The 142,603-nt window shown below is 50.4% G+C and overlaps 2 protein-coding genes and 2 long non-coding RNA genes across 9 annotated transcripts; 1 reads left to right on the forward strand and 3 right to left on the reverse strand.

Moving 5' to 3' along the window:
- Window positions 1–33,187: 33,187 nt before the first annotated feature.
- Window positions 33,188–74,142, reverse strand: MAP2K3 (mitogen-activated protein kinase kinase 3). Of its 3 annotated transcripts, none has more exons than XM_077163326.1 (12): window positions 74,077–74,142; window positions 59,250–59,316; window positions 58,916–58,964; window positions 58,098–58,211; window positions 57,802–57,921; window positions 56,402–56,518; window positions 55,248–55,299; window positions 53,985–54,112; window positions 53,268–53,345; window positions 35,339–35,478; window positions 34,323–34,368; window positions 33,188–33,968 (listed from the first exon to the last, which is right to left on the reverse strand). In XM_077163326.1, exons 1-12 carry the CDS (start codon window positions 74,117–74,119, stop codon window positions 33,885–33,887), a joined length of 1,038 nt encoding a protein of 345 aa, XP_077019441.1. In that variant the 5' UTR covers window positions 74,120–74,142; the 3' UTR covers window positions 33,188–33,884. The 3 variants fall into 3 exon arrangements, with proteins under 3 accessions (XP_077019441.1, XP_077019440.1, XP_077019439.1); XM_077163325.1 differs by lacking the exon at window positions 74,077–74,142 and adding an exon at window positions 69,753–69,786; XM_077163324.1 differs by lacking the exon at window positions 74,077–74,142 and adding an exon at window positions 69,076–69,207.
- On the forward strand, window positions 67,933–94,082 carry NATD1 (N-acetyltransferase domain containing 1). 4 transcript variants are annotated; one of them, XM_077163330.1, is made up of 4 exons: window positions 69,451–69,604; window positions 88,691–88,809; window positions 91,372–91,976; window positions 92,239–94,082. In XM_077163330.1, exons 3-4 carry the CDS (start codon window positions 91,818–91,820, stop codon window positions 92,353–92,355), a joined length of 276 nt encoding a protein of 91 aa, XP_077019445.1. In that variant the 5' UTR covers window positions 69,451–69,604; window positions 88,691–88,809; window positions 91,372–91,817; the 3' UTR covers window positions 92,356–94,082. The 4 variants fall into 4 exon arrangements, with proteins under 4 accessions (XP_077019443.1, XP_077019445.1, XP_077019444.1 ...); XM_077163328.1 differs by lacking the exons at window positions 69,451–69,604; window positions 92,239–94,082 and adding an exon at window positions 67,933–68,141 and having other exon boundaries at window positions 91,372–91,907; XM_077163329.1 differs by lacking the exon at window positions 92,239–94,082 and having other exon boundaries at window positions 91,372–91,907.
- LOC143686902 (uncharacterized) lies at window positions 89,653–91,712 on the reverse strand. Its single transcript, XR_013177286.1, has 3 exons — window positions 91,336–91,712; window positions 90,728–90,763; window positions 89,653–89,724 (listed from the first exon to the last, which is right to left on the reverse strand). It is a non-coding gene; the product is annotated as an uncharacterized LOC143686902 (long non-coding RNA).
- Window positions 94,083–98,751: 4,669 nt separating the features above from the next.
- On the reverse strand, window positions 98,752–121,871 carry LOC143686901 (uncharacterized). The gene is made up of 3 exons (XR_013177285.1): window positions 121,737–121,871; window positions 119,618–119,721; window positions 98,752–100,168 (listed from the first exon to the last, which is right to left on the reverse strand). It is a non-coding gene; the product is annotated as an uncharacterized LOC143686901 (long non-coding RNA).
- Window positions 121,872–142,603: the final 20,732 nt, after the last annotated feature.

Below are 142,603 nucleotides of genomic sequence, written 5' to 3' on the forward strand. Positions count from 1 at the left end.
TCTTCGAGCCCTTTAAATATTTTATTCCACCGCCTTCTTGCTTCCATGGTTTCTGATGAGAAATCAGCAGGAATTCTTATTGGAACACCCTTGCGCATAACACATTGCTTTCCTCCTGCAGGTTTCAGAACCTCTCCTTGCCCATGACATTTGACAGTTTGACTGCCATGTGTCTGCGGGTGGTTCTTGTCCAGCGTCTCCTGTTCGGGGCTCACTGGAATCTTGAACATGTACAATCACATCTCCTGTTACACTTGGAATGCTCTCTGCCATTATTTCTTGGAATAGTCCTCTGTCCTTTTCTCTTTCCTCCTTCTGGATGTCCATAATGTTTGCATTGCTATGCTTGATGGTGTCCCACAGTTCTCTTAGGCGCTTTTCACTTTTTTTCATTCCTCTTCCTTTTTGCTCCTCAGCCTGGATCATTTCAATTGTCTTGTCTTTGTGGATCTTTCTTCTGCCAGCACCAATCTGCTGTTGAAATCTTGTAGGGAATTTTTCATTTCAGTTATTGTGCTCTTTGATCCCAGTATATCTGCTTGGTTTCTTTTTTAAATTTCTGTCTATTAAGATTCTCATATTGTTCATGAATTATTTTCCTCATATCCCTTATTTCTTTCTCCATGTTTCCTTTATCTCCTTGAGCATATTTAAAATCACTTTTTAAAGTCTTTGTCCAGTATTCCAAAGTCTGCTCTTTTGCATTGATGGTTTCTGAATTTTTGTTTTGTTTACTTTTTTATATATATGCTGTATGGCAGGGTCACGTCTCATTATTTTTCCATGTGAGTATCCATTATGTGCAGAACCATTTGTTTAATTTTTTTGTTTTTTGTTTTTAGGCTTGTTTGTTTGTTTGGGGAAAGGCATGGACAAGGAATCGAACCTGGGTCCCCACATGGCAGGCGATAATTTTACCACGGAACCACCCTTGCACTTCCTGGTTTCTGAATTTTTCTATTGTTCCTCAGACGGGCATTGTTTTCTCTTTGTTAACTCTGAGATTCAGTCCCTTGGCTGTCTGTTCCTTAAATTTGTATCCAGCTAGTGAAATGATGGGGATTGCCTTTACTACCAGGAGTTAACAGAAGCCAGCAAACAAACCCCCAAACCACCCTTCTTTCAATTTTGCAGATGGGCTCTGCCTTAACTGTGGTCCCCTTCAGAGTCGAGCTTCCCTTCCAGAAGACCAGCCAGAGGCAAATGTGAAGGGCAGGGTCCCTCGATCTTCTCTGAGCCTGCACCTTGCCCTGGGCTCATGTGGCTCATAGCCTTAGGAATTCCCCCATTTGCAGGAAAAGAAATCCCCTCTACTCCTTATGAAATAGACTTTCTCCCCTCTCAGGAACTCTACTGTGTATCTTCTGTCCTAGGCTGCTTTGACTTGTTTCTTACGTGGCTTTAGCTGTCAATAGCTGCTCCTGCCTGCAGGGCGAGTTCTGGGAAGGAAAGCAAGAGATATGTTTCCTCCTTCAGCTGCCCAAGAGACTGGCTTGAGCCTGCAGCCCCTGCACTACATAGCTGCCCCTCTGGAGCTCGGAGAGGGACTGGCAAGGGAGCAGTGAGTGTTTCTACAATCTTTAAAGCTGCATTTTCTTGATTCATACTCACCCAGTTTCTGCAGCCATTCACCTGTTTTCTGGAGGCCTGAGTTTTCCAGTTTTTGATAGTTGTTGAAAATGTGTGGGAAATCACCCCTAGAGTGTCCTGTGCGGCCCTTTCGGCTGAAGTGAAGCTCTGGGCCTCCCGTGGGAGTTTTCCCTCCAGCTTCTCTATTGATAGAAAAAGGGAGTGGAGTCCTGGTACGTGCTGCTACATGGGTGACCGTGGAGGCGTGATAGTGCTACCTGCACGAGCCTTGTGCGATTCCATTGATATAAAATGTCCAGAAGAGGCGACGGCACCTGGGCAGAGAGTGGGGGGCGGCCAGGGCTGGGGGGATAGGCCAGGGCTTCCTTTCAGGGTGATGAAAACATTCTCACCAGAGACGGTGCTGGTGGACACGTTGGGAATATACTAAGTAACCCACCCAATGTTCACTTTGAAATGATCCACTTTATGTTGTGAGAATTTCACACAAAAATTAAAAACCAACACCAGGGTCCCAGCACGATCCAGCAGCTCCTGTGGGGGTGGCCCAGCCCCAGATTTCTCCCGTCTCCCCTGGGCCGCCCCAGGCATGTGGGCTCGGGTGGGTCACTGGGCCTCGCTGAGCCCCGTTTCTCCGTCTGTTAGGTGAGGGCCTCGCAAGGCGGCTGAGGCTGAGTGAACCAGGACTCAGGGAGCACGTGGGTGTGGCCTGTCCAGCGAGTGTCTGTCCTATTAACCATCTGGCTTTCTTTCCAGGCATGACCTGCCCCTGGGGAGGGACTAAGAGGGCTGAGTGCGGCTGCCCTACACTGGGCTGGACTGGGCGTGGCTGGGCTGGACTGGGCTAGACTGGGCATGGCTCTGGCTGTCCCAGCACTGCCCAAGGAGGGAGACGGGTGACGCGTCTCTGCGCGCAGCCCACCCAGTGGCCGGCTCGTGTCTGCCTCTGGGCCCCCTCCCACCCTCTGGAAGGGGAGGGGTCTGATGGCTATTGATCCTTCTGCCCCTGGAATCTCTGGTGGACGGAAAGCGAGGCCGTAGGGATGACAGGGTCTCCAGTTAGGACATGGGCTTGTGAGGTGCAGTGGGCCCACTGTCAACGGGCCCTTCCTGAGGCGTGGCCCGGCTGAAGCTATCGGCTCTAATCCAGGTGACCCAAGCGAGAGTCCCCCAGAGAAGCCGCGGCAGCAGACAGAGGCCGGAAGTCAAAGGAGCTGGAAGAGACAGGAGAAGTCGCCTTCGTGTCCTTGCCACACGCAGGGACCAAGGGCGGCCGGACCCCAGCACCGTCTTCTGGGGAAAGCGTCCAGTTCTGGACTCAAAACCACACTCAAAACCACAGGCCAATAAATCCCTGCTGTTTAAGCCAACCACCATAGTTCTTGTTTAGCAGCCAAGAAACTGAAACAGTCGTGGGCCTGGCTCCGAAGGCAGCTCAGCCAGCAAAGGGTTGGACCCCAGCTTCCCCACTTCCCAGGTCCAACCCTAGGCCAAGAAGTCACCTCACCCCTCTGGGCCCTAGTTGCCTCAGCCATCCTCTCTGTGCCTCAGTTTCCCCATCTGTAAAACGGAGATGATGCTTGCCACGCTTTGCAGGTGGCCATTCTGCTCCCTGCATGGACACTTCTGATTCCTACAACAACCCATTCTACATCTGGGAAGGCAGCGGGGGAGAAGGCCCAGAAGGGCAGGGGGGAGAGGCACAGACGGGCAGAGGGGAGATGCACAGATGGGCAGGGGGGAGAGGCATGGACGGGCAGTGGGGGAGAGGCATAGACGGGCAGTGGGGGAGAGGCATAGATGGGCAGTGGGGGAGAGGCACACATGGGCAGGCGGAGAGGGCACCGATGGGCCGGGGGGCGAGGCACTGACGGGCAGGGGGGGAGAGGCACAGACGGGCAGTGGGGGAGAGGCATAGACGGGCAGAGGGGAGAGGCACAGATGGGCAAGGGGGAGAGGCACAGATGGGCAGGGGGGAGAGGCATAGACGGGCAGTGGGGGAGAGGCACGGACAGGCAGAGGGGAGAGGCACAGATGGGCAGGGGGGAGAGGGCACAGTGTGGACACGTGTGCACACAGGCAGACAGATGCACAACAGATACCTGCATGCATGCAACACACAGGCACACACAGGCAAACATGCTTGCACATGTGTCTACTCACACACGCATGCGCACATATATACACGCAGGTGCAGATGTAATACACACGGAGATAGGCGTCCTCTCATATGTGCACACACACTCAAGCATGCGCCCACCCATTCACACACACACATGCACTTACGCATGTGCACACACGTATGCATTCACACTCAGGCATGTGCACACGCTGTCTTACACGTGTGCACACCCGAGGGCCCGCTGAGGTGGGGGTAGGGGCGGTGTGGCCATGTGCGGGCAAGGACTCAGCCCTGCAGCCACACTTGATAAATTTTGCATGGACCTGCCTATGAATAGCTTCCTCCGCAGCAAGACAGACAGTTCAAAGGGAGGAGACGCACCGCGGCCGGCGGGGGAGGGGCGAGGGCCGCTCTGAACCGAAGCCTGGGCCTGGGGCCGTGACCATGGGGGGTGGGCAGGGCCATGACCAGGCCACTCAGGCCGCGTGGAGGAGCCTGCGGGGTCCCCTGCACTCCCAGACGGGGCCGCAGAGGCCAGGAAGAGGGACGGGGAGAACCTCCGCCCATCAAGGGCTCCTGACCGCGCCCCTGGCCTGACGTCCAGGGCACAGCTGGCTAGTGCCAGCCATCGGGAGTGGGCCGCCAGGGCGGGGTCTGGGAGGGCAGCAGGTGCTCAGGCCGGGGTCAGACTGGAAGGTGTCAGGCACCTCCCGGCACCTCTGGGTTCGAATCCTGCCCACGGCGCCACCAGCCTTGCTGCGTGAGACAGGGCAAAGCGCAGGGCCACGCTGTGCCTCAATTTCCCCATAACAGAGTCACTGTAGAATGATGAAACCCCCACCTCACAGGGAAGTGGTCCCCTGGACACCCTGCCCAGTCCGCCCACCCAGCCCCCAGACAGCCACCCTGAGTGCGGCTCCACTCATGTCCAGGCCGGGCAGGTGCGGTGAGCAGGTGCTCAGGCTCTGGGTCCAGGGGCCGGTGCTCAGGCAGGGGAAGTCAGGGCGCCAGGGCGGGGCAGGTACTCAGGCTCTGGGCCAGGCTGCCCACCACTCGCAAGGTCATGGGGCCTTTTCACGGGCTCCGCGGGCTCCACCCCACCCGTCTCCTCGGCTTCCAGCCCCAGCAAGCTCACCTGTGAGTGAAAGTCAGTGCACCCACGACCTCCTTGGCTGACGGAAGAACTGCAGGAAACAGTTCTGGTGAGTTCCTGACCTGAGAATGAGGGCAGCCTGATCCCGGCGCCTGTGTTCACCCACCTTTGTGGCAGGTTACAGGTGGGGAAACCAAGGCCCAGGGGTCACGGAGCCCGCCTGGGTTCATGCCGTGGTCCATCCCCCACCACCGCGGGTGTCTCTGCGGCCCAGCTTCTCCATCCACACGCTGAGGCGGCCAAGGTGGCCGGGTGGGGCGAGCCGGTGGGGGGACAGCCCCAGGGCCCCCCGCAGCCCCCCACTTGCGAGCGGGGAAGGGGGAACGGGTGGGCGCGGCTCTGGGTGCCTGCCTGCCCCTGGGGAAGGAGCCACTGCTGCTGTGGCCGTGAGGCCCCTTAGACCCTTCCCACTCCGGATGGGGACTGAGGACGGGGTCCCGGGGGGCTGTGGCCTCGCCCAGGGCTGCAGCTGGGGACCCCGGGCCCTTTCTGCTCAGGCTTCCGTCCTGGGGGGCCGGGCCGAGCCCCACCGCCCTGTCCGGGGTGGGAACCATGTGACAGGGTCCCGGGGACGTTATCATGCAGGGTGAGGCAGAAGAGGGCAGGGAAGCCGCAGCCCGACGCCAGAGAGCGAGGAAATGCGACCGCAGCAGGACAGACGGGAGGGGACGTATGGCCAGGTCCAAGGCGGAGATGGAGCTCTGGGTGCCGCCGGCTTCCGAGAGCGCTGGACCTGCTGACACACGCTGGATTCGCAGCTCCCGGACGAGAGAACACAGTCCTGTGGCTGAAGCCGACTGCTCCGTGGTGGGCACAGCGTCCCCGGCCGGCTGAGAGCCCCGCCGGCGTGCAGGCCGCTTCCCTGCGGAGGGCACAGGGAGGCTGTGGGCTGCGGCCCTTCCCCGGTAAGGACACACGTTCCTGCAGTCAGAGCCCAAGAGCCCGAGTGTCCCCAGCACAGCCAGGAGGGCACAGCGCGGGCCCCGAGCCGCAGTGGGGTCTGAGTCGGGCTCTGCTGTGTGGCCTGGGCCGGTCACCACACCCTCTGTGCCCCGTGAACCGAGGCGGTGGCTGCACCTGCCCAGACGCGGCGTGGGAGGCTCAGCCGCAGTCCTTGTCGCGCATCTCCCTGGCAGAAGGAGCAGGTGGTGCCCCTGGCTGCAGCCTCTCTTCCCGGCTGGGGGCCCCGACCTCCCCCAGCCCCACAAGCCCCTGATGCAGGGCAGCCCGCTGGTCCGAGAACCTCAGTCTCCGTTAAGGAGGATGTGCTTCCCGGAAACACCCTCCCTGCCTATGTTCTAGAAGATTCCATACAGGTCTGGGAGGGTCTGTCTGTCTTCAGCCCAAGTCCTCCCCCTCCGCCTTCCCTGAGGCACAACTACCGCACACTCACCACACACACATCGACCCGAGTGTGTCGGCTGAGCAAGCACATCTCGTGGACTGAGTCCCTGTTTGTGAGGGGCAGTTGGCCTGCACGTGGGCAAAGAGCTGACCAGACTCGGTTCCAATGCCAGACCCACCTCAGGTGTGGGACCTCGGGCCTGTGACCTCAGGGCTGTGACCTCAAGGCTGTGACCTCATGGGTGTGACCTCAGGGCTGTGATCTCAGGCTCTGCGACTTCAGGGCTGTGACTGCACGGGTGTGACCTCAGGCCTGTGACCTCAGGGCTGTGACCTCAGTGCTGTGACTTCATGGGTGTGACCTCATGTGTGTGACCTCAGAACTGGACCTCATGGGTGTGACCTCAGGGCTGTGGCCTCCAGCTCTGTGCCTCCTGGACCTGTGGCCGTAGGGCCATTATAGTTTATTCCACTCGCTCACCCCCACCCCAACTGGGCTCGGCCAGCCTGGCCCATCCACCGACTTCCAGGGCCTCACCCATCCCTCTGGACCCCTCGGTGTGGCCTCCGAGAGCATGCACCAAGCCCAGCTGTCCAGTGTGGCCCCGGCAGGACCTGGTCGACTATGGGAGCTCGTGGGAGGCTAGGGATGGAATGCAGGACTGTTTTCACCATGAGTAGATGGCAGACAAGACTGCAGACCCATAGGAACATCTGTTTCCCACAGTCAGAGCCATCCCTGTGTGGTCCCAGGACAAAGGGGGAGCGGCCTGTGCAGCTGGGACCAGGTCTAAGAAGTTGCATCTCCCACCTTGGCACCGGGAACCCTCTGCCTGCAGCGGGTGGGGGCTCCTGGACAGAGAGGCCTGGGGCCCAGATACGGCCCTGACTGTGAGCCCACCTAGGACAAAGGGCTGGCAAGTTCCACCACAGGCATGGTGAGCCATCCAGAGCTGCTGCTGGTTTCTGTCCTGGGTTTGGGGCTGCTTGTTACCATGCAGTAGCTGACTGATGCCGACTAGTCCCATTCTGTAGCTGAGGGGATTGAGGGCGCCACCAGGAGGCCAAGGCCCCTGCACCTGCAACTCCCGCCAGCTCTGCCCAGTGAGAGACCCTCGAGGGGGGCTCGGGGCATGCGCGGACCCAGCTGGTTTCTGTCTGGGGTGAGGGAAAGGGTTGGCTGAGGATCTAAACATTAGATCTAAGACCATAAAACTGTTAGAAGAAAATGTAGGGAAATATCTTGTAAATCTTATAATAGGAGGCGGTTTCCTAGACCTTACACCCAAAGCACGAACATTGAAGAAAGAAAGAAAGAAATGGAAACTCCTCAAAATTAAACACTTTTGTGCATCCAAGAACTTCGTCAAGAAAGTAAAAAGACAGCCTACGCAATGGGAGAAAATATTTGGAAACGACATATCAGATAAAGGTCTAGTATCCAGAATATATAAAGAGATTGTTCAACTCAACAACAAAAAAACAGACAACCCAATTATAAAACGGGCAAAAGACATGACCAGACACTTCTCAGAAGAGGAAATACAAATGGCCAAAAGGCCCATGAAAAGATGCTCAACTTCCCTGGCTATTAGGGAAATGCAAATCAAAACCACAATGAGATATCTTCTCACACCCACCAGAATGGCCATTATCAATAAAATAGAAAACAACAAGTGCTGGAGAAGATGTGGAGAAAGAGGCACATTTATCCACTGTTGGTGGGAATGTCAAATGGTGCAACCACTGTGGAAGGCAGTTTGGCGGTTCCTCAGGAAGCTAAGTATAGAATTGCCATATGACCCAGCAATACCGTTGCTAGGTGTCTACTCAGAGGACATGAGGGCAACGACACAAATGGACACTTGCACACCAATGTTTATAGCCACATTATTTATGATTGCCAAGAGATGGAAACAGCCCAAATGTCCATCAACAGAAGAGTGGCTAAACAAGCTGTGGTATATACATATGATGGAATATTATGCAGCTGTAAAACAGAATAAAGTCATGAAGTATGTAACAACGTGGATGGACCTTAAGGACATTATGCTGAGTAAGATTGGCCAGAAGCAAAAGGACAAATACTGTATGGTCTCACTGATATGATCTAACATTAATGAATGAACTTGGAGAATTTCAGTTAAGAACAGAGACCATTAAGAAATAGAAATAGGGTAGATTTTGGGTAATTGGGTAAAAGGGATACAGATTGTACAGCAGGACTGATTGTAAAAATTCATAAATGGATAGCACAAACTACCCAACTGTAATACAATAATGTTAGAACACTGAATGAAGCTGAATGTGAGGATGATAGAGGAGGAGGGCTGGGGGCACAAATGAAATCAGAAAGAAAGACGATAAAGACTGAGATGGTATAATCTGGGAATGCCTAGAGTGTACAATGATAGTGACTAAATGTACAAATTAAAAAATGTTTTTGCATGAGGAAGAACAAAGAAATGTCAATATTGCAGGGTGTTGAAAATAGATGTAATTAATATTTTAAAACTTTAACTTATGTGTGAGACTAAAGCAAAAAATATTTATTTGATACAAAATTTATATTTTGACTAACTTAAATGAACAGCTTAATCAAACACCATAAGTACATGGAACCTTGAGTAAGGCATGGGATTTTGTAGGTTTGTCCAGAGTGATGCCCTGATAAATCCCAGAGTGATTTGAACAGAGAATAAAGAAGTATTTGCAAAGTCCCCTTGGGAGAATGGTGAGAAGGGAAAAATTCAATTTCCCCAAGTGGAGAATTCTTGATATTCTCACAAGCAGTGGGGACAACCAAAATAATAGGCTAAGTCCCCAATCTTGGGGTTTGTTCATAAAAAACTTAATCCCACAAAGGATAAGTTAACCCTACTTAAAATTAGGCCTAAGAGGCACTCCCAGAGAATCTCTTTTGTTGCTCAGATGTGGCCTCTCTCTCCAGCCAACACAACAAGCAAACTTGTAGACTCCCACTTGTCTATGTGCGACATGACTCCCAGGGGTGTGGACCTTCCTGGCAACATGGGACAGAAATCCTAGAATGAGCTGAGACTCAGCATCAAGGGATTGAGAAAACTTTCTTGACCAAAAGGGGGAAGAGTGAAATGAGACAAAGTGTCAATGGCTGAGAGATTCCAAACACAGTCAAGAGGTTATCCTGGAGATTATTCTTACACATTTTATAGATATCCCCTTTTCAGTTTAAGGTGTATTAGAGAGGCTGGAGGGAACTGCCTGAAAATGTAGAGCTGTGTTCCAGTAGCCATGTTTCTTGAAGATGATTGTATAATGATACAGTTTTCGCAATCTGTGTGATTGTGAAAACCTTATGTCTGATGCTCTTTTTATCTATGGTATGGACAAATGAGTAAAACATATTGATTAAAAATCAATCAATAATAGGGGAATAAATGTTAAAATAAATTGAGAGATTGAAATACTAGCAATCAATGAAAGGGAGGGGTAAGGGGTATAGAAAAAAATAGTGGGAACAAAGTTTAAAATCTATTAAGTAGGTGGAAATACTAGTGGTCAATGAGAGACTGGGTAAGGGGTATGGTATGTGTGAGTTTTTTCTTGTTTCTTTTTATTCCTTTTTCTGGAGTGATGCAAATGTTCTAAGAAATGATCATGGTGATGAATACACAACTGTGTGATGATGTTATGAGCCACTTGACTGTACACCATGCACAGAATGTGTGTATGTTAAGACTGTTCATGTTTATGTGTTGTTTTGATTTGATAATGCACAATAAATTAAATTAAGAAATAAAACAAAACGCTGGTGTTGAGGCCTGGGGACCCAGGGCTCAGGGGCTTTCACGTCTGGGCTCCAATGCCTGCTCTGTGCCCGGCTCTGTGCACGGCTGCACCCCAGGGAGGGATAAGCGCTGGGCATCAGGCGCCCAGCCCCACAGGGCCCCACAGGACAGGCCGGCCAGCAGAAAGGTGTCCCTGGGGACTGTCCTGCCCTGCTGCATCCCCTCTGCCCATGGCCCAGCCCAGGGGCCCCTCCAGGCTGGCCTGTCCCCTGTGCGGCCTCGCAGGCACCTCCCCGCCCACCGTCCCCCTTGGCAGGCCCCCGGCTGCTGCTCCTCTTCCCGCCGCCCACTGGAGTAGCTTCCCAGCATGCTCGGGCCCACGCGGGCTGCCCCGTACCCTCCTGGGACGTGTGCTGGGTGCGGGGACAGCTTGGCTCTTCTCGGGTGTCTGCTCGTGCCAGCAGATGGGTCCCCGCAGGCAAGGAGGGAACGAGGCAGAGCGGGTGGGCCCGACTCCCCAGGCTCTGGGAGCCGGCAGCGGTCCTGGGCCCAGGGGGGCAAGCAGGGCCCGGGCTGCAGTGGCCCTGAGGCATGTGGGCCGAGAAGCAAAGCTCCAATTCCGTGCTTTGGGCAAGTGACGTGTTGGCCTGTGCCTCAGTGTCCCCAGGCACGAGGGGAAGACCCTAGCAGCCACCACACACCAGTGCGCTGCAGGTGACGAGGAGGTGCAGAGGTCAGAGTCGCAGGCAGGGAGGCTGCGGGAACGCTGGCACGATGTGGGGTGTCTCAGGGCCCAGGAGCTCTCCCCTTTCGCAACCTAATGAGCTCCTGGCCTCTGTGACGGGCCCACGTGTTGCTGGGGACGAGAAGCTTCATCGGCTGGTGCTCTCGGAGCCGAGAAATCCCAAGTGGACAGTCACCAAGGCCCGGACTTTCCCCCAGGCCAGACACACACCCACAGCTGTGGGACCTTGGGGCTCCTGGGTTCTGTCCCCGCATTGGCCCCCGCCCCACAGGCCACACCACACGGCACCGTGGGGACCCCGAGGCCCCGCTGTGCCCCCAGGAACATGGACTGAGACACGGAGTGTGATTCCATCCACCACAGCTACGACACCATGGGGCAAGGGAGGAAACCGAGGCACGGAGCGATGAAGTACCAGGCGGGAAGCGGCAGCTCAGGGTTGCAGCCCGCTGTTGACCCCAGAGGCCCAGTCCTCCCCGCCGAGGGGGAAGGGCCGTGTGCTCAGTGGGCTCAGCTCGGCTGCCCGTGGGGAACCGCACACCCTGATGCCCAGGTGGCCAGCAGGGCACTGCGTTAGCCCCGACCGTCTCGGAGTGCACAGCAGCCAGCGCCATCCCCTGGCCGCAGCCAAAACCGATACAGCACAGCTCGGGCGGCCACTGACCTTCCCAGGGACAAGCCAGGCTCGGACACAGATACCGGCTCCCAGACCAGGTTCCATGGCCTCACACGTCCAGCTCCTGGGGGACCCTGCGCCATCCAGCTGCTGGCCAGAGGGGTGACACTCAGGACACTCGGGACACTTAGGACACCCGGGACACTTAGGGCACTCGGGACACCCGGGACACTTAGGACACTTAGGACACCCGGGACACCCGGGACACCCGGGACACTTGGGACACTCGGGACACCCAGGACACTCGGGACACTCGGGACACTCGGGACACTCGGGACACCCAGGACACTCGGGACACTTAGGACATTCGGGACACTCAGGACACCCGGGACACTCGGGACACTTAGGACATTCGGGACACTCAGGACACCCAGGACACTTGGGACACTTAGGACACCCGGGACACCCGAGACACTTAGGGCACTCAGGACACTTAGGACACTCAGGACACCCGGGACACTTAGGGCACTCGGGACACCCGGGACACTTAGGACACTTAGGACACCCGAGACACCCGGGACACTCGGGACACCCGGGACACCGGGACACTCAGGACACTCAGGACACTCGGGACACTCGGGACACCCAGGACACTCGGGACACTTAGGACATTCGGGACACTCAGGACACCCGGGACACTCGGGACACTTAGGACACCCGGGACACCCGAGACACTTAGGGCACTCGGGACACCCGGGACACTTAGGACACTTAGGACACCCGGGACACTCGGGACACTCAGGACACCCGGGACACCGGGACACTCAGGACACTCAGGACACTCGGGACACTCGGGACACCCGGGACACTCGGGACACTTAGGACATTCGGGACACTGAGGACACCCGGGACACTCGGGACACTTAGGACACCCGGGACACTCGGGACACCCGGGACACTTGGGACACTTAGGACATTCGGGACACTCAGGACACTCAGGACACTCGGGACACTCGGGACACCCGGGACACCCGGGACACTCGGGACACTCGGGATACCCGGGAGACTTGGGACACTCGGGACACTCGGGACACTCGGGACACTCAGGACACCTAAGCCCTCCTAACCTGGCCCCTCGTCCATTTCCTGGCCCTGCCCAGGTCAGCCATCCTGGTGACCCCCATGCTTCGTCTACACAGGCACCTCCCAGCCCCCACCTCCCTCCTCTGCTGAGCTGCCCATTGCAGCAGTCACCAGCCACATGCAGCTTAAATTAAATTATATTAAATAAAAATTCCAAGCTCAAACTGTGAAGATCGGGTGGCTGCTCCTCAGAAAACGAACATAGAATTACCATGTGACCAGGCGTCCCACTTACTGGTCTAAACCCAGGAGAACTGAAAGCAGACACTCTAATATTTGCATACCGATGTCCATAGCAGCATGAGTCACAATAGCCCAAAGGTGGAAGTGAGCACGTGTGAGCCACGTGTCCACAGACAGATGAACAGATTCACAAAACGCAGTTTATGCCCACACTGAAATTGTGTGGGACTGGAATAAGTTCCGCTGTGGAAAGGAATGAAGCGGACTGGTGAGCCCTGAAGACATGGTGATGAATGAAGGAAGCCAGACACAGAGGGCAGACCTCATAGGATCCCACTTACATGAAAACTTAGAATTAGCAAATTTCCCAGGCCCAGGTAATAAAGTACAGGCCAACAGCCCAGGGAGCGAGGGACGAGGGTTGCTTCATGGTTCAGAGTTTCTGTTTGGGGTGATGAAACTTGGAGTAATGGGTACTGACGATGGGAGCCCAATGCTGGGAGTGTAATTAATGCCCCTGAACGGGGCCTTGAAAGTGGTGAACATGGGAAGGTGTGTGTTCAATATGTCACTACAAGAAAAAGTTTCAAAGCATTCTGTTTACGTTGGCTGCTTTCCAAGTGCTTGATGGCCACACTCGGTGGGCGGGACCCCTATTTGATGGTGCAGACAGAGCACATTTTCATTATCACAGAAGGTTCCTGTGGAGGGTGCATATGGAGGATGAATCCTGACTGGTCTGAATCATTGTGAAATGATGTGATGACCGGAGCTAAGGCAGCCATCTTGCAACTAAAAGTCATTAAGCCTAAGAACAAACGCTGACACATAGAAGGCGGGGCTCATAACTCTTTATCTCTGAACTCTTTTTATATTCGTGAAGTAAACAGCTTTATTATTTAAACCACTGTAATTAGAGAATCTAGTTGCTGCACTTGAATACTTTCTAACTGATAAACTGTGAAATGATACCTGCTTTCAGCTTTTAGCCAACTGTGTAAGCTCTCTCCTTTCCCCCACCCCCTTCTCTGTCCAAATTTAATCCATTCTTTAGGGCCCAAAGCCAAGGCTCCCTTTTCTGGCAAGCCTGGGATTGACTCCCACACCAGAAAATCATGTCCTCCCAGCTAATCCATTCCTGTGGGCGTGACCCTGTTGTAAGAAGGCCTTTTGATGAGGTTGCTTCGGTTGAGGCGTAGCCCAGGGTGGGTCTTCATCTTCTCACTGGAGCCTTTTATAAACAGGATGAATACAGATGAGGAAGAGAATCAGGGCCATTGAAGCCAGAAACTGAAATCAGTGAAACCGGGAAGAGAAGGTTGAGGCCAGCAGATTCTGCCATGCGCCTGGCCACGTGGCCGTGGTGGCTGGTCTTCCGGGAGGAAGCCTCAACAGGATGACGCCTTGATTGGGACACTTTTCTAGGCCTCAAAACCATAATCCAAATTCCCATTGCCAAGCCAACCTATTTCAGGGTACCTGCTTTCAGCAGCCTAGCAAACTAAAACACCCCAAAAACTCGGAGAGACCACACCTCCTCTGACTCAAAATTGGGCCCTGTCGAGAAGGAGCAGAGGAGAAGAAGGAGGTAAAACAGAGAAAATGGGTTGCAGCAGCCGAGTGTGGCAGCCGAATCACCAGACTGACATTCCTTCCAGCCTCCAGGTGCTGGAGCAGCGAGAAGGAAACTCTGAGATGGTGGAGTGGTCGCCCGTGACAGACTCTGGGGTCTGCTCTGGAATTACTTGTGAAGTGAGCTTTGAAAACTATTGTTTTTTCCTTCTTTGCTTTGTATATCTTATATTTTACACAAAAAAAATAAAAGTTAGGAAAAAAACAACTGGGCCCTGTGTTCTGGCACTTGGTAGCGCCCCTGGGGGCAGGGGCCACCCTGGGGGCAGGCCTTGCTCATGGAGCTGCACCCAGGCCCTGAAAAGTGCCTGTCCCATTGACATTCGGTGAAAAAAGAGTAGAGCTGCTTTTCTTTAGCATCCCACAGCGCCCTACACTGAAGCAGTGGAGCGAGGGACACATTCTCACAGCTCTCAGAAGCAGGGAAATCCAAAGCTGCTCTCCTATCCCTTCCTCACACCACACACTCACACACACTCCTGGAGAATCAGAGTCCAACGCAGAAACCAGGAGTTAACATTTCGACTAACGTTTTTATGCGCCTGTGTGTCCCGCACCACGTGAAGAGTTTAGAAAACATCTGTGCAGATTAAAGGAGCCCCCAGGAGGGTGTCACGCCTCGGGCTCCGGGGTTGTGTCTCCAGGCCGGGCTCAGGCCGAGCTGCCCATGAGCTCTGGGGCCTCTGCCCTGCGTCCCCCTGACTCTATTCCCTGTGCTCACAGGGGCTCCGGCCCATTGGGCCAGCACCTGCCCTCACCCAGTGTGACCTCCTCCCAGCTAATAAATACCCTCTAGGGCCCTATTTCCAAACAGGCGCCCATCCAGGGCCCAGGTTGGGACCTGAGCATATGAGGGACGCCTTTCAATCCCAACATTGCTCTGTAGAATCCCATCTTTATCATTCCCTTGCTTTCTGCTTTCTCCAGTTCTGTCGGGGGTACTCCTGAAGGAAACGTGATTCCGTCCTGCTCAGTTTTGACCGCCACGCAAATGAAATGATGAAAGCAAACACTGTCTCTTCTGAGACTTCCTTTCTTCCCTTGACTATTTTTAGGGAGCGAGAATGGGCAATTTTACTATTTGTTTAACTTGCGCACGTGTCATATACTCTTTCACATGTCTCATTAACTTCACAGTTTAAAAATGAATCCAGAAAGTGCTAAGCGTGAAAGGAAAGAGCTGGAGAGGACTCTGTCTTCCCGGGCTTCACTCGAGGAGGAACTTCGCAAGCACCAAAGACAAGTCAGGGAAGGACAGTTCACATGTTCAACGACAAAATGACTTAAAAGGTCTGTGGATGGGCGGGCCGTGGTGGCTCAGCAGGCAGAATTCTCACCTGTGATGCCAGAGACCCGGGTTCAGTTCCTGGTGCCTGCCTATGCCAAAAAAAAAAAAGTCTGTGGACCCCAAACACTCTAGACAGACCTAAAAAGGCAAACTATAAAGAATGAACAACATAAAGGGAACACACCTGACAGGAAAATGGGAAAAGAGGCGAAGATGGGGTGAATGATGAGGCATAAGAATCCCACCAAAAATGTTCAACCCTACTGCTCTCCAGATAAATGCCAATTAAAACAAAATAGAATTTTCAGTATCAAATTGGTAAAGGTTTTTAAAGATGCTAATACAGAGGGTGATGAAATGAGCATACTCCATTTTGCTGGTCTGAGTAGAAACTGGTACCTCCATTTAAGAAAGCAATATATGCCACAATTATAAAGAAAAGTTCATACTCTATAACCCTAAATTCACTTCTTGGAATTTTGTCTAAGTAAATAACCAGGGTGTGCACTAAAATTCACAATCAAATACGTCGTCACGGTCCTATCTATAACGAGCAGAAAACATGAAGTGACCCAAAGGCTAAATAAGGAACTGGTTGAATTATTAAAATCACTGAAATTGTGTCCCAGAAAAATGTTTACTTAAATGGGGAAACATTGATGAAGCAAAAAATCACATTCTGCTCTCATAAAGTGTTTATTGGAATGCTAAATCACACTGTCACTTTGGAAATCAGTTTGGAGCTTCTTCTAGAGTCAAATACACATTTACCACACAACTCAGCAAGTCCGGTCCTAGGTTTTAGCCTAAGAGAAACAAAAACATGTGCCACATAAAACGCGCACACAAGCGTTCGTGACAGCTTTGTCCAACACAGCCGAGAGCTGGAAGCAACGCAGCTGTCGGCCAAGCCAGGAACAGACAAACCAGTCTTGGGACATCCACACCGTGAGTAAGTGAAAAGGAACCCACTTGAGGACAAGTCTCGGCAGCACAACACCAAGCGAGCGAAGCCAACACAAAGCCTCCTTACAGTAGGGGTCCACTTACCTGACCTGGAAAAGGCAAAAACAGGTCCACGCGGGCAGGGGCTGGGGTGGGGACAGCAGGGCCTGAGAACTCTCTGGTGGAAGGAGATGTTCTTTACCGTGATTACGGAAAGATTCATCACACCGCCACATAAAACCGGAGAAATCTGTTATAAATAAATTTATCTCAATAAAACGTTTTGAAGCTTTAAACACGTTAAGAGCTAACATGAGCGGCGGGTCTCAGATTTAGGTGGGAAAAGTCACCTCCCCGGGAGTGAGATTAAGTGAAGTGACATTGCGACAGCAAAACCCCAGAGGGCCAGCGGTTTATCCTGGTAAGGCCCAGCGGTTTATCCGGGCCGAGCGTTTTCTCCCCACTGGCTCCCGTGGGAGCCCAGGTCAGGCCCGAGGCCACGCAGCTCCCCCCACGCACACCCCCACTTATGTAGAATTGTGAATAAGATCACCCACAATTTCAGAGCTCATTGTAATTTTGAAACCCCAGCCAGGCCAGTTTGTGCGGCCCCCATTGAGGGTGGGAAGGGAAAGCTCCTCCCAGGGCCGTGGGCTCCGCACACGCCTTCTGCAGGGCTCTTCTTTCCCCAGCTGCTTCACTTTCCTCCTCGGCCACATCTGTGGGGAGCGAGTGCACCCTCCACCCACCTCCCGACTTCCAGAAGGGTGAGAGCCCTGCGGTCACACCTCAAGTTGTAGAAGACTTTTGTAGGCCAGGCTTGGGTTTTATTAGAATTGCATTCCCCTTATATACTTAAAGGCTCCTGAACCATTTACCTCCTGTCTATTCTCTGTGCCATCCATGGCACTCAAGCTTGCTTCCGAGAGATACTTCTCACCATATGCCTTTGCTTTACCACCTGTGCACCTTCCTCTCAACTGTGACAGCCTTGAGTCTCTCTGGAACTGTAGGTGGGAAGGCCATACCCTTAATCTAATAGTTGCCCTGTGATACCTTAATCGATGGAGAGGTTTTGCTGAGTTTATGGCCCAAAGCCTTTTTTGTTGTTGTTGTTCTTTTTTTGTTCCAAAGCCTTTTAAAATGCCATCTGTGATGGCCAAGTTCCTATGTCATCTCGACCAGGTCATGGGTGTTGGGTTGTTTGCTCAAGCAAGCACTGGCCTGATTGTTACTGTGAGGAAATTTCCTAGATGGACTGACTTCGTTTGCACTAGATTGCATCTACTGCTGATTGCATCTACAAACAACAAAGGACATTGCCCTCAGCAATGAAAGGAGTCACCTCATCTAGTGAGTTGGAGATGGAACTGAGGATTTTAGAAATCAGGAAAAAGAATGTATCGCTACTTCAGCCAGCCCACTTCAGCTGGAGAATTCAACCTCACCTTCACCTGGGGAATTCAACCTCCTCTTCACCTGGGGAATTTAACCTCAACTACTTGTGGCCTGCCCTACAGTTCACCCAGTCCCACGGTCACGTGAGCCAATCCCTATACTACATCTTGGTTCTGCTTCTCTGGAGAACCCTGAGCAATACGCCCACCATCCCTCATTGTTAGGAATGTGGAAACAACTGAGTGTTTAATCCCTGTTTTACCTTAAGTTTCTGGCTTGTCCCCAGCCCCTTTCAATTCTTTTCTGAGCTCAGTTCCTCCTCATAACCCTTGCTAAACACGGTCTACAGTAGCAAACAATATTAGGGGACTTCCTCTTTTCCAGCCCCACCCTGGAGCAGTATGTCCAGAGGCCCCCGGCTGGCCTTCCGGCTTGTCCCAGGAGACCCTTGCCAAAGCGCCTCTCCCTAAACCCCACAGCCTCGGTATCTGTTTTCCTGTCACTCGCCCCTGGGCCACAAAGCCAGTGACACCTTTTTAAGGGTTTTCAACAGCAGCAACTCTCTTTCATATGAATTTCTGTATGAATCAGGATAGGACAGGCTGTGTTAAATAAACCCCAAACTTCATTGGCTTACAAGTACCAAGTTCACTTTGCACTCACACACAGTCTGATATAGACAGATGTGGGGTGCAGGGCTTGGGGATCCAGATTCCCCCATCTGAAATGCAGCCGTATCTTCCGGGGTGACCCAACAGTGTAAGAGGGGGAGAAGGCAGGCCAGCCCTGACCACGCCAGCCTCGAAGGGACAGGCCTTCTGCTGGCCCTGCAGACGCTGCGGGGCGGGTCGCTTCTCTACCAGTACGGCCCGGGCCGCGGCGAGGTCTGCAGGGACCGAGCAGCACCGGCCACAGGCACCCTCCAAACGAGTACACTAAACTCCCTTCCAGGACGGGACCCCACAGAGAGGAATTTCTGAGAGTGGAAAATTGAGCAGGACAGAGACAATAGGGACAAAAACAAAAAAAGGAAGGGAAGGGGAGGAAGAAGGAAAGGTGGGAAGGAGGGAGGGAGGAGGACAGCGAGAGAGAGAGAGAGAGAGACAGAGAGAGAGACAGAGACAGAGACAGACAGAGAGAGAGAGACAGAGAGAGAGCGAGAGAGAGAGCGAGAGAGAGAGCGAGAGAGAGAGCGAGAGAGAGAGAGAGAGAGAGAGAGAGAGAGAGAGAGAGAGAGAGAGAGAGAGAGAGAGAGGTCTAGGTAAAGTGGAGGAGGGGAAACAAAGTAAAACATTTCATAAAAACCACAGAAGGGGGAGCTGGAGAGTCACAAAGCTAGAAAAGGCATCTGGCCCACCCGTCCTCTCGCAAGTTCAAAAAACTCATTTCATATAAAATGAGCCACAGAAGACAACTGTGGTTAGCTCTCATACAAAGTCATTATAAGAAAAATGCGAAGAATGAATAGTGATGTTTCTACAGATAACGAAAGCATTCCAGAAATTCATGCCCATAAAACACATGCGTCAAAACATAAAAACTGTAACATATTATTTTCAAATGAGTCAAAATAAGTTAAGAAAGTAATAAAAGACCAGAAGAATAACAAATCAAAATTAGAAGAGATGTGCTAGAACTCAGGAAATAACTAGAAATAAAAGGGAAAAAAATCATGTCGCAATGAAGACTAAACTGGAAGAACCTCAAGAGGAAATAAACACAACAGGTGATGCCTTAAGATAAGAAAATACAATAGTGGGGAAGTTTGTTTGTTTTTTAACTTTTTTATTGTATAGTATAAAGTATATACAAAGAAAAGAAATAAAAAAGCAATAGTTCTCAGAGCACTCTTCAACAAGTGGTTACAGAACAGACCCCAGAGTTTGTCATGGGCTGCCATACAATCCTCTCATATCTTTCCTTCTAGCTGCTCCAGAATTATAGGAGGCCAGAGGGCTTAACTACTTTTTTATCATCACAATCAACTTTTTTCTTTCTTTTTTTTTAATGAAAAGTAACATATATACAAAAAAAAGCTACAAATTTCCAAGCACAGCACCACAATTAGTTGTGAAACATATTTCAGAGTTTGACATGGGCTACAATTTCACAATTTTAGGTTTTTACTTCTAGCTGCTCTAAAATACTGGAGACTAAAAGAGACATTAATTTAACGATTCGGCATTCATATTCATTTGTTAAGTCTTATCATCTCTGTATAATTCCACCATCACCTTTTATCTTTCCATCCCTCTCTTTAGGGGTGTCTGGGCTAAGGCAATTCTAAATTTCTCATAATGGAAGGGTCTGTCACTAATATGGGGTAGGGAGATGGAACTAGCTGATGTTCTGGAGAGGCTGGGCCCTCTACGTTTCAGGACTTATCTGGTCCAGGGAGCCATCTGGAGGTTGTAGGTTTCTGGAAAGTTACTCTAACGCATGGAATTCTTGTGGAATCTTATAAATTGTCCAGGTGTTCTTTAGGATTGGCTGGAATGGTCCTGGTTGAGGTTGGCAGGTTATGATAGGTAGCAAGGTCTACCTGAAGCTTGAGTAAGAGCAACCTCCAGAGTAGCCTCTCGACTCTATGTGAACTCTTTCTGTAGTGGGAAAATTTTAAAGAAAAAAAAAATCAAAGGGAAGAAAAAGATTTAAAGGAAAGTCACAGTATGGAGACCAGGCGAAAAAGAAACAGCACACATAATAGAAGTTGCTGGAGAAGAAAACCAAAGCTAGGGAATTAAAAAAAAATACTAAAAAGTGTAAGTCAAAGAAACCTTTCCTGAAATAAACAAAAACTTGAAACCACAAGGTGTGCTTGGAAAAAGCAGTCTGAACATCCAGCAGAGAGAATACTCCATGACATACAGCAGATGCCAGGGCTTCCAGGCCAAAGGGCACGCCCCGGGGCGACCAAAGAGTGGGGAGACTTGTCCGCAGCAGCAACCTGTGCTGGACGCCCCGAGCAGCGTGTGTCCTCCAGGTGGGGGTACGAGGTCAGGTGCAAAGGCCTAGACAAGGCGTCCTTCCCGGAGCCCCTCGGAAGAGGCTGGTGGGAGCAAGCCCGAGACCACCCAGGAGAGTGGAAGGAGAAACACAGCAGCCGCCAGGGAGTGTTGACCTCCTAGCGCCTTCAGTGCCTTGTAGAATTAACACCAGCTAAGGGTCGGGAGGGAGAGAGGACAGTCCGATACAGCGTCCAGCATCTGACCGGACGAGCACAGGAAAGGTAGATTAAGTTTGGTTATTGCCGTATAATTAACACCTGGAGTAAAAGGATATTAATTCAGACCAGATGCTGTGAGAGAGAGGGAGAGGAGGATAAAAGCAAGTTTCAGGGTTGCTTATAGCAGGTAACCAGTAGACAAAAACAGAGGACGAAAAGTATACACCGAGATTACTATAAAGGAAACCATCAAAACAAGAATAGGAACCTTGCTAAATATTAAAGATATTTTAAAACAGAGAGGAAAATATTCTGAAAGATAATTTATTAAAAAAAAAACTTGTGTAGGTGCAAATGTAACATAACACAACATGTTAGACTGGGGCTAAACATATTGATTATCTGGCCTTACCTATCAGGAGAAAAAACTTTTAGATTGGGTAACAAAGCAAACTCCAACCCTATGCTTTAAACCTCTGTGGAGTGCTGGCAGAATGCATTCAGAGAAAACCATGGTGGAGACAAGCAAAGCATCTAACACAAATACGGAAGCCAGCCTATACTAGAAGTAAAAAGGAAGAATGCTCTCTTACCTATTGCGGCATCACAAATTACCTGAATGGGTGGCTTAACACGGCCATTTTATTATGAAAATGAGTTTGTGGGTCTGGAATCGCAGCTCCATCTGCGATTTCTCCTTTTCTGGGTACTGCTGGCAGGTTCCAGGTGGCTTTTCCTGGAGCGGGGCTGGGGGTGGCGGGGCTGAGGCCGGGGGTGGGGGCAGCGAGGGCAGGGGTGGCAGGCTGAGGCGGGGGTCGGGGCGGGGCCCCGGTGCCCGTCCACGTGCTCTTGGCACTGCAGCCCAGGAGTCTCCGAGCTGGACTCCTGCTGGCCCTGTCTGTTGAGGCAGCCCAAGCCCTCCCACATCCAGGAGGGGACGTGACCCACCTCTCCTGCTGAACGTCGAGGAATGGGTGGCCATCTGTGGCCACTGCAACTCCCACAAAGGATAGCCCGTAATTAAAAAAAAAAAATCACATACGGGGGGAGCAGAGACAGGGTGCAGCAGGCAAGGATGGAAGCCAGACTTCCCACAGAATCATTGGTTTGGCTCATTTTGCTTTAGAACTGTGTAAATATGCTATATAATTATAAAGCAAAAACACGACAAATTTCCTAAAAATTGAAAACAACTGGAAACAAATTAACTTATCTCTATATCCAGGTTTTACAACCGTTATTCCAAGGGACTTTAAAATGTCATTATTTGACAATACATTCTTAGGCCCATAAACCCCAAAGATGGAAAGAAACGCAGAAAAAATCATTTTAGCTGTTTTCAATACCGTGTTGGAGCTGGTGGGGTGTGTGTCGTTTCTGTGTTTAGCGTGAGATCAAGCACGTGAATTCCTAACGCCACTAATCCCAAAGGTGTTGAGGCCAGATTCTCACCTAGAAGAAAAGGAGCTACAGAGAGAAGGCAGACAAAGTTAAGGGAAATTCTTATAGTCATCTATAATTGAATTGGTTCTGTATTTTGTGCACGAGTTTCCTGTAGACCTACAAATTCTCTGATTTAACAAGAAATGGAATTAAGGGCATCAGTGTGAATCAGTGATGCAGAAACAAGGACCAGCCCAATAGCAATGTGTGTCCAGACTGATTTCTGAGTACCGCTTCTCACGGACTGAGTTCAGATCAAGGGCAGAAAGTATAGGAGGTGAGCCGGGTACACCTTGCCCAGCCAGATGGCAAGGACACTCGAAGGTCATGTCAGAGGACTCAGGAGTTGGCTTGAGAGAAGGGCCAATCTGCACCCAATAGGCATGATTACTGCAGTCAGCTGAAACACACGGAATGTCTTTGAGTCATGGGTTCATAATTACTTTTTTGATCAACATTAGAAGACCAACTTAATTTAGAAAAGTGTTAGAGGGACCAAATCAAGCATATATCCTGCTTTTCCTCCAGCAGCTGCAGCACAGGGTAACCAGACAGTGGCGTGGGGAAGCCGCCCTTCAGGGGAGCATCCCAGGCTGAAGCACGAAAAGGGGTGGGGGTGGGGGGGTGAAATAGACCCATTTTGCAACCGCTAGTAAGTTAAGGAGTCCAGACCCCAAGCTTCAGCAACTGCTAGCATCACAGAGAGAGAGGCCAGGCCCTGCGTGGGGATGCAGGACTCTCTCTGAACTGCTCTTGCCAAAACAAAATAAAACCTGCCTCAAATCAAATCTCCAGATCCAGCTATCAATTTACAGGAAAGACAGGTGCTGGGCAGTGCGACAGGTCAAACGACACAATCTCTTCCATGAGTAAATCTTAGGGCAGAGAGGATGGAGCCTGCCTCTTAATTAGAGTTCTTCAAGAGAGGGGTCAGCCAGTCCTCAGTCAACAATTTTCTGTTACTTTTGACACTTATGAGACAATTGGAAATTGGAACAGACATGGAATATTTGCTGATATTAAGGAGTTGTTCTTACATGCGTATATATTAGACAATGATGTCATGTTTTTTAAAGTCTTAACTGTCAGAAATACACTAAGAAATATTCGTGGATTCAACTCTACAATGTCTGGGATTTGTCTCTAAAATTTTTCCTAATAAAAGGCTTATGTATGCAAATTTTCTCATTGTAAAATTTATATATGCATATAGTTATATGAATAGAATAAAGGGTGTCAAAAGGATAGCCACAAATAATTCTGGGCCGATGGGATTATATGTAAATTTGCCTTTTTAATTAATATCCTCTAAAATTTCTACATTGAACACACAGTGCTTTAAAAATCAGGACAACAGGGTGAACCAAACAGCCCCCCCACCCCCACCCCACCTCCACCCCCCACCCCACCTCCACCCCCCACCCCCCACCCCCGCCCTCAGTTCCCTCAGGGAGAAGTTTCCTGTTGTCTCTGCAGGTGGAGCCTGGGATGGCAGCGCCAGGGCAGCAGCCATTTGGCCGTACAAACCGTGGCCCTTCCCAGCGAGCCTCCCCGCTGCCCTCTTCTCTCCTCCCTGCTGCCCCCTTCTCTCCCAGGACTGCTGCCCATGGAGCTACCCTGCCGTCTGAAATGCCCAGAGCGTCTGCACAAGGCTGAGCCTAGAGGGCCGCCCCGGCGGGTGTGGCCCATCGCTGTCCGCAGCCATCCAAAGCCGTGGTCACTGGCAAAAGGCGGGGGCTGCACGGGGCACACCTGAAGCGATTCCATTTCACAAACTCATGTGGAAATGTGCAGAGCTCAGCCTCATGAGACACCCTGTTCCTGCTTAAAATTAAAAGTTAAAGTGGCTGTAACCCCGGTGGGGTATTGGGCTCCCTTCCAGCCCTCCCCCAACTCTGGGGGACTCAGCGTCTCTAATCCCACCTGCTCTACCTCCTGCCACTGTCACGTGCTCGCTTCTGCCCTTTCAGCTCTGCCCTCTGCCTGCTGGTGGCACCCCAGGCTCCCTCGGCTTCTTTTCTGGGACCCCCGCCAAGCACCCCCTCCCCGCCGGTCCGCGGTGCATCTGAGACCTTCTCTGAGAATCCGGGGCCGTGGGTTCTGACAGCGGGTCCCCCTCCTGCCCCACCCCCACCCTCGCGCTCCTTTTACGCCCACAACCTCCTCAGCATAGTTTTTTAAACAAAAACAGAATTTTGGTCGAGCTTTCAATTAGCATTCTGTCCTCCCGATTTGTAGTGGGTGGACAGATGCCCCCATTTCTGTCCCCCACCTCCTGTGGGGCAGGGGACCCTGGTTTCAGCGGGCCGGGCGGCCACCTAGAGATGCCAGGGCCTCCCACTACCATGGGAGGGAAGGAGCGGCCGGGCCGTTCAAACCGGCTCTGACCTGCGGTCCTGCCCCGGCGACCAGGCCTGGGTCCTGAGCCTGGACAGCCCATGGCACCGCGCACCCCTACCGCACCCCCGCCCGCAACCGCCTCCCGCACCCCAGCCCGCACCCCTGCCCACACCCACCGTCCACACCGCCGCCCGCACCCTGGTCCGCATATAAACTCGGGATATGGGTTTGCCCTCTCGGCATGCAGTGCTTCTGCAATTACTGCCATCCGTGCACTGTGGAATGCTCATCCACTGTCACGGTATTCCACACAGCCTTGCATCTGATCAAGGAACCCTCTTCACAGCAAAGGCTCAGGCTCATGGAATTCTCTGGTCTTACCATGTGCCCCATGATTGTGAAGCAGCTGGATTGACAGAACAGTGGAATGGCCTTTTGAAAACTCAATTACAATGCCAACTAAGTGGCAATTTTTTGAAGGGCTGGGGTAATGTTCTCCCGGAGGCTGTGTCTGCTCTGAATCAGCATCTACTATATGGTGCTGTTTCTCCCATAGCCGGGATCCATGGGTCCAGGAACCAAGAGGTGGAAAGGGGAGTGGTACCACTCACTATTACCCCTAGTGATTCACTAGGAAAAGGTTTCCTGTCCCTGCAGCCTTACGCTGTGCTGGTCTCCAGGTTTTAGTTCTGAAGGGAGGAGTGCTCATACCAGGAGACACACAATGATTATATTGAACTGGAAGTTGACTGCCACCTGGCCACTTTGGGCTTCTCATGCCACTAAGTCAACAGGCACGAAGGATTACTGTTCTCTTTGGGGTGATTGACCCTGACTATCAGGGGGAAGTAGGACTACAACTGCACAGTGGAGGTAAAGAAGAGTTTTCCTGGAAGACAGGAGATCCCCTAGGGCGTCTCTTAGCGCAACCACACCCTGTGATTAAAATCAATGGAAAACTGCAACAAACCAATCCCGGCAGGGCTACCAATGGCTCTGAAACTTCAGGAATGAAGGTTTGGGCCACCCCACCAGGCAAAGAACCACGGCCAGCTGAAGTGCTTGCTGAGGGTAAAGGGAACATGGAATAGATAGTGGAAGAAGGTAGTGATACATATGAACTATGACCACATGAGGACTGTGATGCTGTTTTCAATACCTCTTCCTATGTTTTGTTATGTATTTATATATGTGTACATAAAGCAAATATCTTTGTTTTCTTCCCTCTTTTATCCCAGATCATATGATATAGGATGAATTACCTTTGTGTCACAATATTTAAGTCACAGGATATGAAGGATAAGAGTGAACATCACTCAAGGACTTAAATTCGTTCTAGGAAAAGAGCTAGTGCAATTTTGTGCTATGTTAGCTGAAAGTATGACTATGTTATTGTCTTTATTTGGAGATTAATATGATTGAAGGACAAGTGTATGGGCGCCAAGTGGACAAGGAATGGATGATGATAGTTAATTTTATGTGTCAACTTGGCTGGGTTAGGCTGTCCAGTTGTTTGGTCAAGCAAGCGCTGGGCCTGATTTTTATCATATGGTTATTTTTTAGGTAGATTTACATCATTATTCAGTTGATTGCATCTACAGCTAATTGCATCTACAATCAACAAAGGAAATTGCCCTTAGCAATGTCCTAACTCAATCAGTTGGAAATCTTTAAGCCAGAACTTTCAAATTTAAAAAGAAGAATTTCTGCCTTTTCTTCAACCAGCCAGCTTCTCCTGGGGAACATGTCTTCACCTTCATTGGCATTTCCAGCACATGGCCTGCCCTATTGAGTTTGGATGGGCAAGATTTCAGAATCACCTTTCTTGAAGTTCCGGCCGGAAGCCTGCCCTATGGAATTCAGACTTGCCAATCCTCAGATCACATGAGCTAATCCTTATATAAATATGTATAAAATAGGATTATATATCTATCAGACAGCATTTAGAAACTTTTGAAGACCTCTGTCCCATCTTTAACAATGTAAGGATGTAAATGACATGGAGCTTTCCATTTACAATTGGCATCTTATTTTCTTGGCTTGATCAGCAGCTCTGGGGGAAGGGGCAGGGTTACCATCTTCAGACACTGAAAGAGCCAGACGAGGCACAGCAGCAGACTCCACCCTGCCTGGACTCAACCCTCTGGACACACTTTTGCACACCACAAGCCAGGCTGCCTGGGTTTGAATCCTGGCTGTGGCCCTGACCAGCTGGGTGATCTTGGGCAAATTGCCTAACTTCTCTGTGCCTCAGTTTCATCATCAGTAAAATAAGAAAGACCATGGAACCTGCCTTTTATGGCTATTGTGAGAATTTGAAAGCAATAATTCACACAAAGTGCCTGGAACAATGCCTGCCACAGAGTAAAGGCCCATTGGGTGTTGGACCAACTTCTCCTCTCAAGGGGCACCCACTCTCATGGAGGAGGCAGATGCGGACATAATGAGAACCCTGTGTGACTAGCCTTTTACGGCTATTGTGAGAATTTGAATGCAATAATTCACACAAAGTGCCTGGAACAGTGCCTGCCACAGAGTAAAGGCCCATTGGGTGTTGTACCAACTTCGCCTCTCAAGGGGCACCCACTCTGGTGGAGGAGGCAAGGTCGGACATAATGAGAACCCTGTGTGACTAGGGTTGGATAAAGGAAGGCAAGGGGACTGTGGCACTCTCAGAGGAGGTGACTGATGTCTTTTGGTAGGAGCAGGAAAGATTTCACAAAGGCAGAGCTAATGGAAGTGGGTTTTGAGGGATGAGTAGGAATTCACCAGCAGAATAAAAAGGGGTGCAGTGAATATATGCATTGGGGTAGGATGGCTGCTCCGCATCCACATCCCTTCTTATTTGAAAGGGATGCTACTGTGTAGAGTCCTGGGTGGGCAGCATCTCACTTCCCAGTATGGAAGGTGAAAGAAAAACACATCATTTTCTCCCCCATAGTCCCCTTGGCCCCTGAAGGTTCTCCCATCCGTTCTGTACACCCTGAGATTGAGCCAAAAAACCTCCTCCCCACCCTTTACATAGGTGGACAGAGTTGCTCTCTGTTGCTTGCAACCAAGAATTCTGAAGGGAATTTCTGGCGGAAGAATGAGAACGAGCCACTGGAGGGAGCGGCTGCCAAGTGACCCTGGCTCTCACCCCTCCCGGGAGCAGCTCTGCACTCAACCACCAGCCCTTCCCTAGCATTTCCTGAGACCAGCTGAGGGACACCCCTGCAAGTACCCAGTAGGGGCCTCCGCGCCATCCTCCAACTGGCAGGACAGAGTTCTGGAGAAGTGGTGACTCCCTGAGGGGATTCGGGAGGCTCAAGTGAAGGGTCTAGGCACTGGCCAGCTTCTGCCCTCGCTCAGTTCAGGGCCAAGGACCCAACAGACAGGTTTACCCCTGTCTGCTCCAGCAACCCCTGAAACCTCACCGTCCCAGGGTAGATATGTCCACCTCAAAGACTGCGGCTTAAAAGGTCCATCCTTGCCATGACTCGCACCGGGGGCCACAGGAAATGAAGTTTGGGTTTAAGGGCAACTCCAGTGTCTGAAGTTCACCGTTCACTCGCTGACCTGGCCCAAGTGAGGCAGTGGAGGGCAGGGAGCGGAGGGACTGGGTTCGCTAGTTGAACACCTACCGTATGCTGAGCAAAATGGCATCAGCCCAGCAGAGATGGAGCATTTCAGGCAGGGCGAGTTTGTTGTGGTTAGTGAAACTCAGCTCACATCCTTCCCCTGTGAAAAACCCTCCAATGACTTCCCTGTACCCTGAAGACAAATTCTAGACTCTGCTTTGGCCCATGGGAGCTGCCGGCCAACGCTTGGCCAGGTCTCTCCCACCTTAGGGCCTTTGCACAGGCTGTTCCACCTGGCATGCCCTTCCTCCGCATCCCCCACCATGAAACTCCCCCACCTCCTGCCCCAGGCCTCCTCCCCTCCTCCTGCCCCCCCCACCTCCCCTGACATGGGCTCTTCTGAGGCTGCCCCCCATCATCACACACCCACCCACCATTCTCAGTGAGGTTCCTGCTGCCATGTGTCCCTTCCCCTTTCGTGGCACGGACCCCAGTTCACAATCCTCTAAGCCAGGCATTCTCATGGGTCCAAAAACCGGTTCTTGGGATGTGAAAGTGAATTTGAATATTACAATTTGCAGCCCTCCAAAGAGCAAGTCCAGCTCACAAGCTCCTATGCATCAGGGTTTAGTCTCTCTCCTTAGGGAAGAATTATTTTATTTTTAAAGGATGAATTAATTAAATTTAATTGCTTTGTTTTAATTTAATTTGATCACATAATTAAGCTCTGATTTGGATATTAATTTATTTTTTCTCTTTAGGGAGTGCTGTGGAAGAAGGGGGGTACGCTGCTGGGGCAGTGGGCTCTGGTGGGTCAGCCTGCCGGGCCTGCAGGTGGGAGGCAGCCTGGTGCCCCGCGATGGCTCAGGGCTCCTAGGCACAGCCCCAACAAGGCCCTGCTGGAGAGAGTCCCAGGGGTCTCCCTCTCCTGTGACCTCGCCCACCCCCACCCTCCACCCCCCCGCCCGGGGGCAATAGGTAGCCACGGCTGGGCTGGGAGCCGGGAGGAATGTAACCCCCCACACTAGCAGAGGCCACAGCTGCAAACCCTCCCCCACTCCCCAGGCCCACGACAAGGCCGCTGGCCACGGTCCTGGGCTGCTCCTCCTGGAGGGGGGTGCAGCACCGCAGTGGGGGGTGGGGGGGTGGCGCCTGGCCAACCCCCAGCTCTCTCTCGCCCCGTGAGATCCTGGCCCTCGCTGAGTCCCCGGAGCTGTCTCTGATTCCCCAGCTGTCCTGGGGGGCGGGCGGGGCCCCCACGACAACCCTCACAGGTGAGCAGGGAGCAGCAGTTTCACGCCAGCTGTGCATTAGCGGCTCAGGAGGGGGAGCCGAGTCCAGCCGTGCCTCAGGCCTGACCCACCAAGAAAGCCACGCACGCGGGTGAGCGGGTGAGCGTGTGCGCGCGTGCGCAGCTGGGCGTGTGGGTGTGGGCGAGTGCGCGTCGCACTGAGCGTGCAGGCTGGGAGCTGTGGCCGCTGCGGGGCCGGAGGCGCCAACCTGGCTGCAGCCCCTGCCCAGCCCCCGCCCCCACTGGGCCATTAGGGGCTAAACTCCGCAGGGGGCTTTCTTCGGGTGCTGTGAGTCGGCGGCCACAGGGCGGGGCACAGCCTCTCCTGGACCAGTCCTGGGGCTACAGCTGACCTCCCTGAGGGGTCGCCGCCCACCGTCAGCCAGCCCCTGGCGTCCTACGTGGTCTCTGTGGCCGGCCTGGCAGGGAGCGGCCGGTGACAAGAATCAAGGTAGCCGCTGGGGGGCTCAAGTTCTACAGGGCGAGCGACAGCGCGGGGCGGGAGGTCAGGGGCCCTCTGCGGAGGTGCCTCTGAGCAGAGCTGGGGCGGAGGCTGCACAGGCCCGGCGGGGTTCTGCCTCCAGTTTGCAGCACGTGTGGCTGTCTCAGAGGGAGCAAGCAGGGGTGGGCTGGGGGCTGATGGAGTGGGCCTGGAGGCTGGGGCACCATCGCAGGGCTTGGAGGAGAGGCACCTGGGTGGAGGGGGGTTAACAAGGGGGCCTAGCCTCCAGAACGGAGTCTGCCAGCCCCCTCGGGGTGCCCCTCTCCGACCAGGCCCCCCTGCAGCCCCAGGAGGCTGCTACAGCTGTGCCTGAAACACAGAGTCCACGCGCCTCTGCCACTCTCTGACCAAGCCTATTCACCCCAGGTCTGGGTGCCACCTCTGCACACATCAGCCTCAGCCTAGGGGCCCAGGTGGTCTGTGTCCCCTGGGACCTCCACCCGGAAGAGGGAGGAGCACAGGACCCAGAGCCTCGCTGAAAGCATGGGTTTTATAAACTGTCAAGTGCCTGGGGACTGGGCTTGTGCTTTGTGACTGTCAGAGAACCCAAGCATTCTCTAAGCTCCCAGGAGTCCTTTAAATGGTGGCTGGACTTGGAGCTGACTGGAGTTTGTAGCAATGCATGAATATGAAAAACGTGCACACAGTAAAGCCCTTTCAGCTCTGCCCTGTGCTTGGCAAGCTGAAGCTCCACAGCAAACCTTAGAGTGCATTGTAACCCTGTAGAGTGCTTTGGAAACTGTAAATTACCTTGAAAGCTGCAGCACAATGCTTTGGAACCTGCAAGGTAAGGTGGGATTTGCAAACTGTAAAATGCTTTGTTAGTGCAAAGCACCTTGTAAACAGTGAAGTAATTCACAATCTGTAGCGTTCTCTGCAAACGGGTGCGTGCGTTACAAAATGTAGAGTACTGTACAAGAGGTGATTGTTCTGTGAACTGTAGGGTGACATGCCAGATGTGGAAAGCTGCACATCCAAGAGGATCTGTGGATATTTTGCCCCACCCCCCCCACCCCACCCCCCCGAGCTCAGAGCTCAGCCTGGCCTTCCTCGGGGGCAGCCTGCAGGCACATGGCAGCAGGTAGTGTTCTGAGTCACCCTGGCGCACAGGGACAAGGTGGGGGCCCTGAGGCCGCAGGTGGGTCCCAGGGGAGCAGAAAAGAGGTGGCTGTGCTGCCCCATGGCAGCTGCAGGAACCAAGGGGCCCAAGTGCCCTGAGCATGGGAGGGGAGGGACACATGCACACACGGGTACACGCACACATGGGCACACTCACAAAGGCATACACACATAGGTACATGCACACGAAGGCAAAGACACACATACACAAGCACACTCACAGACACACAGGCACACTCACAAATGCACACACAGGCACATAGGTACACGCACACATCGGCACACTCACATGCACACAAGCATGCACTCACATACACATTCACAGCTGCGAGTTCACCCGCTGCCGCGTGCATTCCCTCTCTAGCGCTCACGTTCCCCTCTGAGCTGACAGCACACCAGGTAACCTCGTCTAGGTGCTGGGGTACAAGGGTGGCAGCTCCATCTGCCCAGGGAGCAGGGTGACATGTGAGACTGGCAGAACCTGGTGCGGAGCCAGAACAGTCAGGGGAGGCCTCTGGGAGGAGGTGACCATCAGAGGGGAACGGTGAGCCAGCCACAGACCCAGGGTACAGGGAGTGCACAAGGCAGAGCACACAGGCAGTGCAAAGGACAAAGTGAGTACTGTCTTCCTAACGGGAGGAGCCAGTGCTGGGGCAGAGGCCTGTCCCAGGCTGGCCACTTGGGGAGCAGTGGACAGAGAGGTGGGCATCGCAGGTCTGTATCCTCCTAGGAGCACTCCCACTCTCCCTGGGGGAAGCCCCCCAGGGCCTGCTGTCCTCAGACCTTGAGGTCTGAGGGGCCAGTGCCCCTCCTGCCGCCCCTGACTAGCGGCAGCCCACTTCCTGGCCTGGGCCCCTTCCAGTCAGAGCAGCCAGTTTTGGGTCTCCGCTGGCACCGAGCCTAGTCTGCTGAGAATCTGAAATGGACACTGGGCTACGTGGTAAGGGCAATGGAGGGGCTGTGACCCAGCCAGGGCCTTGTCAGGTGCCCTCACTCCCGCCGGCCCCCCACAGGCTGCTGCTCCTGGCCCCGAGCTACAGTTTCTCCCTCTGTGGAAGGACCTGGGCATCGTCTCCAGGCCCTTCTAGCATGAGGTGTCTCTGCAGTCAAGATGAGGGACAGAACTCAGGCTTCCCAAAGTTGGGAGCTGGGTTCCCATCTGGGCCTCTGGATGAAGACTCTTGGTCCTGTAGCAGTCCTGTGGCCCTGCCCACCACGTTGTCTGGCCTTACCTCGCCCACAGCCCTCCTTTCAGACCAACCTTGGTACCTCAGGCCCTTTGCACATGCTGTCCTCTAGCTTTTAAATTTCTGTTCAAATGTCATTTCCTCATACCAAGTTTCCTGCATGCATGCCTGTCCTCCAGACAACCTAGATTCAAATCCCCTAAACCCCAGCACTGTGTGGCTGTGGGCACTTGCTGTACCTCTCTGGGCCTGTTTGTTCCTCGGAATGGGGAGGGGGTCACCAAAAGGCCCCAAGGGCTGCAGTGAGAGTCCAGTGAGACGGCGGCACCAAGCCTGGGCAGCACCTGGACCCCGGCTGGCCAGGGTGCCCCTCGTGGGCCTGGAGCCTGGGCTGCTGGCCGCCCCCCATGTCCAGTGCAGGGTCTGTGCCCGACACCTGGGCGGGCCGCAACGGCCTCCAGGGTCTGGGGTCCCCCAGGTGAAACGTGCCTGTGCCCGCAGCCGCTGCCCAGCCCGGCCCCAGGACCTTCCTCGAGTGGTGAGCCTCAGGCCATCACAGTGCACACAGCCTCTGCCCATGGTGTAAACGTGACATCAGCAGCCGGGGAACTTCCCCGACCAGGTGGAGAAAGCAACCCAGTGTGGCAGTCCTCCTTCAAAAAATATATATATTTTTTCTTTTTCTCTAAACAACACCAAAGCAAATCCCCAGTGCCCGCCAAGCTGTCCAGACGGGGCGCAAGGCACCGGCCCCCCGAGCAGAGCCCTGGCCCGGCCCAGGTGGATGGGCAGGACTCAGCTGCCCAGGAATGCGAGAGAAATGGCCGGCTCAAAACCACACAGGAAAAACAGCTGAACCCAAAAAGCAAAAGAAAAAAGATCAACAGAGGATAAATTAAAAAATAAAGTTAAAAAAAAATAAAAGGCGAGCCTATGCCACACCATGGTGGCGAGGGGTCGGGCAGATTTCTGCCAGTGCTAGGGCAGCCCAGGGGCCTGCTCAGCTCCCCTGTTGTGCCCCCACCGAGGCTGGCAGCACAGGTGGCCGCTCCCGGCCACAGCAGGCAAAGTCCATTTGGCCGAGAGCTAAGAAGCTCCCAGCTCAGGCTGCAGGGTCCCCACTGCCCATAGGCCGCCTTGGCCCGGGAGTTGCTGCATGGAGAGGCAGGCAGAGGCCCGAATCGGCATCCTGGGCACATGGGTGAGCGCTGACGGCGGGGCCGGGATGCAGCCCTGAGTCCCTCCTGGGGACCCCGGGCTGGGGGCAAGAGCCTTAGGCTGTGGGCCAGCACTGCCCAGCAGAGGGGCCTGTGGTGCCAGGCTCAAGGGGTTCCACAGTCCCGCGCCCTATGAGTCCTCTCCCAGGACCTCCTTCACGAAGGCAGCAATGTCCGTCTTCTTGGTTTTGTGCAAGGTAAAGAATGGGTGCCCCTGGAGGGTTTCAGGAGAAAGGGACTCAGCACAGGTGCCCCTCCTGCGAAGCCTGCCTAGCCCCTACCTGGCCAACTCCTCTGCATCCTTTTAGCCCTCTGCATTCCTGGCTTCCACCTCCACCCTCCAGTCTCAGTTCAGATGGCGCCTCTTCTGGAAAGCCTTCCCAGATGCCCTCCCTCTTGGTCCCCCCCACACTGCCTGTCCCTGCTGTGGCCCTCCACAGGGCCTGCAGTGGACGAGTGCCAAAGTGAAGGAGGGAGCTGGAGGCACTGCCACTCCGTGCCCTGATGCCGCCCTCTCCCAGGACACGCCCCAAGCACGGGCAGGGCAGGACACCCCGGCTCCACTCACCATCAGCTCCAGGTAGCTCATGCGCTCCGCGGGATTCTTCCGCAGGCTGGGGGGAGCAAGGCAGGTGGGCTGGCTGGGACCTCGCCTCAGCTGGGAGGGAAGATCGCCCGTGCTTCCAGGGCTTGGGGTGGGAGGGTGGTGCTGTCCCGCATGGCTCCCGGGGCAGAGTGGACTCCATGGTACAAACCACAGAGACGGACACCTTTCCTACCTCTCGGGGCCCATCCTCATCTCTGTAATGATCTGGGAACTTCCCAAGACTGTTCTGAGACCAAAATGCCTACTCTACAATCAGATGCATTCTCAGGACAGTCAAGCCCTGGAGAGGAAATTCCTTATCGCAGGTCCTAAGAGAGGGGTCAGCATGGCCAACCAGCCCAGGTGACTGGCTCATTGTTTTCAGTCCCTTCTGATTTTCCAATCAAAGAAATAAAAGCTATGAATTTTCCTCTGAGCACCTCTTTGCCCACAACCCACAGGTGTTGGCCTGTGGTGTTCTCATGGGCTTCCACTTCTCAATAGTTGCAGTTTTTGAAAAGTCTCTTTCTTAGCCTGAGAATAATTCAGAACTTACTTTTAATTTCTGTGTAGCACTTTCTCTACCCTTTTTCTCGACTAGCTATTGTTTTCATGCTTATTTCACTGTAGTCAGAAAAGACGACCTTTATAATTTTTCCCGAGGGGAATTTGTTGTTATTTCCCTTATAAACTCAAACATGACTAATTTTTATAAGGATCTCATAAGCCTTCTGTAATTTGGTACAAAGTTCTAAACATCAAAAAAGCAAACTTGTTATGTTACTCCTCTCCCCTCAGCCTTCTGTGCTGAGGTTTCCCGCCAGGGCTGCCACGCTAGCAGATTTCCTTTCTGCTCTGGCACTGCCTGCATTACACACTGGGCCTCTATGCTGCACTGGGTTTATCTGTTAGAAAGACAGGGAGGGGCCCCCAGAAGGAGTGGGAAGCTGGTCAGGGTGGGGAGGGGATGGGCTGGGGGGCTGGGGGGGCAGGCTCACCACTGTGCGGTGAAGTCCACAAACTCAGGCGAGAAGCGGTCGGTGGGGAGCTGGGGGGATGGCTCCTCCACCACCTGCTTCAGCTGCTGGAACGGGGTCCCCCAGGACTCGTAGGGGAAACGCAGGATGGCCATCTCGATCTGCAGTGGGGACAGCGGCCCAAGGTCAGCAAGCACTGCGCCCACGCTCTGGGCCTGGGGGGTGGGCGGCCGCGGGGGGCTGCACTGGCTCCCCTTTGACACAACACAGTGGATGCTGGGAGGCGGGGGAGCTGGTGACCCACCCCTGCAACCCGCGAGCTTTGACCGCAGCATGGGGAGGGCTCTGCAGGAAGCCCCCACTCTGATGCGGTGGAGGGACCCCGAAGCCTCATTTGCTCGACCCCGCCTATGCCCCCTCCCCATCCTCTCCACACCACCTCCTCCAGGCAGCCCGCCCGACCCGCCCTGCCCCGGCAGAGAAGGCCTACAGGAGGGACCGCACACAGCCGCGATAAGCCCCCCACGACAAACACGCTACCCGTGAAGGATGTGCATCACACAGCGGAGCCACAACTGTGTGTGCGTGTGTGTGCACGCACATGTGCAAAAAATCACGCAGAGGGGGCGGGCGCAGACCCCGCAGCGCGGGCAGGCGAGGGAAAGGGCTTCGGCCTGGGCACAGGGCCCCTCCAGCTGCTCTTGAAGAGTTCAGAGCAGGGGGCAAGGAGTCCTCGGGGCATCAAGTGGCCCTGGGCCCTGTCCTGGGCAGGTCCCAAGCGTGAGCATGAGGGCCGTGCCTGGCAACGCCCCAGGTGACCCACAACGGGCCACCGACGCCTGGCCCTTCTCAGGAGCCCCCCTAAAGGGTCGTGAGTGACTGCAGGCCACAGGCCTGTACCCCAGGAAGTGAATGAAATGGAGAGGACATGTCCCACAGCAGGGCCGACCACAATCGCGCTTCCAGCGGGCTCCGGTGCCCCGAGCGCCCCCCCACAGCTGCTGCCCGCGGCTGCCTCAGCCCAGCTGGCCCACAGCTCTGACTGCGCGGAGGAGGCAGTGGCAATGCGGCCTGCTCGGGCCAGCACGGGAGGTGAGGGGGGTTCCCACTGTCAGCCCAGGGAGGGATTCCACCCACCCCGTCACCCCGCACTGCCAAGGCCTCAGGACTGCAGCCCGGCTGCCCCATGACAGGCCAGCTGAGCGCAGCACCAGTCGCAGAAACATGCACCAAGTCGCAGCTGTGAGTCATGGGCTGTGGGGGGGCTGCAGGGCAGCTGCCGGGGTCAGCACGCAGGCCAGGGACAGAAAGGGGAAGGGGGAGGGCGGGTGGGGAGAGGGAAGGGAGGGTGTGAGGGGGCAGAGAGGGATGGCAAGGAGAGAGAGGAGGGGAGCAGGCATGCGTGGCTCTCAGCACGCAACGGGGTCTGGGGTCTCGAGATAAGCTTAACTCAGCCACCCGACACCTCGTCTGCAGGGCTCAGCCTTCCCGTCCTGAACCTGCTTCTTCACATCAAGAAGAAAGAACTCAAATGGACAAAGGAAACGGGTATCAACGGTATCACAGAAAAACAAAGGCACTGCCCAAGTCCAACACTCTGCCAGGACGATTTTCATCTTGATTCTTGCCCAGTCACCATCTACAGACACACAGTTAAAAAGCTGCAGGCATATAACAAAAATAAATAACAGCAAAATCCACAACAGGGGCCCTTTACTCCTGACACTTCTCGGACCTCACCCCGATCCCTCTGAGCCAGCGGCCCTCTGCAGGACCACCCCGGCCTCAGACCCCTGCAGCCCCCAGAGGCCCACCCCAGCGTCCAGCCTCCCACCCACCGCAACGTCACTGCCCCTTCCCGCTTTCCTCCCCTTCAACCACTTTGCACCCAGCCTCCCAAGCAGGGCCTCCCCCGTATGGAAGGTGCTGACGCGGAGGCAAGGGGTAGCTCCACACACGAGCACCCAGCTGGTTCCCAAGCTGACACGGGGCTGGGAGAGCCCACAGCCCCCCAGGCTGGCGAAGTGAAGGGGTTCAGGCTGCAGTTTCTCCAGGGGCCTATTCTTAATGCACAACCTGCAAGAACTGGCTGAGGACACACTCATCCCAGACCTTCCCTGACCCCTCCTCAGGCGGCCCAGGGGCAGGGACTAGCTCTGCACGTGCGGACACCAATACAAGGAAAGCAAACCAGGCTGGGTGACCCAGATGAGGCTCCCGGGGGCCCCTCCCCCACAGAGCATCTTCCTCCAGGCTCCCGAAGGGCTGCGGGACACCTGCAGAATCAAGGACACACACCTCGCAGGCGCACCCAAGCCCTCGCCGTGCCAGCTGGAGTAGCCTGTGCCAGCTGGGGCCCCTGCCCTGTGGTGGAGGGGCGGAGCGATCCATGGGTGCACACCGGTGACCATACGTGGGTACCAGCATGTGGCCCGTGGTGGCAGCCTGAAAGACCAAGAGCCAGGAGAGGCACTTGGGCTCACCCTCCCAGAACCTGCCTGAGGGCAGAAGCAGCTTTAGACAGAAATTAAGAATCAAGTCCAGGTGGCCTGGGACAAAGGATTACCAGCTTTAAGACAAATGACAGCACTCCCAGGAGAGGTGAGTCTGTTGCAGGGACTAGAAGGGAACTCCCACAGCCACGAGCCAGCACAAGCCAGGAAAAGACACAGGCTCAGAAAGACCCAGCAACACGTGCACTTCACCTCCCCGGGGCGGCCCGTCCTGACAGGTGGGCTAGACTCAGAGCACCAACCCACAGAGCCCATCCGCAAAGACTGTGCACTTCGGGTGTTAGTTTTTATTAGCTCCTGGCAATCAAGGAAACCTCTGTTATGTCACAAGCTGTATACAGACTTAAAGAGACTAAATCCCACAGTGAAAACTTTAAATATTTAATGTATAATGTACAACAAAAGACAACAAGACAAATAAAGTAAGAGGATGGCCAGTTCAAGAACATATAAAAATACAGAAACCATCAATAAAGAAAACCATGTCGTGGACATACTAGAAAAAGATCTTTAATATGCTCAAGAAGATAAAGGAAAACACTAAGATATCAGGAAAACAATGCATGATCAATATGAGAATCTCAATAAAGGGACAGTAATTTTAGAAAGAAAAGCAACAGAAATGCTGGAAAATGAAAAATTAACTAAAAATTTCCACAGCAAAATGGAGCTAACAGAAGAAACAATGAGCTCAAAGACAAGACAATGAAAACAATCCAGGCTGAGGAGCAGAAAGAAAAAAGAATTTTAAAAGGCAAAGAGAGCCTAAGAGACCTGGGACCCCATCAGGTACACCAACACACACATGACGTGCATATCGCAGGAGGAGGAGAGGCAGAGAGAGGACCAGAAGGAGTACTCAAATAATGGCAGGAAACTTCCCAAATTTAATGAAAGACGTGAATTTGCATATGCAAGACTCACAATGACCCCAAACAGGATAAACTCAGGACAGCCACATCCAGACAGAGCAGTCAGACTGTCACATGCCAGCAACGAGGAGAGTTCTGAAAGCTGCAGGAGAAAAGCAACGCATTATGTACAAGGAGGTCCCAATGAGAGGAATCCGCGTAAGAAACCATGGAGGCAAGAAGGCAGTGGTATAAACGCTTAGAGCAGCAAAAGAAAACTACAAACCATCAACGTTATGGAGATCATCTAGGAGGATGACCTTTCAAAACTGAGGGAGAAACTAGGACTTTCCCAGAAAAAAGCTCAGGGCGTTCCTCCCCCACCAGATCTGCCCTCCAAGCAGCACTAAAGGGAGTCCTTCAGACTGAAAGGAAAGAACCCTAGACAGTGGCTCAAAAGTGGCACAAAGCCAACCCTAAAGAACACCTAGGACATTATATAAGATTCCACAAAGGTTCCAGGCACTAGAGTAACTTTCCAGAAACTACAACCTCCAGATGGGTCCCTGGGCTAGATAAGTCCTGACATGCAGAGGATCCAGGCTCTCCAGAACATCAGATAGTTCCATCCCCCTACCCCATATTAGTGACAGCCCTTCCAACATGAAAAAGTTAGAACTGCCATAGCCCAAACACCCCTAAAGAGAGAGATGGAAAGATCAAAGGTGATGGTGGAGTTATAGAGAAGGTCAGGTTTAACAAAAGAGTATGAGTGCTGAATCATTATGCTGATATTTCTTTTAGTCTCCAATATCTTAGAGCAGCTAGGAGTAAAAGCCTAAAATTGTAGAATTGTAACCATACCAACCTCTGAAATCTGTTCTACAGCTAATTGTTGCAATGTAATTTGAAATCGATCGCTTTTAGTATATATGTTATTTACAGAGAAGGAGGCATATAACAGAAAAGATAGGATTTAACAGGTAAGTATGACGGCTAATCATTATATTGATATTTCTGTTGGTCTCCAGTGTCTTGGAGCAGCTAGAAGAATAAACAAAAAATCGTGGGACTGTAACCCATACCAATCTTTAAAATCTCATCTATAACTACTTGTTAAAATGTACTTGGAAATTTATTGCTTTTTAGTATATATGTTGTATTTCATAACAAAAAAGTTAAAAATAAATGGCATAAAGAAATAAAGATCTTCAGTACATACAACCATATGAATAACTGTAAGTGCTAATACTATTGTATTTTATGGTATGTCACTCCATGCTTTACTTCTTACAATTTCCAAAATGCAAACAGATAAAAACTGATGACAAATCTATTGGTTTGGACTACAATGTATAAATGTACAATCTGTAACAAGTACAACAAAAAGGTAGGGGAATGGAGGGGTATAGGAACAGTGTATGAGTATGCTATTGAAGTTAAATTGTTACAAAATCAAACTTTATTGTCATAGGTGCAGGATGTTAAATTTAAGCCCTATTGTATCAAGTAAGGAAATATATGAAAAATATATACAAAGGAAATGAGAAGGGACTCAAAATGGTACAATAACAAAAATCAAATAAATACAAAAATAGACGTTTTCAGAAGAATTGAGGGGCAAAAGTAGTAGAAGACATACAAACACCAAACAGCAAACTGCAGGGAAAAATCCTGTAATATCAGTACTTGTTTTAAATGAGAAGAGATTAAACACTCTGGTCTAGAGAAAAAGATCGACAGAGTGGATAAAAAAGCATGACCCTATTAAATGCTGTTTATGAGGCACTCGCCTTAAATTCAAAGAAGTAAGTAAACTGAAAGTGATAGGATGGGAAAAAAGATATCATGCAAACAGAAGCCAAAATAGAGCTTGGGTAGCTCTACTACCAGATAAAACAGACCTCAAGTCAAAACTTGTTACGGTGGAAAAAAACGATATTATATATTGATAATGGGGTCAATTCAACATGAAGACATAACAGTTATACATTTACATGCACCTAAAAGCAGAGCCCTGAAATACATGAAGCAAATCTTTGGAAAGAGAAGTTGATGGTTCTACATCAATAGAAGGAAACTTGAATACACCACTTCCAATAATGGATGGAGCCTCTAGATGGAAGATCAATGCAGTAACAGAATGATGCTGAAACCCAGCTGGACCTAACAGGCACAGAGAGAGCACTTCACCCAACAGCAACAGAATTCAATTCCTGTCAGGTACCCAGGGTCACTCTTCAGGATAGGCCATTTGTGAGGTCACAAAAGAGTCTCAGTTAACTTAAAAGACAGAAATCATATAAAGTGCTTTCTCCAACCACAAAGGAAGGAAGCTAGAAACCAAGGACAGGGAGAACTGGGAAAACCAGAAACGTGTGGAAATTAAACAACACGCTTTTAAAGAACAAATGGGTCAAAGAAAGAAACACAAGAGAAATTAGGAAATTTCTTCAGGTGAGTGAAAACGAAACCACAATGTAGGAAAATTATAGGATGCCAGAGGCAGTGTTGAGAAGGAAATGTATAGCCCTAAATGCTCACCTTAAAAACGAAGAGGGACTTCCAGAGAAGATGGCGGATTAGTAAGACGCGCGCGTCTTAGTTCCTCCTCCAGAACAGCTACTAGGGAAGCAGAAACGATACAGAACAGCTCCCGGAGCCACGACAGACACAAAGAAGACAGCATACCCCATTCTGGAACGGCTGACTGGCTGGGAGAACCCGCTCCGGTGAGATCGCCGAGGGGCGCGGGCTTCCCCGGGCAGGGGCGGCAGGAGTCCCTCCCTCCCTCCTTCCCAGGTTGGCTGGGAGAATTGGACAGGCGGTCCCCTCAAGCCGCGGCGGCTGGCGCCCCCCCCATGCGATCCCCCCCGGATCAGCTGGGAGAATTGGATCGGAGATCCCCAGGCCGCGGAGAACGGCAACCGGGGTCCCTTGCAAACACGTGGCTTCCCGGTCCGGCTGGGAACGGTGCACTCCCCAAGCAGTGGCAGCTGGCGCCCCCAGCCACGCTTGGCACCCCGGGCCAGTTGGGAAATTTGGACAAGCGCCCCCGCAAGCCATGGCGGCTGGCAACCCTCCCCGCGCGCGGATCCCCGGGCCAGCTGGGAAATTTGGACAGGCGCCCCCCCGAGCCGCGGAGGCCGGCGACCCTCCCCGCGAGCAGATCCCCGGACCGGCTGGGAGAATCAGATTGCGACCCTCCCCCACAGCGAGAGTTTTCCAAAGTTAAGGGACCCACAGCACCTTTTACTGGTGGGACCCGCAGACAGACGAGCGCCACAAGCGCCACCTACTGGGCAGGATAAGAAAAACAGAACCCAGAGATTTCACAGAAAAATCTTTCAATCTGTTGGGTCCAACACCCAGGGAAATCTGATTAAATGCCCAGACGCCAGCAGAAGATAACGGATCATGCTCAGAAAATTGAAGATATGGACCAGTCAAAGGAACAAACCAATTCAAATGAGATACAGGAGCTGAGACAACTAATGCTGAATATACGAACAGAAATGGAAAACCTCTTCAAAAACCAAATCGATAAATTGAGGGAGGACATGAAGAAGACATGGGCTGAACAAAAAGAAGAAATAGAAAAACTGAAAAAACAAATCACAGAACTTATGGGAGTGAAGGACAAAGTAGAAAAGATGGAAAAAACAATGGATACATACAATGATAGATTTAAAGAGACAGAAGATAGAATTAGTGAATTGGAAGATGGAACATATGAATTCCAAAAAGAAACAGAAACTATAGGGAAAAGAATGGAAAAAATTTAACAGGGTATCAGGGAACTGAAGGACAATATGAAAGCGCACAAATATACGTGTTGTGGGTGTCCCAGAAGGAGAAGAGAAGGGAAAAGGAGGAGAAAAACTAATAGAAGAAATTATCACTGAAAATTTCCCAACTCTTTTGAAAGACCTAAAATTACAGATCCAAGAAGTGCAGCGCACCCCAAAGAGAATAGACCCAAATAGGCGTTCTCCAAGAAACTTACTAGTTAGAATGTCAGAGGTCAAAGAGAAAGAGAGGATCTTGAAAGCAGCAAGAGAAAAACAATCCATCCCATACAAGGGAAATCCAATAAGACTATGTGTAGATTTCTCAGCAGAAACCATGGAAGCTAGAAGACAGTGGGATGGTATATTTAAATTACTAAAAGAGAAAAACTGCCAACCAAGACTCCTATATCCAGCAAAACTGTCCTTCAAAAATGAGGGAGAAATTAAAACATTCTCAGACAAAAAGTCACTGAGAGAATTTGTGACCAAGAGACCAGCTCTGCAAGAAATACTAAAGGGAACACTAGAGTCAGATACGAAAAGACAGAAGAGAGAGGTGTGGAGAAGAGTGTAGAAAGAAGGAAAATCAGATATGATATACATAATACAAAAGGCAAAATGGTAGAGGAAAATATTATCCAAACAGTAATAACACTAAATGTTAATGGACTGAATTCCCCAATCAAAAGACATACACTGGCAGAATGGATTAAAAAACAGGATCCTTCTATACGCTGTCTACAGGAAACACATCTTAGACCCAAAGATAAACATAGGTTGAAAGTGAAAGGTTGGGAAAAGATATTTCATGCAAATAACAACCAGAAAAGAGCAGGAGTAGCTATACTAATATCCAACAAATTAGACTTCAAATGTAAAACAGTTAAAAGAGACAAAGAAGGATACTATCTACTAATAAAAGGAACAATTAAACAAGATGACATAACAATCATAAATATTTATGCACCGAACCGGAATGCCCCTAAATACGTGAGGAATACACTGCAAACACTGAAAAGGGAAATAGACACATATACCATAATAGTTGGAGACTTCAATTCACCACTCTCATCAATGGACAGAACAGCTAGACAGAGGATCAATAAAGAAATAGAGAATCTGAATATTACTATAAATGAGCTAGACTTAACAGACATTTATAGGACATTACATCCCACAACAGCAGGATACACCTTTTTCTCAAGTGCTCATGGATCATTCTCAAAGATAGACCATATGCTGGGTCACAAAGCAAGTCTTAACAAATTTAAAAAGATTGAAATCATACACAACACTTTCTCGGATCATAAAGGAATGAAGTTGGAAATCAATAATAGGCGGAGTGCCAGAAAATTCACAAATACGTGGAGGCTCAACAACACACTCTTAAACAACGAGTGGGTCAAAGAAGAAATTGCAAGAGAAATTAGTAAATACCTCGAGGCGAATGAAAATGAAAACACAACATATCAAAACTTATGGGACGCAGCAAAGGCAGTGCTAAGAGGGAAATTTATTGCCCTAAACGCCTATATCAGAAAAGAAGAAAAGGCAAAAATGCAGGAATTAACTGTCCACTTGGAAGAACTGGAGAAAGAACAGCAAACTAATCCCAAAGCAAGCAAAAGAAAAGAAATAACAAAGATTAGAGCAGAAATAAATGAAATTGAAAACATGAAAACAATAGAGAAAATCAATAAGACCAGAAGTTGGTTCTATGAGAAAATCAATAAGATTGATGGGCCCTTAGCAAGATTGAAAAAAAGAAGAAGAGAGAGGATGCAAATAAATAAGATCAGAAACGGAAGAGGAGACATAACCACTGACCTCACAGAAATAAAGGAGATAATAACAGGATACTATGAACAACTTTACGCTAATAAATACAACAATTTAGATGAAATGGACGGGTTCCTGGAAAGACATAAACAACCAACTTTGGCTCAAGAAGAAATAGATGACCTCAACAAACCAATCACAAGTAAAGAAATTGAATCAGTCATTCAAAAGCTTCCTAAAAAGAAAAGTCCAGGACCAGATGGCTTCACATGTGAATTCTACCAAACATTCCAGAAAGAATTAGTACCAACCCTGCTCAAACTCTTCAAAAAAATCGAAGCGGAGGGAAAGCTACCTAATTCATTCTATGAAGCCAACATCACCCTCATACCAAAACCAGGCAAAGATATTACAAAAAGAGAAAACTACAGACCAATCTCTCTAATGAATATAGATGCAAAAATCCTCAACAAAATTCTAGCAAATCGAATCCAACAACACATTAAATGAATTATACATCATGACCAAGTAGGATTCATCCCAGGTATGCAAGGATGGTTCAACATAAGAAAATCAATTAATGTAATACACCATATCAACAAATCAAAGCAGAAAAATCACATGATCATCTCAATTGATGCAGAGAAGGCATTTGACAAGATTCAACATCCTTTCCTGCTGAAAACACTTCAAAAGATAGGAATACAAGGGAACTTCCTTAAAATGATAGAGGGAATATATGAAAAACCCACAGCTAATATCCTCCTCAATGGGGAAAAATTGAAAACTTTCCCCCTAAGATCAGGAACAAGACAAGGATGTCCACTATCACCACTATTATTCAACATTGTGTTGGAAGTTCTAGCCAGAGCAATTAGGCAAGAAAAAGAAATACAAGGCATCAAAATTGGAAAGGAAGAAGTAAAACTATCACTGTTTGCAGACGATATGATACTATATGTAGAAAACCCAGAAAAATCCACAACAAAATTACTAGAGCTAATAAATGAGTACAGCAAAGTAGCAGGCTACAAGATCAACATTCAAAATTCTGTAGCTTTTCTATACACTAGTAATGAACAAGCTGAGGCGGAAATCAAGAAACGAATCCCATTTACAATCGCAACTAAAAGAATAAAATACCTAGGAATAAATTTAACCAAAGAGACAAAAAACCTATATAAAGAAAACTACAAAAAACTGTTAAAAGAAATCACAGAAGACCTAAATAGATGGAAGGGCATACCGTGTTCATGGATTGGAAGACTAAATATAGTTAAGATGTCAATCCTACCTAAATTGATTTACAGATTCAATGCAATACCAATCAAAATCCCAACAACTTATTTTTCAGAAATAGAAAAACCAATAAGCAAATTTATCTGGAAGGGCAGGGTACCCCGAATTGCTAAAAGCATCTTGAGGAAAAAAAACGAAGCTGGAGGTCTTGCACTGCCTGACTTTAAGGCATATTATGAAGCCACAGTGGTCAAAACAGCATGGTATTGGCATAAAGATAGATATATCGACCAATGGAATCGAATAGAGTGCTCAGATATAGACCCTCTCATCTATGGACATCTGATCTTTGATAAGGCAGTCAAGCCAACTCACCTGGGACAGAACAGTCTCTTCAATAAATGGTGCCTAGAGAACTGGATATCCATATGCAAAAGAATGAAAGAAGACCCATCTCTCACACCCTATACAAAAATTAACTCAAAATGGATCAAAGATCTAAACATTAGGTCTAAGACCATAAAACAGTTAGAGGAAAATGTTGGGAGATATCTTATGGATCTTACAACTGGAGGTGGTTTTATGGACCTTAAACCTAAAGCAAGAACACTGAAGAAGGAAATAAATAAATGGGAGCTCCTCAAAATTAAACACTTTTGTGCATAAGAGAACTTCATCAAGAAAGTAGAAAGACAGCCTACACAATGGGAGACAATATTTGGAAACGACATATCAGATAAAGGTCTAGTATCCAGAATTTATAAAGAGATTATTCAACTCAACAACAAAAAGACAGCCAACCCAATTACAAAATGGGAAAAAGACTTAAACAGACACCTACCAGAAGAAGAAATATGGATGGCCAAGAGGCACATGAAGAGATGCTCAATGTCCCTGGCCATTAGAGAAATGCAAATCAAAACCACAATGAGATATCATCTCACACCCACCAGAATGGCCATTATCAACAAAACAGAAAATGACAAGTGCTGGAGAGGATGCGGAGAAAGAGGCACACTTATCCACTGTTGGTGGGAATGTCAAAGGGTGCAACCACTGTGGAAGGCAGTTTGGCGGTTCCTCAAAAAGCTGAATATAGAATTGCCATATGACCCAGCAATACCATTGCTAGGTATCTACTCAAAGGACTTAAGGGCAAAGACACAAACGGACATTTGCACACCAATGTTTATAGCAGCGTTATTTACAATTGCAAAGAGATGGAAACAGCCAAAATCTCCATCAACAGAAGAGTGGCTAAACAAACTGTGGTATATACATACGATGGAATATTATGCAGCTTTAAGACAAGATAAACTTATGAACCATGTAATAACATGGATGGACCTAGAGAATATTATGCTGAGTGAATCCAGCCAAAAACTAAAGGACAAATACTGCATGGTCCCATTGATGTGAACGGACATTCGAGAATAAACTTGAAATATGTCATTGGTAACAGAGTTCAGCAGGAGTTAGAAACAGGGTAAGACAATGGGTAATTGAAGCTGAAGGGATACAGACTGTCCAACAGGACTAGATACAGAAACTCAAAAATGGACAGCACAATAATACCTAATTGTAAAGTAATCATGTTAAAATACTGAATGAAGCTGCATCTGAGCTATAGGGTTTTTTTTGTTTTTGTTTGCTTGTTGGTTTGTTTGTTGTTGTTTTTTACTATTACTACTACTTTTATTTCTTTTCTTTATATTAACATTTTATATTTTTTTCTGTTGTCTTGCTAGTTCCTCTAAACCGATGCAAATGTACTAAGAAACAATGATCATGCATCTATGTGATGATGTTAAGAATTACTGAGTGCATATGTAGAATGGTATGATTTCTAAATGTTGTGTTAATTTCTTTTTGTTTTTCTTTCCGTTAATAAAAAAAATAAATAAATAAAAAAAAAAGAAAAAAGAAAAAAGATAGGAATACAAGGGAACTTCCTTAAAATGATAGAGGGAATATATGAAAAACCCACAGCTAATATCATTCTCAATGGGGAAAAATTGAAAACTTTCCCCCTAAGATCAGGAACAAGACAAGGATGTCCATTATCACCAGTATTATTCAACATTGTGTTGGAGGTTCTAGCCAGAGCAATTAGACAAGAAAAAGAAATACAAGGCATCAAAATTGGAAAGGAAGAAGTAAAACTATCACTGTTTGCAGATGATATGATACTATACATCGAAAACCCGGAAAAATCCACAACAAAACTACTAGAGCTAATAAATGAGTACAGCAAAGTAGCAGGTTACAAGATCAACATTCAAAAATCTGTAGCATTTCTATACACTAGTAATGAATAAGCTGAGGGGGAAATCAAGAAACGAATCCCATTTACAATTGCAACTAAAAGAATAAAATACCTAGGAATAAATTTAACTAAAGAGACAAAAAACCTATACAAAGAAAACTACAAAAAACTGTTAAAAGAAATCACAGAAGACCTAAATAGATGGAAGGGCATACCGTGTTCATGGATTGGAAGACTAAATATAGTTAAGATGTCAATCCTACCTAAATTGATTCACAGATTCAATGCAATACCAATCAAAATCCCAACAACTTATTTTTCAGAAATAGAAAAACCAATAAGCAAATTTATCTGGAAGGGCAGGGTGCCCCGAATTGCTAAAAGTATCTTGAGGTAAAAAAACGAAGCTGGAGGTCTCATGCTGCCTGACTTTAAGGCATATTATGAAGCCACAGTGGTCAAAACAGCATGGTATTGGCATAAAGATAGATATATCGACCAATGGAATCGAATAGAGTGCTCAGATATAGACCCTCTCATCTATGGACATTTGATCTTTGATAAGGCAGTCAAGCCAACTCATTTGGGACAGAACAGTCTCTTCAATAAATGGTGCCTAGAGAACTGGATTTCCATATGCAAAAGAATGAAAGAAGACCCGTATCTCACTCCCTATACAAAAGTTAACTCAAAATGGATCAAAGATCTAAACATTAGGTCTAAGACCATAAAACAGTTAGAGGAAAATGTAGGGAGATATCTTATGAAACTTACAATTGGAGGCGGTTTTATGGACCTTAAACCTAAAGCAAGAGCACTGAAGAAAGAAAGAAAGAAATGGGAGCTCCTCAAAATTAAACACTTTTGTACATCAAAGAACTTCATTAAGAAAGTAGAAAGACAGCCTACACAATGGGAGACAATATTTGGAAATTACATATCAGATAAAGGTCTAGTATCCAGAATTTATAAAGAGATTGTCCAACTCAACAACAAAAAGACAGCCAACCCAATTACAAAATGGGAAAAAGACTTGAACAGACACCTATCAGAAGAGGAAATACAAATGGCCAAAAGGCACATGAAGAGATGCTCAATGTCCCTGGCCATTAGAGAAATGCAAATCAAAACCACAATGAGATATCATCTCACACCCACCAGAATGGCCATTATCAACAAAACAGAAAATGACAAGTGCTGGAGAGGATGTGGAGAAAGAGGCACACTTATCCACTGTTGGTGGGAATGTCAAATGGTGCAACCACTGTGGAAGGCAGTTTGGCGGTTCCTCAAAAAGCTGAATATAGAATTGCCATACGACCCAGCAATACCATTGCTAGGTATCTACTCAAAGGACTTAAGGGCAAAGACACAAACGGACATTTGCACACCAATGTTTACAGCAGCGATATTTACAATTGCAAAGAGATGGAAACAGCCAAAATGCCCATCAACAGAAGAATGGCTAAACAAACTGTGGTATATACATATGATGGAATATTATGCAGCTTTAAGACAGGATAAACTTATGAAGCATGTAATAACATAGATGGACCTAGAGAACATGATGCTGAGTGAGTCTAGCCAAAAACTAAAGGATAAATACTGTATGGTCCCACTGATGTGAACCGACATTCGAGAATAAACTTGGAATATGTCATTGGTAACAGAGTCCAGCAGGAGTTAGAAACAGGGTAAGATAATGGGTAATTGGAGCTGAAGGGATACAGACTGTGCAACAGGACTAGATACAAAAACTCAAAAATGGACAGCACAATAATACCTAATTGTAAAGTAATCATGTTAAAACACTGAATGAAGCTGCATCTGAGCTATAGGTTTTTTTTTATTGTTTGTCTGTTTGTTTGTTTGTCTTTTTCTTTTTCCTTTTTTTTACTATTATTATTATTTTTATTTTTTTCTCTATATTAACATTCTATATCTTTTTCTGTTGTTTTGCTAGTTCTTTTCCTAAACGATGCAAATGTACTAAGAAATGATTATCATGCATCTATGTAATGATGTTAAGAATTACTGATTGCATATGTAGCATGGAATGATTTCTAAATGTTGCGTTAATTTCTTTTTTTTCTTTAATTAATAATAATAAAAAAAAAAAAACGAAGAGGGCGGGCCGTGGTGGCTCAGCAGGCAGAGTTCTCGCCTGCCATGCCGGAGACCCATGTTCAATTCCCAGAGCCTGCCCATGCTGAAAAAAAAACAAAAAAGAAAAACGAAGAAAGATTTCAAATCACGGACTGAATCTCACAACTAGAGGATGTGGAAAAAGAAAAGTAAACTAAACCCTAAGAGAGCAGAAGGCACAAAATAGCAAAGATTAGAGATACATGAAATAGAGGATAAAAAAAAAAATACAAAGAATCAACAAAATTAAAAGTTGTCTCTTTGAAAAGATCAATAAAATTGACAAACCTTTCGTTAGACTGACAAAGAAAAAAAATCAGAAACGGGCCATTACTACCAACCCCACTGCCATAAAAAGGACTGTAAGAGAATGTTATGAACGACTGTTCACCAACAAATAAAATGGCCCAGGTGATATGGACATAGTCCTAGAAGAACTCAACTGCCTACACTGACCCTAGAGGATCTCTACAAACCAGTCACAAGAGATTAAACAGTCTTCAAAAACCTCCCTACAAAAAGCTCAGGACCACATGGCTTCAGAGGAATTTTACAAAGCGTTCCCAGAATTAACACCAATCCTGTTCAGAGAAGAGGAAAGAACATTCCTTAACCCATTCTTTGAAGCCAACATCAACCTAACGAAGATAAAACTAGAAAAGAAATTGAGACTTACGCAGCCACTGTGGAAGAGTTTGGTGGTTCCTTAGGAAACTAAATATCAAGTTGCCCTATGACCCAGCAATAGCACTGCTTGGTATATATCCACAAGAGCCGAAAGCAGTGACACAAATACACATTTGCACACTGATGTTCGTAGCAGCATTATTCGCAATCACCAAAAGATGGAAACAATCCAAATGCCCAACAACAGATGAGCAGATTAACAAAATGTGGTATATACATATGATGATTATTATGCAGCACTAAAATGAAATGACATCCTGAAGCACATGACAATGTGGATGAACCTTGAGGACATAATACTAGTGAAATAAGCCAGACACAAAAGGATAGATTCTGTATGATTTCACTATTATGGCTCTGGTGAATGTAATCTCAGCGGTTACACTGTAGAATACAGCAGACCTATTTGCCATTCCTGGCACAGGGTGTGTTGCATTCAAGGTTGGGGGAAGGAAAGCAGGGCCCTCATGAAAACTCTAATAAAGATTCCAGTGAAAGTCTCTAAATGCCATTCTGAGGAGTTTAGGCTAATGCAGCTTACAGGGCTAAATGTTCCTTTCCCTAATGAGGAAAATGGAAATCTTAGTCAATTTCAGAAAGGTGAAACAGCAGAAAAGTATATTCCTGTTGTTGTTGCTGTGAAAAAGTAAGCACAATATGTGTGACCAAAAAAAAAAGGAAGTAAAATTATCTCATATAACAAGAACAGAGATTTCAGTTTTTACTTAAAAAAAAAAAAAAGAATACAGCAGACCTAGAGGCACACAGAAGCTAGTGACGGGGGAAAGGCTATCCAAAGAGGTTGAACCTAAATGCAAGGGAACAGATAGAAAAGTAACGCTGCCAAACTAAAAGTGAGTACGATTGGAAGGGGATGCACAGTGCCATGTATCCCACTGATTAACTCAACACTTATAAGTAAGTTCTTGCATGAGCTATTTCAAAGGTTTGATAGTGGACAAACATCAACAGTAGAGGGACACGGGGAAAATTTAAAATGCATGCTACGGCCAACAGTTAACAGGGGACATCAACAGTACCACAGTATTAACCAGAGGCAACTAATTCAGGGCAGGAATAAGAGATAAGGGGCAGCTTTGATTTGATAGTTGGTGACCTTGTTTTGGTCAGTTCTTGGTCATTATGGAACACTGAAGATTGTCTAAAGAAAAAAAAAGGAAGGAACCATTTTGAAAAAAGCTTCACAGCTGACACATACAGAGAAGTTTGGAGAAAACACTGCCGGGGAAGCCATTTGAAATGAGGAACAAGGAGAGAGAAAGCTAGCAGACGTTGCCATGTGCCTTTCCAGTTGACAAAGAAACCCCAAACGCCATCCTTTCTTGGGTCAAGGTATCTTTCCCTGGATGCCTTAGTTTAGACATTTTTATGGCCTTAGAACTGTAAACTTGTGACATAATAAATTTCCTTTATACAAGTGTTGGAGAGGCTGTGGAGAGAGAAAACTCATTTGTGGTTGGTGGGAATGTAGAATGGTGCAGCACTGTGGAAGACAGTTTGCAGTTCCTCGGAAAGCTCAGTGTAGAACTACCATATGACCCAGCAATCCCACCTCTAGCTGTAAACCCAAAAGAACTGAAAGCAAGGATTTGAATAGGTATTTTCACACTCATGTTCATAGTGGCACGATTCACAACCATCAAAAGATGGAAGCAACCAAGTGTCCATCATCTAATGAATGGAGAAACAAAATGTGGTGTACACCCACGACGGAACATTACTCAGCAGTAAAAAGGAACGAATTCTGATACATCAGACAGCATGGATGAATCTTGACAATATCATAGTGAGGGAAGTAAGCCAGACACTCAAGGAGAGACTGTACAATCCCACTGACGTGAAACACCCAGCAGCTGCCCACTCCTGGTTTGAAGCCAGGATGCTGGTTCCCAGGTGGAGGGGGGGCAGGTGCGGTTTCCTGGGTGACGGTGGCACCATATTGCCAAGGTCGTTAACCACTTAGATTTATATATTTGAATGTGATTTAAAGGGGGGGGGAATTTTAGGGTTTATATATGTTAGCAGAATTAGACTTTTAAGAGAAAACAGGACTGACAACACAAACAGCGAACTCTAAAGTAACCTGCTGAATACTGTTAATGGTGTAATTATACTAACATTGCTTCATCAGTTGTACAATGGCACGACCCAAACGCAAAGGGGGGAAAACTGTGTGTGTTTGGGGGGGGGCAGGGGGGCGGTACATATAGGAATTTTTTATTTTCTGCAAACTTACAATTCTCTAAAAAGTTAAGTCAAACTAAAATGCCCTTATTAAACTGATGAGGAGCCTGCCCACGCCTGTCCTGGCCCCGCTGTGCGTGCCCTGGTAGGTGCTGGCTGGAAGCTGCAACCTATCCAGGTGCAGAGGGGAGCCCTCCTTGCACCTCACCGGCCAGGAGGGGCCCTCCAGGAGTGAGGGCGCCCACCCACCCGGCTCACCCACACAGGCTCCCTGCACGAGGGTTTCCAGAGGGCCCTCACCGTTGTGCTCCGCAAGCCACAGCGCAAGGCGCGCACGTGACACAGCCCCAGAGCCCCTGGCGCTTCCCAAGGGGCCATCCAGGGCACAGTCCCCACCAGGCCCAGCACAGCCACCCCGCCAGACACTGGGCGTCCCAGGCCCCTCGCTGCTGGGCAGAGCCTGCAGCCACGTACCATGGTGATGCCCAGGCTCCAGACGTCGGACTTGACGTTGTAGCCCTTCTGGTTCAGCTCGGGGTTGATCCTCTCGGGCTGGGGGAGGGACAGTGAGGGGGGCCAGTCTGGGTGGGGGCCCCTCTGCGTCCAGGCATGGTATGGGGGCTGTGGATGCACGGAGGCTTGACCTCTCTAGGCAGGGGCGCCCACGGCTTAGTGCCAGAACTGTGGCACCTGGGGCACAACTAACCCTCCAAGTGAGCAGGGCCGCCTGGGTGCACACAAGGGCGGGGGGCGGAGCGATGGAGCCAGGCTGAGGGGAGGGGCCTAGGGAGGAGGGAGTGAGGGGCAGGGCAGGCCTGGGTGAGGAAGCCCTATCGAGGGGTGGGGCCTGGGGGGGAGGGAGCTCAGGCTGAGGGGCGGGGCCTAGGGAGGAGGGAGCGAGGGGCAGGGCGGGCCTGGGTGAGGAAGCCCTATGGAGGGGTGGGGCCTGGGGGGGGGAGGGAGCCAGGCTGAGGAGCGGGGCCTAGGGAGGAGGGAGCGAGGGGCAGGGCGGGCCTGGGTGAGGAAGCCCTATCAAGGGGTGGGGCCTGGGGGGGGAGGGAGCCAGGCTGAAGGGCGGGGCCTAGGGAGGAGGGAGCGAGGGGCAGGGCGGGCCTGGGTGAGGAAGCCCTATGGAGGGGTGGGGCCTGGGGGGGGAGGGAGCCCAGGCTGAAGGGCGGGAGCAGCACTCACGGCCATGTAGGGCTTGCAGCCTGCGTCCATAGTCTTGGCCACCGAGTCCACCAGGTAGCCGCTGATGCCGAAGTCGCACATCTTCACGTGGCCCTCCTTGTTGATGAGGACGTTGGACGGCTTCACGTCTGGGGGCAGCACGGCCTCCATCAGCGCTGCGGACCTCTGCAAGCCCTCCCATGCATGGGAGGACCCTCGGCCGGCAGCCTGGGGTGGGGGTAGGCTCCGAGGGGCAGTGCGGCCCCAAGGCCTCAGAATAGGTGGGCGCAGAGGGCCTGGGCCCAGACCCCTCTGGCCGTGGCTACCTCGCTACCTGGCCCCCACCCCTGAGCCCAGGTCCCGGGACTGCCGGGTCGTCTGGACAGCCACACCTGGGCCTCAGCCAGCAGCACCTATGAATCGCAGGAGGTCCATGTGTCTGGGGATACCCCCAGCTCGGGTCCTCCCAGCTAGCGCAGTAAGTTGCCTGAGCCCAAGTGTCCAGGCCTGGGGCTGCAGAAGCAGCACGGGGCGCAAGGTGGCCGTGAAGGCACAGGAGGTGGGGGCCTAACAGCTCAGCGGGTGCCCCACAGCCTCGGTCAGCTGATCCCCCAGCAGGGGTAGGTGCAGGGCAGGGAAGCTTCCAGCAAACCCTCGCCCACAAGGCCCCATGAGCCCAGGTGCTTCCTAGGTAGTGAGTCAGTGTAAGATTGCAAAGTGAGGGCCCACGTCCCTCCAGGTGCTTCCTAGGTAGTGAGTCAGTGTAAGATTGCAAAGTGAGGGCCCACGTCCCTCCTGGCCGGCCCATGTGGAGGAGGGGGCTGGGCCTCCAAAGGACTCGGCCTAATTAACACTGGGCAGGCCAGGCTGGCTGGGTTGTGGCCCCTCCCCCACAGTTAAAGGTGGGGGCTCCACGGTGGGGGCTGAACACTAGCCTACTGTGGGGAGGAGCAGCTGCCTCAGGGCGGGGTACTGGAGGGGGGCTGAGGATGAAGCCCCCTCCCAGGGAGTTCTCTGGGGTGTGGAGGGAAAAGCCTACCACGTGATCACACAGGGTCATCCTAGGAGTAGCTGGTCAGCCCGGCGCAGGGCCAGCCAGAGTCCCCTTGGCTCCCACCCCAGCATGTCCCCTCACAGAGCCTCAGGCTGTCAACCCGGAAGTGGACAGAGCCTCCACCCTGGCCCCCTGGCCGTGCAGGAACCAAGGAGGTTGTATCCAGCCCGGGAGGTCCCTCCCCACTGGCAGGGCTGGCCTGGTGTCCCACAGGGCAAGGGGGGCCATACCTCTGTGGATCACAGACAGCTTGCTGTGCAGGTGCTCCAGGGCCCTCACAATCTGGCATTCAGGGTATGGGGAGAAGGGGGAGGGGCCATGTGGGGGGGAGGGACAAAGTGGGGAGGAGCCACATGGGGAGGGGGAGAGAGACAAAGGGGAGGGGGAGGGGCCATGTGGGGAGGGGGAGAGGGAAGGGGGTGGGGCCACGGGGAGAGGGGGAGAGGACATGGGTGGGGGGAGGGAGGGGGAAGGACAAAAGGAAGGAAGGGGGAGGGGCCATAGGAGGAGGGGGAGAGAGCCAAGACAGGACTGTCAGCAGCCCCACTTACATCCCAAGGGCAGAGATAAAAGACCCCCACACCCCTCCCTGCCACAGCTGGGACAGTCTTGGTGCCAACACATCTGGTATCCTGCTTTTCTCCTCACCCACCCAAATCTTCCCAGGCCTCAGGCCCAGGACCTTCCCTGGACGTTTAATGCTGAGACCCCTGCAAAGTCCGAGATTTGCGATGCACAAGGGCCATCCCCCACACCCCCCACAGGCTCTTAAGTAAAATCCAGCTTTTCTGCAGCCTCCTTGATTCCTCTTCCCTCCTTGGCAGGGCCAGTGGCCTATGGAAGTGGGGCTGTTCTCCCCAGGAAGGTGTGAGGGGGCAACCTGGCAGTTACCCCAAAGATTCTGTTTCAAAACCGGGCAGAGGCATTTTTAGAGATTTGCAGATGGCTCTAGGTTACAGTTAAGGTTGAGAACTGGGAACATGACTGGCTCTATTACCCATCTTTGCTTTGGCTGCTAAGATGCTTGAGCCCAGTTTTGTGGCAATCATTTTGGTTGCTAACTTTTCCCAATTAAGCTCGTCTCTACCATCCGTTTTTCTCTTCACTAGCTCGTGTTTTGCCTCAGGTCCTCTGAGGACCTCCAGAGCGGCCTTGAGGTGTCTTTAGAATGAGGAAGTTGTAAATGCTAAGTTCAGGAATGGCACAGAAGGCCTAGAGACCTGGGACCCACCACACCTGGGGGCTTGGAAGCCCCGGGCCCAGGGTCTCCCCAGCACAGAGGCTCTACTCCAGGGCGGGGGGCTGGGGCAGGAGCCACACTGAGGGTCCAGCTCTGCCCAGCCAGGCCCTGCATCTCTGGCTGCACACACGACTGGCCACTTACCGATACCGCGATCTCGCCCAGGATGTCCTCGGGGATCGTCATGTTTTTTTCCAGCACCTTCCGGTAGAACTTGTCCAGAGAGGTGTCCATGAGCTCCATGCAGATCCACACGTCGCCCTGCACGGACACGGGGTCAGCGCAGGCCTCCCCTGACTGCGTCCAGCCCACAGGCCTTCAGTGAACTTCTGCCCGGTCGTACTGGCCTGCCTGCGCCTCAAGTCTATGCTGCCTGCTTCTCTGCCCTCCAACCTGCTCAATCCCACCGGCTCCATGCCCCAGCCACCCCTGCCCTGCTGTCGCCTCTGCTTTCCCGATCAGTGTCCAGGGAGAAGTGCCTGAAACGCCAACTTGGGGGAGTCCCTCCTCCAGGGCCCTTCAGGACCAAGCTGAACCAGCTCCCTCCGAGCCTACCCTGCAAAGCCTACTGCCTCCCCCAGCAAACTCCGATGTGTCCTGCAGGGTCAGCTCAGAGCCACCACCTCCAGGCAGCCTTCTGGAGCTGGGCGAGGCATCTCCTCTGTGCACCCATAGCCACGGGCCACCCTCGGGCAATACCCACTGGTGCGCATGTGGCCAGTATAGGTGTCCATCTCCCGATACCCTGCACTGTCCTGGATGAGTGGAGCTCTGACCACTGTGAGGTCTGCGCCCCTAGGTGAGCGTGGGAGCCCAGCTGGGGCTGGCACAGCAGGCCGAGGGCTGGAGACCCCAACATACAACCCAGTGTACCCCAAACACCGGCTCCCTGTCTTCCTTCCTGCCCAATGCCAGCCCCCACCCAACTGAGGGCAGCTCCCTGGGCCACGCCCTTTGGGCCACCTTGGCTCCTCTGGCCCACCAGAGATTCATCTGCAGATCCCACTGACAACCTTCACAGGGACCCCTGCACCTGTCCCCCCACACCTCCGCAGCTGCCCCTGTTGAACCCCTTGCCATGGCCCCATGTTGGGGGTGTGCCTTCTGTCACCATACCAGGCCCTGCACCACATCCTTGACTCTCCACAGCCACCCCTGGTCTCACTTTACAGACAAGGAGGCCAAGACACTGAGCACACAGTGGGGAGGCAGGCGGGCAGCCAGGAGGCAGGCAGCTGGCCAGTCTGGCCCCTGGACCTCCTGGGTGGGGGAGGACTTGGTCCCACTCGCCACTGTGATCCCAGCACCCGCATGGAGGGTGCTCGGGAGGAGTCTGCTGAGTGCAGCTGTTGCAGGGTGAGGACAGCAGGGTCTGCTGAGGGCAGCTGCTGCAGGGGGGAGAGAGCAGGGTCTGCTGAGGGCAGCTGCTGCAGGCGGGGGCAGCAGGGTCTGCTGAGGGCAGCTGCTGCAGGCGGGGGCAGCAGGGTCTGCTGAGGGCAGCTGCTGCAGGCGGAGGCAGCAGCCTCCGGCCCCCACAGCCGCACCTCTCTGAAGAGTGCCCCGTAGAAGGTGACGGTGTAGAAGCAGTCGACCGTGCGCATGTTGACGTCCAGGTCCATGAGCAGCCGCTTCTGCTCCTGCGAGTTGACCGTGGCGCGGATCCGCTGCGTGGGAAGGGCGAGGGTCAGGGGGCAGCCACGGCAGGGTGCGCAGCCCCAAGGCCAGCCCGCCTGGCGAAGCTCTGACCACGCACTGGCTGTGAGGCCAGGCTCCACAGCAGCCTCCTCCAGGCAGCCCTCCAGTAACTCCTGATGCCGAGCCCCGGCAGGACCCTGCTCACCTTAACGGCCATGATGGTGCCACTCTGGGCATGCCGCACTTTCTCGACCACCCCGTAGGCCCCACGGCCCAGCTCCGAGATGGTCACCAGGTCGTCAGCCTCCACCTCGAAGTTCTTGAGAGGCAGAAAAGAAAGGGTGGGGTGGCCAGGTGAGGAGTCACACCTCACCATCACCCAGCAGCTGGATCTCAGCTGCCGTCTCCAGCCACCTGCTTCCAAGCTGTGTGACCTCAGGGAATTCACCTAGCCTCTCTGAGCTTCATGCCACCCTCTGGAAAAAGGACTCGGCACTGGCATCAAACAGGCATGATGAAGTTTACATGCGAGTGCCTGGGGAATAGGCCAGCTGGTGTGGGGCTCACAAAGGCCCTTCCCTTCTCCTCCAACCCTGCTCAGGGCAGGAGGTATAAACCCCTTCAGGCCCTGGGACCTAGTCCCCAAGAAGCGACAGAAATAGCCAGTGGAGGAACAATACGTCTAACGGGCTCCCCAAAGGGGAGAGGTCCCCTCAAAGGGTCCTGGGCTGGGGAACCCCAGCATGCCTGCAGGGGTCTCATGGCCCCCAGAGTGAGTCTTCCGCTGTGGCGTCCCCCCAAGTACCCTCGAGGTAGAAGTACCCGTTGCCGGGCCAGCCCCCAGTCAGGCCCAGGGGCCCTGGAAGGCCCAGGAACAACAGTGAGGTGGGTTGGGGTCTGAGACCCCTTGAGGCCCCTGTGCAGTCAGGCCCCCGCCCGGACTCCAGCCACGCCCACCACCCAGGGCCTGGAGGTCGGATGAAGCATGGCAGAAGCCAGCCTGGGGGTCCCAGCTGTACCCACCCTGTCTCCAATGGTGATGAACGTCCGGGAGTCCAGGTTCCGGGGAGGTCTGCAGGGAGAGAGCGGTCATGAGCCCAGAGCACGCCGTCCCCAGAGGAGCGGGGCCAGGCCGTCCGGGGTATGCAGACAGGCTTGCCGCTGGGTGCTCCAGGAGGGCCTCGGTTTCCCCAGCTGTAAACCAGGTGAGGAGGGTGTAGGGGGCCTGAGCGCACACCCCTCAAGCCACCCCAGGCCCAGGTCAGGACACCCAGGCTGAGGAAAGCAAGGCAGTCGCAGCTTCCTGCGTGCTCCCGTGCACGGCCCTGGGCCCAGGGAGAAACTGAGGCACACTCACGTGGGGTTGGGTACAAGCAGCTTGGACACACAGCATATCCGTAAGTCCTTCTTCCTCTTGGATTTTCCTGAAAGGGAGAAGAAGTGAGGCATCTGGTCAGTTGATATCCTCGGCCTCCCCATGGGCTGGACATGGCTGGGCACAGGGAAAGCCCTGACCTTGAGGGGCCCTGGTCTCAGGGTCAGATGCTGAGGGCAGGGGTCAGGGGTCAGGGCTGAGGCCGGGACTCCGGGTGTCTGGATTACCTTACTGGGCAAGGTCGGGGCGGCACGTGATCAGCAGAGAGAGAGATGGAGGGGGGCAGGCACAGCGGTGACAAGGCAGCGCGAGGCAAGCAGCCCCAGCCCAAGTCTGGCCCCAAAAGGCCCAGTCCCCCGCCCCAGAGAGAATGGTGCCCCCAGTGCTCACTCAGCACAGAAGGAAGACCACCGTGAGCCCCCACCTTGACCCTTACTGGGTACCCATGTCCTGGCCGGCCACTCGCACCATTTGTGCCAGGCTGGACCCATCCCACGCGGATTCCTGAGTCCCCAGTCCCCACCCCCCACCTGCCCCAGCCCCAGTCTGGGCGTCTGGGGCACTCAGACCCCCTTTGTCACCCGGGCATGCCCAGCCCAGTAGCACAGAGCCCAACATCGTGCTCCCGACTTCAGCCTCAGCTTCCCAACGGCAGGGTGGGGGCTCTGGTGCGGTGAGCCCTGGGGGGGCGGAAGTGAGCAAAGCCCGGGAAGGGGCCCAGGCCACAGCAACCCCAACCCTGTGCCCCCTTCCCCGCCCTGCCACCGGCCTCATGCTGTGCCTGCCCAGAGGGGAAACTGAGGCACCCAAACCCACACAGGGAGGCATCCCTGCAGCTCTTCCAGGCTTGGGGTGCCCTGCCCCCGCCTCTGCTGCTGCCTACCCAGAGCCCCTCCCTGGAGCCCGGAGAGCAAAGCAGGCCCACCCCCACCCAACCCTCTGCCTCCCTCTCCAAGGCACCCCGGGCAGCCCCTCACCACATGCCCCCAGCTGGGGAAAGGCAGGCCGGGGCCTCACTTCCCACCCCCGCGGAGCCCTCGGATCCCACTGCCCAGCTTGCCCCACGGCCACCCTCCACAGGCAGTACCCAAGGTCCCCTGGCCTCGGGGCAGCAGTGCAGAGGCTCACATGCCACCCAGGCCACACAGCCTCATGCCACACTCCAGGAACCCCCACCCCTACCTGCCTGCGGCCCTGCGCCACCCGCCACATGTGCTACACGCTGCTAACTCTAGCCCTGCTGCCATGCTGGGCACACTGCTCTCCCCAACACTCAGGCCCCACGGCCGGGGCAAGGGGACACAGCAAGTATCTTCTGTGGCCAGTGCTGCCAGAGAGCTCGTGGTACCACCACAGAGAAGCAGAGACAAGGCCAGCTGCCCGGCCAGGTGACAGCTGGGGAGCAGAGAAGCCCAGTGAAGGTAGGGCCCTGGTAGGGTGGGGGTCCTGTGGGGGGGTGGGGGCCCTGGTAGAGGTGGAACAGGTTACCAGTGGGATGGGGGTCCTGGTGGCCACTTGGGGCAGGGCCAGCTGTGTCCCTGCAGCTCCTGTGCTGCCCACCCCAAGTCAAACCACGCTCCACCCTTCCAGGCTGGGCCCCGGGCCTGAGCCCCCGAACCCCCTGTAAGGTAGGAATAAGCCAATGTGGTCCCGACCATGGCATAACCCCTCGTGCCGCACCCAGCATCCGGCCAGTGGTTCCCCACCCTGACCACCAGGCCTCGGGGACAGCATCTCCTTGGATGACAGCGGCCGCTGGCCCCAGGCTCCCCCGATGCGAGCACAGCCCCACGGGCACGACATCTCACCAGCAGGAAGCGACACAGGCAGCCTTTCCACCCACCAGTCCACATACTCGCGATGACCCTAGAGCTTGGGGATACCGAGACGCAGGGCAAGATGGTCACGTGCCCTCAGCTGCCAGTCATGGGTCAGCAGGAGCCACAGGAGTTTACGCCCCTGAGACCCCTGAGCCTGCCAGGATCCCCAGGCTGGGCCCTGACTCTCGGTGGCCCCTGCTGTGCAGGACAGGCAGCCATGGCGTCAAAGGGACTGGAGCAGGGTCAGCGCCCAGGCCTAGACGCCCAGAAGCCCTGGTTAGCCTGAAAACCAAGAGAAACGCCAAGGCCGCGGCCATTAGCCCCCGAGAGCACTCTGCCCATGCCCCTCCAGGAACAAGAGCCGGAACCCAGGGCTCAGCCTGAGCTCCAGGGTCCACACCGGGGTTGAGCACGGACAGCTGGGCACCACCCCCTGGGACCTGCTCCTCACCTCCTTTCTGCACCCCAACCCCATCTGAGGCTCTGGGACCTGCTCCCCACCCTCCTCTCTGAACCCCAACCCCATCTGAGGCTCTGGGACCTGCTCCCCACCCTCCTCTCTGCACCCCAACCCCATCTGAGGCTCTGGGACCTGCTCCCCACCCTCCTCTCTGCACCCCAACCCCATCTGAGGCTCTGGGACCTGCTCCTCACCTCCTCTCTGCACCCCAACCCCATCTGAGGCTCTGGGACCTGCTCCCCACCCTCCTCTCTGAACCCCAACCCCATCTGAGGCTCTGGGACCTGCTCCTCACCTCCTTTCTGCGCCCCAACCCTATCTGAGGCTCTGGGACCTGCTCCCCACCCTCCTCTCTGCACCCCAACCCCATCTGAGGCTCTGGGACCTGCTCCCCACCCTCCTCTCTGCACCCCTCCCACCCCAGTCCTGGGACCTGCTTGTCACGCTCCCCTCTGCACCCACCACCGGCTCTGGGCTTGCTGTCTGTCCTCAGGACAGGTATGTAGATGAAGGGGCCAATATCCACCCCCCTGGCAGGAAGCCTTTCCACAGAGGTGCAAAGTCCGCTCCACCTAACGAGGAGGTTGGCAGCTTCCCTCCTTGATTTGATTCTTTTCTGCATGTTCTAAACTACCTGCAGTGAGGATACATGTCTTTTGAAACCAGAAAATAAAATGTTTATGTAAAAAGTAAAGTCCTCTCTGTGCCCCTAGAGATCTGGTCTAGCCCTTGCCCTTCCTGCTCCAGCCACTTCCCTCCTCGCACAATCCCTTGGAGTCTCGCCTGGCCCTGGTCTGCACACATGCCTCATGCCTGGGCCTTGGGGAAAGGCCATAGGGCCTGGTGAGGGGAAAGCTGTGGGTCCCCTGTGGGTCCTGGTCGGGGGGAGGCCTCCACACCTACCCATCGGGACAGATGCCCCTTGCCTCGTCAGGGTGGACGGCCGAGTCAGCTGTGGGTGGGCGTGGGCGCGGCTGCCATGGAGACAGCCACCAGCTGCCCCCACTGCGCTCTGGCCACATCAGGACCCCACCCCAAGGTGATGGCCGCCTCAACAAACAGAGGCCGGTGGCCACCCAGGGCAAAGCTCGGCCGCATGCCAGGGCGGCTCACAGGGTGTCAGGCACAAGCGGGTGCCGGAGCAGCACCTGCATGTCCCTGGACTCATGCCAGCTCATGGCAGCCCCACAGGAGCAGGCAGGGAAACTGAGGCCTAGAATCCAGCAGCTGGGCCTGCGGCCACATGGTGGGTGCCAGGAGGAGCCCCAAGGTGGACACAGCTCCCAGCAGAGCATTGCCTCCGCCTCTCACTGCCCTCGGCAGCTGCCCTACCCCCTGCCGTCCCACGGACAGCCCACATGGGGCCCAGCACCGCTGCCCTTCTCCTGTCATGCCCAGCGCCTGGGCACTGGAAGACATGCCGCAGCAGGACCTCCTAGCCCGGCCCCTCACGACCTGGACACTGCCCACCTGCAGACCTGCCACCAGGCCAAGGGGCTCTAGACCAGCCCACCCGCTGGATCCCCAGGCCTCGGTGCACCGAGGGGACCCCCAAGCCGATGACGACATTATTGCCCCCGCATCTGGGATGTCTGGGTTGTCTCCCTTGTTTCCAGGTATGTTGGGAAAACCCGAGGCCCTGAGGCCCCCGGGAGCTGCACTACCCAACAGAACGCAGGGACCCCCGAGGGGGCAGCAGGAACCACTGGCCCTCAGAGAGGGTGGGATGAAGCCAGTGGGCAGAGCGTGTGAGCCCGTGAGCCTATCAGGGCTGTGAGCCTGTGGGGGCCGTGAGCCCATGAACCCATCAGGTCCGTGAGCCCGTGGGAGCCGCGAGCCTGTGGGGGCCGTGAGCCCGTGAGCCCATAAGGTCCGTGAGCCTGTGGGAGCCACGAGCCTGTGAGGGCTGTGAGCCCGTGGGAGCCACGAGCCTGTGGGGGCCATAAGCCCGCGAGCCAGTAGTTGTGGAGCTGCCCGGCCAGGCCTGGGCCCCTTGTCATCTCCTGAGCCCTCTGGGCCTGGCTTTTCTCAATGTCAAAGATCTCCAGGTTGATGGAGGGCTATGGGAAGGGCACCACTGGACACCCCCACTGCCTCAGCCCAGAAATGCCAGTGTGCATCCCCAGGACATAACTTCGCACGAGTGGACAGACAGACACACCTCCAGCAGGTACAGGACACATGCTGCTGTGCAGTTTGAGCCGCTGCAGCTATGTCCCAGCTGACCAGCAAGACCGAAAGGAGGGGGCACACTCTCCGTCCACGGCAGGAGACCCAGGACTGGCCTGGGCTCGCGGAGTCTGGGACGGTAGGAACAGGGTGCAGAGTGTGCGAACGAAAGAAGGCGCCGGTCCCCGCACTGCCCACCTGAGGCGCGCACCTTTTCCTGCTGAGGCCTGGAGGCACCTCTGCAGGTGGGTGAAGGCTCTGCAGGGGCCCCCGGCCTGCTCAGTGCTGGCCGTGCCTCAGGGACTGTCCAGGCAGAGGCCCCAGGACCTGCCCCAAAGGGAGGCTACAGGCTCTGGGCAGGCAGGCCAAGGCCAGAGAGCCCCCCTGCGCCCCTGCTGAATGCGGGGGACGGCAGCGCCCAGGTGGCCAGGCACCCTTGGGGGCTCTAGTGTGGTGCCTGCATGCCTGGGAACGGGGAGTGACTGCCTGCCTGACCCCAGCATTGGCCCAAGAGGCAGGTGCGTTTCTCCCGGGCCCTCAGGAGGTGGGCACAGCCCTGCTTCCCAGAGGCCCCTAGCTGACCCCAGCAGCCTGGGGGAGGGGGAGGTGGAGCAGACCCTAGGGGTGCGCAAGTTCCCCGCTTCGACCCTCCCTGCCCTCACTACGGCCAGCCCAGGAGCCGGCTTGTCGCTTTCTATCCATTGGCTTCATGGCCTCAGGATGCACCGCGGACACGGGCACTGCCCACCAGGGGCACGTGCGCAGCCACCCCACATGCTCGCCTCTTGAGCACAGATGCCTTCCGACCACTCACGGCGCAGAGGAGAAAACTGAGGCAGAGGGGGACATGGCCCGCCGAGTGCCCCCAGCTCATGGCACAGGCGCTGCCATCTCTTCACTGGGGCTGGGTGCCCAGAGTTTTTATTTTTATTCTTTAAAGTATAGAGGCACTTGCATTTTCTTCGGGTGCCTGTGCTTCACTCACAAAAACAAAGAGACGGACGGCCCTGACTGAGGGTGGACCACCCGGGAGGGGCCAAGGCAGGAAACCAGCAGGACAAGGGGTCGGTGCCCAGTGGGGCGGGGTCTCCCCAGAGAAGCCGGAGCGCCCCTGGCACCCCAGAGAGGGACCCTCGGGGCAGGAGAGGTTGACAGAGACCTGCGGCCGGGCCTGGCAGGGGGGCCCTGCAGAGTGGGTCCCGATCTCAGGGTTACAGGCCACATTCTGGGCTGCTGCCGCCATCCGCCCTGCCCGCCAGGCCCCGATGCCTCCGACACAGCTCACTGGGACTTCCATGGCCACTGCCGGGCAGGCCCACCTAGGTGGGCAAGGACAGAGGGTACCCGGGTCAGATGCTGACCTCGGGGTGGCTGCCCCCCACCCCTCGTGGTGCCCTGCAGGCCGCATCCCCCAGGACCCCCAGCAGGTGCTGCAACTCCCCTTATGCATGGACCCCCGCCCCCCACCTCGGCCAGCTGGCCTCATGCAGTGCCACCCACGCACCTGACCAGGGCCGGGTTCTGCCAGTATCTCCCAACCAGGTGGAAGCCCATGGCCACTACCACAAATGGCCACCTCCCCCAGCCCTCCCAATCTCCCCACAGCCCCCCTGACAACATGCTGGCCAACCCACAGGTGTCTGCCCCTGTAGCCTGGGGGGCTATACCCCTAGTCCCATACCCTCCCCTCGCTTCCTCTCTGCAGGTCCTAGTCATGCTGCCTGGTGGTCAAGGCAGGGGCCGGAGCATGGGCGCAGGCCACACCGGCCAGGTACCCTGATCTTTGGGGCCCAATGGACCGTCTCCAGGAAGGCCCAAGAGGCAATGGGGAACCCAGGTGCCAGTCGAGGGGCCAGAGGGAGGAGGTCCTGAAATCTGGTCAATTCTGGTACTGACAGATCCTGCAGCCAGCGGGGGCCTCGAGTCACAGCAGCACATCCATCGTCCATCACCACAGGCCCCAGTCCTGTTTGTTCCCCCACCAGGGAGCAGCAGCAGCCACGGCCACAGCAGGAAAGTAATAAAGATGCCTTCAATTTAAGAAGCACCATCTCTGATCTTTCCCACCATGCTGCAAGAGAGGGGCATTTCGTCCCACAATGGAGAAAGAGACCGAGGGTCAGAGAGAACATGTGACTTCCCCAGGAGAGGAAGCAGCGCAACAAGCTAAGATCTGAACCCAGGCCTACTTCCCTGCAGAGCCCAGGCTCAGGCCGTGCCCAGCACCTTGGGCCGGGACCTCTGAGGCAGAGGGCGGCCCTGCTGTGCCTGCCCGGCGCCTGAGTTTTATCAACTAACTGCAAGACAAGGCTGTCTGCCTCCAGCCTGGTGCCAGGTCTCCACACCACAACTGCAGGAGGGAAACCAAGGCGCCTCGCTGGAAAGCTGGGCTCTGCCCGGGGGACTCAGGTCGTCACAGGGCACAAGGAGCGGATGAATACAACTTGACCAACGTCACCCTGCAAGGGGCCAAGCTGGGGCTGGAGCCAGACAACCGAGCACCGCCCTGCTCCACACCTGCCTCCCAGCAAGGCTTCCCATGGCTCGGTTGCCCAGAGCAGTCCCCGGGCCCAGGGCGGTCCCCTGCCGCCCCCACCTGTGTGTGAGCAGAAGGAAACGGTGCCTTGCCCAACAGAGGAAGTTCCTGGGCGGGGTTGAATGGGGGCAGGAGGGGGAGCAATGCAGCCCAAGTCCCTGCAGGGGGCCACGCGCGCTGGGGGCGGGCAGGGCCTGCAGCCCCCTCCCACCGCAGCGGGCATGGCCTTCAGGCGCTGGCGGCCGCGGGCCCACTGGGTGAGTCAGCCCCACACAGCCCCACACTCAGCCCGGAGGCCACTTGCCGGCAGCCACCCCACACAGCCAGCTGGGAACTCAGCTCCCATCGGCCCCCACTCGGGCCGGGCTTCCTGTGCATTGAGGCGGGCGGCGGGACATCCCCTCGCCTCCCGCCTCCAGGCGTGGCACCGACAGGCCCCTGCAGGCCAGGGCTGTCAGCTACCCAGGGCTGCCCCAGGTGTCAGCCAGGACACAGCCCCGGGTTACAGTCTCAGGTAGGCAGTGGCAGCTGGACACGGGGGCTCCTGCCCTGTCAGAGAGGGAGTATGGGGTGTGCCTGGGAGCCTGGGCCCCAGTCAGTCCTCCAGGCCCAGGATGGGCACCAGGCAACGCAGAGGCGTGAGGGTGAAACACTTGGATAAGCTGGGGCCAAACACTCCCAGGTCTGCTGGAATTCCTCCGAGACGGTGAGCAGTAACCCCTGCGGGACCTGGATGGGATGGGGCGGGCATGGGGACTCCCCACTGGCCTCAGCTTTGCCTGTCAAATGGGTCGGGTTGCAGAGAGCTCGCAACGTGCCAACTGTGAAGGGCTGCGCACACAAGGCAGCTCCGTGTCTCACTGGTCTGGAGGAGACGCCCGCTGGCACAGGGGTGTGACCAGGGGAGGGCTCTCCCAGCAGGCTCAGCTCCAGCTGCCAGCACAGGAATGGGAGGTGGGGGCAGAGCTGGGAGAGTCCTCTGGAGACCCCTAACACCTCTGAGCCTCAGTCTCCTCTGTAAAATGGGGCTGGGTAGAGGGAATAAAGGAATAAAGGAGACAATGCACAGCACATAGGAAAAAGCTCTGAAGGCAGGAGCCTTATCATTTTTGGTGAGGGGGTGTTATGGCTCTCCTTCCCTGGACCCCAAGCAGGTTGGCAGGGTCCCTGGGCCTCAGGGAGATACTGGCCCTCCTCCCCACCCACCTCAAGCTGCAGATCAGCCAATACCCCAAGCTGCAAATTCATCCTGGCCCTCTCTACAGAGTGGCCCAGAGAGAGTAATGCCAGCCCTGAGGTTACACAGCACACGGGTCAAACAGTGCCCCCCCAGCAGTGCTGCCCCTCACACCCGTCACCCCTCTCCCTTCACAAGTCTGTAAGTGTAACTTTTATTTCAGCATGCAAGAATTAAAAAGGCCTCCAAATACGAACACCTCCACCAGAGAGGTGGCGGACCTGCCCTGGGGCGCACAGCACACCCATGACCCACCACACCAGTACCTAGCTCCAGAGTAGAGAAGCACCTTATTTACGACCCAGCGGTCTGTAAATACGAGGCCTGAGCGGCCGGCGCCCCGCCCCCGCCCCCGCGAGTGCCTCCCGGGTTACTCACCGCGGTTGGCCAATGGTCAGGGCTCCGGTGTCCGCTTACGTAAGACGCCAGAGGTACCGCCCTGTCCGTCCGCCACCGGCCCACACCCTCTGGGACCCCACGCGGCCTCCCGCCCGACCATGCCGTGAGGCCTGCCAGGCCGAAGCTCTTCCACAAGGACACCACCACACTCCAAGCCGCGGGCTCTGCCGAGCAGCTCATGGCAGCACCCATGTTTTTAAAAGCATTCCGTACCCGTGAGCTCACGTCACACTCGTGATGCGCACGCAAGAAGGTATGATTACGCCCGCTTTACAGATGGGGAAACTGAGGCCCAAGGGTGGTAAAGGGGCTTGCTGGGCCGAGGCGGCCCCTCCCCACAGCCGCGCCCGGTGTGGAGCCCTCTCATACCACCCCGCCTGCCCAGACTCTGACATGCCCAAAACATCCTTTCCTGTAACTGCGGGAAAAAAAATCCCCTTTCGCCTTCCAGGTTCCGTGCCCCCCCACCTCCCCATGACAAGTCCTGCCGCCGCCACAGCCGCCGGCTCACAGACCACTTCCAAAAACGCCCGGCGGGGACCCAGGACCGGGGGCGGCCGGACAGGCCGCAGTACGGACCCAAGCCCTGGACAGGGGTTGGAGGCCCTGGGCCCGCGAAGGACCGGGAAGAGAGTGCGCGGCCGGCGGGGGGACACCACCGTCTCCCGAAGGGACAGGCAAGCTTCCCGGCCGCGGCTGCAGAACGGAGCGCGGGGTCTGCGGAGACGCCCCACGCAGGGCAGCCGCAGATGCGGCAAAGTGGGCTCCAAACTGGTGGGCTGGGGCGAGCTGAGGCGCCCAGACCCCAGGACGGGGGAGTCCAGCGAGTTCCCCAGCAAGGGCGCAGACGAGGTAGGGGTCCGAGTTCGACTAGCCCGGAGACAGTCTGGGGCCCGCGGCGGGAGTCGACGGGGGTCACTGGGGGTCAGTGGGCCACCCGGCTCCTCCTGGCCCAGCCTGGGGGGCAGCGTGAGGCTCCCTCCCCACGCGCGCGGGGGCATCGAAACGAGGTGTCGGCCCGGGAGGCCTCGGCCAGGCAGCGGCCCCGCGGCCTCCGGGGGTCCGAGTGAGGTCGCAGGCTGGGCGGGGGCGGCCGGGGCGAGGCAGAGCAGGTCAGCCAGAGGGCAGGCCCGACCCCGGAAGGGCTCGCCGGCAGGCCCAGCCGGGCTCAAGCCGGGCGCTCGTACCTTTGGACGCGGGCACGCCGGCGGGGGTGCTGGAGGCGGGTGGCTCCATGGCGCGGGGAGCCGGCGGCGGGACTAAGCCAGGGGGCGGCGGGCTCGAGCGGCGCGGCGCGGGCTCATGGCTGCGGGCGAGCGGCCGGGCGCGGCGGCAGCGAGGCGGGGCGCGGGCAGCGCGGGAGTCAGACTGGGCAGCGCAGCGCGCCGGGCCCGACGGCGCCCGCCCCCGGCCCCGCCCCGCGCGCCGATTGGCCCGCCTGCCCCCGGGGCCCGCCCAGAAGCAGGACCCGCCCACTGCCCGTCAAGTCCGCCTCCCGCCGGGAAGCCCGGGCCCCTTCAGGCCCCGCCCCCGCCCGCATGCATCAGACCCCGCCCCGGGTCGGGGCCTCAGCGCGCGCCCCCATTTGCCCGCAACCCCAGTGGAGGCCGTACGTGGGCTGGCCCGGGGTGTGTGACCTGGAAAAGCTCTGAGAGGCCCCGGAGCATCGGGCGAGCCCCACAGGGACAGACGAAAGTGCCCCTGCGATGAACTCAGGTCAGACCCCGACTTCCCCCCTTCCCGGGGCGGGGGGCAAGACTGGGGACGACCCTGCGCCTCGGCCGCTGGCCAGGCCGGTCCACGTGCGCTGGCCGTGCTGTAGATGCCCGCGGGGTGGGTGCGGAGGCCCTGCCCGAGGTCTCACCCTGGCGTTCCCTGGACATTGGGTCAGCGCCGCTAAGACAGAGCATTCCCTCTGCGGCATTCCCCGAGCCTCTGTGCTCTGCAGCCCCTGGCCAGGCTGGAGTCGGGATCAATGACTCAGATGGAGAGTGAGGGGGGCTGGCTGTGGGCCCATCCGGGGCCTCCTTGGGGAGGGAGCAGATGCCATGACCCGTCGGTGGCACAGGGGCTGACCTCTGTAAAACAAGATGATCCCAGCGCCTTGCCCACACAGCTGTGAAAGAACCAGAGCAGATAAGGGGTGAGTGAGCCTTATAATTATCACCATTTGCTTCCTGCATCTCTTGCTCACCCTTTCCAGGCAGTGGGATGGAAAGTCATGAGATCTGGACTCAGACGGCACAGCTTCAAATCCCAAAGACCTTGGATGAGTCCCTGAGCAGGTCCGTGCCTCTGTTTACTTGTCTGTGCCATGGGGCGTTGAGGCCTTCCTGAAAGCATCCCATGCTTGGAAGTGCCTGCCTCAGAGGCCTGCTTGGCACGCACGCAGGCATGCACACACACACACATGCCCAGGAAATGTGAATTCATAACGACCTCCTACAGGAAGACACCCCGGCTTTACCACTCCTGGGTGTCCAAGTGGCCCAAAGCCCTCTGTCCCAAATGGACCAAGTGAGCCTGGCCTAGTCGTTTCACCTCATGGTCTTCTGTCCATCCCCTGGAAAATGGGCACCTGTGCGGCTCTCTTCCCACCAGGCATCAAACCTGGTCCGTTGGAGTTTCTTGGGACCAGCCCTGCCGGCCACTCTCTCCCCCTTGTCCACTCTGCTCCTTGGCATGTCCTAGGGCATGTGCAAGGTCCATGCCTAGAACATATCCTGCCCTCCTCCCGGGGCTCTGGGGGCTTCATCTCACGTAGCCCAAGTCACGTGACCCTCCCAGCCCTGTTCCAGTCTCTGCACAGCCCTGGCCACCAGTGCCTCACTTGCCGGCTCTGTTTGACTCCCACATCCCTCTAGAACATCTGCCCTCCTCTGCCCATCTCATTCCCACTGCAGAGCCCAAGGCTAGGCACAGAGCAGGTGCTGAAAGCTGGGGAATGGACACAGGGAGGACGGACAGAACACACAGACACCATCCAGGGACTCTTGTCCCACCCCCAGCCCCCACATGAATCAGATACAGCCCTGGCCTTCACAGAGTTAATGCATTAGTCAGGGAGCCTGACACATGGCTCAAGAATCACAAAACTCCATGTGGGGTGCTATAAATAGACACATGAGCAAAGCCCAGGAAGGTGCCACAACCCCAGCTGGGTGGGGTCAGGGAAGGCTCCTTGGAGGAGGTGACTTTGAGACCAGCCTTTTCAGGACCGTAGGAGCTTGCCAGGCCCAGAAGCAAGGGTAGGCACCTCTGAGGGTCTGCAAAGGGCAAGCTGGGAGGCATGAATGCCAAGAGCTGAGTGAGGGCCAGGCAGGGTTCATGAGCATCAGGCCAGGTCAGGCGGGCCAGGGGAGCTTCTAGTCTCCTCTTCCAGCACGGTTGACTGTGGCTGGGGTCTCGACAACCACTGGAAACCAGAAACTCCAGAGGGGCATTTGAAGTGGGTCCAAGTGGCCTCCTGCACTGAGGTCTAGAAAAATCCCAAACACCCCTCTCTATATCTGCAGGGAAAGTAAGACTCAGGAAGGGAGGGTGTGTGACCTAAGTCAGGACGTGGCGGCACCTGCGGTGACAGAGGGCTAGAGCGAGAAGATGGCCAAACCTGGATCCCGGCAGCTCAGTTATTCCTTTGGCCACCCATTCATTCGTTCATTCCGCATATATTTGCTGTGGGCCTGGCACTGCGGGTAGGCAGTGAGACACCACTTCCTGCCCTCTGGGAGGTGCGCTCTGGTGGGTGAGGCCGACAAGCAACATACACAAGTTAAATGACAGTGTCAGATGGTGGTGAGGACTTTGGAGGAAATTAGGGGTTGGGGGTTGTGCCGGGGCTTGGGGGCTCAGGAAAGGCCTCCCTGGAAGGTAAAGGTTAAGCAGCGATTCCCCCTGTGTGTGTGTGTGTGTGTTGGGGGGCAATAAGGTGCCTGGGGGTGGGGCATCCCAGCAAAGGAAAGGCCGGTGCAAAGGGCCTGCGGCGGGAGCAGGGCTACTTGCTCGGGAATGGCAGAGCCCAGCACGCTGCGGGGGCAGGCGACGGGACCCCGTCTCACCTCTCGGTCCCCCTTGCATACGTGTTCACTCACACCCCTTCCCCACGCGTGCCAGCCCACGCGCCCCAATGACACGCGCGCGCACTCACCCACACAGGGCTGCACGCGCGTGCTCAGGCTTGCCGAGTGGCCGCCCTGGCGCGCGCACGCTCCCATGCGCACGAGCCGGCCCCGCCTCCGCGGGCGGCGCCTCCACGGCGCCCTCTGGCCACCAGGCTCGGCACTGCGGGCGGCCCCCCAATCCCGCGGCTGGACCCACCCCGTCAGGCCCCTGCCTGACCTGCCCTGACCTCAGCCCGCCTCCGGGCCGTACACACCGCACGAAGAGAGTACTGCCCACAGCGCTGACTGTTCACCCCTGCCATGGCGTCTGGGGGAGAAACTTCCAGCACTTTGTCCTTCACCCTCGGGGCCCCCCCAACCTCCGCAGACGTCCACCCGAGGCGGCCCCAACCCCGCCCGTCCTGCCCCCAGCCCGCCCCCGAGCCCCCACACCCCAGCCTTTGCTTGCATGGGCGGTTCCCTCCTCTGGAAATGCCCCTCCCTGCCGCCACTTGAAGGCCTGATTCCAAGGTCAGAAGTGGGGGCTCCCTGACACCCTGCGTTCATCGCCTCTTGGTCACCCTCTCGATCAGCGCCCACCCGCCCGGCGGCCCCCCCCCCCCGTTAGACGCCCCCCCCCGAAAGCAGGGGCTGCTGCTGGCTCCCCCACCCGGGCTGGAGGTGGCACTTTGTCCCCAGGAGCTTGGGGGCAAATGGGAGCCTTTTGTCAGGGGGCCGCGTGGAGGGCAAAGGCGGGAGGGCCGAGGGACAGCAGTGTACCTGCTTCACTCAGCCGGACCGCGCTCTAAAGCCTAAGGTTGCAGCCACAGGGGTCAGGATCATGTCATTGGAAGCAGCAGGGGCCACCTCTAAAGCCCCCACTAGGCGCTGATCCCCTCGCGGGCCCCGTGACTGCTGCATGGGGCACTGCGTCACCCTGAATCAGCTGTGGAATGGAGGAAAACATGGAACCACCCTGCTGCTGCCCATCCTATAATTATTTCCGTGTAACATGAGGAAAAGGAAGCTCATAGAAGGTGCCGGAACCTGTCCAAGGCCAGGCATACTGAGGCAGAAGCACCTAAGCAAACTCCAGCCTACGGGGCTGAAGACTCGGCCTCCCTTGCCTCCGCCTTCTAAGCGGCCTTGAAAGATGGGGAAACCTCTCATCTGAGCAACACAAGTCACCTTCAAGCTCACTCAGCCACTTTCCGGGAAAACGTCGGCTCTTTGCTCTGACAGCCCTGTGTCCCGCCCATCTGGGGCTCCCTGGGGTGACAGACCCCCTGAGGCTGCCCCCTGCTGGACAGTTACAGGCCAGGAGCAGAACTCCCCTGCTGCTGGAATCCTCCAGAATGTCTCTGGGTGTGGCGAGGCAGGGACAGGCATGGGCCAGTGCCCATTGCAGGTTAGGGCCTGTGTGAGTAACTGGATGCTCAGTCTGCAAGGCAGGTGGGCTTAGACCTGTACTCTACAGGTGAGGAAACTGAGGCCCAGGGCTTCGGGCAGCTCTGGCCAGGGCCTAATGTCAACAATTTGGGAGCAGATTTTAAACCCAGAAACCAATAACCGCCTCCAGCATATCAGGCATGTTTGCAGGAGGCCAGTGGAGTTATCTCATAGCCAGGTGCACGGGGAGGTGTCCTAACCCCACATCGTGGCCAGGAAGTACCGTGAACACTGACGCAGCACCTGGCCCAGGTATGCAGCCAGGAGGAGAAGACCTGCAGTCAGCTCAGTGGAGCACCTGGCCCCAGCTCCGTCCCAGCGCTGCTGCAGAGGGGTGCCCGCTGGTCCAAGGGGTGCCCTCTGGTCTTGAGGGGTGCCGGATACTGCCAGCCCAGCTCCTCCACAGTGCAGCTGAGGGGACTTGGGCCAACCATTTGCCATCGCATCTGTCCTCACTAGCGCATCCACCCCCACGCCTGGCCCAACCCCGACCCGACAGGTGTCTCACCTCTCACCTAGCAGGTCATCCTAGGAAGATACTGGCCATCGCCAGTTTCTCCCTTAAGTTCTGCTAGATTTACCTGGTGAGCTGCCAGGCCCCAATCCTGCCCGTTCAGCAACAATTTCCCAAGCACCCACCTGAGCCTGGTGTGATGCTGAGCACTGAGGAAATGGTGAACATGCCCTGGAAGTGCCCCTGATTGCACAGAGCAAACGGTCTGGGGAGGCAGAGAGAGAGAGGGCAAATACAGTAGTGAAAGTAAATATACAAGATAATTCCCAAGAGTGAAAAGGGTTATGGACACAAATAAAGCAGGGCGAAGTGGCAGAGACGCATGAGGTGGCAGTCAGGGGGTGGCTCTGTCAAGCCAGGGTGGTCAGGGAGGCCTTCCTGGCAGAGGTGTCACATGAGCTCAGGCTGGAGAATGACAGAGAGACAGCAGGGTACCCCTCCTTCCCAAAACCATACCCCAGTGACCATGGGACAAGGCAGAGAGCAGGAACAGCAGTGACAGGGACCACAGCCATCTACAAAGTTTTGGACGCTGGAAGTATTGAGTACATTTTGCTTTGCAGCCTGCAGCTCCAGCAGGTGGGAGGTGTCACACCCGGCAAGACCAGGGGCCTCAAAGGGTGAGGTGCGGGTGGTGCTGGAGCCAGAGGCTGTCCGAGTTTGTCCAAAGGGCCTGCGGACTCCAGCAGGGAGGACCCCTGAGCCCTCAGCATGACAGGCCAAGACTACAAGGCAACTATTAACTCCCGGAAAAACAAATAGTACAAACCAGATGATGCCGTCAGAACCCACACCGCAGCTCAGCTGGAACAATATTTACATAACCATGACACTGTAAGCACCAAACATGGATCTGTGCAAAAACTGCAATGACGCAAAGCCAGCAGCTCGCAGGGAGAAGTGCAGGGACATAGGGAGTGAAACCCTCATCTTCCGAGGCAGGAAGCTGCTGGGCAATGTCTATGATTGAAAAAGAAGTGGAAGGAAAAGCAGTAGCAGGATAAGCGCGTGATGGGGAAACAGGGAGGAAAGGGCCCAAGGCGGGAGCGGGTTTCGCTGAAGCAACGGGTGGGCTGCTCGCTGTGGCCATCTCCCCTCCTAATGGAGGGGTTGGGCTTCATGGCGCTGCACGACTGGTGAGGCCGCGTGCAAGTACTGCCATGATGTAAGGGACAGTCAAGGAGGAGGAAGGCGCTAGGTGGGGGGCAATGTGGCAGGGGTTGGCAGGTGCTGCAGGAGATGCTGGAAGGTCTCGGGTCGCGCTGGGACCACCCACACAGGGCCGAGTGGAAGGCGGCGCCATCCTGTGCCGGGGTGTCTCTGCCGACCCTGTGTCCACACTGCCCACCGAGGCCCACCCCCCAAGCTTCTGTTCAAAGTCTCAGGGCCGCTGCCTGATTGACTGAGCAGGTCACGTGCCCACCCACCCCCACCTCACCCCCGCTGCAGTAGACAAGGTCAAGTCTGGCCATTTCCACTGTCGGGGCTGGAGGCCCAGGTGCCTGTGAAGTGGGGGGAGAAGCTTGGGGTCTGCTGAGGGATGGGGGCCTGGGGCCCTGCCTGGGCCACCTCTGCCTGTCTGGACTCTGTCCACTGTGCAGTCACTCCCCCCGGGCCTTAGTTGGGGACATGCCACACTAGCTCCCCAAGACAGCCCTGGACACCTGGGATCAAGGCCTGGAGAGGCAGCTCGTAGTAGAACTTTGTACAGGACCCCCCCAGTCCCGTCTCCCTGAGTGGTTGTGGTGTCACCGAAATAAGGGGAGGGGGCAGCACCCACAGGCCAAATGTCAAGTCCAAGAGCTGTCCCCGCCCCAAGGCACGGCCAGGTACCCAGGCCTTGGCCAAGGCCCCCAAGGCGGCGCTGGGACACAGTTTGTGAAACAGAGGCGTGCCAGGGGGCTTCCTCGAGGCCAGCAGCTCCTAGAGGCAGGAGCCTGGGTGGTCCCTGCACCCTGGACTCAGGGAAAGGCCTGGCCCTGCCAGCCCAGCCTTGCTGCAGAGCCACCCGCCTGCCAAATGCCCCATTTGCGACTCCTCCCCACATCGAGCTGTCTCACCTGTATGAAAGGCCGGGGAGCCACCTGTTTGGGGAACGTGCCCCCAAACTGCTGGGTGGGAAGGATTTGCTCCTGGTGGGGAAGCAGGTGAGGAGCTCCGATCCCCCCAGGGGCCACAATGGCTGGACGGAAGCCGCTGGCACCTGCGGAGCAGATCCCTCTTGCTGCCTGGCCCAGAGGCGATTGCTGCTGTTTCGTACTCGGGGACCTGAGAGCCAAGAACAGAGGCCGGCATCAGGGTGGGCCGTGTGCAGCGCCCACCCACCTGTGCTCTGAGTTCAGGTCACTCAGGTGGCCACGAGTTGCGCTGCTGGCTTCAGGGTGCAGGGGAAGGGCAGGTGGACGCTGGCTTCACTCTGGGGCCCGGTGGCCCTTGCGCAGTCCCCAAGGCTGGCCCAAGGTGGTGGCCTCCCTCTTGCCCACTGGCTCCGGCCGTCAGGACCACAGGCTCCCGGGTCAGAAACACACCAGCACGCCAAGGTTGCAGCTTTGGGGCCCTGTGAGGACAGAGCAAATGGGGTTCTTCTTCCGGGCTCTTCCTGCCACCAAGCTTTTCTGCAAGAAGCATGTTATTATTTTTAATGTGCATTATTTTAATATAGTACCATTCTCAGTTATGATAATTAATTGTCATCTCTTAATATAATTGATATCATATTTTAATATGTTAAGATAAATGCAATATCATAATTGTTTTTAATGTGTCTGTTCAGATTAAGCCTGCCTCTTTCATGCAGCCCTCCGGGATTACTCAGGCTGCCACCCTCCCAGGACATCAGCACCAGAGCAGAGTAACTAACATCCAGTGGCCCAAAACCCCACACTCAAATGGTCTGTGGCATGGTTTGAGGGGGCCAGGGCACCCCACAGGTCACAGAGAATGTTTCCTGATTGTAAAGCAGCCCCGCAGGTCTGTGCTGGGGACAGGAAGAAGGACCAGAGACCCGGAGAGTCCCCGAGTCCCGGTGCCACGCCCCTGCCGCTGCGGCCCAGCGCCCTGTCTCAGTGGCAGATAGCCACTGGCCTCGTGACACCTGGGGCCCTTCGCTCGGCCGCGCCACCCCGGGCAGCGGGGAGCTCAGGGGAGGGGCGGCCCCACAGTGCTGGAGGACCCGTATGGGGTGGGGGGAAGGAGAGGAGAGCCGCATCTGTGAAATGCAGTGCGGGCCCTCCAAGGAGGTGCAGCTGCCCCGGGACGCGCCCATCCACGCCACTTGACCCCGCATTGCCAGTCCCACGGGAGGGCTTGGGTGGCGTCCAGCGTGCAGGCCCAGGGCACGACAGTCCGGGATTCAAGTCCTGCTCCGCCACTCGCATGTTGTGACTTAGAACCTTTGAGCCTCCGTTTCCTGGTCTGTAAAATGGGCACCGCTGCCCCCACTCCCACCCCACGCAAGGTGGCTCGGGCCTGCGCTGCCCCTCGGCAGTTTCCAGAGGACGCCCGTGGGGGGCGTGAGGGCGATGGAGGCGCCGGGGAGGAGGATGGGGCCCTAGGGGCCGTGTCGCCTCTGGGAGCTTCTGAGTCAGGCCCGGGGGGTGCTGGGGAGGCTCTGGGGGCCACTGGGGAGCCCTGGGGGGTGCTGGGCAGGGGGAGGCGTGGGGAAGGCCGCGTGGTTCCCAGTGCAAAAGGGGGTGGGGGTGGGGGTGGGAGGGGCCTGGCTGTGGGCTGGGCCATGGCTAGTCAGGCAGGCTGAGGCCGGGGGCGGGGCCACATCCCCCCACCCCCCCACCCCCACCCCAGCCAGCTGTTTGCTCTGATAAGTGGCCGCCACAAACCACACCCAGCACCGAATAGATTCCAGGGCTCAGGTGGGGCCTGGGGCTCCCCTGGGGCATCTGCCCTGTCAGGCACCAAGATGGCCTGGGGGCAGGTGCCACCACTAGCGCTGGACGGGGGGCCAAGGACTCATCCCTCCCTCCACGACCAAACGAGCTGAGACATAACCAGGATAATACCACAACAAGGCACCACTTGTGGCGCTTTTATGACACCCTAAACCCTGAGGCAGCCCTGGGAGAGAATATCTGCAAAACACCCACCTGATGAAGGGCTTGTACTCAGGATGTGCAAGGAATTCTCACCACGCAGTAACAAGAAAACAACCCAGTAAAAACTATGGAAGATTTGAACAGATACTTCCCCAAAGAAGGTATATAGGTGGCAAATGGGCACATGAAAAGATGTTCAAAGTCATTAGCCATTAGGGGAATATAATTAAAGACACACTACATCTATTAGAATGGCTGAAATTAAAAAGACAGACAACCCGAGTGCTGGTGGGAACGTAAAACGGTGCATTCTGCAGTTAGACATACACCTACCATTTGACCTGGCCATTGCACTCCCAAGATAAATGAAAGCTTATGTTTACTCAAAAACTCTGTGTGGATGCGAAGAGCAGGTTTTTGCATAATAGCTAAAACCTAAAAGAACCCAAATGTCTATGAACTTGTGAATAGATAAACGAGCTGGTATGTTCATAGATGGAATACTACTCTGCAATAGAAAGGAACGAACTTAAACCCATAACTCTTGTAATAAAAATAAAATAAAAGACGTGTGCCCTCATGAAAAACAAAAACAAAAGAGGAACCCGCCACTGACGCCTGCAATAACCTGTACAGATCTCAAGAGCACAGTGCTGAGCAGAGGACCCCGGGTTACAAAAAGCTGCATTCGCTCCAATCCCTTTATATGACATTTTGGAAAAGGCAAAACTGGAGCGACACAAAAACACATCAGTGCTTGCCAGGCGGCTGGGGGTGGGAGTGGGGTGGGGATGGGGGGGTGACGGGAGGGGATTTATTGCCAAGGGACAGGAGGGAAAGTTGGAGGTAAAGGAAAAGTTTATTTTCACTATAGGGGGCAGGTACAAATGACAAAAATACATTTGTCAAAATCCCCCAAACTGTGCACTTGGAGGAGTGGATTTTATTGTAGGTAAATTGTATCTCATTAAAGTAGGGGCAGGGGGAAATCCAGTCAATGAAGGGAAAAAATAGGGGCCACCAAAGGGAAACTGAGGCTCAGAAGGGCAGTGTGGGGGTTCTGGGGCCAGGCAGGAGGTCCATGGTAGAGCTAGGGTTTTGCTGCACTGAGATCTGCACTCTCACCCTCTGGGCTCTGTCCTGTGCTGGCTATGTGCCTCAGTTTCCCATTCAGTTAAATGGACGGGGATGGAAAAGATCCAGGCCCCGCCAGGCAAGTGAACAGATCCAGACCCACATACTGGGGCGGCTACGGGAGGCCACGCGGTGGCCTGATCCGGCTTGGCTGGGGTTGGGGAAAGCTTGTGGTGGACATTTGAACTGGGCTTCAGTGAATGTATAGGAGTTTATCGACAGGGTAATGGGGAGAAGGACATTCCAGATAAGGGATGAGAACATTCCAAACATCTTCCCCGTTGACCTACCTCTAGCTGCCTGAAGTTCCACCGTTAGTGTGTTTTTCCTTGGGGCGAAAGCAACCCTGACAGCAGGGCGCACACAGGAACCCATAGGAGACTGGGGGGGGGGGGTCGGGTAAGGGACCCCGTTACCAATCCCTGGCACAGGTTGGTGGGTCTGAGGCTGGGGAAGGAGGCTCCACAGGTCCGCCTGGGTGAGGCACAACAGTGGGAGATTCTGCGATTCTGGGGGCTGTGGGGACAGAGGCACCCTATGTGTGCAGGGCAGTGGCGGGGGGTGTGTGCATTTTCTCACATGTCACCTTGTTCACTCCCTACCCCGATGCCAGACTCAGAGTATGCCTGCTCCCATTTTCCAGAGGAGGTAAGGTACAGCTCAGAGAGGTTAAATCACCCAGGGCCACACAGCAAGCTGGTAGCCGATCCCGGCTAGTGGACTCTGTTCCCAGTGTTCTTGCCCCGGGGACAGAGAGAACATGAGGCCTGAGGACCACCTTCCTTTCCCTGGGCCTCAGTTTACACCCCTGTCAGATGGGGGCCATGGGGGAACCACCCTCGGAGAGCACTGCTGGGGGAGAGTCTCATAGAAAAAGGTGGGAATGACCCTGCACCCTCACCCACCCACGCGAAGGTCGCTCTCAGGCCAAATAAGGAACGCAGTTACAAGACACTCCCTCCTCCTCTCTGGGCCTCAGTTTCCCCATCTTGGAGCACTGAGAGTGGGGGGCTGGTGTAAATGACAGGTGGCAAACTGGAGCCCTTTCTATCACCACAGGTTTCGTTTCACCCACGTGGTTGCTTTCGATTTTCCTTCCCCCCAGATTTTCTATCTGAAAAATTGCAAGCACACAGGAAGTTGAAAGTGCAATCGTGCCCACCACAGCCCACAACCAGGGCTGGCCAGAGGTCAACCTCTGCCACTTTTGCTGTCTCTCTCCCTCAGAACTACGCACATTGTTTTCTGGATCACTCAAGAATAAGTTACTTAAGACCTCCAGCACGCATCTCCTGAAATAAAGGCGTTCTCCTGCAGACCACCATCTGAGGGTCCCACTGAGAAAATGAGCTGCCCTTCCCCAAACGTCGGAATCGCAGCCCCTGTCCCCCGCGTCTTCACTCACCCCCTCTCTTCCCCTTCCGCTCCCCCAACCATCTCACAGCTAGTTGCAGACACACATAGTTGTTGTTTTCTAATCAGTTGCCATCATTTAAAACTCAGGAGATCTCACTTTGTTATTTCCAGCCCCTATTGAAAAATCAGGACTAGCACCAGGCTGGCTGGGCAGTGGCGCTCCCTCTCGCCCACGGCCCAGACTTCCTCCCTCACGGCCAGGCCTGCGGGGATGGGGGGGCCCACCTGGCTCTCCTCAGTGCAGTCCGAGGCTGTCTGAGCCTTGGGGGGGCATCTGAGGCCGCCCTCAGGGCTTGGAGCCGCTTGTCCTCTGCTCAGGCTGTCCTTACCTTATGAGTCAGGGGGGACGCTGGTGCCAGCCCCACGCAGCTCGGGTGGCGACACCGAGGAGACCCTGGAAAAGATGATTTAAATTGTGTGTGGGTGTAGAAAAGCTTCATGAAGGCAGGGGGTTTTGACTTCTTCCCCACAGAGCCCCCAGAATCCAGAACATGTGGAGGTGGCTCAGTGAGCACTGGGCGAATGAGTGACTGAATGAGAGAACGGGCAGTGGTGGGCTGTGGAGGGAATTTATGAAAGACTTTTTCATGTTGTTTCTGTGGATTCTGAAAGTTTCAAATGAGCAGCCCTGGTGTTTCTGATCAGGGGAGAAAAACAGTAAGGATGGTGTTAAAAAGCCAATAGTAGGTGGGCAATGGTGGCGTAATGGCAGAGTTCTCGCCTGCCATGCCAGAACCCCGAGTTTGAGTCTCGGAGCCTGCCCATGCCAAAAAGAAAAGCCAGCACAAGTCTCCGTTTTGGGGGGTCTGAGGGGTCGATGGGCCCCTGGGTGGGGCTCCCGGGTGGGGCTGGACCAGCCTGAGGTCCCGCGGCAGAGGAGGAGTGGCCAGACCTGCCCGGGTCTCAGTTCCCAGCAGCAGGACCCCTGGCCACCCCCTGAGGCTATTCACAGCCCTTGGCTCCATTTTACAGATGAGGAAACTGAGGCCCAGTGTGTAGAGCTAGAAGGCCAGGAGCAGACAGACTCAGGTTCAAATCCTTCACTCTCATGGGGCCCGCCTCATGGAGTGTCAGCGTCCCCCTTCCTAAAACTGGGCAGTGAGGACTGAGCCAAGCCAGGGGCCTTGGCACCTGGTGGGTGCGCCAGGCAGTGGTAGCAGCCAAGGCTGGCATCGATGTCTCTGTGAGCAATCCCGGCTGTCTCCCTGGAGTCGGCATCCCGGGGCCTCCCGACCTGGGCACTGGTGACCCCAGTTTAACCTCTTGGCCCCACATGAGGGGGTGCAGGAGCCTGAGCATTGTGGGTGCTCAGGAGCCTCTGGGGTGCTCTGCAGACATGCCACTGTGGGGAAAGAGTGGGAGGTGCTGGACTTGAGTCTGGCCATCCCTGGCCAGCTGTGTGACCCCAGCTAGACTTAAGGTGCTCTGTGAAAGGCCGTCACAGCAGCGCCGTGCTTGCAGCGAGTTGGGGAGGACTGAGGCGCTGGGCACAGAAACATCAGCCTCTGTCCTGCCTGCCTGGCCTGGGTTCTCCGGCCCCACCCCCATGCCCTGGACAAAGGGGTCCGGAAACACCCAGGCCATTGCATCGGTTCAGTGGAACCCGACTCAGCAATAGAGAAACTAGGACGTTTCTCCAGCGCAGGAGGCCAAGCAAAAGCGGCCAGAGGTGAAAGGTCAGGCACAGCTTGCTTTCCCACCTAAGGCATTCCAGAGATGCAGGGCTGGAGAAACAGGAAACAGCCCCAGGGGGCCGGGGCGGGGGGAGGGGGGCCGCGGGGAGTTGGGGGAGGGGAGTGATAACGCTACTTTATAACTCTTGCTGCGGCTACCAGACTGTATACATTTGCCAAATTCTGCAGAACTGTGCAGGGAAAGGACTTTTTTACTGTTGTAAATGATGCTTCAACTTTTTTTAAATGGGGAAAGAAACCCTCAGCCACGCTGGGCAACTTCGTTTTACCATCTCTCTGCTTACAGGTGTTTGACGTTTTCCACAATTGGAAAAAGAACACAACTAAGACCCCATCTGTCCTCTACCCGCCCGTGAGCCTGGTGCCTTTGCGTCCCCTCAGCCTGCCCCCGGGCCTGTGGGTGGCTGCACCCCCACCTGCAATGCTCTTCCCCCACGGCCAGGTTGGGGAGGGCTGTCCTTCCCCTGGGGGCACCACACACGCCTTGCCTGGCTCCGGCTCCCTCCAGGAACCTGTGGGCACCTCGCAGCATCTGCTTTCTCCCTTCACTGGGGCATAAGCCAGGGCGGGCAGTCTGGTCTGTTTTGTTCACTGTTGTGTCCCCCTGGTGGTCAGTATTTGTTTAGTGAATTGATGACTGTCTCCTCGTGGGGCCCACTTGGGCCCATCGCCCCAGGACTGTTGGGAATCAGCCTTGTTGTCTACCGCAGGAGCCGGGGGCCGGGGAGCATGTCCACTCAGCAGCCCTTCCCCAAGGTCCCCCCGGCACCTGCCGGCACCAGGGGCCACTGACAGGGCACATCACTCACCTAAGCAAACATTAACTGTTCACTTTATTCTTTGATTGCTCTGCTGCATGGTTCCAGAAAGGACGTTTGCAAGGTTCAAACCCCCCAACAAGTGAAGAGACATTTAGAAGCAGGAGAGTGGGAAGGAAGCCAAATGCAGGGGTGTCCTGAGTGGTAAGGCCGGGCGGTCTAGGAATCTCCCCTTAACCAAGACTGGCTGGGAAGAGAGACGCTGACTATATTTCAGCATCATGCAAGACGTGCCTTCAGAGAAGAGCTCTTCTGGAGGAGGTGAGGTTTGGGCGACAGTGCGTGCACATCCAGAAGTGGAAACAGCACGACCTGCTTCAGGGAATTCCCAGGAATGTGCCTGCCCCCTCCCACTCCTGTTCTTTGGAAACAGGGAAGTCACCAGAGATGCGCACGAGGTCATGCCTTCCTTCTTCAGGACTGCAGCCAGCCTGGACTCAGCTGAGATCAAGACTCTGACCCCAGGATCCTTTTCTGTCTCCAGGTTTGCAGTGACTCACTATCCCAGCCTTGTTTTGTAGCCAAACTCCCTGATACAACACACTCTTGTAAAATAAAAATTATCTGCTAGGAAAGGATCTTGTCAATAAGTAGATCTGACAAACAACTCTCAGGTAAATCACATGAAGAACTCCAGTAAATAAATTTTAAAAATTTATGGGCGAAATACTCAGGCAGGCGCTTCTGGGAAGCAGATATTTCAGTGGCCAAGGAGCACCTGAAAAGCTGCTTAACATCATCAGTCATCAGGGAAATACAAATTAAGGCCAAACGAAATACCACCTCATGCTCACCAGAATGGCTAAAATTAAAAACACTGACATCACCAAAAATGTTGGTAAGCATGCAGCGCAAATAAAACTCAAACTGCTGATAAAAGCATAAAATGCCATAACCACTTTGAGAAAAGATCTGAAAGTTTCTGATAAAATTAAACATACACTGACTCTAAGACCCAGCAACCCACTTCTGGCATGTACCCAAGTCTGATACGAAAAAACCGAAAACAACTCAAATTGTCCATCAACAGGTACACTGATAGACTGTGGTAGTCACACGCAATGGAATACTGTTCAGCAATGAAAAAGACACAAGGGCCAATGGGGTAAATCTCATAGGTAAAATGTTGAACCAAAGACCTGGGGGCTGAAAGTGCATCTCAGTCCATGAAATATGAAAAAGCAAACTAGTCTGGTGCCAGAAGTCAGAGCTGGTGGCCCACAAGTGTTCCGTGTCTCGCTTTGGGGGGTGGTTACGCAGTGTGAGCCTCAAGCTGGCAGCTCAGTTTACTAAGTACTGAAGATAACCACACACCGGTCCCCTGTGCCAGTGGGAACCCGGCCAGCCTCAGAGGGAGGCGTTTGGGTCTATGGCTGCGCCCTGGGGAGGTGGGCAAGTTTCCTTTAAAAAAAAAATCTGCTTCTGAGAGTGCTGTGTCCCTGAGCAAATCCCACCCCTCTCTGTTTCTCAGTTTCCCCATCTGCGGGGTGGGTGGATCCAGGGATCCCCCAGGCTTCTTCCTGCCCCCTGCCCCCTAGGGGAGAGGTGGAACTTCTCCCCGGCCGTCCCTGGGGTGCTTCGGCACTTCCAATCCCACTGCTGGCGGTGAGGGTTTTCACCACGGCGCAGTGAGTACTTAGAGGGGCTTCCTGTGTGCGGCAGCTAGGCACAGGCCGTGCACACAGCAAGTGCTTCCTAAATGGTGCCTGATGCGATCACTGGGATCTTTTTGAGAAGGGGTCCGCGGGGAGCCACCCAGGGGCTGGTGGGTACAACGCAGACCAAGAGGTCGGCCCAGCGCCTGTTTTGTTTGGGGCAGGTAAGTGAGGGGACGCGGGCAGCGAGGCGTGCGGCTCCTTTAAGAGTCGAATGGAATGTATCAAAACAAAACGGCCGCGTGCCCACTGGCTGCGCGCGGGCACGTGACCTCACAGCTGATTTCCTGGCTCCCCCCTCTTCTTCTTTTTTTTTTTTTTTGTTAGTGCCGCCGCCGAGTGTCAGTCTCCGCGCCGCCGCCTGCGGTCTTCGCTCCCGGCTCCTGGTTCGCCTCGCTCCCGCCGCGCGCGCCCTCCGCGCCACAGCCCGCGCCCGCCGCCCGCGCGCGGGTCCCCTCGGCCCGGGTCCGAGACGCTGCCGCCCGCCGCGATGGCGCACTCGGCGGCTGCGGGCCCGCTCGGCGTCCTGGAGCCGGGCTGCCCCATCCGCGTCGAGCACGACCGCCGGCGCCGCCAGTTCTCCGTGCGCCTCAACGGTAACATGCCGCCGGCCCCCGCCTTTTGTCTGCGCGCGGCGGCGGCTCCGAGACCGCCCTCCAGCCGGGGCGCCCGCGTCCCCAGCCCCCCGCAGCCCCCGCGCGCCCAGGACCCCACGTCCCCCTCCCGTGGCCAGGCCCCCTTGCCCCCAGCGCCCCCGGCACCCCGCGCCGCCCTGACCCCGCCGTGCGCCCCCCGGCCGCGACCCGGGCCCTGGCCCTGCGAGCGCGCGCGGGGCGCCGCTGGGTGTCCCTAGTCGCGGCCGGGACTCCAGACCCGGGCCCCGGGGACTGGACTGCGGGGTCAGATCGGGGCGGCCGGACCCGGCTGGGGGAGAACTTCCCCGGAGCAGAGCTCAGTGCCGGGACCCCGGAAGCAGAGTTCAGTGCTGGGACCCGGGGCGCAGAGCGAGGCGGGGGGGGGGGCGCCGGGGGGAGAAAGAGCGGGAGCCTGGCTGAGCGGGGCCCCTGTCGCCGTGGGGACCCGCACCTGCTCCGGCCGGGCTGCCGTCAGGTGTTGGGCACCGGGTAAGGGCCACGCTGGAGGTCCTGGCCGGGAGGACAGCCGCGACTGCCCCTTCCCGGCCACTCCCCCCCACTGGCTGTTAAGTTGTCTGGTTGTGCTCGGGAACCTTCGTGTCCAGGAAGTTGGACGGATACTGCGGGTGGGCCTGGGGCTGACGGGGAGGGGGTAGCTTTAGATCTTGCCAAGTTGCCTCCCATCTGTGTGCTTCAGTTTCTCCCTGGGAGGGCTGAGGGGCCCTAACCAACTGTGGGTGTGTCCGAGTGTGTCCAAGCTGTGAGGGCCTTGGGCCACTGAGCCCATTTCCCAGATTGGAAAACCGAGGCCCAGGCCGGGGACGCTGCTGGTGCCTTGGGGCAGGGCTGGGGGAGGATCCTGCTGGCCTGACTCTAAACTGGGCTTGTCCCCACCTGCATGTGGACAGGCAGGAGAGGCCTGGGGGAGCAAGTTTTCTCAGGGCAGCCTGGTGGACAGGGACTCACAGCCTTCCTGGGGCATTTCCCATGAGTGGATGAGGGTCAGAGGCCAGAGAGGGACGTGAGGGCCAGTCAGATGTAAGGTTCAGTCTGGGGCTGGGGTTTAGCCAGATCTGGGGTTCAATTCCAGGGCTCGAACCCCAGGCCCTGCAGCCCAGTTCTTCCGCCAGGCGTGGCCTGGCTGGGCTGAGCCTCTTTCCTGGAGTTCCAGAGGCCACTGCTTCCCCTGGGGGCTCAGGGAGCCCTTTAGATCCAAAAAAAAAAACAGAAAGAAAAGGGGTTTGTAGGGTCTTTCCCCCTTCTTTCTCTTCCAAATGGATGCAACCAAAGGGCACCCCAACATAGACCCCAGCAGCTAAATTTCTAAACTTGCAGCCCTTCCCAGCCGATGGCTGACTACAAGCGTGGACAAGGGGAGACCCCAACAAGCCCGGGGAGCCCCGGACAGGATGCTGCCCACCTGGCCTGTCAGGTGGCCTGGCCAGCCTGGGGCCAGCTGTGAATCTGGGGCAGGGGCGAGGAGGGTAGACATCTGGGCCTAGCCCTGCCCTCGCCCTCAAGGCTGGCCTGACCGAGCCCGGTATGGGTGGGAACCCCGGAGCCCCCAGGAGCAGCAGCCTGGGCCTGGCTGGCAGGTGTGGTGAATGCCCAGGGCCACCTGTGGCCAAGGTTAGGCTGATGATGCAGCAAGCTCCAGTTCTGGGTGAGCAGAGAGGCTTTAACAGCTGCACTTATTAACCACTTGCTGTGTCCTCGGCACTGCGCACATGGATCCCTTGCTGCATCCTTGTGGTCACATTGGGGAGAGGTTTGGGGTGGGGGGAACTTCTCATCCCACTTTACAGATGAGGAGACCGAGGCAAGGAGAGAGCTGCCTGAGGTCAAGTGGAAGACCTGGGGTTCTCCTGCAAATGTTTTTTGAGCACCGCTTGTATGCCAAGCACTGTTCTAGGTGCTGGGGACCCAGCAGTGACCAGGACAGAGCCTCTGACGGCCTAGAGGCAAGATGAACCCTGAACAGACAAGTCGATGGTGGATATAGTAGAAAGCAAGGGCTCTAGTGAGAAATGAAGCCAGGGAGAAGGCAGGGGTGGGTCCCCTGGCAGGTGGCATCCAGTGACAATCTCAGGGAGACAGGGGAGGTTGCCCCCCATGTGGGTGGGGGGAGGATGTCAGCACAGCACACAGCATGCATAGGCCCTGTGGTGCCTGGTGTGTGTTTGAAGAGGCAGGGAGGCCCAAGGGGCTGAGGGGTGGGGGAGGCAGCGGGAGGGCCGCGGGCTGAGGAGGTGGGCTCTCTGGACCAGTGCAGCAGGCCCAGCTTCCGCGCCCCTGGCTTGTATTAGCAGCACTTTATAGACCAGGAGCTCCCACCCCTTCACCTCTCTGCCCGCCCCCCTCCCCGCCCCCTTGCTCAGTCCACTCAGCCGCCCAGCCTCCTTGCTGCCCCTCAGCACACCAGGATCTCTCCTGCCTCAGGGCCTTTGCCTGGCCCTTCCGCCTGCCTGGGGAGACCGGGTCTCCAGATATACCAGGGCCGACGCTCCCCCCCACCATGGTTCTGTGCTAACACCCCCTCGCCTGAGGCCTCGGCCCAGTGCCCCTGCCCCTCCCGGGCTTCTTTTGTCTCCGGCTGCAGCAGCCTCCCATTCACTGCTTTTCTTGTTTGTCGGCCCCCCGTGGGGCAGGGCTCCTTGCTTGGCTCCCGGGCCTGTGTGCCCGGCATTTGAAGCACTGTCTGGCATACAGTAGGAGCTCGGCAACATTTGTTGAATGAATGAATGGGTGGATGAATGAATGATGGGTAGCTAAAAACTTTGGTTGGAGCGACTGCAGTTAAACTCCAGGAGTTAAAAACCCTCCCATCACAGAGTGAGTTTCGGGGGTGGGCTGGGCTCCGGGCAGGCCGGCAGGGTACAGACTCGCACTCCGCCTCCTTCGCGGCCCAGCGTGGTTTCCTCCTTGACTTTGGCCCATTGTCCTCGGATCTTCTGCCCTGAGGGGGCCGGCGGTAGACCTGGCGCCTCCTGCCCCAGCCCCGCTCACCTCCTGAGGCTCAGGTTTCACCCTGGGCTGGTGGAGCCCTGCTGGGTCTCCTGGAGCTCAGGGAAGGGGCTCAGCAGGCCGGGAGCCCTAATAATAGCAAGGCCCGTGGGCTGCACACACCTGCACGCTGCTCCTGGCGCTCTGCAGAGAGTTGCTCCTTGGACCCTCCCCGCAGCCCTAGAGGAACGGAGAAGGAGCCCCACCCTTTACAGCCGAGAAACTGAGGCACACAGAGGTTGACTCGAGTGCCCAAGGTTACTCACTCCGGGCCCTCTTGGGGCGGTCGGGCCTGCAGGACCCCGCAGCCTCACCCTGTGTCCTCTGCTCCCCAGGGTGTCACGACCGCGCCATCCTGCTCTACGAGTACGTGGGCAAGCGGATCGTGGACCTGCAGCACACGGAGGTCCCCGACGCCTACCGCGGGCGCGGCATCGCCAAGCATCTCGCCAAGGTAGGGCAGACGCGCCGGGGCCGTGACGGGGACCCCTCGCTGTCTGCTGCCGGCCAAGGCCGGACTGAGTGCCCACCTCACCAGCGTGTTGTGGCAGCAGAGCGGGCCGTGGAGGGGGGCAGTGCAGTGCCCACCCCGGCCCCCGTGGGGCTGGTGGCCATGCTGGGGGCCTTCTCCCAGCGCCCCCTCTGGAAGCTCCCACAGATTTAGATCCAAGGGGAGGAGATACTCCGTAAATGCTTGTTGAATGAATGCGTGAATGACCGAGTACTTGGCTCCACCCCACTGCAGAATCTCCTCCCCCTCCAGCCCCCGGAGCACTGTGAACCCCAGGCTGTCCGCCTCGAGAGGGGAACTGCAGCAGGGGGCTCAGAATGGCCGTAGGCCCTGCCGGGTGGGACTGTTCTCTGGACTTAGCTGCCCAGGAGCTGGGGCTGGGGGGAGCGGGGGTGCCCTTGAGGTTTCCCCGTCCACCTCCTCTTCCACCAGTCCTCACTCCTCAGCGCCCTGCAGGCGTGCGAGCTGCCTTCCTGCTGTGCTCATTTTGGTGCTTCTGGGGCAGGCTTGGGCTGATGGCGCATTTGCCTGTCTTGGGGTGGGAGGTTTGTCTGGGAGAGGCAGAGATCCTCCTTCCCTCCCTGCATGGGTGTGGTGTGTGTGTGTGTGTGTGTATGTGTGTGTAGCTGAGGAGTTATCGCTGGATCCCACAACAAGGGACAGGCTCAGGAAAGGACCCTGCGAAGTGGGGAAACTCCTCCTTCACCTGGAGAGCCTCCAGGGACCTCTGCCCCCAGCTGCGCAGTGGCCCAACCCAAAGGTGAGGCTAGGTCAACCCCAAGCCCTGCCCAGTCCCTGCGGCCCAGGCACTTACCTGGAGGCCCCTGTAGGCACCTTCCTGGGGCTTCGGTGCTGTCTCTGCAAAAATGGGGGAATGAGATTGTTGGACTGGAGCCTGTCAGTAGCTGGTCTTCCCAGTGCAGGTGAGATGCATAAAGGGCCTGCGTTGAAGGCAGTGGAACTAGAGAGACCGGCTCGTGAGAGGGTCACGCAGGTACCTTCGGAAAGGCCACCTGCTTTTCCCTCTGCCTGGCCTCCCCCCCAGGCTGTCCTGCACCGTGTCCTGGCACACATCAGTGAAGCCCCAGCGCTGTGAGGCCCCTGCCAGGCCAGATGGGCTGTGAAGACGGCTCAGGTGTGCTCGCTGCTCTCAAGGCTGCTGAGCTCGTTGGAGGGAAACAGGCCACAGCTGCAGACCACGCAGGCCACTCTCCACCCCTCCCCATCCCACTTCTGGGGACATTTGCCTTAAGGGCCCAGGGGCAGAGTGCTGCTGTGCTGGGACCAGAGGGCAGTCCGGGGGCCGCGGGAGCCCATGGGACCCCCGACCCAGGCTGGGGGAGCTGCCAGCATGGAGGCCTGACCCTGCAGATGCTCAGAGCTTCCCGGCCACCCAAGGGAGCAGCCTCCTAGGAGCCTTGCGCAGGGTCTCGGGGCCCAGTCCTGCCTCTGGGCTTCCTCGCCATGTGGCCTTGGACAGTTTACCAAGCCACTCTGCCTCCCAAATACAAAATGTGGGTGGTCATAGCGCCAGCTCCTTCTTGGTCTTGTCGGGAGAGTAAGATGTGGCAGAGGCCAGCTGGGGCGTGTGTCCTCACGCTCTCTTCCCCGGTCCTCTGAGCCCCCCTATCTTGGCCTGAAATTCCAGCCTCTCTGTCCCTTCTTCCCCTGGATTCTCGTATCTGGAATATTCTGCTAGAGCAGGGCCACTCAAACTACCTGTGGTGAAGAGCCAACTTTTTTTTTTTTAATTGTCAATTGACTGCAGATTGATATTTTTGTAAAATGCAATAAAAATTAATTTCTAGAAAAAGGAAATGAGAAGGGTGGTGTGACGGTGGCTCAGTGGCAGAGTTCTCACCTGCCATACCAGAGACCCGGGTTTGATTCCTGGTACCTGCCCATGCAAAAAAAAAAGAGAGAGAGAGAAAATATCTCATCAAAGACAGGCCCATTTTTTTGTAAGGTAAAATTTATGGAACATAAAATAAAGCCATATATTTAAAGGTGTGAACTCTGGGCATTCACATTGTTTTAGAGAAGTTATGGGTTTACAGAGCAAGCATGCAAAAATACAAAGATCCCATATACCACCTTATTATCAACAGCTTGCCTTGGTATGGTATATTTGTTAAAATTGATGAAAGCACAGTTTTGTAAGTGTACTAATAACTATAGTCCATGGTTTAACTTAGAGTTCGCTGTGTTGTACAGTTCCATGGCTTTTTTTAAAAAAATTTATTCTAGTGCAGTATATAGAACCTAACATTTCCCATTTTAACCACATTCAAATATGTCATTCAGAGCCGTTGATTACACTCACCGTCCATTACCAAAACTCTTCCGTCGTCCCAGATAGAAGCTATGTATAGTTTAAGCCTCCGTCCCTGTTCCCTCCCCAACTCTGTCGCCTAGTAAACTGGGTTGTAGATTCTGCCTCTGTGTTTACTTATTCTGATTCTTTCATACCTGCGAGATCGCTAGTGCAGGGCTTATGTTCCTCAGCATGGTGTCCCCAGGCTCTCCGTGTTGGCGCGGGGCTCAGAAGAACTTCATCCCTTTTACTGCTGGATCCTCTCCCACTGTGTGTATGTAACACGTTGTTGTTCGTCTCTTCGCGGGTTGGCAGGCACCTGGGTTGTTTCTATCCTCTGGCAATTGTGAATAACACTGCTGTCAGCATCAGTGTGCAAATGTCTACATCGGCGTGCGAGTGCCTGCTCGCGTCCCGCTTCCAGCTCTCCCGGCACAGCCGGGTAGCAGGACGGCAGCGGCGAGGGCAGCTCTGAGCCCGGCTTCCTGGGGGCCCATCCCGCAGCAGGCTGGGTGCGGGTTCCCCAGCACTTGTGTTTTCTGCTTTCCTCACAGAGGCCACCTGGTCCCCGCAAAACGGGTCTCATTGTGCTGTGATTTGCCTATCCCTGGTGGCTGGTGATGCTAAGCAGCTTTTCATGGGGCGCCCCGGGGGTGGGACTGGGACCCTCCTCATCTTAATGTGGGGGCACCTGCAGTCTCCCAGGGGTGGAGGTGGCCTCAGGTCCGGGGCAGTGAGGAACCGCCGTCGGGGCTCCTGGCCCAGCTCGGCCTCCAAGGACAGAGTTCTCCGAAGTGTGAGTGCAGCGGGCGCTGGTAGATGCCGTCTCCCCCCAGAGGTACCTTCCCCGCCGCTCCGAGAGCCGCGCCTGGCAGGGACATGGTCACCGTCCACCGCCCTGGGGGACCTGGGAGGGGCATCGGAGCTGGGGGGGGCGGGAGCTGCACACCTGCTGGCCAGGAACCAGAGCCCCCTTCTCAGTCGAAAGGGCGTGGGGCGCTGGGAGGGGCCCGGCTGGCTGTGCGGGCCACTGACCGCTGCTCCCTCTCGGCCCCCAGGCTGCGCTGGACTTCGTGGTGGAGGAGGACCTGAGGGCGCATCTCACCTGCTGGTATGTCCAGAAGTACGTGAAGGAGAACCCGCTGCCGCAGTACCTGGAGCGCCTGCAGCCGTAGCCCTGGCCCAGCCACCCTTCGGACTTTTCCGCTGACCTTTCCCAGCAGCCACCTGCGCTCAGGAAACCCTGTCCCCGCGGGGACCAGACGCAGATATTTTTTAAGGATGTTCTCGGTGGCGTATCCCCATGTGGGCTCCGCTGGGCTTTGGCCAAGGTCACTCCCCTGCAGCCTGTCCTCCGGCCCAGCTTGCCTCCCCCGCATGGGGACGGATGGCCGCGGGTGGCCAGCCGAGGAGTGCTGACCCCGGGGCAGGCGAACGGCAGTTCCGCCAAGGAGCAGTAAGGGAGGTGCCACAGGGCGGGTGGGTCACCCCAGACCCTGCTGCCACCAATGCCCCCCTCCCCTCTCAGGGCCTCAGTGGAGGCTGCGTGTGGGGAGGTGGGTGTGCACCCCTCGGACCCCACTCCCGGGTCCCCTTCGCCCTTGTCTACAGGAATTCCTACCCCCCCCCATTCCATCTTCCCCCACCACCGGGGCTGCTGCGGGTCCCTGCACCTCTCTGCTGCCATCTGGGGGGCTTTTGGAGAGGCTGCTGAGGGGCTGGGGGAGGAGGGAGGGAGCACAAGCATCCCCCAAACCATGTTGGCCCCCAAAGGGGAGACGGCGTCTCTGCCACTGGGGTGGGGGATCACCCCCAAGCCTGCCCCTCAAGGCTAGTCTGGGATGCATTGGGCCCCCTCTGCTCTGGGGAGCTCTGCCTTTCTGGGGGTCCCGACCCACCCCACAATGGCCCACTCCATCCCTGCCTGTAGTGGGAGAGGAGGGGGAACCTGCAGCCAGGGTCCCTTTGGGGCTGCGGGTCCCTCAGCCAGGCCCCCTCCTCAGGTGGTGGTTGCCTGGTAAAACCCTTTTGTCCCACGGCATCCCTTCTCACCCCCCAGCCTTGGCACCCAGGCGTCCCCCTCCTTCCGTCACAGCCGAGGGGACACCCCCAGCTCCTTGCGCCGCTTCCCCAGCAGAGGGGACACCGCCCCCCACCCACCCCCAGCCCTGCCAGCATCCCCTTAGAGTGTCAGCAGGACACCTCCTGGGAGTGGCACCCAGGGTGAGGGGGCAGGAGTCTGGGTGTGCTAGGGGCGGCATGCAGGAAGTGGTGGCAGCTGCTGTGTGTCCCCCCTCAAGCTTGGGGGCCCCTGCCTGGTGTGGTCGAAGAGGCTGGAAGGGTCAGCCCAGGGTCTGCACCTTCGCCCCACCTAAACTGCTGGGGGCAGCCAGAGGTCCCCTCCCTGTGCCCAAGTCCGTCCTGGGATCTTGTCCTGGGAACTGCGTCCCCCCAGGTAGCCCTGCCTGGCCCTGCCCGGCCTCAGCCCGGCGTGCTCGCACCTAGTACTTGAAGTGGGGCCCAGGCCGTGTCCCCGAGGTCCGCGGTGGGACCCGCCCTTCCCCCTGGGCTGCCTTAAAGTACCACCGCCCACCCCCGCAGGGGCCACAGCCTTGGCACCCCCACCCAGGCGCGTCTGGGGAGGGGAATGTCAGCCCCGCCCGCCTGGCCCCCGCTGGCACCACACCGCCCCCCCAATCAGGAACTCCCCCCGGCCCCCCCCCCCCAGCCCTGCGCCCCGCATCTCCCTGTGGGTTTGTCTCCTGGCCCCGTCAAAACCGGTGGGGGCTCACGTGCCTTTCCTGCTCAGGGCCCCGGGCGGCGCCGCAATAAAACTGTGGCCCCGGGACCTGGCTCCAGGCTGCTCTGTCCTGACGAGGCCGCGCTGCCCGAGGCTGCCGTGGGGGAAACTGAGGCCCCGGGCCCGGAGGTGTGGGGGGTCGCAGCCGCCCAGCCCGGATCCGCGCTGGGGAAGGCGGGGCTCGGCCACTGCCCGCTCCATGCTGCCGTTTCTCCTTTAGTTTATATTCCTATTGGGAAATCTTACCGCGCGCGCACAGTCCACGGGTGGTGCGCAGCGGCTCCTGTGGAGACCAACGGCATCGCTCCAGAAAAAGAGAAGGAAAGAACCCATACATCCCACACCCTTCTCCTCCTTCTCACTGACCACTAATTCTGCAATCTACCCGTTTACTTTACCCCCATCCCACCATTCTTTATTTTTTATCCTTACTTTTGACTCATGGTCCATACTCTGGGTAAAGGAGCATCGGACACAAGGTTTTCCCAGCCACACGTTGTAGTGCTACGTCACTGCACAATCATCTTCATGAATCAAGGCTGCGACCATACTACACCAACCTCCAGGTTTTGTATTTCTTCTGTGCTGGTTTGGCACTATTATGTACCCCAGAAAAGCCGTGTTGTAATTCTGAACCAACCGCCTGGGGCTAGACCTATAGTTGAGGGTGGGAAACCTGCATTGGCTTGTTTCCTTGGAGATGTGACTTCACCCATTCAAGGTGGGTCTCGATTCGTTTACTAGAGTCCTTTGAAAGGGGAAACATTTTTGAGAAACCTTGCAGACGCTTTGAGAAAAGCTGCTGCAGAGCTAACAGGGATATTTGGAGATGCCTGGAGTGCCAGCAGAGAGAGCAGATGCCATCAGGTGCCTTCCCAGGAGATACTAACAAGCCAGAACCTGGAGAGTCTAGGGAAGCCAAGAAATGATAGCCAGCCTCAGAGAGGCAAAGTCAGGAACCCCCGCAGAACAGAGGCTGAAAGCAGCAGAGCCCAGGAGCAAAGGACCAGCAGATGCCAGCCTCGTGCCTTCTCATCTGACAGGTGTTCCAGATGGCATCAGCCTTCTTTGAGGGAAGGTAACCTCTTGTTGGTGCCTTAATTTGTACATTTTCATGGCTTTAGGACTGTAAACTTGCAACTTAATAAATTCCCTTTATAAAAGTAAAAAGAAGAAGAATCAAGGCTACTGGGACACATCTCAACAGTTTCACATTCTTCCCTCTGGCTACTCCAATACACCATAAACTAAAAAGGGATATCTATATAAAATACATAAAAATAACCCACAGGATAACCTCTCGAGTCTATTTGAACTCTCTCAGCCACTGGCACTTTATTTTTCTTTATTTGTCTCATTTCTCTCTCCCCTCTTTTGGTCAATAAGGCTTTCTCAATCCCTTGATGCTGGGTCCTGGCTCATCCCAGGATTCTGTCCCACATTGCCAGGGAGATTTACATCCGTGGGAGTCATGTCCCACATAGGGGGGAGAGTGGTGAGTTCACCTGCCAAGTTGCCTTAGAGAGGCCACATCTGAGCAACAAAAGAGGTTCTCTGGGGGTGACTTAGGCATAATTATAAGCAGGCTTAGCTTCTCCCTTGCAGGAGTAAGTTTCTTAGGGGCAAGCCCCAAGATGGAGGTCTTGGCCTCTGGAATTGGTTGTCCCCTCTGCTTGTGAGGTACCCGCACTGGGGTCTCTACCCACACCTCGGACACTCCCTCCTCCGAGACGAGGCCCCTGAGACCTGGGTGCTGAGGCTTCTCGTCTCTGTCTCGCCCAGGGCACCAGTTCTGTGGGGTTTGCGGAGGAGAGGAGTTAGCGTTAGACCCTGTTGCCCTCCATCCTAAAACGTTCTCTTTTGCGGTGCCTGGCTCAGTGGGGTGAGACCCATGCTGGGACCCTGGGCCCGAGCCCCGCACCGGGCCAGAGGCTGCCTGTTCTGCCCTGGCTGCCCAAGGAGGGCGCTGAATCCAAGATTGGAGCTTTCCTCCTGCAGTTCCCACTCTGGAGATTACACCACTGTCCTGAAAAAAAACAGGAAGCGATGGGCACTGCAATTGCCAGGCTGTCGCAAACCCTATCCAGATTACTCCTCACAGCGAGTCCTGAGGTAACAGTTGCCAGGCCCGTTTCACAGACCGGAAGACTGAGGGCAAAGTGGGGGGTTGCCAGCCTGCCACCCACACAGCTGGAAAGAAGGGGGTGGAACCAGGGTTCAGACCCTGCTCCCGTCCACCTTAGGATGCTGCCAAGCCTGTGTTGTGTGAGGCTTTAAGTCCAGCTTAGGTGACAAGTGGCCTCCAAGCGATAAAAACATGAACTTTCCAGCCTCTATGGTGTGTGTGATGTAAGGTGAGCGTCACTTTTCTTCTTCCACGTGTGGAGACCTGGTTCCCCCAGCCCCACCTGAAGAGACTGCCTTCCCCTCGTGGATGGCCTCACAGCCTGGAGGTGACGTTGTTTCTGGGTTCTCCACACACCCGTGGTCGGTGTGTCTGTGCTTAGGCCGGTCCCGCACTTTCTGATTAGGTAGGTTATATAGGAAGTGTTGAAACGAAGCACTGCGAGTCCTCCAGCTTCGATCTTCCTTCTCAAAATGGTTTTGGCCACCCATAGTCCCTTGAAATTCCATATGAGTGTTTTTTTTCTATTTCTGCAAAAACATACCATTGGGATTTTGATAGGGATGGCATTGAATCTGTAGATTGTTTTGTGTAGTATTGTCATCTGTGTTAATCAGATGTTTCTTCAGAGAAACAGAACTGATAATAGGAGATATAGTCTAGGAATGGCTCACGCAACCATGGGGATTGGCAAGTCTGAATTCCCCAGGGAACACTGCAAATTAGAAACTCGATGAAGATATCATTGAATTCCCCAGAAGCTGGCTGTCTGGAGTAGAGATAAAATAATCAGTTCTCACTGTAAACCTTCGATGGACTAGATGAAGACACTTCTGTCATTGCTGGAGACGCTCTTCTTTGTTGATTGTAGATGTAGTCAGCTGTAGATGCAATCAACTGACCAATAATCTAAATCCATAAAATACCTTCAGAGTAACAAGCAGTGCAATGCTTGCTTGACTGAACAACTCAACAGCATAACCTAGCCAAGTTGACACATCATTTTAAGTTTTCCAATCCATGAATAAAGTGTGTGTGTTGGGGGGGGGGGAGGTGGGTAGTTTCCCAGCAGCTAAAACAAATACCATGTGATTGGTTGATTTAACATCAGGAACTTATTGACTCAACATATCAGAGGCTAGAAGTCTTCCTTCTTGCTCGGGATGGTGTCTTTGGGTTCCTGGGCTTTTCTATCACACAGCAATGCACATGGCGGCATCTCCTCCTCTCTCTCGTGGGTTCTCTGGACGTCTAACCTCTGACTACTCCCCGTGGCGTCCCCTTCTGTGTCCCATGTCCTTCGCTCAGAAGGACTCCAGGCTTTCTGGAGGCAGGCCCAGCCTTGCAGCCTGGGCACACCCTCACGAGGGACATCTTCAGAGGCCCTGTGTGCACAGGTCACCCCACAGGGCTGGGGTCTGAGACTGAACATGCCTTTGTGGAGGACATGATTCAACACCAACTGGTGTTTTCCCATTTATTTAGGTTTTTAATGTCTTCCATCAATGCTTTGTAGTCTCCGGTGTGTAATTCTTTCACCTCCTTGGTTAAATATATTCCTTAGTATTTTATTCTTTTCGATGCTTTTTTTTTTTTTTTTTTAATGGAATTGCTTCCTTCGTTGCCTTTTCAGACTGTTCATTGCTGGCAATAGAGATTCAACTGCCTTTTGAGAGATGATTTTGTATCCTCTTATTTTGCCAACTTCATTTATTAGTTTTAACAGTTTTGTGTGTGGATTGTTTAGGGTTTTCTGTATAAAAGACCACGTCTAGAAGACGTGGACGGCAATAGTTTTCCTTCTTCTTTTCCAGTTTGGATGCATTTTCTTTCTTCTGTCTAAGTGCTCTGGGTAGTACTTCCAGTATCATGTTAATAAGTGTGGTGAGAACGGGGATCCTCGATCTTAGGGGAAAGTTCTCAGACCATCCCTGGTGTGTGGTGTTAGGGTTTCCTCGGATATACCCTTTATCATGTTGAGGACGTTTCCTTCTATTCCTAGTTTTCCGAGTGTTTATCGTCCAAGGTTGTTGCATTTTGTCAAATGTTTTTCTTGCATCGATTGAAATCAAGTTTTTTCCTTTCCTTCATCATTAATATGGTGAATTACACAGACTGATTTTTGCAGGTGGGCCATCATGCATTCCTGAATTAAACCCACTGGGTCCTGAGTGTAACCCTTCTCATATGCTGCTTGCTAGTATTTTGTGGGGGATTTTTGCATCTATATTCATAATGGGTATTGGCTTGTAGTTTCCTTTTCTTGTCCTGTCTTTGTCTGGCTTTGGTATCGGGATAATGCTGGTCTCACAGAATGAGTAACGTGGTGCTCTTCCTCTTTGATGTTTTGGGAAGCTTTGGGGAAGGATCGGCCTTAGTTGTCCTCTACATGTTTGGTAGAATTCACTGATGAATCCATCTCATCCTCGGTTTCTCTCTGTTGGGAATTTTTGATTATTCATTCAATCTCTTTATTTGTTATAAGCCTGCTCACATTTTCTGTTTCTTCTCGAGTCAGTTTTGACTGTTTGTGTGTGTCTTGGGATTTGTTATTTTCATCCAGATTGTTCAGTTTGTTGGCATATATTCATCGGTGGCACTCTCTTAAAATGTGCTTTCTGTAAAATCAGTAGAAACTTCCCCATGTTCGTTTCTGATTTTAGTAATTTCTGTTTCTTCTCCTTTTTTTCTGTGTCAATCTAGGTAGAGGATTATCAATTTTGTTGATGTTTTCAAAAAAGCAACTTTTGGCTGGGTTGATTTTCTCTGTTGTTTTTCTTGTCTCGGTTGCGTGTATCAGCTCTCTTATCTTTATTATGTCCTTCCTTCTTCTTGATCCGGGTTTAATTTCTCTTCTTTTTCTGGTAGTTCAAAGTACAGAGTTGGCCTTTCATTTGAGATCCCCTTTCTTTTTTTATGTAGGCATTTACTGCTATAAATTTACCACTATAAATTTTACCAGTACAAATTTCTCTCAGCACTGCTTTTGCTGCATTCCAAAAGTTTTGCTATATTGTGTTTTCATCTTCATTGATCTTAAAATATTTTCTAATTTCCTTTTTCTTTTTCAACCTATTGGTTATTTAAGAGAGTGTTTTCTTTTAGTTTACACAAATCTGTAAAATTTCAGTTTCCTTATGTTCTTGATTTCTAGTTCATTTCATTGTGATCAGAAGAGATACTTTGTGTGATTTCTGTCCTTTTAGATGTATTGAGACTTGGTTTGTGGATTAGCATATGGTCTGTCTAGGAGAACATTTCATGTGCACCCGAAGAGAATTTGTATCCTGCTGTTGTTTTATGAAGTGCTATCCATATGTTAAATCTAGTTGATACATAGTGTTTTTGTTTTTTCACATGGGCAGGCACTGGGAATCGAAACCGGGTCTCCGGCATGGCAGGCGAGAACTCTGCCACTGAGTCATCGTCGCACCCCCCCAATACATAGTGGTTTTTTTTTTGAGTCTTCTAATTCTTTACTGGTCTTATCCAGATGTTCCAGCCATTACTGAAAGTCTCCTATTAGTACTGTCTCTTTCTCCCTTCAGTTTTGCCAATTTTTGCTTCATTTATTTTGGGTCTCTGTTATTAGATGAAAATATATTTTAAATTATTATATCCTTTTGACAGACTGATTCTTCTTATCATATATAATGTCCTTCTTTGCCTCTTGTAACCTTTTTTGACTTAAACTCTGTTTGTCTGACAATGATATAACCAACCCAGCTCTCTTTTAATTATTACTTGCATGGAATATCTTTTTCCATTCTTTTATTTCCAACCTATTTGTTTCTTTCAGTCTAAAGTACATCTCTTGTAGACTTATGTTTTTGTTTATTTTATCCATTTCACCAGTCTCTACTTTTATTTGGAGAATTTATGCCACTCACATTTAAAAAATTACTGAGAGGGAAACTTCCAGGGAAAAGGGCAGAGTAGGAAGCCCCAGGACTCAGTCTTCCTCTAAATCATCTAGTGGGCAGGCATTAGCTGTCCTGGGCTCTAGAAGCCAGGAGAGTGTTTTACAGCGTCCAGGAATGAGCCAGAGGAAGAGGCAGAGAAACTGCAGTAAAAAAAAAAAAACAAAAAAAAACCTGTGAATAGCTTGCTCTCTGGTGCCTGCTGGTGCCCATTCCAAACTCTTTTTTTTTTCTTTTTTGACATGTTTAAATTTTGAAATATAACATATATGCAAAAAAGCAATCATTTCAAAGTACATTGTAACAAGTAGTTACTGAATAGCTTTCAGAGTTTGGTCTGGGTTACTGTTCCACAATTTAAGGTTTTCCATTCTAGCTGCTCCAAGGTACTGGAAACTAAAACAAATATCAATATAATGATCCAGCAATCATACTCATTTGTTAAATCCTACCTTCTCCATTATTACTCCACCTTCTCTTTTGATCTTTCTCCCACTCTTTAAGGGTATTTGGGCTCTGCCCATTCTAACTTCTACATGGGTTGGAAGGGGCTGTTGATAATATGGGATGGGGGATGGAACTAGCTGATGTTCTAGAGAGGCTGGGCCCTTCAGGTTTCAGGGCTTATCAGACCTAGGAACCATCTGGAAGATGTAAGTTTCTGAAAAGTAACCATAGTGCCGGAACTTTTGTAGAATCTCAGATAGATCCCTAGGAGTCCTTTAGGGTTAACAGGAGTGTTTCTTTTTTTAACTTTTTTAAATTGAATAATATAACATACATACAAAGCAAATAAAGAAAAGAGCAAAGGTTGTCAAAGCACTCTTCAACAAGTAAATACTGGACAGATCCCAGAGTGTCTTGGGATACCATACGATCCTCGCAGACTTTTCCTTCTAGCTTCTCCAGAACATTGAAGACTAGAAGGAATAAATATTTTTTATCATCACAATTGACTTTTTTTTGAAAAATAATATATACAAAAAAGGAATAAATTTCAAAACACAGTGCAATAATTAGTGGTAAAACAGATTTCAGAGTCTAGTATTGGTTACAATTCCACAATTGTAGGTTTTTACTTCTAGCTGCTCTAAGCTCCTGGGGACTAGAAGAAATATCAATATAATGATTCAGCACTCATATTCGTTATTAAACCCTATCTTCTCTGTATAACTCCACCATCACCTTTGATCTTTCTACCCTTCTCTTTAGGGTATTTGGGCTATGCCTATTCTAACTTTTTCATGTTGGAAGGGGCTGTCAATAATATGGGGTAGGGAGATGGATCCAGGTGATGTTCTGGGGAAGCTATGACCTCTAGGTTTCAGGACTTATCTGGTCCAGGGACCCATCTGGAGGTTGTAGGTTTCTGGAAAGTTACTCTAGTGGCTGGAACCATTGTGGAATCTTATATATTCCCTAGGTGCTCTTCAGGATTGGCTGGAATGGTCCTGGTTGGGGGTTGGCAGGTTATGATAGGTAGCAAGGTCTACCTGAAGCTTGTGTAAGAGTGACCTCCAGAGTAGACTCTCAACTCTATTTGAACTTTCTCTGCCACTGATACTTTATTAGTTATACTTCTTTTTCCCTATTTAGTCAGGATTTAATTGTTGATCCCATGGTAACAGGTCTGGATTCATCCCTGGGAGTCATCTCCCACGTCGCCAGGGAGACTTTCACCCCTGGATGTCATGTCTGACGTAGGGGGAGGACAATGATTTCACTTGCAGAGTTGGGCTTAGAGAGACTGAGGCCACATCTGAACAACAACAGAGGTCCTCCAGAAGTAACTCTTAGACATGCCTATAAGTAGACTAAATTTCTCCGCTATCTACATAAGCTTCACAAGAGTAGGCCTCATGATCAAGGGCATGACCTATCGATTTGGGTGTCCCTAATATTTGACACAGTATCAGGGGATTCCCTGATGGTAAGATTTAATACTTCCATATTTTTTCTCCCATCCCTCAAGGGACTCTTCAAATACTTTTTAATTATCTGTTCAACATACTCTGGGATGTGTCTGGGCATTACATTAAGCTATTCCAAATTACAAGCCCTCATTCTTGTTCTGGGATTCCTGTGTTTGGCTTGTTTAAATGATCTATCCAGACAGGTTGAGTTAGATTATGTGCTACAGAAAATTTAGGTTCTGGACAAAATAAACCTTTCTTCCTTTGCTCTCATAGAGTCAGTGAGAAGTTCTAAAATACAGGCAATGTCTTCCTTATCCCTGTATTCTGATTTACCTTAGTCCTGACTCAGTCGGCTTTGTTCTTTTCTCTAACTGAAGCCTGATCTCTTTTTTTAGTTTCTTTAACAGTTGTTGTATGTGGCAATGTTGACTTTCAGAACTGCAGAACTCTTACTCTAAGTTCCAAATTTACACAGGTACCCAAAGTTCCAGGGATATACCAGATTATATATATGGAGCACAGAATCTAAAAATCTAAAAATAACAATTGCAGCTCTGGACTAAAATAACTGCTACAAGAGCTTTCAATCTAGGCCCCAATTTTCTTATAAGTATTTTCTAAATGAGACCATTGGGTATTTGCTCTTTTGTTTCTGGCTTATTTAGCATCACATAATGTCCCCAGGTTCATTCACCTCGTTGCATGCCTCATGACTTTGTTCCTTCCTGTGGCAGCACAATATTCCATCATACGTACACACCACAGCTCACCATTCTCCTTCTCAGTACATCCTTCACCACCTCTGTCCATTGCATCGCCAGCTCTTGAAGCCACTGCCTTGGGGTCAGTCCCTGGCTGGCTGTGGCCAATGGAGAGGGATGTGGAAATCCCCCTGCCCAGGGACAGAGGGGATCTGGCCGAGAACAGATCACAGCTTTTGACCAGCAAATTTGGATCAGTTGGTTCCAGTTCTGACCTGCTGTTTCAGCCTGACCAGCCAGGTCAGCTGCAGCCACTGTGTCAACCCCACTCTGGGGCAGAGGTGGTGGAGGCTTCGGACACAGTACTTCGGCTTTTCAGGACAGGAAACCGCAGCTTTGGAAAATCATCAGAAGGATTTGGGTGTCTTTTCTGACCCTCTTCCCAGGGCACCAGTCTGCACCTCCTTTGTGGGTCCTTGACCCTGTTTTGGCTATGGGAATTAATGATTTTGGAAAATCCTATCTGGGGTGTCCCTCTCTCAGAATTTGCCTTCCAGGAAAAAACAACTAGAGGCAATGAAATGAGTGTTTAAAAAGCTATAGGGGCAAGACAAAAACAAGCAGAACAGATTAAGATTTCCAGAGAAGCAATAGGATAAATGAAACTCCTGGGGGTGAAACAATTGCACAAATAATGCAATCTTAAAAATTGTAATGCATATCCAGGGCAAGAATCAGACGAAAAAGATCTGGAAAAAACCTGACCAGCTAATCATGGGCAATGCTAAAAGTCTGAAATAAATTGGACCAAGCATCAAAGAAGAGCCTTAACACAATGAAACCTTAGGCAAAAGAGAACCTGACTTGCAGAGTAAACTCATCAAGATAATCAGATTCATAGACAGCAACAAAAAATTATAAGCCGTACTGAGAAACAGAAAGATATGGCCCAGTCAGAGGAACAAACTGAAACTTCAGAGGAGACACAGAATTTGTAACAACTAATCAAAGATGTTCAAACAAATCTCCTCAATAAATTCAAGGAGATTAATGAAAATATGGCTAAAGAGATAAAAGATATTTAAAAAAAACACTAAGTGAGCATAAAGAGAAATTTGAAAGTATAAAAAGAAACATAACAGAAACTATGGTTATGAAAAGCAAATAAAAATTAAAAATACACCAGAGATATACATTAGCAAATTTGACAGGCAGAAGAAAGAATCGGCAAACCAGAAGACAGCAAAATTGAAACTTTATAGATGGAAAAACAGATATAGAAAAGAATTAAAAAATCGAGGAGGGTCTCAGGGATTTGAATGACAGCATGAAGCACATATACATGTCATGTGTTTCCCAGAAGGAAAAGAGAATAGACAAGGGACAGAAAGAATATTTGAAGAAATAATGGCTGAAAATTCCCCAATTCTTATGAAAGACTTAAGATGCACATCATACTCCAAACAGAATAAATCCTAATAAACATACTCTGAGACACATACTAATCAGAATATCCAAAGCCAAAGATAAGGAGAGAATCCTGAAATCAGTGAGAGAAAAGATTCATCACATCCAAGAGAGCTGCCATAAGACTGAGTGCTGATTTCTAATCAGAAACCATGGAGGCAAGAAAGCGGTGGGATGATATATCTAATATAGTGAAAGATAAAAATTGCTAGCCAAGAATTCTTTCTCCAGAAAAACTGTCCTTCAAAAATGAGGGAGAGTTTAATATATTCACAGATAAACAGAAACTGAGAGATCTGCAGGTGAAAAGAAAAGACAGGAGAAGAGGCTTGGAGGAGAGTGTAGACATGAAGACTAGCAGTAAGGGTAACTAAAAAGGTTAAACTAGAGGAAAAAATAAGATAAAACATACAAAAATCAAAGGATAAAATGGTTGAAGTAAGTACTGCCCTCACGTAATAACATTGAATGTTAACAGATTAAACTCCCTGATCAAAAGACATGGATTGACAGAATGGATAAACAAGCATGATCTAACTATATGCTGTCCGCAAGAGGCTCAACCTGGACCCAAAACACATCAACAGGTTGAACGTGAAAGGTTGGATAAAGATACTCATGAAAGCAGTAACCAAAAAAGAGCTGGAATAGCTATACTAACATAAGACAAAATAGATTTTAAATTCAAAACTGTCATGAGACAAAGAAGGACATTACATATTAATAAAAAGAACAATCCACCAAGAAAAAATGACAATCATAAATATTCATACAACTAGCAAGGGTACCCCAAAGTACATGAGGTAAACACTGGAAAAACTGAAGGGATAAACAAATGTCTCTAAAATAACAGTTGGAGACTTCAATACACCATCTCATCAATACACAGACCATCTAGACAGAGGATCAATGAAGAGACCCAGAACTTGAATAATACATAAATGAACCAGAACCAACAGACACATATACACTGCACCCCAAAGCACCAAGAAATGCATTCTCAAGTGCTCATGGATCATTCTCCAGGAGAGACCACATATTGGGTCACAAAACAAGTCTCAATAAATTTTAAAACACTGAGAATATACAAAACATTTTCTCTGACCATAATGGAATTAACCTACAAATCAATAACAGCCAGAGAACTGGAAAACTCACAAATATATGGCGGTTAAACAGCACACTCTTAAATAATCAGTGGGTCAAAGAAGAAACTGAAAGATAGGTCAGTAAATATCTGGAGATGAATGAAAACAAGAACACAACATATCAAAACTTGTGGGATACAGCAAAGGCAGCCCTGAGAGGGAATTTTATAGTCCTAAATGTGTACATTAAAAAAAAAGAAAGAGCTAAAAAGATCTAACTGCACACAGGGACGAACCAAAAAAAAAACCCAGCAAACTAATCCCAAAGAAAGGAAAAGAAAATATAACCAAGATTAGAACAGAAATAAATTAAATTTAGTAGGAAAAAAAAAAAACAGAGAGAATCGGCAAAACCAAAGGCTGGTTCATTAAGAATACCTACAAAATTGACAAGCCCTTCACTAGACTGACACAGAAAAAAAAGAAAGAAGTTGCAAATAAATAAAATCAGAAATGAGATGGGCACATTACTACTGACCCCACAGAAACATAAAGGATCATGAGAGGATCCTATGAACAACTCTAAGCCAAGAAGCTAAACAACTTAGAGGAAGTGAATAAATCCCTAGAGCATGTGAACAACCCACGCTGACTCCAGAAGAAATAGGGGGAACCAGCAGACCAGTCCCAAGTAAAGAGATTGAGTCAGTCATCAAGAAGCTCCGAAGAAAGAAAAGCCCGGGGCCAGGTGGATTCTCAGACAAATTCCACCAATCATTTCAGGAAAAATGACTGGAATCCTGCTCAAACTCTTCCAGAAAACTGAAGAGGAGGGACCACTACCTGGCCCATTCTATGGAGCCAGCATCACCCTAATGCCAAAGCCGGAAGAGGATACTGCATAAAAGACTACAGAACAATATCGCTGATGAATATCGATGCAGAAGTCCTCAACAAAATACTTGCACATCAAACCCAACAGCACGTTAAAGGAATTATACATCTTGATCAAGTGGGTCTTATCCCAGGTGTGCAAGGGATGTTGCCACACAAGAAAATCAATTAATGTCATACGCCACATTAACAAACCCAAGGGGGAAAACCCACGTAATCCTCTTGATTGTTGCAGAAAGGTCATTTGACAAAATCCAGCACCCTTTCTTGATAAAAACACTTCAAAAGATAGGAATAAAAGGAAACTTCCCCAACATGAAAAGGCCATATATGAAAAACCCACAGCCAACATTGTACTCAGTGGTGGGAGACCGAAAGCTTTTGTGCTAAGATCTGGAGGAAGACAAGATGCCCAGGGTCACCACACTACTCAATATTGTGCTATGAATTCTAGCTAGAGCAGAAAGGTTTAGGCTAGAAAAAGAAACAAAAGCCATCCAAATTGAAAAGGATGAAATAAAACTTTCACTATTTCAGAAGACAAGATCCTATATATAGAAAATCCTGAAAAATCTACAGTAAACTTACTAGAGCTAAGACATGAATTTAGCAAAGCGGCAAATACGAGATCAACACATAAAAATCAGGAGTGTTGCTATACACTAGCAATGAGCAATCTGAAGAGGAAATCAAGAAAAATTCCACTTAAAATAGCAACTAAAGAATGAAATATCTAAGGATAAATGTAACCAAAGATGTTTTGTATACAGAAAACTACAAAACAATGCTAAAAGAACTCAAAGAAGAGCTAAATCAATGGAAGGACAGTCTGCATTCGTGGATTGGAAAACTAAATACTGTTGAGATGTCCGTTCTACCCAAAATAATTTACAGATTCAACACAATCCCAATAAAAATTCCAATAGCCTACTTTGCAGAAATGAAAAAAAACAATGATCAAATTTACTTTAAAGGGAAAGGGGCCCTGCATAGCTAAGATCATTCTGGAAAAAAGAACGAAGTTGGAGGGCTCACATCCTGACCTGAAGCGCATTACAAAGCTACTGTAGCCGGAACAGCGTGGTCCCGGCCGGAGGACAGAAATACTGATCAAAGGGATCAAACTGAGAACTGAAAATAGACCCTTTCAGGCTCCTGGGGAGACCCCGGCCAGAGCAGCCCAAGGTCAGCACTGCCCCACGGAAGAGTGAGAGAAGGGACAGGAGACACTGGAGGTGGCGACTGGGGAGGGTGCTGCCCTGGGGGAGCTCCTGCACCACACGGGCCGCCCTGGCTGTGGAGGCCGAGGACTGAGGGCAGAAAGCAGGAGTCCAGCGCAGAGCCACAGAGCCCGTGCAGTGCACCCACTGAGCCGGGACTAAGGAGTCAGGCAGGCCGCGTTCCTTGTGCGCTACCCTCACCAACGCAGCCCCGTGACCCATGACTCACCCCACACCCCAAGCACCCGAACCCTATCACCCACTTCCATTCCCCGCGCTCCAGGCGCCCCCACCCCACCAGTCCCCTGTGCATGTCCCTGCCCCACCCCCCACCCCACATGCAGCCCAGCCCGCCTCTCCTGCACCCTCCTGAGCACTGCCCCCCCTCCTTGCTCCCTGAAGGCTGCTGCCAGCACAGAAAGGCTGCGGCACTGACCTCCATACCTAGGCTACCCTCGCCATCCCCCCACAGTGTCGCACAGCCTCACCCCGCCCCCCCTGAGCTCAGCGCATCTATATGGCACTCCCAGGCCCGCACATGCACACAGGACCCCAACACGTCACCCAGCTCTGGGAACCGCACTTTACAGCCGGCCTAGAACCGTGCATGCGCACAGCCCTCAGCCTCACTTCCCTGCTCTGGGAAAGTGCCGATCTGCATGGCCAGGTCACATCTGCCCCCAGTCCACAAAGGCTTAACGTTGACCTGCTGCCACTGCTCTGCACATGCACACAAAGGGCCCCGTGCCTTAGACCAGTGCACACCAGGGTTACACCCTGCAGACTGGTGCACCCGCACAGCTGCATCCTGCCTGGACGCTGGGCACCCACATTCACAAGCATCAGCGAAACATCCCCAACCTGCACCCACAGCTGCCGTGAAACAAACCACTACACTGAGTGCTCCACCCCGTGCCCTGCTCCCAGCTTTACAACCATCTGCAAACACAAGGCCTTAGACTACTGAAAGAAATCAACTCCCAAAGCAAATCAAGATATTTACATGCCACAGAGACAGCAGAAGATCACTAAGCATATCACAATGCAGACAGATATAGCCCTGCCTGATGACCAAATTAAAACACCAGAGGAGACACAGACGTTGCAGCAACTAATCAAAGGTGTTTATACAACTCTACTTAATGAAATAAGCGGGATAGTAAATGACATAAAGGAGATCAAGAAGACAGTAGAAGAGCACAAAGAGGAATTTTGAAAGAATAAATAGAAAAATAGCAGAAATCACAGAGATTAAAGACTCTGTTTGCCAAATAAAAAACATACTAGACAGAGAGAGCAGAGAATGCTGCAGCACCACAAAGCAGAGTCCATGAGCCAGGAATCTTTGGAGATGAAGGAAAACGCCTCCTGGGGAGCTTCATGAAACCAGAAGCCAGGAGAATAAGCTAGCAGATGATGCCGTGTTTGCCATGTGCCCTTCCAGCTGAGAGAGAAGCCCTGACTGTGTTTGCCATGTGCCTTTCCAGATGAGAGAGAAACCCTGAACTTCATCGGCCTTCTTGAATCAAGATTTCCTGTTGAGTGGCCTGGAAAGACAAAAACAATCTCACAATTCTGAATGAATTCATTCTAATGGGAGTGGCAGATCATGCTGAGCTGAAGATTCCAATATTTGGGCTCCTCTTCATTCCTAACATGGTCTCAGTGGTGCAGTTGCTCATTGGAGTTCTTTAAAAATATTTTGGAAAAAAGCTTTAGAGCCGAGAAAGAGAGAAACATTTCAAGATGCAGAAAGAAAACATCCCTGGGGAAGCTTTCTGAAAGCCAGAAGACAAGGACCAGCAAATACCAACCACATGCCTTCTCAGCTGACAGAGGTTGGAAAGTTTCTATTCACCTATATTCAAGCTCACTGATACTTTCCTTCACCATTTCCAACTGTCTGATGGTCTCATCAAGAGCATTCCTTATTTCTGTTACAACATTTTTGAGGTGATACACGAGGGCCAGAGAGGTCTGGAGTTGGTTGTCTGTCTTTCTGCAGGATGCAAAAACTGAAATACAACATCCAAATTTGTTTATGTGAAACTCAGTTACTGGAGAGTTATAAAAATCCCCAACCTTTATCATCAAAGCATTCAGCAATGAATGGGCTCCAAACCATAAGAATAGGTTTCCTGATAAACCTGAATGGACAAACAGAATCAAACAATGCTGAATGAATTCATTCTGACGGGCGTCACAGACCACCCTGAGCTGCAACCTCTGTGATTTATGCTGTTCCTCCTCATGTATGTGATCTCAGTGGTGGGAAATGTGGGCATGATCATTCTCACCAAGATGGACTCCAGCCTACACACACCCTTGTACTTTTTCCCCAAACACCTGGCTCTCACTGACCTTGGTTATTCAACTACTGTGGGACCCAAAATGTTGGCAAATTTTGTAATGGATGAAAATATAATCTCCTATCATTCTTGTGCCATAAAAAAAAACATACTAGAGGCACACACACCAGATTTGAAGAGACAGAAGAAAGAATAAATGACATGGAGGACAGGATAACTGACTTTGAAGACTCAAAACAGTAAATGGCAAAAAAAGAGGGGAAAAACTGAATGGGAACTCAGGGAAATAATAGACAAAACAAAGCACACAAATATAGGAATAACTGGTGTCCCAGGAACAGAAGAGAGGAGTAAAGGGCTAGGAAGAGTAGTTAAGAATATAATGGGGGGAAACTTCCCAACCCTCATAAAGGACATAATATACAAGTCAGAGAAGCTCAAAGAACTCCAAACAGAATAAATCCAAATAGGCCTTCCCCAAGACACATACTAATCAGTCTATCAAATGTTGAAGAAAAGCAGAAAATCCTGAAAGCCACAAGAGAAAAACAATCTACACAAGGGAAATCAAATAAGACTGAGTTTAGACTAGCCAACTAGCACCCTGGAGGTGAGAAGGCAGTGGTATGATATATTCAGGATTCTGAAAGAGAAAGACTTCCAGCCAAGAATTCTGTACCTGGCCAAATTGTCCTTCAGAATTGAGGGAGAGATTAAAGTTTTCACAGACGATGAAGTCCTGAAAGAATTTGTCAACAAGAGACTGGCCCTATAAGAAATACTAAAAGGAGTTCTGCCAGCTGGAAAAAAAAAAGATAAGAGAGGGAGGTCTGGAGGAGGGCACAGAATTGAAGAGTACCATTAAGGGTAATTTAAAGAGTACCAAAGAGAAAGAGGGAAAAGAATATATACGTCTGACAAATAAAATAAAAATAAGATGGAGGAACCAAGAAATGCATTTTCAGTAATAACTTTTAATGTTAACCTACCAATTAAAAGACACAGATTGGCAGAATGGATTAAGAAACATAATCCAGCTATATGCTACTTACAAGAGACTCATCTTAGACACAAGGATGCAAATAGATTGAAAGTGAAAGAATGGAAAAAGATCTTCCATGCAAGTTGTAACCAAAAGAAGGAAGGACTAGCTATACTAATATCGAACAAAATAGACTTTAAATGTAAAGACATCATAAGAGACAAAAAAGGACACTATATACTAATTAAAGGGTCAATTCACCAAGAAGATATAACAATCACAAATGTTTATGCCCCCCATCAAGGAGCTCCAAAGTACATGAGACAGACATTGGCAAAACTGAATGGAGTGATTGATGTTTCAACAATAATAGTAGGAGACTTCAATACACCACTCTTCTCGGTAGATAGAACAACCAGACAGAAGATCAACAAGGAAATAGAGGAGTTAAACAACTTGATAAATGAATTAGACCTAACAGACATATGTAGATCATTACACCCCAAAGCACAAGAATATATATTCTTCTCTAGTGCTCATAGAACATTCTCCAGGATAGATCATATGCTGGGGCACAAAACAGGTCTTTATAAATTTTAAAATATTGAAATTATTCAAAGCACTTTCTCTGATCACAATGGGATGAAGCTGGATCTCAATAACCACCAAAGAACGAGAACATTTACAAATATATGGACATTAAATAACACTCTTAAGCAACCAGTGGGTCAAAGAAGAAATTGCTAGAGAAATCAGTAGCTATCTGGAGATGAATGAAAATGAGACTACATCTTATCAGAACTTATAGGATGCGGCAAAGGCTGTGCTGAGAGGGAAATTTATTGCCTTAAATATCTATATTAAAAAACAAGAAAGAGATGGACTTCCGGAGAAGATGGCGGCTTAGTAAGACGCGCGGGTCTTAGTTCCTCCTTCAGAAAAGCAACTAAAGAAACAGAAACAATACAAAACAGCTCCCGGAGTCACGACAGAGACCAAAAAAGACAGCGTACCCCATTCTGGAACGGCTGAACGGGTAGGGAGAATCCACTGCTGTGAGATACCCGAGGGGTGCACGTTTTCCCGGCTGGGGTGGCTGGCGTCTGGGGTCCCCTCCACGCACGTGGCTCCCCGGTCTGACTGGGAACATTGGATAGCGGGGCCCTCCCGTCACGCTTGGCGTCTCAGGCCAGCTGGGCAATTTGGACCAGCACTCCCCCAAGCCACGGCCAGCGACCCCCGCCTCCACGCGCGGTTTCCCGGGCCGACTGCCCCGCAGACAAACGACCGCCATGAGCGCCACCTACTGGGCAGGAAAAGAAAAACAGAGCCCAGAGATTCCACAGAAAAACCTTTCAACCAGCTGGGTCCCACACCCAGGGAGATCTGATCAAATGCCCAGACACCAGCAGAAAATAATGGATGACGCTCGGAAAATTGAAGATATGGCCCAATCAAAGGAACAAACCAATAGTTCAAATGAGATACAGGAGCTGAGACAACTAATGCTGAATATACGAACAGAAATGGAAAAACTCTTCAAAAACCAAATCAATAAATTGAGGGAGGACATGAAGAAGATATGGGCTGAACAAAAAGAAGAAATAGAAAATCTGAAAAAACAAATCACAGAACTTGTGGGAGTGAAGGACAAAGAAGAAAAAATGGAAAAAACAATGGATACCTACAATGGTAGATCTAAAGAGACAGAAGCTACAATTAGTGAACTGGAGGATGGAACAACTGAATTCCAAAAAGAAACAGAAACTATAGGGAAAAGAATGGAAAAACTTGAGCAGGGAATCAGGGAACTGAATGACAATATGAAGCACACAAATATACGTGTTGTGGGTGTCCCAGAAGGAGAAGAGAAGGGAAAAGGAGGAGAAAAACTAATGGAAGAAATTATCACTGAAAATTTCCCAACTCTTATGAAAGACCTAAATATACAGATCCAAGAAGTGCAGCGCACCCCAAAGAGAATAGACCCAAATAGGCGTTCTCCAAGACATTTACTAGTTAGAATGTCAGAGGTCAAAGAGAAAGAGAGGATCTTAAAAGCAGCAAGAGAAAAACAATCTGTCACATACAAGGGAAACCCAATAAGACTATGTGTAGATTTCTCAGCAGAAACCATGGAAGCTAGAAGACAGTGGGATGATATATTTAAATCACTAAAAGAGAAAAACTGCCAACCAAGACTCCTATATCCAGCAAAATTGTCCTTCAAAAATGAAGGAGAAATTAAAACATTTATAGACAAAAAGTCACTGAGAGAATTTGTGACCAAGAGACCAGCTCTGCAAGAAATACTAAAGGGAGCACTAGAGTCAGATACGAAAAGACAGAAGAGAGAGGTATGGAGTAAAGTGTAGAAAGAAGGAAAATCAGATATGATATATATAATACAAAAGCCAAAATGGTAGAGGAAAATATTATCCAAACAGTAATAACACTAAAAGTTAATGGACTGAATTTCCCAATCAAAAGACATAGAATGGCAGAATGGATTCAGCTTTAAGACAAGATAAACTTATGAACCATGTAATAACATGGATGGACCTAGAGAATATTATGCTGAGTGAATCCAGCCAAAAACTAAAGGACAAATACTGTATGGTCCCACTGATGTGAACGGACATTCGAGAATAAACTTGAAATATGTCATTGGTAACAGAGTTCAGCAGGAGTTAGAAACAGGGTAAGACAATGGGTAATTGAAGCTGAAGGGATACAGACTGTGCAACAGGACTAGATACAAAAACTCAAAAATGGACAGCACAATAATACCTAATTGTATGGTAATCATGTTAAAACACTGAATGAAGCTGCATCTGAGCTATAGGTTTTTGTTTTGTTTTGTTTTGTTTTGTTTTGATTTTACTATTATTACTTTTATTTTTTTCTCTATATTAACATTCTATATCTTTTTCGGTTATGTTGCTAGTTCTTCTAAACCAATGCAAATGTACTAAGAAATGATGATCATGCATCTATGTGATGATGTTAAGAATTAATGATTGCATGTGTAGAATGGTATGATCTCTAAATGTTGGGTTAATTTCTTTTTTTCCGTTAATTAAAAAAAAAAAAAGAGAAGGGATAATTGGAGATGAAGGGATACAGACTGTACAACGGGACTGGATATAAAAACTCAGAAATGGACAGCACAATACTACCCAATTGTAATGCAATTATATTAAAACACTGAATGAAGCAGCATGTGAGGTATAGGTTTTTTGTTTTTGTTTTTTTTGTTTTTTTTTCTTTCTATTATTGTTTTAATTCTTATTCTGTTGTCTTTTTATTTCTTTTTCTAAATTGATGCAAATGTACTAAGAAATGATGAATATGCAACTATGTGATGTTATTAAGAATTACTGATTGTACATGTAGATTGGAGTGATCTCTAATTGTTTTGTTAATTCTTTTTTTAATTAATAAAAAAAAAAATTAAAAAAAAAAAAAAAAAAAACAAGAAAGAGCAAAAATCAAGGACTTAACAGCAAACTTGGAGGAACTTGAGAAAGAACAGCAAATTAACCCCAAAGCAAATAGAAGAAGAAAAATAAGAAAGGTCAAAGCAGAGATAAATGAATGGGAGAACAAAAGAAGAATAGAAAGAATCAATAAAACCAAAAGTTGGTTCTTTGAGAAAATCAATAAAATTGATGGGCCACTAGCAAGACTGACAAAGAAAAAAACAGAGATGATGCAAATAAACAAAATCAGAAATGAGAAGGGGTGTGTTACCACAGACCCTGAAGAAATAAAAGAAATCATAAGAGGATACTATGAAAAACCAAACGGCCAACAAACTTAGATGAAATGGACAAATTCCTGGAGACACACAAATGAGCTACACCGACTCAGGAAGAAATAGAAGATCTTAACAAACCAATCACAAGTAAAGAGATTCCATCACTCATCAAAAACCTTCCTACAAAGAAAAGCCCAGGGCCAGATGACTTCACAGGGGAATTTTATCAAACATTCCAGAAAGAACTAACACCAATCCTCAAACTTTTCCAAAAATATGAGGATGTCAATTCTCCCCAAATTGATCTACAGATTAAACACAGTACCAATCAAAATTCCTACTTTGAAGATTTGGAAAAGCTAACTACCAAATTCATCTGGAAGGGAAAGAGACACCGAATAGCTAAAAGCATCCTAAAAAAAAGAAGAACGAAGTGGAAGGATTAACATTCCCTGACCTTAAAACCTACTATAAAACCACAGTCAGTAAAACAGCATGGTATTGGCACAAAGACAGAAGCATTGACCAATGGAATCGAATTGAGAATGCAAAATTAGCCAGTTGCAAAAGAACAGATACTGGATGATTCCACTTTTATGACCAGCATAAAGGTATAATCAGAGCCTTATAATACAGAATACAGGGGACTTAGAAGTACATAGAAGCTAGAGATGGATGAGCCATTAGCTAATGAGGTTGAACTCCAATGTAAGGGAATAGATAGGAGTGAAGGTGGTTCTCTAGTGGGTCTAGAAATAATATTACTATATTGAAGATGAACATGATTGAAAGGGATTGTATAGACCTACATGTCCCACTGATTAACACTAGAAAGATGAACGAGCTCTTATAAGAATTACTTCAAAGATATGATTCTTGTATAAAGAGTGTTTAAGTCCAGGGTACAGGGGGAAAACTGCTATTGCATACTCTGAACTATGTTTAAAAGGAAACCATCATCACTACCACAGCAACAGCAGAGGTAAATAATGGGGGGGTGGGGGAAGACAAGAGTTAAGAGGAGATTTAGATCTCCTTTTTGGTGAGGGTGTGCTTATTGGTTTTCTGTCTCTTGGGAACAATGAAATTATCTAAAATTGAGAATGTTGATGGACTGTGGACTTTGGGCCTTCTACATGATGCCTGATGAATGCAGGTGGCTGAAGGATGCACTGACGGAGAAGTAGATTGGTGAATGATGGTGTATACTTATGAATGAAGGCTGTGCTGCTACAAAAAGGAAGAATGTTGTGAGGCATGCAACGATGTGAATGAATATGTGGGACATTTGGTGAGACAAAATAAGCCAGAAATAAACAAACAAACACAAAAAAACAATGGTATGGTCACCATTAGAAAATGTTTATAAGGAAACAGGCCTAGATTGTAAGGTTTTAGAGCAGATACATTAAGTCCAGAATGGTTGTTATTTCTGGATTTTGAGAGGCTGTTTTATATATATAACCTGATATTTGGAGATAAGAATGAAGCCGAACAGGTTGGTGTTAAAGTAATTCAGAACACAGGGGTAAGGAAGACAGTGTCTATATTTTAGAACAACACATACTCTTTAAGACCAAAGGAAGAAAGGTTTATTTGATCTGGAACTGAAATTTTCAGTAGTGCATAATCTAATTCAACCTATCTGTATAGCTCATTTGAACATTTGAAACACAGGGAGTACAGAATGAGAAAGAGGAGCTTTAATCCTGTATAGATTATTGTAATGCCTGGAAACATCCTAGAGTATATTAAGCAGATGATCAAAAAGTATTTGGCAAAGTCCCCTGAGGGAGGGGAGAAAGATTATGGAACTATTAACCCTTACCATCAGGGAGTTGCCTGATACTGTGTCAAACTTTAGGGACACTCAAATCAATAGGCCATGCCCTCGATCATGAGGCTTACTCTTGTGAAGCTTATGTAGGTAGCAGAGAAGTTTAGCCTACTTATAGGCATGTCTAAGAGTTACTTCTGGAGGACCTCTGTTGTTGTTCAGATGTGGCCTAAGCCTCTCTAAGCCCAACTCTGCAAGTGAAATCATTGCCCTCCCCCTACGTGGGACATGGCATCCAGGAGTGAAAGTCTCCTTGGCGACATGGGAGAGGACTCCCAGGGATGAATCCAGACCTAGCACCATGGGATCAACAATTAAATCCTGACTAAATGGGGAAAAGAAGTGTAATTAATAAAGTATCAGAGGCAGAGATTTCAAGTAGAGTCGAGAGGGTGCTCTGGAGGTTGCTCGTAAGCAAGCTTCAGTTAGACCTTGCTACCTATCAAAACCTGCCAACCCCCATCCAGGACCATTCCAGCCAATCCTAAAGAACACCTAGGGCAATTTATAAGATTCCACAAGGGTTCCAGGCACTAGAGTAACTTTCCAGAAACCTACAACCTCCGGATGGGTCCCTGGACCAGAAAGGTCCTGAAACCTAGAGGGCCCAGCCTCTCCAGAACATCAGATAGTTCCATCCCCCTACCCCATATTATTGACAGACACTTCCAATATAAAAAACTTAGAATTGCCATTGCCCAAAATACCCCAATGAGAGTTATGAAAAGATCAAAGATGATGGTGGAATTATACATAGGAGATAGGACTTAACAAATGAATATGAATGCTGAATCATTAAATTGATATCTCATTTAGTCCCCAGTATTTTAGGGCAGCTAGAAGCAAAAACCTAAAATTGTGAAATTGTAACCCATGTCAAACTCTGAAATATGTTCTACAACTAATTGTGGTGCTGTGCTGGGAAATTTATAGCTTTTTTGTATATATGTTATTGTTCACAAAAAAAAGAAGGAAAAAAAGTTGATTGTGATGATAAAAAAAGTATTTAAGCCCTCTAGCCTCCTATATTCTGGAGCAGCTAGAAGGAAAAATATGAGAGGATGGTATGGTAACCGATGACTAACTCTGGGATCTGTTCTGTAACCACTTGTTGAAGAGTGCTTTGAAAACTATTGCTTTTTTTTTTTTCTTTTCTTCTTCTTTTTTTTTTTCACACGGGCAGGCATCAGGAAACAAACCTGGGTCCCTGGCAAGACAGGCGAGAATTCTGCCACTGAGTCACTGTTGCCTGCCCGAAAACCATTGCTTTTTTTATTTCTTCACTTTGTATATATGTTATACTATACAATAAAAATGTTTAAAAAAAATAGACCCTTTTATCTACTGACAATTGATTTTTGACAAGGCTGCCAAGTCTTATTTGGGAGAGAATATTGTCTTCAACACATGGTGCTAGAAGAACTGGGTATCCTCATGCAAAAGAATGAAAGAACACCCCTATCTCACACCTTATACAAAAGTTAACTCCAAATGGATCAAAGACCCATGTATGAGAGCCAAGACCATAAAACTCCCAGAAGAAAATGTAGGGAAGCATCTTCAAGATCTTGTGGTAGGCAGTGGTTTCTTAGACTTTACCATACTAATGCATGAGCACAAACAACAAAAAATAAAAACCTTTATGTTTCAAAGGACCATGCCAAGTAAGTGAAAAGGCAACTCCTCAATGGGAGAAAATATTTGGAAACCACATATCCAATAAAGTTTAATATCCAGAACATATAACAGAATCCTACAAATCAACAGTAAAAAGACAAATGACCTAATTAAACTGGACAAAAGACTTGAATAGACAGTTTTCCAAATATGAAATGCAAATGGCTAAAAAGAACATGAAAAAGTGCTCAACACCATCAGCTATTAGGGAAATGCAAATCAAAACCACAATGAGATATTATTTCACATCTACTAGAATGGCCATTATTTTAAAAATGGGCAATTACAAGTGTTGGAGAGGATGTGGAGAAATGGGGACACTCATTCATTGTTGGTGGGATTGAAAATGGTGCAGCTGCTGTGGAAGATGGTTTGGCAGTTCTTTAGGAGGTGAAGTATGGGACTTCCAAATGATCAGACAACGCCATGAATAGGTGTATACCTGGAAGTACTGAAAGCAGGGACTCAAACAGATACTTGCACAACAGTGTTCACAGCAGCATTATACACAATTGCCAAAAAATGGAAGCAACCCAAGTGTCCATCAGCTGATGAATGGATAAACAAAATACGGTATATACATATGATGGAATATTATTCATCAGTAAGAAATGAATTCCTTATGCATGCATGTGCTGGTTTGAATGTGTTGTGGACCCCAGAAAAGCCATGCCCTTTAGTCCTGATACTGTGGGGTGGAAACCTTTGGTTAGACTGTTTCCGTGGAGACTGACCCCTCAGTTGTGGGTGTGGCCTTTTAATTAGATGGAGATGTGCCTCTCCCTATCCAGAACAGGTCTTGATTAGTTTTCTGGAGAAAACTAGTTAACAGGGGAGACATTCTGGAGAAAACACAGTTGCTTCAGAGCTGACAGAGATGCAGACATTTGGGAATGCTTGGAGTGCCTACAGAAAAAGCAGTTGCCTAGACAAGGGCATTTGGAGATGCAGAGCCCAGCAGATGCCACCATGTGCCTCCCCATGAGATGCTGACAAGCCAGAACCCAGAGCTGTGCCCAGAGGAGATGAGTGGCAGCCACAGACACTCAGAGAGGAAACCACTGGCATCATATGCTCGAAGCAATGGAACTGGGTACAAGGACCAGCAGTTGTCAGCCACGTGCCTTCCCTTGTGACAGACGTTGGCCTTTCTTGAGTCAAGGTAGCTTTCTCTGGATGACTTAGTTTAGACATTTTTATGGCCTTGGAACTATAAACTTGTAACTTAATAACTTAATAAATTCCCTTTGTAAATGCTGTTTCATTTCTGGTATATTGCATTCCAGTGGCATTTAGCAAACCCAAACAGATTTTGGTACCAGAGAAGTGGGGTGCTGTGGTTTGCAAAGACCAAACATGTTGGAATGGCTTTTTACATAGATAAGGGGAAGACTCTGGAAGGGTTGTGAGGAGGTGAATAAGAAAGGCCAGGGTTGCTTTGAAGAGACTGTTGGTAGAACTGTTCACTCTAAAGGTAGTTCTGAAGCAACTTTAGACAGAAATAATGTGTGTGTTATTGCAAACTGGAAGAAAGGTGTGGTAGTTGGGTTCAAGTGTCAACTTGGCCAGGTGACGATGCCCTGTTGTTCTGCTGCAAATCTCCAGTATGTGAAACTCGTCTATGGCTGATGACATCTGCAGTCGGCTAAGGGGGGTGCCTTCCACAATGAATGAGGTTCAATTTAATTAGCTGGAGGCTTAAAAGAGAGAAGTCAGAAGAGAGCTCAGCAGCTTAGCATACCTCATCTCAGCACTCGCCAGCTCAGCCCAGATGTTTGGAGATGCAGAAAGGAATTGCCCCAGGGGAGCAGCCAGGAGAGAAGTCCAGCAGACGTCACCATGTGCCTTCCATGTAACAGAGAAACGCAGATGAAAAATTATTTCCTCTGAAGAACTATAAATTTTTAACTAAATAAACCCTCTTATTAAAAGCTGATCTGTCTCTGGTGTGTTACATTCTGGCAGTTTTAGCAGACTAAACCAGAAGGTGACCCTTGTTTTAAAGTGGCAGAGAGTTTGGCAAAACTGTGTTCTGGTGTTGGATGGAAGGTAGAATTTGAAAGCAGTGGGCTGGGGTACTTAGCTAAAGAGATTTCCAAACAAAATGTGGAAAATGCAGCTTGGTCGCTCCATGAAGCTTATAGTAAAATGTGACAGTAAAGAGATAAGTTGGGTACAGAGAACACAGAAATTGATGGTCTGGAAAATCCTGGGCTTCCAGAAAGTGAGACCCCAGTGAGCAGGGCCCCATGTGTGTATTTAACCAAACATGGAAGCAGCTAGTGATTACAGGGTAAGTGAACTAAAAGGGACAGATTGAAGGAAGATAGACTTCAAAGGCAGAACCAGGGAAGCGAAGGTCAGGTGCCAAGAAACCTCAGGGTGAGTTTTCCTGGAAGGTAGAGAGCAGACCTTCTACTTCGCTGCTCAAGAAGGGTTCTGCCATCTCAGGCCTCAAAGAGAATGGGACAAACTCTCTGGGGACTGGGGGGAGCCTGGCGACCACCTCCTTGTTTTGAGGGGGTTGAGCATATGCCCTGGAGATGGCAGAGAGTCTAGTTGCCACCCTGATGCTTGGAGCGGGTGAAGCCAAGAAAAACGTGGTCCCCCCAATGTGCCCCAGTGTTGCAACCCTCACCCCAATGTTGGCTGAGAGCAGGGGTGCTGCATAGGCCTTTGGAAAGTGGGGCTGCTGCTTTCTAAAGCCCTAATGATAAATGACATTCAGACTTTGAAATCTAATGGAGTTTGTGCTGCGGGTTTTTGGAACTGTTTGGGTCTGGTGACCCCTGTTCACCTGTCGATTTCTTCCTATGGCAATGGGAACTTATATCCTATGACTTCTCCTCCTTTGTATATTTTCAGCAGATAACTTCTGAGTTTCACAGGACCACAGCCAGACTAGAATTTTGCCTTAGGACAGACCATGCCTGAAACTGACTTTGATGAGATTTTGTACCATTTTTGACTTGGCATTGTATTTGTACTGTTACTGAAATGTTTTAAGGCATTTGTAACATTGTGATGGAGTGAATGTATTTTGTATATGGAAAGAACATGTCTTTTCAGGGCCCAGAGGGTGGAATGTGCTGGTTTGAAAGTGTTGTGTACTCCAGAAAAGCCATGTCCTTTAATCCTGATTCAATATTGTAGGGTAGAAACCTTTGGTTAGACTGTTTCCATGGAGACTGACCCACTGAATGTGGGTGTGGCCTTTTGAGTAGTTGGAGATGTGACTGCATCCATTCAAGGTGGGTCTTGATTAGACACAGACATGGACGTTTGGAGATGCAGGGCCTAGCAGATGTTGCCATGTGCTTCCTGTGAGATACTGACAAGCCAGAACTCAGAGCTGTGTCCCAGAGGAGCTGAGTGGAGGCCACAGATGCTTCGAGAGGAAGCCACTGGTGTCAGGAGCTGGAAGCAACAATCCAGGAACAAGGACTGGCAGACGCCAGCCACGTGCCTTCCCTGTGACAGACATCATCCTTAAGTCAAGTTGGCTTTCTCTGGACGACTTAGTTTAAGCATCTTTATGGCCTTAGAACTATAAACTTGTAACTTAATAGATTCCCTTTGTAAAAGCTGTTCCATTTCTGGTGTATCGCATTCCAGCAGCTTGCAAACTAGAACACCACCCTATTACTAACACCACGTGTTAGTGCCATACATTTGCTATAATTCATGAAAGGACACTCGTGTCTGTGCTATGGGTCATAGTGCACCATCGACAGTAGGGCTTACGTATTGCACAATCCATACTTTATCTTTTAACTTTCCTTCTCAAGACATACATGACCTTAAACTTGCCCTTTCAACCATATTCACAAACATAATTCAGCACTGTTAATTATACTCACAATAATGTATTACTATCCCCACTGTCCATTTCCGAACATTTACAATCAACTTAAATCAAAACTCTGCACAAATTAAGCGTCAGCTCCCCGTTCTCCAACCCCATCCCATCTCCTGGAGCCTCTGTCCTAGATTCTGACTGTTTGAGTTTGCTTATCCACATCAGTTCATATCAGTGAGGTCACACATATCAGTGAGGTCACAATATCAGTGAGGTCACACATATCAGTGAGGTCACACATATTTGTCATTTAGTGTCTGCCTCATTTCACTCAACATAATGTTCTCAAGGGTCATCCTGTTTTGTGTTGTTTTAGTTTAAGTGCTGCTGGAATGTGATACACCAGAACTGGATCGGCTTTTAAGAAGGGGATTAATTAAGTTGCAAGTTTACAGTTCTAAGGCCATGAAAATGTCCAAATTAAGGCATCAAGAGAAAGATACCTTAACTCCAAAGAAACAGCCAGTGAAGTTCGGGGTTCCTCTCTCAGCCAGGAGGGCACATGGCGAACCACATGGGTAGGTCACATCTCCATGGAAACAATAAAAAGGATCCCCTCAGCAATACTGAATGAGGATTAAAGAACTTGGCTTTTCTGGGGCCCACAACAGAGTCAAACTGGCACAGATGGTATAAGGGAAAATACACCTAACGTAAGCTATGAACTATAGTTAATATGCTATTTTATATTATTTCACCAGTTACAACAAACATACCATACTAATGCAAAATGTCAATAAAAGGGGGGTATATGGGAATGTTTAATTTTTAAAATGACTTTTCTATAAACCTACAACTTCTCTAATTAAAAGACAAGGATAGTTTTTTAAATTATGCCAAGTAGAAAGAAACAGACACAAAGGACTACATATTATTATTCCATTTATATAAAATTTAAATATAAATATATAGAGGCAGAATTAGATTAGTGCTTATGTAGGGGTGTGGAAGGATAGAGGAATTGATAAGCGACTGCTAAGGGGTATGGGTTTTACTTTTCTGGACTAATGAAAATGTTCTAAAATTGATTTTAGATGAATGCACAACCCTGTGATTATACTAGGAGTCATTGCTTGTACTCTTTGGATGGATTGTATGATATGTGAATATATCTCAATAAGCTTGTTTTAAATAAATAATGAATACATGGGTCCATTGTAACACTTTTCTTATAATGAAATAAACTGCCATTTTTGCCTATATAGAATTTTTTTGTTTTTTTCTTTTGCATGGGCAGGTGCTGGGAATCAAACCCAGGTCTCCGGCATGGCAGGCGAGAACTCTCCCTGCTGAGCCACTGTGGCCCGCCCTATTTTTGCCTGTATAGAATTTTTTTTAAGTAATTACTGATAAGGAAGGATTTATTGCTGGCATTTAGCTATTTGTTTCCTGAATGTCATGTCTTTTTCTCCATTCCTCTTTTACTGCCATTTTTTTGTCTTTAGTTGTTTTTTGCCTTTATGTGATTATCATTTTGTATATATTTATTTTGTGTCTATTTTAATTTATCTTCTTAGTGGTTACCTTAGGGATAACAATATCTTAAACTTATAACAATTTAGTGTGAATAATATCAACTTAGTTTTGATAGTACACAAATACTGTGCCCTCATACATCTCTACTCCTTCCCTTTCATGTTGTTATTGTCATAGATTACATTTTTATACACTGTGTGCCTAATAACATAGTTTTATAATTGTTTTTTGCTTTGCATTTGCCTTTTAAATCACATAGGAATAAATGAAGAGTTACACGCCAAAAGTACAACAACATTGGCTTTTATATTTCCTTATGTGGTTATGTTTACCAAAGTTCTTTACTTTTTCATGGCTTTGAGTCACCATCAAGTGGTCTTTCATCAGCCTGAAGGATTCATTTTACTGTTTTTTGTATGGTAGTTATACCCTAGCCCTAACCATAACCTAATCCCTACCCCCTAACTCTGAACCTAACTCTAACCCTAACCTTGGTTATGAACTCCCTCCACTTTTATCTGGAAATGTCTTGATTTCTCTTTTGTTCGTGAAGGATAATTTTGCTGGTTATAGAATTATTGGTTGACAGTTTTTTTCTTTCAGGACTCCTGGTTCTCCCTGGTTTCTGATGAGAAGCCATCTGTTAATTATTGAGGATCCCTTGTATGTGATAAGAGGCACTTCTCTTTTGCTGCTTTCAAAACTCTCTCTGTCTTTGGGTTTTGCCAACCTGGCTATAATGCATCTCAGTGTAGATGTCTTTGAGTTTATTCTGTTTGGCGTTTGTTGAGGTTTTCCAATGTGTATATCCATGTATTTCATCAGAATTGGGAACTTTTTGGCTATTGTTTTTTCAAATACTTTTTTTCTGCCCCTTTTTCTCTCTCTTCTCCTTCTAGGGTTCATACGATGTGTATGTTGATACAATAAACTGAATGTTTCCCACAGGTCACAGTGACATTTTAAAATAGTCTTGTGATTGAATGGTATGATACTCCAGAACACCATTCCCTGGCCAATCAGACCATTATCCTATTCATGTTTGGTCAGGTCAGGTCATCCATCAGATGCCAGCCTAAGGGACTGGTCCTAGGAGGCCATCGCTGGTACCAGGACAGAACTAGTTGGTGAGGAGTCTGGAAAGTAGACACTTCCAGGTGCTTCAAGCGGGGGTTCAATAGGTTACTGGTTGCAAAGCCGTCCAAAGGACTAGAGGAACGAACAAGGAGAGGTGGCATACCCAAATATTAGTCACTGCAGGAAGCTGCCATCACCCTCAGGCTAGAGAAGCAAAAGGCCGTGATCCCTGGCTGCTAAGCCAGCTGCCGTAAGAAATCGTGCTTCCTGAGCAAAACCCAAAATGCATGTCTGCTGGCCACGACTGTGGCTGCTGCTAAAACCACCACAGGAGTTCAGAAATCCCCTCTCCTCACAGCCTTCTTTCTTCCTGCCAGGGCCTCCCATTGGCAGAAGCAACTGGATTCCACTGGTGCGGGCCTCTGGGAGACTGGTTTCTGGGCTTCCAGGCCCTCTGTGATGGAGGGGAGGGGAGGGGGTAGAATTGGCAGCCAGCGGACAAGAAACTGGAATGGGAATATTCTTGACTCCCAGGTGTGTGGCATACATGATGTAAGACTCATCCACCTATGCCAAAAGTGGAGACAAAACGTAACAGAGAATCAAACTTTGTAGACGGCGAAAGGCCCCATTTCCCAGCAACTCCCAGGGATTGTTAGAGACACCAGCTCCCGCCTGGAATGCTGTACTAAAGCCGGCAGGTCGCCGTCCCGCCTGCAGTAGGGAGCAGAGGGTTTCTCGCGTCGGGAAGAGCTTGTGTGAGGTCCAGGTGTGGCCCTTGCTGGGTGTAACGCGTGGGGCTGGCTTCACGGGGGTCAGGGATTTTCTGAATTAGGGAAGGGAAGAACATATCAGGTCAAAGAGGACTCTGTGGGGAGGCTTATTCCTGGAAGACTGCCTTGATTTTGGAGGAAGCACAACGCTGCAACCTCATGGCGGAAGCAGGAAAATGGCCTGAGACTGCGGAGACTGAAGGAACCCAGAAATACCGAGCTCACTCTGGAACCCAGCAAAGGGCGAGCAGGGGAGGAGAGCTTATTGGTGCTTTTGTTTGCTGTCCGAGACAAAAGGTCCAGCTAAATGCCATGGACAGGGCCAGAAAGCCAGGTCACCTCATCCGGACGTCGGGAAAACCCTGGGAGGAGAGTACTGCTCCTTTCCCCGACGCAGAGGCTGCGTTTGCCGCGACGGCGCAGAGCGAAGGGCCCCGGGCGGAGACGTGGGAGACCGGCCTGGACCCCGGACCTGCCCGCCCGGACGCCGGGCCGGGTCTGCGCCCAGTGGCCGCCCGGTAAGCAGGGGGGTGGGCAGACGGGCGCCTCGGGCTGCGAGCGGGGTGGGCTGGTCAGGGAAGATACTTTGCATGATTTAAATATTTTTTAATTTGATGAGACTTGTTTTGTGACCTAAAACTCACAATCTGCCCTGGGGAATGACCAGCATGCCGAGAGAAGAGTGTGGCTCTCCTGCTGCCGGGTGCAGTGTGCATACGACCTCCGTCCTGGTCCACTTATGTGATTGTTCAAGTTTCTGTTTTCCTGTTGAACTTCTTTCCAGATGTGCTAACCATTTTGGGAGGGATTGAAGTCTCTTCGCTAATGCAGAGCTGCCTATTTCTCCTTTACATCTGCCTGTATTTGCTTCTTACATTTTGAGCCTTTGTCATTAGGTACATTTGTATTTATAATCGTTATATCTTCTTCTTGAATTAACCCCTTTCTGGATATATATATTATGAGATACATATATTATATCTTAGTCCCTTGTAGGTTTTTTACTTAAAAGCTATCTTACCTGATATTAGTTTAGCTTCCCCGGCACTCCCTTATTTACTATTTGTATGGTATAGTTTTTCCACTCTTTCACTATCAACCTACTTGCACTTTTTAATTTAAGGTGAGTCTCTTATAAAGAGAATATAGTTGGGTCAGGCTTTCTTAGCCATTCTGTCAATCTCTCCTTTTAACTGGAGAGTTTAATCCATTCACATTTAAAGTCACTAATGCATCGCAGGGCTCTCTTCTGCCATTTTATTATTTGGTCTAGCTAAGTTTTATTCCTTTTTTGCATACCAATTCTCTCGTTAATGCCTGCTTTCATTTTTGTTAGTTTGTTTTGTTTTGTATCAGTTTAAGTCCCTTCTCATTTCCTTTGTATATATTTTTCATAAGTTTTCTTTGTAGTTATCATGGGGCTTAAATTTAACCATAAATCTATTACGATCATGTGTGATGCGGTAACAAGGTGACTTCTGTAGGTGCACATACTCTGCTCCTATACCCCACTGTCCTTTTACCTTTTTTTCCCCTTAGAATAATAATATTTCTTAAATGGATGATTTATAATTAGCATATTGATGGATAAACTTAGAATGCTTTACCCATAGTGAACATGATGCTTGTACGTTCAGATGTCATCGTTTAGCAAAGCTTCTGCCCCTGAAGATTACATCACTGTGTGCTGGTCAGACTGGTATCACCAGATGTGCCTAGATGGTGATTTCACGGAGACTTTTCACCCAATGACTTTACTGCAACAAGTGCGCAGCCCTGGCCGCAAACTCGGGGTGGTCAGACCCACCCAGCACTTGCATTTTGAATGGTTTTCCACTTTCAGATGGGAAGACCACCTGCCTTTCTTCCTTCCAGCCTTGCATCACGGTGACTCTCCAGGTGTCCTCACCGACGCAGGGGCTAGGAGGAAGCCACGCTGTTCCCTCTCGAGTCCAGGGACTGTCTGCACAGGTGCCCTGTGCCCAGCATGGTGCTCAGCATGGGAGGCCAGGCCCAGCCGGAGGCAGCTCCTCCAGCTCCTCAGGAGCACTTGGATGTCCAGGAGGTGCGTGGGCCCAGGAGACCCCTGCCCGGGAGAGGCCCCAGGAGATCCCTGCCCGAGAGAGGCCCCAGGAGATCCCTGCCCGAGAGAGGCCCCAGGCGAAGCAGCCTCCTGCCCAGCTGGCTGGTCTCCCCAGGGCCCAGGCTGTCCTTGAGGGTTTGGGTTTCCAGACCCAGATGAGGCAACGCTAAGTGAAGCCCGCCTGCTGGTTCCCCACCTTGGCCTCTGTAGGCCCCTCGCTCCGCGTCGCTCCCCCTTCTTTTTACACATTGTATGTCCGAACCATAGATTCTCATTTCTTTTTATGAATTTGCATTTTAGAACCTGTTAGAAGTAAAAAGTGGGCTTACATACAAAACCATGGCGGCCTGGCCTTTAGGCTCCCCGTGGGGACCTTTACCAGCCCCCGCGGTGCAGCCCTGTCCCCGCCGAGCGCTCCCTTTGTAGCAGGGCAGGCTTTTGCTGACCAGCGCTCCCGCTTTCCTCTATGGGAATGTCTTCACTCCTCTGGTTTTCGAAAGACAGTCTGGACAGATGTCAGATTCCTGGTTGGCAGTTGTTTTCCTTCAGCACTTTAAGTAGTTCACCCCATCGCCTTCCTGCCCTTTGAGGAGAAACCTGCGCTTCCTCTAACTGGGTTCACTTGTACGCAACACGTGGCTTTTCTCTCGCAGCTTCAGAGCTCTGCCTGTCCTTGGCATTGGCGGTCTGATGACTGTATCTGAGTCTGGTTCTCTGAGTTTATCCTGCTTGAGTTTAGTTGGGCTTTTCAAATGTGTATATTCATGTCTTCCCTTAAATCTGGGAAGCTTTTTGCTGTTATTTCTTTGAATATTCCTTCCTCCCCTTTCTTTTTCTTCCTCTAGGATGCCCACATGCCTATGCTGGTTTTGCTTGATGGTGTCCCACAGGTCCCTTGGGCTCTCTTCACCTTTTATAATTATTTTTTCTTTCTGCTCCTCAACCTGAACCACTTCAGTTGTCTTGTTCTGAGCTCCCTGATTCTTTCTTCTGCCAGGTCCAATGTGCTGTTGAAACTTGCTAAGGGATTGTTAATTTCCGTTATTGTGTTCTTCAACTCCAGTATCTCTGGTTACTTTTTAACATTTTTCTGTCTTTATTGAGATTCTCATATTATTTACATAACATTTTCCTGATATCCTTTTGTTCTGTCTCTGTGTTTTCCTTTATCTCATTGAGCATATTAAAGATCTTTTTCTTTTTTTTTAAGTTTTTCCCTGTTTTGTCTAAAGTCTTGCCTTCTTCATTCTGGCTTCTGGTGAGCCATCATTTCCTATTTCTTAGTTTGCCTTGTAATCTTTTGCTGCACATTGTACTTTTTAACATTTTAAAGTGTTCACCCTAGGATTTAGTTGTGACCTATCTTTTCCTTAAGTTTGTATGCAGCACGTGTTATGAAAGAGATTTCCGTGCATGCCACAAGCTAACAAAAGCAAACTAACCAGCTCCAAAAACACCTTTTGAAATATTTTCAAAAAAATGTTTAGCTTTCCTGTCAAGATCAGCCCACAGAGAATATCAGCAGCAGGGTTTTCTTTATCTTTTCTGAGCCTGTCTTCTCCTGGGTTCGTACTTACATGTGGCCTTAAGAAAGCCCTTGTTTACGGGAATCCAAGGATCCCTGTCTACTCCCATCACAGCAGACTGCCTCCCCTCCCAGGAGCACTGCATGTGACCTGTCCCGACTGCTCTTTCTTAGACCGCTCTAGCTGTCCACAGGCTCCTGAGTGCAGGGCAGGTTCCGGCTGGAGCCAGAGACACGTCCCCTGGCTCGGTGTCTCGGGCCACGCTGTAGATTGGCGCCCACTGCGGGCAGCGTGGATGCGTGGGGGTCACTCTGCTGCCTCCAGGGCAGGGCCGGGGCCAATGGGGGGGGCGGAGAGGCTGGCTCCGTACTCAGTGGAGGAGAGCTTAGGAGAGGGGCCAGCAAGGGGGCAACAAGCTTCACCTGCTGTTTAAAAGAGTCACGCTCACTCCGTCCAACCTTTTCCTGTCTTCTGCCTGGGTCTAGGGAAGACGGCTCTGCCGCTTTGTGCCACTTGTTCCAAGATGCTGTGGGCACGACACCCAGGAGGGCCTGACACCCCACATCCACTGGCTGGAAATCTTGTATGCTTTTTTTTAAAAAAAAAAAACAACCTGTATTTATTCTCTCCCAGTTCTAGGTCAGAAGCCCGAAGTCAGCGTCCCTGGGCTGAATGTGAGGTGGTGATGGGGCACTGTTCCCGCAGGGCCCCGAGGGACTTGCCCTGTGCCCCTTGGGCTGCTGGTGGCCGCAGCCCTGCTCGGAGGGTGGCACGTCCCTGACCGCAGAACCAGTGTCTTCAGAGCCTTCCATTGTCTTCACACCACCCCTGTGTCTGTCGACTCTCCCTCTGCCTCTCCCTTTTTTTTTTTTTTAACTTTTTTTCTATTGTGAACTATAACATATACAAAGAAGCAATACGTTTCCAAGTACACTTTAACAAGTAGTTACAGAACAGATTTTAAAGTTTGTATGGGTTACAGGCTCACGAATTTTCATTTTTTTCTTCTACCTGCTCCAAGCCACTGGAGACCAAAATAAATATCAATATACCTTATGGGTTTTTTTAGTGATGTTTTATATACAACATTATCTTGACAGTATCTCTTAAAACTTAATGTATGTACGTGCTGTCACTTAGCTGTCCTCCTTCGGAACTCTTTCCTACAGAAGCCAAAGCAGCAGCCCTTAAGGCTGTGTTATAACAAGAAGTGCCTTGTTATAGCATTGTTTGCAGTGGATGCTCAGGCTGAATACGTTACAATTTCCTAAACTCCTGAATATGGAATAATTATATGTAACTCTTAGTTATATGTATTAATCTGGGATTAATTTCTATAATATGATATTAAGTGAAACACAGGAGGTTGAAGAAAACCATTATGCTGATCCCATTCTTATTTTTTTAAAAAGTAAACTCTGCCTGTGAGTGTGGGAGTGCATGCATCACCATTAAAAAGGCAGAAAAGGGCACATATCACACTGTTAGTATTGATAAGATCGGGGCACTGTGGGGAGGGGACAGAAGATTGCTAACTTTTTTATACATCTTTATATACTTTAATTTGATCTGTGTGTGTGAGTTCTGCAACTAAAGAACAACATACAGTAGCATGAAATTTCATGAATTAAAAAAGATACTGGGTTTGTTTCCCAGTGCCAGCTCATGCAAAAAAAAAAAAAAAAGATACTGATGTTGCACATTAATGTACGGGAATCAGAAATACAGTATCAGCTAATAAAAAGTAGAAAATCACAACTGAGACATTTTTAAGAACTGAATAAACTGACTTTTTTACCTGTGTAAATAAGCATTACCAAAACCACCTTTTAAAAAAGCCTCATATTCAGAATGCTCCATTTTACTTATAATTATAAGAAAGGCAAATATGAAACAATTTTTTAAGGAATCTTTTATTTTTGGAATAATTTTAGATGTACACAAAGGTTGCAAAAATAATGCAGCTTCCACGTGGCCCTCCCTGCCTCATCTGATGCTAGCCCCTCACTTAGCTGTGTTCATTTGTCAAAATTAAGAGTGGGCACTGGCCCATCACTATCAACCAGACACCCTTCACCTCTTTTCCAGGATCCAGTCCAGGCCGCTGCATTGCATTTGTCAAAATGCCATTCTCTGTTGGTGGATCAACAGAGATGAGTGTTGGTGCTGCTGGTGGCACTGGGGGTGAGCAGCGCGGCCCCACCCAGCTGGGGAGAAAGGAGGCAGTTTGGCAATATTCATCGCAATACACATGCTCATCACCTTCAGCATTTTCTTTGGGAAATTATCCCAGTTATATCTGTAATAGGCACAAGGAAGTTGTGCAAGCTCATTTATTGCAGTGCCCTTTGAGATACTAAAAGGCTATTGAGAGAGCATCTGATGAAGCGATGGATGCAAACACGAGAATACCATTTCTGTTAAAGTCAGAGGTGCTGTGGTGAAGAGCACGAGCTCCAAGGTATAGTTAGACTGAAACAAAACAACCACAATGCAGTATAGGGTGTATACTCTGCATCCTTTGGGTAAAAGGAAAAAGCTGTTTTTAATACATGTGCACTCTTGGCTAGGCAAGGAATGTCTCTAGAGGCTATGTAGAGACATGCTCGTGACTGATGCGCCTCGAAGCTTCTCTGTCACCCCCACTCCCACACAGTTCAGCGCAGCTCATACACTCACAGCCACGCGCTACCTCACCTCTATCCATTTCCACTCACTACTCAACATCTAGTTCAGTCTTACACATAAGTACAGATTTTCTTCCTGAGCCATAGGATTTGGAGTTTGCTCCCTTTACCAGAGTCCTAATAGTGAAATCATACTGCATTTTCCCTTTTGCATCTGGCTTATTTCACTCAGCATTATGCCCTCAAGGTCCATCACGTTGTCATCTCCTTCAAGACTTCATTTCTTCTTAAGTTGCTAGTTTACAGTTCTAAGGCCGTGAAATATCCAAATTAAGGCAAGCCTATAGAAATGTCCAATCTAAGGCATCCAGGGAAAGATGTTCAGGGTTTCTCTCTCAGCTGGAAAGACATATGGCAAGAGCTGCTGGCTTTCACTCCAGGAACTTTCCACAGCTTCCCTGGGGCTCTGTCAGTTCTGTCCACTCTGAACCTTTTTCCAAAATGGTTTCCTCCTGCTGGGCAGTTGGAGCCTGAGGAGCCTTCCAGTTCTAATGAGCTGTTAAGTAGTAAAAACAAAGCAAAAAAAAAAAAGCCATTTCAGAGCAGGATCCCTGTTCCTCAGGTCTGTTGATTAGGAGCTTAAGCTGGTGCATTGCCTGTTATCTCCAGGTCCTGTGTACCCCACCCTCCTTTTTTAGGGTCCAGCCCTTTTCCAGTATTTTGTGCTGTCCGATCCAAAAAGCCTGTTATTTTTTCTCATCAGCCCTACTCCCGCTCTGCAGGGCAAAGACTCCTAGTACCTTTAGGTCTTATTCGAGGTTTATTTGAGCTGGGGGCCTATTTCCAGTAATGAGAATATGTTAATTCATTCTACAGCTGAAGCCTGGTAGCGCTCAGCCCCTGCTGCTAGTGAAGGCCCTTTCCTTTCCCCTTGGGAACGCAGCCAGCCTCCGGGCTTGGGGGCTCACAGTTCTGGGGGGGCTCACAGCCGGTCCAGCTTGTCCAGGCTCGGGTACGCTGTGTCACTGCTGTGGCCCCAGCAGTTGTTCAGTCCTGTTCCTGGCTATTTACTAGCTGCTCTGGAGGACGAACTAGGTTCCACACCTCACTACACAACCTTCTTGGAAGCCCAAAATGGTTCCCTCTTACAGGGCTCCAGTAAACAATCCTACCTTGGATGGATGGGTCACATCTCCATGGAAACCATCAGAAAGGTCCCACCCAGCAATACTGAATGAAATTAAAGGTCTTGGCTTTTCTGGACCTTGTTCTGAACCGCCGCCCAGCATCCCTCCCTTCAGCACTGCTGGCAGGACCTGTTTGCCTGGGCATGTCTTACTCTCTCCCTCCATTTTGAACGAGTCTCACCATATACATGGCGGGGGCACAGAGGGCTTTGGGGAGTGGGGGGAACTACATGCCACAAGGAGAGAAGCGGAATTTGAACAGTTTCTTCTGTCCATCCCTATCCCTCTTCCATTTGAAGGGACGCTGGGGTTTCCCTCTGTTGCTGGATCCACGGCAGAGTCTTCCGAGGACATGCCGAGGCCATGCTCAGTGCTGTGTTCTACTTGGAAGTAACATGTAGAGAACATGTCGAGGGAGATGCCCTGTTGGTTTGGACTGGATATCCATATAAACTTTTTAAAGAGATGCTTGATAGAGCTAATCCTATCTATAGGTTTTGATTTATATTAAGTTTCATTCTATATACAAAACCATTTTTCCCTATGAATAGTTTTTTTTGCATTGAGGGGTTGTAAAGGAAAGCAGAATGTTTTATCATGATTTTTGCTTTAGTGACTTTGGAACAAATTAAAAGTCCTAAACTTTGGTGCCAGAAAAAAAAGTCATTGACGTCCTTCCGCACTTTAAGTATTTCAGCCCATTCCTGTGCGTCTCAATAGACCACCGATCTCACTGTGACCCCTTGTGTGTAGCCTGCTGCTCTTCTGTTGCAGTTTTCAGAACTTTCTCCCTGTCTTCTGTGTCCTACAATGTAAGCAGTATATGACGAAGTGTGATTTTCTTTGTGTTTATCCTGTTCGGTGCTCTCTCAGTTTTTTGGATGTGCATAGTCACATCTTTTGCTAAGTTTGGGAAGTTCTCTATCATCACTTTTGACTACTAATGCTCCTTTCTTTCTTCTCCTTCTTCTCCCAGAACACATGTAACAGGCACATTTGATGGTGCCCCAGAGGGGTCAGGCTGTTTTCACTTCTAATATTTCTTTTTCATTTCTGCTCCTCAGCCTGACTCATTTCAAGTGTCTTGTCTTCAAGTTCACTCTTTCTTCTGCCAGCTCCGGTCTGCTCTTGAAACCCTCCTGGCCATTTTTCATTTCAATTATTGTGGTCTTCATCTCCAGGAGTTAGGGTTGGTTCCTTTTTAAAATTTCTGTGTTTTTACTTAGACTCTCATATTGTTCATTCATTGTTTTCCTAAAATCCTTTAGTTCTTTCTCTGTACTTTTCTTCATCTCCTTGAACATTTTAATGCAGCTTTAATGAGTTATATTCACATACCATAAAATCTGTCCGAAGTGTACAATCCGTGACTCACACCCATCATCACACGGTCATGTCCTCATCACCACAATGAATTTTAGAACATTCCTTGAGCATTTTGAAGATCACTTTTTAATGGCTTTGTTCAATAAGCCCATGTTCCCACCATCTTCACTGGTGCTTTCTGAAATTTTATCCTCTGCTTTGGCTGGGCCATCATTTCCTGTTTCACTGGTCTTGTGTACTTTCCTTGCACACTACATTTTGGTATTTTAAAACATTAACTCTGGGATTTACTCCCTGGGGTGTCTGCTTTTAGGGGATGAGAGGGAGTTTTCTCCTTGAGCTTCACACCTCCTGTGAAGAAGGGCTGCCCGAGGAGTGTGCCGTGGGCAGGCTTTTCCCTGTCCCTCTCAGCCTCTGTTTTGTCCTGGGCTTTTATTCGTTAGCTATTTTGGAGAGCCCCTATTTACAGGAGTTTGGTTGTTTCCTCTATTTCCCTGACTCTCCTGGGTTTTTGAAGCTGGCAGGAATGCCTGCCTGTACGGTTTTTTAAACTCCTTTTGTCTCCTGTTGCTTTTGCCTGGAGGGTATATTCTGGGAGACGACTGGCCTCTTGTTGCTTCCTATTGAAACGGAGCTTGAAGGATATTAAGGAATGATGAGAAAAAAAGAAAGGAAGAAAGAAAGACACAGACGGGCTCAGGGGGTCTGAAGCTTGAGTTTACTTCAGACAGACTTCAGACAATTTTATTCTTAACCAGATCCTGGTTATATACAAGATGTCAATAGGCATGCATGCATTTCCTGAGGGAGCAAAGTTCTTATCTTTCAGTGTTCTTCATACTTAACATAACCATTTGGGGTAAACATTCTCTTCCTCCCAGACTGCTCTACATAACAATCTCCACAGTTTACCACCGCCATCCTGAGGCCAGCTGCTTGCAACAAATTCTGTAGGTCTTGCTTTAAACTCTTGGCTTCTACATTCCCCCCTTTTTATTTTATAACCCGAGGAAAACAAGAATCACCTTTTTAGGGTGACTATAAGCAGAGGTGACCGCGCCTGTCTTAGGTTGCCCTTAGGCTCTGAAGGGTCTTACCCGTCATTGGCTGCCAGTCAAGCTCTCTGACTTTGATTCAGGAGGGAGCCAAGAGTTTTTGCAAGAATCACTTTTTTCTTTGTTGTTAAACACAGCTGAGGAGGAAGCAAAGTATAAACAGCCCCAAACCTAAGATTTTTTAGCTCTTGGGTAAGTGATTGTGTAACATTACCTCCATAGGCTACATGTAGATTATTCTAATTTACATTCTAATACCCCTTTTTTGTAATTCTAAGATATCAGGATTTAAACTATCTGAAAGCCTTAAAAGATGCCTTTTCCCTTTTCCCATTCTATTTCAGACAGGCCATATGTTAAAAGAGGGTAATACAAAAACTGCTCTCATTCCTTTTACACTTTAAAATTTGTAAAAAATTTAAATTATACATTTGATCTCCAATATGAACCAATGTCATTTCTATATCATTTAGTCTATTATTAGTTTGCTCATCAATGAGATTGTCTATGCCACAGTTCATTGTTTTTCTAACAATGCTGCATCTGAATAGTTTGTTACAATGCTGTTCCAGTGACTGCAGCCACTGTGATGCTTCCAATGATTCCAATGACAGATGCAATAATGAATCCAATTAGTCTATTAGTCCTTTTTAGATATTTTTTTGCCAAATGGATCAGTATACGTGTTTCTGGAGAGGATTGCAAAGATCTTGACATCTGCACCGGCAGCCAAATACCTCTTCTCCTTGCTGCTATAATCGTCTCATTTTCCTGCAACATAAATGCTTGGGGACAAGTGAATAAAGAATAATTTTCACAATTAGAAGTTTGATTTCTTATATGCATATGAACTTTAACAAGTATATATGGATCTCTAATACATATTTGTATATAGTGTTTATGGCTGCTAAAGAGAAGTTATAGTTACTAGAATTCACTACAAAAATTGGTCCCAGTCCTAGGAAAATTCCCCATAAATTTCTTTGAATAATATATTTATCATCCCAAATCATGGCACAAATCATCCTCTATGTAATAACTCTGGTTTAGCTTGCCTATCCATATAGTCTCAGTTATCTTCAACCCCACAGGGGAATCTTACAATTCCATAGGAATCATTAATTATGATAACTGCTCGATCCATATGACATGACTGCCATCCATTCCAACTTTCTTTCCCACCTAACAGGCAAGTATCCTTTGTATCCATAGAGTTATGCATATAGGTCTTTCTAAAAATGGAATTAAATTTGATACCAGTTTTCTTCTTACTGGACCTGGGAATCCTAAACTTGTATTTAGGTTATTTTGGTAAAGTTGGATTGGCCCATGTTAGGGCTCACAGATAATCCCAGTAAGTATAAATATGTCCCTGTCCTTCAGCAATCAAAATTGTATGTCCTATAGTATACATTACCCATTTAGTTATTTTTTGTCCAGGTCGATATGTCTGGGTTTTATTCTCTTTGAGGGAATCCAAACTGAAGTTCCGTCATCTGCGATGACAAGAGCAAATCCCCTACCCCACACCTTTACCATTCCTGGTTTCCATAAATCATCTTTAACATCTTTCCAATAGATTGGCTGCAGCTGCAGTTCTGTTTGGGATATATCATTTTTCTTTTCCAAATTGCTAAAATGTTGCTCTGCTGGAGTCTGTGATGAATTATCATAAATGCTTAAAAAATTTAGAGTAAACAATGCCTTTGCTAATTGATCTTTATTTTCATAACATCATCCTCCTGATCATCGTCTCCCCCTTTTTGTTTTAAAACCATAGACTTTAGCATCCGGTTTGCTCGTTCAATAATTCCTTGCCCTGAGGGATTGTGTGGAATTCCTGTAATATGAGTAATATTAAAAGTAGTATGAAATTGTTTTCCTGTATAAGCAGGACCATTGCCCGTTTTAATAGATTGAGGGCATCCCATAACAGCAAAAGCATTAAGTAAATGTGATCAAACATGGGAGAAACGCTCTCCAGATTGTGCGGTAGCCCAGATGAAATGAAAACAAGTGTCTATGATAACATGTACATATTGCATTTTGTCAAAATGTGAAATATGAGTAACATAATTCATTTGCTTTTTGACCTCGAGGATTAACCCCTGATGCAAATGGGCGCGCATTTAAAGGTTCACAGGTTTGACAAGTCTTAACAATGTCCTGAGCTTGCTGTTTAGATAAAGATGGAAATTTCTTTCCCAGCGCTTTGCTATTGATAGGAGTTAATTTGTGAAATGTTGTGGGATCTTGAATTAAACTCACAAGACTATCTGCTTGCTGATTTTGTAATGACAAAGGACCTGGAAGATTGGTATGAGCACTTTATATGCATGATAAAAAGGATTAATTTGACTTCTGATTAATGTTTGTAAATGTAAAAACATTCAGGAGAGTTCATCTCTTTCAAACAAGAAGCTGTCTCAATGTGAGTAACTGTTTGGCAAACATATTTAAAATCAGAAACAATATTAAGAGATTGTGGAAAACTTTGCAATACTTGAATTACAGCTGCTAATTCAGTACGCTGGGCTGAGGTATAAGGCATTTTCTAACTTGTTTTCCACTGGGGTGACATATTCCCATTAATATTATTATCAGTAAAGACAGTAATAGCTAGCAGGGAAGCTAGAACTATTTTAGGCAAAATCTATTGCGTTCATTTTTTAAAAATTGTAAAAGTTTTGATATAGCAAATGATTATTCATTTGTTCTTTTAAATTATTTAATGCTATTTGCCAAGAGGTATTGAAAATATATATACTTTGAACCTCTTCCTTTGTGAGATCACACACTATGCGATTAGGATCATGACTTCTTAATTGATAATATTTTGGTGACTTTTGGCTATTAAAGAAATAATCTTTTGCAAATATGTATTTAAACATTTTTGTCAATTGTTTGGTTAAAAAAAATCCATTTTAAAACACCGTCTTGCTAAAATAGGCCTGTGGGAGATTGCAAGGTAAAGAAAATAATAAAATCAACAGGCTTTTTTAGATCTATTTGAACAAGCTGTCCTTTTTGAATGCATTGTTCAATTAATTGTAACTCTCATTCAGCTGCAGCTGTTAACTGCCTTTTGCTTAATAAATCAGAATCTCCTTGTAAAATATCAAACAAGTTTTGTAACATATAATTAAGAATCCCTAAAGTGGCAGGTAGCAAAAATGAAAGCAGAGTGTCAATAGTGATGTGTACCCACAGTAAATGACCAGATTTTTAAAACTGAATTCATTGGATTGATTGAAAAAGAATGCAAGAATGTGGATTCTTTATAATTGGTTGTGCATTTTTGCTAATTTTAAATTTATTTCATGCAGTTTTTATGATATTTTCTCACAATAGTGGCCAAATTCCGATTTGCTTACATGACCGGGCCCAGTTGGGTCCTCTGGGAACTGGCTAGGGACCAAGAGGAGCTTCCTGGGACCCAGATATCTTTATTAAAGTACACCTCCTTCTGGGGTGATAGCCAGTCCTCCCAGCTAGAGTGTACATTTTAACTATTTCTTACCAAGGTCATGTGATAGCAATATCAGTTACATGTAATGGCAACATCAGGTGAACAAAAAAGACTCCACAAGTATATTTTTTCCTTGCATTCAACCCTCAAATCTGATCTGCTTCCAATATAAGCCATGGTTATCTTGGGATAAATTTAGTTTATACATATATAGTTTATATAAACACTGGACAAAGCATTAAAGTATTTTGGCTTAAAGGAATTTAGGTATTTATATGATTTGAATATTATTTAGTCAGTAATAGATTCATTTATAGTAATAGTACTTAGATTAATAGATTAAGCCACCTGGTTTAGGGCAAGAAGCAGTTTTTGCCAGTATGATGATACCCAGGAGAAAATCAGTATTTTTTATACAGATAACAACATGATAAAAGTTAATATAAGTTATTTTGATAAAACACAGACTCTTTGCTTTTTAACTAATTATTTAGAAAAAAAATTTTTTTTATATCTTTTCATTAGAACAGCCTAAGAGTCCAAGAAAACATTGTCATTTTAGACTCATTAAATCTTTCTTGATTTTAACCAGAATTTCCATTTTTACAAACCCTCAGCACTTATTATATTAGTTTAGGCTTTGTCCCATATTTTTCTCATTTAGTAACAGTTATTCATTTTAGGATAAAACTATTCTGTTTTCCTATTAATAAAAATACATCTTTCATATTTTTCATACTCAAATCATTACTTTGAACAAATATTTTACCACATATGTAATTACCATCAAAATTAAATTTGTTAGAATGTTAAATACTTAAAATACTTTAGTTAATGTTTCAAATATGCATTAACTATCAATATACAGTTTTTAACAAGAATTTTTAGTTTTAAAGTTCTTAAAATATATTTCTTTTTAAAATATGAATAGGAGCTAAACTCATGGCCAGTTTCCAAACCACTGCCTGTCGAGAATTTAAGCCAACAAAAGAAGATGGGGCTACCATTCCCACTCTCCGTCACAAGACTTTACCTGTAGTACTGGTATAAATCTCATAGAATAATCATTCAGACTAAACAAAGGTAACCTAACAGAATACCTTGAGTCAGAACTACAATCCCGAACTGCACACCCCGTTGGGGACCAACCTGCCACAGGAACCATCAATGAGCACTGACCCCCGTTTGGTATGGCACTTTTCTCACTGAATACTTTCTGACTCAGGTGTACATGAATCCCTATATAAAGGCAGCCCATCAAGAACAAGCCCAGAAACCAATCTTTCTTTATCCTCCTCTGCCAAAGGCATGGCAAAGAAGCAATTTTTAAAATCTATCATAATAAATCAGTTCTTAGAAATTACAACTGGTGTGGGCAAGCCAGGCTGCAATGACTCCATAGGCTGAACCACAGTATCAACTTTTATCAAATCAGTCAACATTCTCCATTTTCCTGACCTCCCTCCTGCAATAAATATTGGAGAATTCCAAGAACCCGAGACTCCTCTAAACGTCCTGCTCCAAACTGTTCCCAAATCAACCGAGTCAGAGCTTCAAACTTCTCTACAGATAAGGGCCACTGCTCAACCCAAAAAGGCCCGCCTGTAGTATTTGTAGTGGATGTCCCTGGAGCACCTCCTCACTTTATGCTTTAAGAGCTCCCTTATTAGATCCCTGTTCGGGCGCCGATTGCCGAGTCCGGATCAAGCAACTGTCAAAACAGGGTAAGAAGGGGTAGTGGGAGATTGAGAAGAAACACAACTTAGAGTTTAAGACAAAGCATGAGCCAGGTAGTTCATTGGCTGACTGAAACAGGAATATTTTCCCTGTTTTGTTATGTTCACTGCAAAGCCTTCATAACCAATTTCCATTACTTAAGATTTAAAACATTATGGCCTTGGACTTCCGGAGAAGATGACGGCTTAGTAAGACGCGCGGGTCTTAGTTCCTCCTCCAGAAAAGCAACTAAAGAAACAGAAACAATACGAAACAGCTCCTGGAGCCACGACAGAGACCAAAAAGACAGCATACCCCATTCTGGTATGGCTGAACGGGCAGGGAGAATCCGCTGTGGTGAGATACCCGAGGGGCACGCGTTTTCCCGGCCGGGGCGGCTGGCGACTGGGGTCCCCTCCACGCACGTGGCTCCCCAGTCTGACTGGGAACGTTGGATAGCGGGGCCCTCCCGCCACGCTTGGCGTCTCGGGCCAGCTGGGCAATTTGGACTGGCACTCCCCCAAGCCACAGCGGCCGGCGACCCCCCCCCCTCCACGCGCGGTTTCCCGGGCCAACTGCGAGATTCGGATTGGCAAGTTAAAGGAGCCACAGCATCTTTTACTGGTGGGCCCCGCAGACAGACGAGCGCCACGAGCGCCACCTACTGGGCAGGAAAAGAAAAACAGAGCCCAGAGATTTCACAGAAAAACCTTTCAACCAGCCGGGTCCCACACCCAGGGAAATCTGATCAAATGCCCAGACACCAGCAAAAAATAACGGATCACGCTCGGAAAATTGAAGATATGGCCCAGTCAAAGGAACAAACCAATAGTTCAAATGAGATACGGGAGCTGAGACAACTAATGCTGAATATACGAACAGAAATGGAAAACCTCTCCAAAACCAAATCAATAAATTGAGGGAGGACATGAAGAAGACATGGGCTGAACAAAAAGAAGAAATAGAAAATCTGAAAAAACAAATCACAGAACTTATGGGAGTGAAGGACAAAGAAGAAAAGATGGAAAAAACAATGGATACCTACAATGGTAGATCTAAAGAGACAGAAGCTACAATTAGTGAACTGGAGGATGGAACATCTGAATTCCAAAAAGAAACAGAAACTATAGGGAAAAGAATGGAAAAACTTGAGCAGGGGATCAGGGAACTGCATGACAATATGAAGCGCACAAATATACGTGTTGTGGGTGTCCCAGAAGGAGAAGAGAAGGGAAAAGGAGGAGAAAAACTAATGGAAGAAATTATCACTGAAAATTTCCCAACTTTTATGAAAGACCTAAATTTACAGATCCAAGAAGTGCAGCGCACCCCAAAGAGAATAGACCCAAATAGGCGTTCTCCAAGAGACTTACTAGTTAGAATGTCAGAGGTCAAAGAGAAAGAGAGGATCTTGAAAGCAGCAAGAGAAAAACAATCTGTCACATACAAGGGAAACCCAATAAGACTATGTGTAGATTTCTCAGCAGAAACCATGGAAGCTAGAAGACAGTGGGATGATATATTTAAATTACTAAAAGAGAAAAACTGCCAACCAAGACTTCTATATCCAGCAAAATTGTCCTTCAAAAATGAAGGAGAAATTAAAACATTTATAGACAAAAAGTCACTGAGAGAATTTGTGACCAAGAGACCAGCTCTGCAAGAAATACTAAAGGGAGCACTAGAGTCAGATACAAAAAGACAGAAGAGAGAGGTGTGGAGAAGAGTGTAGAAAGAAGGAAAATCAGATATGATATATATAATACAAAAGCCAAAATGGTAGAGGAAAATATTATCCAAACAGTAATAACACTAAAAGTTAATGGACTGAATTTCCCAATCAAAAGACATAGAATGGCATAATGGATTACGACCCAGCAATACCACTGCTAGGTATCTACTCAAAGGACTTAAGGGCAAAGACACAGACGGATATTTGCACACCAGTGTTTATAGCAGCATTATCTACAATTGCAAAGAGATGGAAACAGCCAAAATGTCCATCAACAGATGAGTGGCTAAACAAACTGTGGCGTATACCTACGATGGAATATTATGCAGCTTTAAGACAGAATAAACTTATGAAGCATGTAATAACATGGATGGACCTAGAGAACATTATGCTGAGTGAGTCTAGCCAAAAACTAAAGGACAAATACTGTATGGTCCCACTGATGTGAACCGACATTCGAGAATCAGCTTGGAATATATCATTGGTAACAGAGACCAGCATGAGTTAGAAACAGGGTAAGATAATGGGTAATTGGAGCTGAAGGGATACAGACTGTGCAACAGGACTAGATACAAAAACTCAAAAATGTACAGCACAATAATACCTAAGTGTAATGTAACTATGTTGGAACACTGAATGAAGCTGCACCTGAAATATGGTTTTTTGTTTGTTTGTTTGTTTGTATCTTTTGTTTTTGTTTTTTCTTTTTCCTTTTTATATATATATATTTTAGTAGTAATATTAGTTTAATTCTCTTCTCTATATTAACGTTCTATATCTTTTTCTGCTGTTTTGCTAGTTCTTTTCCTAAATTGATGCAA

Source organism: Tamandua tetradactyla, chromosome 6 (genome assembly GCF_023851605.1).
Source record: "Tamandua tetradactyla isolate mTamTet1 chromosome 6, mTamTet1.pri, whole genome shotgun sequence".
Taxonomy (NCBI): Eukaryota; Metazoa; Chordata; class Mammalia; order Pilosa; family Myrmecophagidae; genus Tamandua; species Tamandua tetradactyla.

Coding starts and splice junctions, on each gene's coding strand:
- MAP2K3 (XM_077163324.1), bottom strand. CDS start 69,124: ATGGAGCCACCCGCCTCCAGCACCCCCGCCGGCGTGCCCGCGTCCAAA. Junction 57,922..58,097: donor GCACCATCATGGCCGTTAAG/GTGAGCAGGGTC, acceptor CTTCCCACGCAG/CGGATCCGCGCCACGGTCAA. Junction 33,969..34,322: donor TGAGCTACCTGGAGCTGATG/GTGAGTGGAGCC, acceptor GAAACCCTCCAG/GGGCACCCATTCTTTACCTT.
- NATD1 (XM_077163327.1), top strand. CDS start 85,208: ATGGCGCACTCGGCGGCTGCGGGCCCGCTCGGCGTCCTGGAGCCGGGC. Junction 85,314..88,690: donor GTTCTCCGTGCGCCTCAACG/GTAACATGCCGC, acceptor TCTGCTCCCCAG/GGTGTCACGACCGCGCCATC. Junction 88,810..92,238: donor TCGCCAAGCATCTCGCCAAG/GTAGGGCAGACG, acceptor CTCGGCCCCCAG/GCTGCGCTGGACTTCGTGGT.